The sequence below is a fragment of the Notolepis coatsorum genome (genome assembly GCF_963971535.1).
Source record: "Notolepis coatsorum genome assembly, chromosome: 5".
Taxonomy (NCBI): Eukaryota; Metazoa; Chordata; class Actinopteri; order Aulopiformes; family Paralepididae; genus Notolepis; species Notolepis coatsorum.
This window is the reverse complement of record NC_140169.1, coordinates 184,820,463-184,964,641: the sequence shown is the minus strand read 5'-3', so window position 1 is coordinate 184,964,641 and position 144,179 is coordinate 184,820,463. Positions and strand designations below refer to the sequence as shown.

Sequence of the window (144,179 nt, the reverse complement as noted above, 5' to 3'; positions counted from 1 at the left end):
CTTCGCCTACTCATTGTAGTGCTCTTGTGCGAGTCTCAACGCTTCATCTCTTATAGTTTTCTTTTAATCAACGTGACAATGCAGTCATGTAAAGAAATTTCAGAATATGCAAGTCATTGTGCTCATGGCTGATTGGTTCAGGCTTAACAGCTGTGAGGCTCAGGGCTCATGGCTGAGCTGACCTGCCAATGACATCATCCACTTAACCCATCATTGGCCATCACTGTGTTGCACTACTGAATTGATGGACAGCGCCCTCTGTCTTGTGGGTTGTGTCATTGTACTCAGTAGGGATATGCTCTTTCATTTTTCATTGGTCCATGTTGACCACCTTTCATTGGTCGATGTTGACCACTCCCCCGATCCTTAGACCACGCCCCCTTAGGCCACACCCCCTCAGTGTATCTCTTGAACCGTTTGTCGTAGAGACTTGCGGATTGTGCCATTGGTCGATGTTGACCACCTTTCATTGGTCGATGTTGACCACTCCCCCGATCCTTAGACCACGCCCCCTTAGGCCACACCCCCTCAGTGTATCTCTTGAACCGTTTGTCGTAGAGACTTGCGGATTGTGCCATTGTACTCGGTGTAATAGTGTAATAGTGTGTAATAGTGTAATAGTGTGTAATAGTGTAATAGTGTAATAGTGTGTAATAGTGTAATAGTGTGTAATAGTGTAATAGTGTAATAGTGTGTAATAGTGTGTAATAGTGTAATAGTGTAATAGTGTGTAATAGTGTAATATTGTGTAATAGTGTAATAGTGTGTAATAGTGTGTAATAGTGTAATAGTGTGTAATAGTGTAATAGTGTGTAATAGTGTGTAATAGTGTAATAGTGTAATAGTGTCTAATAGTGTAATAGTGTGTAATAGTGTAATAGTGTGTAATAGTGTAATAGTGTGTAATAGTGTAATAGTGTGTAATAGTGTAATAGAGAGACCCTCTCCCCCGTTGGCCGGCGGTGCACAGGCGTCACCCACACTTTCACAATTTCCCCCGCGCGGAATTGTCTAGTTAGTGTGGGTGACCTGGCGAAGCCAGGTTGCCACCCACACTATACATATCCATACTCTTTTTATTATTTATTATTTATTTATTCCACCGATTTTGCAAACACTTTGCAACACGTAAGCGTTCGCGCCCCATACACGTGAAAGGTATCAAAACGAGCGGCTTGCCTATGGCAACACCGGTCTCCGAACTCGTAAAGTTTCACCGCACCGTCTGGCTACGAATCGACTTTAAACGGTAAAATATCGGTCCCATTGGGAATGCATTGCATTTTAGAGTGTAGCAGCTGAAATAATCTTTTTCCCCCTACCTTGGGTGAATTGCGAGTGTGATCTCAATTTTGGACGTAGAAATAAAACAAACACATCAAAACGATGACACGGCTGTCAACCCGCTCACAAAAGAAAAATAAATGGAATTGGACATTTCTATCTCAACTGACGACCATTTGTTTGAAGGTTCTCCTCCCCATTGACCGCCATGCAATCGCACTCTAGAAATCACATTTTTCACACTATTTTTTAGCCTTCTGTTCCGATCGCCGAAGGAGTGCCACAATATCGCACGAATGTCACAATATCGCGCACAACCCTTCGCCTACTCGTTGTAGTGCTCATGTGCGCGTCACAACGCTTCATCTCTTATAGTTTTCTTTTAATCAATGTGACAATGCAGTCATGCATCTGCCTCCATAGAAATGCATTAGATAGAAAATATGCAAGTCATAGTGATTGCTTCACCTGTGTGGCTCATGGCTCACTCATGATTGGTTCAGCTGTGTGGCTCGTGGCTGAGCTGCCAATGACATCATCCACTTAACCCATCATTGGCCATCACTGTGTTGCAGTACTGAATTGCTGACAGCGCCCTCTGTCTTGTGGGTTGTGTCATTGTACTCAGTAGGGATATCCTCTTTCATTTTTCATTGGTCCATGTTGACCCCCTTTCATTGGTCGATGTTGACCACTCCCCCGATCCTTAGACCACGCCCCCTTAGGCCACACCCCCTCAGTGTATCTCTTGAACCGTTTGTCGTAGAGACTTGCGGATTGTGCCATTAGTCGATGTTGACCACCTTTCATTGGTCGATGTTGACCACTCCCCCTGTTGACCACCTTTCATTGGTCGATGTTGACCACTCCCCCGATCCTTAGGCCGCGCCCCCTTAGGCCACACCCCCTCAGTGTATCTCTTGAACCGTTTGTCGTAGAGACTTGGGGATTGTGCCATTGGTCGATGTTGACCACCTTTCATTGGTCGATGTTGACCACTCCCCCGATCCTTAGACCACGCCCCCTTAGGCCACACCCCCTCAGTGTATCTCTTGAACTGTTTGTCGTAGAGACTTGCGGATTGTGCCATTGTACTCGGTGTAATAGTGTAATAGTGTGTAATAGTGTAATAGTGTGTAATAGTGTAATAGTGTAATAGTGTGTAATAGTGTAATAGTGTGTAATAGTGTAATAGTGTAATAGTGTGTAATAGTGTAATAGTGTGTAATAGTGTAATAGTGTGTAATAGTGTAATAGTGTAATAGTGTGTAATAGTGTAATAGTGTAATAGTGTGTAATAGTGTAATAGTGTGTAATAGTGTAATAGTGTAATAGTGTGTAATAGTATGTAATAGTGTAATAGTGTAATAGTGTGTAATAGTGTAATAGTGTGTAATAGTGTAATAGTGTAATAGTGTGTAATAGTGTAATAGTGTAATAGTGTAATAGTGTGTAATAGTGTAATAGTGTAATAGTGTGTAATAGTGTGTAATAGTGTGTAATAGTGTAATAGTGTGTAATAGTGTAATAGTGTAATAATGTGTAATAGTGTGTAATAGTGTAATAGTGTGTAATAGTGTAATAGTGTGTAATAGTGTAATAGTGTAATAGTGTGTAATAGTGTAATAGTGTAATAGTGTGTAATAGTGTAATAGTGTGTAATAGTGTAATAGTGTGTAATAGTGTAATAGTGTGTAATAGTGTAATAGTGTGTAATAGTGTAATAGTGTAATAGTGTGTAATAGTGTGTAATAGTGTGTAATAGTGTAATAGTGTGTAATAGTGTAATAGTGTGTAATAGTGTGTAATAGTGTAATAGTGTAATAGTGTGTAATAGTGTAATAGTGTAATAGTGTGTAATAGTGTAATAGTGTGTAATAGTGTAATAGTGTAATAGTGTGTAATAGTGTAATAGTGTGTAATAGTGTAATAGTGTGTAATAGTGTAATAGTGTAATAGTGTGTAATAGTGTAATAGTGTGTAATAGTGTAATAGTGTAATAGTGTGTAATAGTGTAATAGTGTAATAGTGTGTAATAGTGTAATAGTGTAATAGTGTGTAATAGTGTAATAGTGTGTAATAGTGTAATAGTGTGTAATAGTGTAATAGTGTAATAGTGTGTAATAGTGTGTAATAGTGTAATAGTGTGTAATAGTGTAATAGTGTGTAATAGTGTAATAGTGTGTAATAGTGTGTAATAGTGTAATAGTGTGTAATAGTGTGTAATAGTGTAATAGTGTGTAATAGTGTAATAGTGTGTAATAGTGTAATAGTGTAATAGTGTAATAGTGTGTAATAGTGTAATAGTGTGTAATAGTGTAATAGTGTAATAGTGTGTAATAGTGTAATAGTGTGTAATAGTGTAATAGTGTGTAATAGTGTGTAATAGTGTAATAGTGTGTAATAGTGTAATAGTGTGTAATAGTGTAATAGTGTAATAGTGTGTAATAGTGTAATAGTGTAATAGTGTGTAATAGTGTAATAGTGTAATAGTGTGTAATAGTGTAATAGTGTGTAATAGTGTAATAGTGTGTAATAGTGTGTAATAGTGTAATAGTGTAATAGTGTGTAATAGTGTAATAGTGTGTAATAGTGTAATAGTGTAATAGTGTGTAATAGTGTAATAGTGTAATAGTGTGTAATAGTGTGTAATAGTGTAATAGTGTGTAATAGTGTAATAGTGTAATAATGTGTAATAGTGTGTAATAGTGTAATAGTGTGTAATAGTGTAATAGTGTGTAATAGTGTAATAGTGTAATAGTGTGTAATAGTGTAATAGTGTAATAGTGTGTAATAGTGTAATAGTGTGTAATAGTGTAATAGTGTGTAATAGTGTAATAGTGTGTAATAGTGTAATAGTGTAATAGTGTGTAATAGTGTGTAATAGTGTAATAGTGTAATAGTGTGTAATAGTGTAATAGTGTAATAGTGTGTAATAGTGTAATAGTGTGTAATAGTGTAATAGTGTAATAGTGTGTAATAGTGTAATAGTGTAATAGTGTGTAATAGTGTAATAGTGTGTAATAGTGTAATAGTGTGTAATAGTGTAATAGTGTAATAGTGTGTAATAGTGTAATAGTGTAATAGTGTGTAATAGTGTAATAGTGTAATAGTGTGTAATAGTGTGTAATAGTGTAATAGTGTGTAATAGTGTAATAGTGTGTAATAGTGTAATAGTGTGTAATAGTGTAATAGTGTGTAATAGTGTAATAGTGTAATAGTGTGTAATAGTGTGTAATAGTGTAATAGTGTAATAGTGTGTAATAGTGTAATAGTGTGTAATAGTGTGTAATAGTGTAATAGTGTGTAATAGTGTGTAATAGTGTAATAGTGTGTAATAGTGTAATAGTGTGTAATAGTGTAATAGTGTAATAGTGTAATAGTGTGTAATAGTGTAATAGTGTGTAATAGTATAATAGTGTGTAATAGTGTGTAATAGTGTAATAGTGTGTAATAGTGTAATAGTGTGTAATAGTGTAATAGTGTAATAGTGTGTAATATTGTAATAGTGTGTAATAGTGTAATAGTGTAATAGTGTGTAATAGTGTAATAGTGTGTAATAGTGTGTAATAGTGTAATAGTGTAATAGTGTAATAGTGTGTAATAGTGTAATAGTGTGTAATAGTGTGTAATAGTGTAATAGTGTGTAATAGTGTAATAGTGTGTAATAGTGTAATAGTGTAATAGTGTAATAGCGTGTAGTAGTGTAATAGTGTAATAGTGTAATAGTGTGTAATAGTGTAATAGTGTAATAGTGTGTAATAGTGTAATAGTGTGTAATAGTGTAATAGTGTGTAATAGTGTAATATTGTGTAATAGTGTAATAGTGTAATAGTGTGTAATAGTGTAATAGTGTGTAATAGTGTGTAATAGTGTAATAGTGTGTAATAGTGTGTAATAGTGTAATAGTGTAATAGTGTGTAATAGTGTAATAGTGTCTAATAGTGTAATAGTGTGTAATAGTGTAATAGTGTAATAGTGTGTAATAGTGTAATAGTGTAATAGTGTGTAATAGTGTGTAATAGTGTAATAGTGTGTAATAGTGTAATAGTGTAATAGTGTGTAATAGTGTAATAGTGTGTAATAGTGTAATAGTGTGTAATAGTGCAATAGTGTGTAATAGTGTAATAGTGTGTAATAGTGTAATAGTGTAATAGTGTGTAATAGTGTGTAATAGTGTAATAGTGTGTAATAGTGTAATAGTGTAATAGTGTGTAATAGTGTAATAGTGTGTAATAGTGTGTAATAGTGTAATAGTGTAATAGTGTGTAATAGTGTAATAGTGTAATAGTGTGTAATAGTGTAATAGTGTAATAGTGTGTAATAGTGTAATAGTGTAATAGTGTGTAATAGTGTAATAGTGTAATAGTGTGTAATAGTGTAATAGTGTGTAATAGTGTAATAGTGTGTAATAGTGTAATATTGTGTAATAGTGTAATAGTGTAATAGTGTGTAATAGTGTAATAGTGTAATAGTGTGTAATAGTGTAATAGTGTGTAATAGTGTGTAATAGTGTAATAGTGTGTAATGTAATAGTGTAATAGTGTGTAATAGTGTGTAATAGTGTAATAGTGTGTAATAGTGTAATAGTGTGTAATAGTGTAATAGTGTGTAATAGTGTAATAGTGTAATAGTGTGTAATAGTGTAATAGTGTGTAATAGTGTAATAGTGTAATAGTGTGTAATAGTGTAATAGTGTAATAGTGTGTAATAGTGTAATAGTGTGTAATAGTGTAATAGTGTAATAGTGTGTAATAGTATGTAATAGTGTAATAGTGTAATAGTGTGTAATAGTGTAATAGTGTGTAATAGTGTAATAGTGTAATAGTGTGTAATAGTGTAATAGTGTAATAGTGTAATAGTGTGTAATAGTGTAATAGTGTAATAGTGTGTAATAGTGTGTAATAGTGTGTAATAGTGTGTAATAGTGTAATAGTGTAATAATGTGTAATAGTGTGTAATAGTGTAATAGTGTGTAATAGTGTAATAGTGTGTAATAGTGTAATAGTGTAATAGTGTGTAATAGTGTAATAGTGTAATAGTGTGTAATAGTGTAATAGTGTGTAATAGTGTAATAGTGTGTAATAGTGTAATAGTGTGTAATAGTGTAATAGTGTAATAGTGTGTAATAGTGTGTAATAGTGTGTAATAGTGTAATAGTGTGTAATAGTGTAATAGTGTGTAATAGTGTGTAATAGTGTAATAGTGTGTAATAGTGTAATAGTGTAATAGTGTGTAATAGTGTAATAGTGTGTAATAGTGTAATAGTGTAATAGTGTGTAATAGTGTAATAGTGTGTAATAGTGTAATAGTGTGTAATAGTGTAATAGTGTAATAGTGTGTAATAGTGTAATAGTGTGTAATAGTGTAATAGTGTAATAGTGTGTAATAGTGTAATAGTGTAATAGTGTGTAATAGTGTAATAGTGTAATAGTGTGTAATAGTGTAATAGTGTGTAATAGTGTAATAGTGTGTAATAGTGTAATAGTGTAATAGTGTGTAATAGTGTGTAATAGTGTAATAGTGTGTAATAGTGTAATAGTGTGTAATAGTGTAATAGTGTGTAATAGTGTGTAATAGTGTAATAGTGTGTAATAGTGTGTAATAGTGTAATAGTGTGTAATAGTGTAATAGTGTGTAATAGTGTAATAGTGTAATAGTGTAATAGTGTGTAATAGTGTAATAGTGTGTAATAGTGTAATAGTGTAATAGTGTGTAATAGTGTAATAGTGTGTAATAGTGTGTAATAGTGTGTAATAGTGTAATAGTGTGTAATAGTGTAATAGTGTGTAATAGTGTAATAGTGTAATAGTGTGTAATAGTGTAATAGTGTAATAGTGTGTAATAGTGTAATAGTGTAATAGTGTGTAATAGTGTAATAGTGTGTAATAGTGTAATAGTGTGTAATAGTGTGTAATAGTGTAATAGTGTAATAGTGTGTAATAGTGTAATAGTGTGTAATAGTGTAATAGTGTAATAGTGTGTAATAGTGTAATAGTGTAATAGTGTGTAATAGTGTGTAATAGTGTAATAGTGTGTAATAGTGTAATAGTGTAATAATGTGTAATAGTGTGTAATAGTGTAATAGTGTGTAATAGTGTAATAGTGTGTAATAGTGTAATAGTGTAATAGTGTGTAATAGTGTAATAGTGTAATAGTGTGTAATAGTGTAATAGTGTGTAATAGTGTAATAGTGTGTAATAGTGTAATAGTGTGTAATAGTGTAATAGTGTAATAGTGTGTAATAGTGTGTAATAGTGTAATAGTGTAATAGTGTGTAATAGTGTAATAGTGTAATAGTGTGTAATAGTGTAATAGTGTGTAATAGTGTAATAGTGTAATAGTGTGTAATAGTGTAATAGTGTAATAGTGTGTAATAGTGTAATAGTGTGTAATAGTGTAATAGTGTGTAATAGTGTAATAGTGTAATAGTGTGTAATAGTGTAATAGTGTAATAGTGTGTAATAGTGTAATAGTGTAATAGTGTGTAATAGTGTGTAATAGTGTAATAGTGTGTAATAGTGTAATAGTGTGTAATAGTGTAATAGTGTGTAATAGTGTAATAGTGTGTAATAGTGTAATAGTGTAATAGTGTGTAATAGTGTGTAATAGTGTAATAGTGTAATAGTGTGTAATAGTGTAATAGTGTGTAATAGTGTGTAATAGTGTAATAGTGTGTAATAGTGTGTAATAGTGTAATAGTGTGTAATAGTGTAATAGTGTGTAATAGTGTAATAGTGTAATAGTGTAATAGTGTGTAATAGTGTAATAGTGTGTAATAGTATAATAGTGTGTAATAGTGTGTAATAGTGTAATAGTGTGTAATAGTGTAATAGTGTGTAATAGTGTAATAGTGTAATAGTGTGTAATATTGTAATAGTGTGTAATAGTGTAATAGTGTAATAGTGTGTAATAGTGTAATAGTGTGTAATAGTGTGTAATAGTGTAATAGTGTAATAGTGTAATAGTGTGTAATAGTGTAATAGTGTGTAATAGTGTGTAATAGTGTAATAGTGTGTAATAGTGTAATAGTGTAATAGTGTAATAGTGTAATAGCGTGTAGTAGTGTAATAGTGTAATAGTGTAATAGTGTGTAATAGTGTAATAGTGTAATAGTGTGTAATAGTGTAATAGTGTGTAATAGTGTAATAGTGTGTAATAGTGTAATATTGTGTAATAGTGTAATAGTGTAATAGTGTGTAATAGTGTAATAGTGTGTAATAGTGTAATAGTGTGTAATAGTGTAATAGTGTGTAATAGTGTGTAATAGTGTAATAGTGTAATAGTGTGTAATAGTGTAATAGTGTCTAATAGTGTAATAGTGTGTAATAGTGTAATAGTGTAATAGTGTGTAATAGTGTAATAGTGTAATAGTGTGTAATAGTGTGTAATAGTGTAATAGTGTGTAATAGTGTAATAGTGTAATAGTGTGTAATAGTGTAATAGTGTGTAATAGTGTAATAGTGTGTAATAGTGCAATAGTGTGTAATAGTGTAATAGTGTGTAATAGTGTAATAGTGTAATAGTGTGTAATAGTGTGTAATAGTGTAATAGTGTGTAATAGTGTAATAGTGTAATAGTGTGTAATAGTGTAATAGTGTGTAATAGTGTGTAATAGTGTAATAGTGTAATAGTGTGTAATAGTGTAATAGTGTAATAGTGTGTAATAGTGTAATAGTGTAATAGTGTGTAATAGTGTAATAGTGTAATAGTGTGTAATAGTGTAATAGTGTGTAATAGTGTAATAGTGTAATAGTGTGTAATAGTGTAATAGTGTGTAATAGTGTAATAGTGTGTAATAGTGTAATAGTGTGTAATAGTGTAATAGTGTGTAATAGTGTAATAGTGTAATAGTGTGTAATAGTGTAATAGTGTAATAGTGTGTAATAGTGTAATAGTGTAATAGTGTGTAATAGTGTAATAGTGTGTAATAGTGTAATAGTGTGTAATAGTGTAATAGTGTGTAATAGTGTAATAGTGTAATAGTGTGTAATAGTGTAATAGTGTGTAATAGTGTAATAGTGTGTAATAGTGTAATAGTGTGTAATAGTGTAATAGTGTGTAATAGTGTAATAGTGTAATAGTGTGTAATAGTGTAATAGTGTAATAGTGTGTAATAGTGTAATAGTGTGTAATAGTGTGTAATAGTGTAATAGTGTGTAATAGTGTAATAGTGTAATAGTGTGTAATAGTGTGTAATAGTGTAATAGTGTAATAGTGTGTAATAGTGTAATAGTGTAATAGTGTGTAATAGTGTAATAGTGTAATAGTGTGTAATAGTGTAATAGTGTAATAGTGTGTAATAGTGTAATAGTGTGTAATAGTGTAATAGTTTAATAGTGTGTAATAGTGTAATAGTGTAATAGTGTGTAATAGTGTAATAGTGTGTAATAGTGTAATAGTGTAATAGTGTGTAATAGTGTGTAATAGTGTAATAGTTTGTAATAGTGTGTAATAGTGTGTAATAGTGTAATAGTGTGTAATAGTGTAATAGTGTAATAGTGTGTAATAGTGTGTAATAGTGTAATAGTGTGTAATCGTGTAATAGTGTGTAATAGTGTAATAGTGTGTAATAGTGTAATAGTGTGTAATAGTGTAATAGTGTGTAATAGTGTGTAATAGTGTGTAATAGTGTAATATTGTGTAATAGTGTAATAGTGTAATAGTGTTGCGGGTTGTGTCATTGCACTCAGTAGGGATATCCTCTTTGATTGGTCTATGTTGACCACTCCCCCGATCCTTAGGCCGCGCCCCCTTTTTGTATCCTTTGAACCGTTTGTCATAGAGACTTGCGAGAGACCCTCTCCCCCGTTGGCCGGCGGTGCACAGGCGTCACCCACACTTTCACAATTTCCCCCGCGCGGAATTGTCTAGTATATACTTATTATCTATATTCTCAGATTTTCCAAACAACACTCGTGCCAGAGCGTTCGCGCCCCATACACGTGAAAGGTATCAAAACGACCGGCTTGCTCCAACTCGATGTTCTATTCGAACTCGTAAAGTTTCACCGCACCGTCTGGCTACGAATCGACTTTAAACGGTAAAATTTCGGAAATACAGTGCAATTTAGAGTTTCAAACACTTTGCAACACGTAAGCGTTCGCGCACCATACACGTGAAAGGTATCAAAACGAGCGGCTTGCCTATGGCAACTGCGGTCTCGAACCCGTAAAAGTTTCACCGCACCGTCTGGCTACGAATCGACTTTAAACGGTAAAATTTCGGTCCCATTGGGAATGCATTGCATTTTAGAGTGTAGCAGCTGAAATAATCTTTTTCCCCCTACCTTGGGTGAATTGCGAGTGTGATCTCAATTTTGGACGTAGAAATAAAACAAACACATCAAAACGATGACACGGCTGTCATCCCGCTCACAAAAGAAAAATAAATGGAATTGGACATTTCTATCTCAACTGACGACCATTTGTTTGAAGGTTCTCCTCCCCATTGACCGCCATGCAATCGCCCTCTAGAAATCACATTTTTCACACTATTTTTTAGCCTTCTGTTCCGATCGCCGAAGGAGTGCCACAATATCGCACGAATGCCACAATATCGCGCACAACCCTTCGCCTACTCGTTGTAGTGCTCATGTGCGCGTCACAACGCTTCATCTCTTATAGTTTTCTTTTAATCAACGTGACAATGCAGTCATGCATCTGCCTCCATAGAAATACATTGGATAGAAAATATGCAAGTCATAGTGATTGCTTCACCTGTGTGGCTCATGGCTCACTCATGATTGGTTCAGCTGTGTGGCTCGTGGCTGAGCTGCCAATGACATCATCCACTTAACCCATCATTGGCCATCACTGTGTTGCAGTACTGAATTGCTGACAGCGCCCTCTGTCTTGTGGGTTGTGTCATTGTACTCAGTAGGGATATCCTCTTTCATTTTTCATTGGTCCATGTTGACCACCTTTCATTGGTCGATGTTGACCACTCCCCCGATCCTTAGACCACGCCCCCTTAGGCCACACCCCCTCAGTGTATCTCTTGAACCGTTTGTCGTAGAGACTTGCGGATTGTGCCATTGGTCGATGTTGACCACCTTTCATTGGTCGATGTTGACCACTCCCCCTGTTGACCACCTTTCATTGGTCGATGTTGACCACTCCCCCGATCCTTAGACCACGCCCCCTTAGGCCACACCCCCTCAGTGTAACTCTTGAACCGTTTGTCGTAGAGACTTGGGGATTGTGCCATTGGTCGATGTTGACCACCTTTCATTGGTCGATGTTGACCACTCCCCCGATCCTTAGACCACGCCCCCTTAGGCCACACCCCCTCAGTGTATCTCTTGAACCGTTTGTCGTAGAGACTTGCAGATTGTGCCATTGTACTCGGTGTAATAGTGTAATAGTGTGTAATAGTGTAATAGTGTGTAATAGTGTAATAGTGTAATAGTGTGTAATAGTGTAATAGTGTGTAATAGTGTAATAGTGTGTAATAGTGTGTAATAGTGTGTAATAGTGTAATAGTGTGTAATAGTGTAATAGTGTAATAGTGTAATAGTGTGTAATAGTGTAATAGTGTGTAATAGTGTAATAGTGTAATAGTGTGTAATAGTGTGTAATAGTGTAATAGTGTAATAGTGTAATAGTGTCTAATAGTGTGTAATAGTGTAATAGTGTAATAGTGTAATAGTGTGTAATAGTGTAATAGTGTAATAGTGTGTAATAGTGTAATAGTGTGTAATAGTGTAATAGTGTGTAATAGTGTAATAGTGTAATAGTGTGTAATAGTGTAATAGTGTGTAATAGTGTAATAGTGTGTAATAGTGTAATAGTGTGTAATAGTGTAATAGTGTAATAGTGTGTAATAGTGTAATAGTGTGTAATAGTGTAATAGTGTCTAATAGTGTAATAGTGTGTAATAGTGTAATAGTGTAATAGTGTAATAGTGTAATAGTGTGTAATAGTGTAATAGTGTATAATAGTGTAATAGTGTAATAGTGTGTAATAGTGTGTAATAGTGTAATAGTGTAATAGTGTGTAATAGTGTAATATTGTGTAATAGTGTAATAGTGTAATAGTGTGTAATAGTGTAATAGTGTGTAATAGTGTAATAGTGTAATAGTGTGTAATAGTGTGTAATAGTGTAATAGTGTGTAATAGTGTGTAATAGTGTAATAGTGTAATAGTGTCTAATAGTGTAATAGTGTGTAATAGTGTAATAGTGTAATAGTGTGTAATAGTGTAATAGTGTGTAATAGTGTAATAGTGTAATAGTGTGTAATAGTGTAATAGTGTAATAGTGTGTAATAGTGTAATATTGTGTAATAGTGTAATAGTGTAATAGTGTGTAATAGTGTAATAGTGTGTAATAGTGTAATAGTGTGTAATAGTGTGTAATAGTGTAATATTGTGTAATAGTGTAATAGTGTGTAATAGTGTGTAATAGTGTAATAGTGTAATAGTGTGTAATAGTGTGTAATAGTGTAATAGTGTAATAGTGTCTAATAGTGTAATATTGTGTAATAGTGTAATAGTGTGTAATAGTGTGTAATAGTGTAATAGTGTAATAGTGTGTAATAGTGTGTAATAGTGTAATAGTGTAATAGTGTCTAATAGTGTAATAGTGTGTAATAGTGTAATAGTGTAATAGTGTAATAGTGTGTAATAGTGTAATAGTGTATAATAGTGTAATAGTGTAATAGTGTGTAATAGTGTAATAGTGTAATAGTGTGTAATAGTGTAATAGTGTAATAGTGTGTAATAGTGTAATATTGTGTAATAGTGTAATAGTGTAATAGTGTGTAATAGTGTAATAGTGTGTAATAGTGTAATAGTGTGTAATAGTGTAATAGTGTAATAGTGTAATAGTGTGTAATAGTGTAATAGTGTAATAGTGTGTAATAGTGTAATAGTGTGTAATAGTGTAATAGTGTGTAATAGTGTAATAGTGTAATAGTGTGTAATAGTGTAATAGTGTAATAGTGTGTAATAGTGTAATAGTGTAATAGTGTGTAATAGTGTAATAGTGTAATAGTGTGTAATAGTGTAATATTGTGTAATAGTGTAATAGTGTAATAGTGTGTAATAGTGTAATAGTGTGTAATAGTGTAATAGTGTGTAATAGTGTAATAGTGTAATAGTGTAATAGTGTGTAATAGTGTAATAGTGTGTAATAGTGTAATAGTGTAATAGTGTGTAATCGTGTAATATTGTGTAATAGTGTAATAGTGTAATAGTGTGTAATAGTGTAATAGTGTGTAATAGTGTAATAGTGTGTAATAGTGTAATAGTGTAATAGTGTGTAATAGTGTAATAGTGTGTAATAGTGTGTAATAGTGTAATAGTGTAATAGTGTGTAATAGTGTAATAGTGTAATAGTGTGTAATAGTGTAATAGTGTAATAGTGTGTAATAGTGTAATATTGTGTAATAGTGTAATAGTGTAATAGTGTGTAATAGTGTGTAATAGTGTAATAGTGTGTAATAGTGTAATAGTGTGTAATAGTGTAATAGTGTAATAGTGTAATAGTGTAATAGTGTGTAATAGTGTAATAGTGTGTAATAGTGTAATAGTGTAATAGTGTAATAGTGTGTAATAGTGTAATAGTGTAATAGTGTGTAATAGTGTAATAGTGTGTAATAGTGTAATAGTGTAATAGTGTGTAATAGTGTAATAGTGTAATAGTGTGTAATAGTGTAATATTGTGTAATAGTGTAATAGTGTAATAGTGTGTAATAGTGTAATAGTGTGTAATAGTGTAATAGTGTGTAATAGTGTAATATTGTGTAATAGTGTAATAGTGTGTAATAGTGTAATAGTGTATAATAGTGTAATAGTGTGTAATAGTGTAATAGTGTGTAATAGTGTAATAGTGTAATAGTGTAATAGTGTGTAATAGTGTAATAGTGTGTAATAGTGTAATAGTGTATAATAGTGTAACAGTGTAATAGTGTGTAATAGTGTAATAGTGTGTAATAAGTCATAGTGATTGCTTCACCTGTGTGGCTCATGGCTCACTCATGATTGGTTCAGCTGTGTGGCTCGTGGCTGAGCTGCCAATGACATCATCCACTTAACCCATCATTGGCCATCACTGTGTTGCAGTACTGAATTGCTGACAGCGCCCTCTGTCTTGTGGGTTGTGTCATTGTACTCAGTAGGGATATCCTCTTTCATTTTTCATTGGTCCATGTTGACCACCTTTCATTGGTCGATGTTGACCACTCCCCCGATCCTTAGACCACGCCCCCTTAGGCCACACCCCCTCAGTGTATCTCTTGAACCGTTTGTCGTAGAGACTTGCGGATTGTGCCATTGGTCGATGTTGACCACCTTTCATTGGTCGATGTTGACCACTCCCCCTGTTGACCACCTTTCATTGGTCGATGTTGACCACTCCCCCGATCCTTAGACCACGCCCCCTTAGGCCACACCCCCTCAGTGTATCTCTTGAACCGTTTGTCGTAGAGACTTGCGGATTGTGCCATTGGTCGATGTTGACCACCTTTCATTGGTCGATGTTGACCACTCCCCCGATCCTTAGACCACGCCCCCTTAGGCCACACCCCCTCAGTGTATCTCTTGAACCGTTTGTCGTAGAGACTTGCGGATTGTGCCATTCTACTCGGTGTAATAGTGTAATAGTGTGTAATAGTGTAATAGTGTGTAATAGTGTAATAGTGTGTAATAGTGTGTAATAGTGTAATAGTGTAATAGTGTGTAATAGTGTAATAGTGTAATAGTGTGTAATAGTGTAATAGTGTGTAATAGTGTAATAGTGTAATAGTGTGTAATAGTGTAATATTGTGTAATAGTGTAATAGTGTAATAGTGTGTAATAGTGTAATAGTGTGTAATAGTGTAATAGTGTGTAATAGTGTGTAATAGTGTGTAATAGTGTTATAGTGTGTAATAGTGTAATAGTGTCTAATAGTGTAATAGTGTGTAATAGTGTAATAGTGTAATAGTGTAATAGTGTAATAGTGTGTAATAGTGTAATAGTGTATAATAGTGTAATAGTGTAATAGTGTGTAATAGTGTAATAGTGTGTAATAGTGTAATAGTGTAATAGTGTGTAATAGTGTAATATTGTGTAATAGTGTAATAGTGTAATAGTGTGTAATAGTGTAATAGTGTGTAATAGTGTAATAGTGTAATAGTGTGTAATAGTGTGTAATTGTGTAATAGTGTAATAGTGTGTAATAGTGTGTAATAGTGTAATAGTGTAATAGTGTAATAGTGTGTAATAGTGTGTAATAGTGTAATAGTGTAATAGTGTGTAATAGTGTAATAGTGTGTAATAGTGTAATAGTGTAATAGTGTGTAATAGTGTAATAGTGTAATAGTGTGTAATAGTGTAATATTGTGTAATAGTGTAATAGTGTAATAGTGTGTAATAGTGTAATAGTGTGTAATAGTGTAATAGTGTGTAATAGTGTGTAATAGTGTAATATTGTGTAATAGTGTACTAGTGTGTAATAGTGTGTAATAGTGTAATAGTGTAATAGTGTGTAATAGTGTAATAGTGTAATAGTGTAATAGTGTAATAGTGTCTAATAGTGTAATAGTGTGTAATAGTGTAATAGTGTAATAGTGTGTAATAGTGTAATAGTGTATAATAGTGTAATAGTGTAATAGTGTGTAATAGTGTAATAGTGTGTAATAGTGTAATATTGTGTAATAGTGTAATAGTGTAATAGTGTGTAATAGTGTAATAGTGTGTAATAGTGTAATAGTGTGTAATAGTGTAATAGTGTAATAGTGTGTAATAGTGTAATAGTGTGTAATAGTGTGTAATAGTGTAATAGTGTAATAGTGTCTAATAGTGTAATAGTGTGTAATAGTGTAATAGTGTAATAGTGTGTAATAGTGTAATAGTGTGTAATAGTGTAATAGTGTAATAGTGTGTAATAGTGTAATAGTGTAATAGTGTGTAATAGTGTAATATTGTGTAATAGTGTAATAGTGTAATAGTGTGTAATAGTGTAATAGTGTGTAATAGTGTAATAGTGTGTAATAGTGTAATAGTGTAATAGTGTAATAGTGTGTAATAGTGTAATAGTGTGTAATAGTGTAATAGTGTAATAGTGTGTAATAGTGTAATAGTGTGTAATAGTGTAATAGTGTGTAATAGTGTAATAGTGTAATAGTGTGTAATAGTGTAATATTGTGTAATAGTGTAATAGTGTAATAGTGTGTAATAGTGTAATAGTGTGTAATAGTGTAATAGTGTGTAATAGTGTAATAGTGTGTAATAGTGTAATAGTGTAATAGTGTGTAATAGTTTAATAGTGTGTAATAGTGTGTAATAGTGTAATAGTGTAATAGTGTGTAATAGTGTAATAGTGTAATAGTGTGTAATAGTGTAATAGTGTAATAGTGTGTAATAGTGTAATATTGTGTAATAGTGTAATAGTGTAATAGTGTGTAATAGTGTAATAGTGTAATAGTGTGTAATAGTGTAATAGTGTGTAATAGTGTAATAGTGTAATAGTGTAATAGTGTAATAGTGTGTAATAGTGTAATAGTGTAATAGTGTGTAATAGTGTAATATTGTGTAATAGTGTAATAGTGTAATAGTGTGTAATAGTGTAATAGTGTAATAGTGTGTAATAGTGTAATAGTGTGTAATAGTGTAATAGTGTGTAATAGTGTAATAGTGTAATAGTGTGTAATAGTGTAATAGTGTAATAGTGTGTAATAGTGTAATATTGTGTAATAGTGTAATAGTGTAATAGTGTGTAATAGTGTAATAGTGTGTAATAGTGTAATAGTGTGTAATAGTGTAATATTGTGTAATAGTGTAATAGTGTGTAATAGTGTAATAGTGTCTAATAGTGTAATAGTGTGTAATAGTGTAATAGTGTGTAATAGTGTAATAGTGTAATAGTGTGTAATAGTGTGTAATAGTGTAATAGTGTGTAATAGTGTAATAGTGTATAATAGTGTAACAGTGTAATAGTGTGTAATAGTGTAATAGTGTGTAATAGTGTAATAGTGTAATAGTGTGTAATAGTGTCTAATAGTGTAATAGTGTAATAGTGTGTAATAGTGTAATAGTGTGTAATAGTGTAATAGTGTAATAGTGTGTAATAGTGTAATAGTGTAATAGTGTGTAATAGTGTAATAGTGTAATAGTGTAATAGTGTATAATAGTGTAATAGTGTAATAGTGTGTAATAGTGTGTAATAGTGTGTAATAGTGTAATAGTGTGTAATAGTGTGTAATAGTGTAATAGTGTGTAATAGTGTAATAGTGTGTAATAGTGTAATAGTGTGTAATAGTGTAATAGTGTAATAGTGTGTAATAGTGTGTAATAGTGTAATAGTGTAATAGTGTGTAATAGTGTTGCGGGTTGTGTCATTGCACTCAGTAGGGATATCCTCTTTGATTGGTCTATGTTGACCACTCCCCTGATCCTTAGGCCGCGCCCCCTTTTTGTAACCTTTGAACCGTTTGTCATAGAGACTCGCGAGAGACCCTCTCCCCCGTTGGCCGGCGGTGCACAGGCGTCACCCACACTTTCACAATTTCCCCCGCGCGGAATTGTCTAGTTAGTGTGGGTGACCTGGCGATTTTGCCAACACACTCGTGCCAGAGCGTTCGCGCCCCATACACGTGAAAGGTATCAAAACGACCGGCTTGCTCCAACTCGAGTTGCTATTCGAACTCGTAAAGTTTCACCGCACCGTCTGGCTACGAATCGACTTTAAACGGTAAAATTTCGGTCCCATTGGGAATGCATTGCATTTTAGAGTGTAGCAGCTGAAATAATCTTTTTCCCCCTACCTTGGGTGAATTGCGAGTGTGATCTCAATTTTGGACGTAGAAATAAAACAAACACATCAAAACGATGACACGGCTGTCATCCCGCTCACAAAAGAAAAATAAATGGAATTGGACATTTCTATCTCAACTGACGACCATTTGTTTGAAGGTTCTCCTCCCCATTGACCGCCATGCAATCGCACTCTAGAAATCACATTTTTCACACTATTTTTTAGCCTTCTGTTCCGATCGCCGAAGGAGTGCCACAATATCGCACGAATGTCACAATATCGCGCACAACCCTTCGCCTACTCGTTGTAGTGCTCATGTGCGCGTCACAACGCTTCATCTCTTATAGTTTTCTTTTAATCAATGTGACAATGCAGTCATGCATCTGCCTCCATAGAAATGCATTGAATAGAAAATATGCAAGTCATAGTGATTGCTTCACCTGTGTGGCTCATGGCTCACTCATGATTGGTTCAGCTGTGTGGCTCGTGGCTGAGCTGCCAATGACATCATCCACTTAACCCATCATTGGCCATCACTGTGTTGCAGTACTGAATTGCTGACAGCGCCCTCTGTCTTGTGGGTTGTGTCATTGTACTCAGTAGGGATATCCTCTTTCATTTTTCATTGGTCCATGTTGACCCCCTTTCATTGGTCGATGTTGACCACTCCCCCGATCCTTAGACCACGCCCCCTTAGGCCACACCCCCTCAGTGTATCTCTTGAACCGTTTGTCGTAGAGACTTGCGGATTGTGCCATTAGTCGATGTTGACCACCTTTCATTGGTCGATGTTGACCACTCCCCCTGTTGACCACCTTTCATTGGTCGATGTTGACCACTCCCCCGATCCTTAGACCACGCCCCCTTAGGCCACACCCCCTCAGTGTATCTCTTGAACCGTTTGTCGTAGAGACTTGGGGATTGTGCCATTGGTCGATGTTGACCACCTTTCATTGGTCGATGTTGACCACTCCCCCGATCCTTAGACCACGCCCCCTTAGGCCACACCCCCTCAGTGTATCTCTTGAACCGTTTGTCGTAGAGACTTGCGGATTGTGCCATTGGTCGATGTTGATCGGAAAAATCCGAAAACTCGAAAAAATCCCAAAACTCGGAAAAATCTAAAATCCGAAAAAGTTCAAAAACTCGGAAAAATCCCAAAACCCGAAAACTCGGAAAAATCCGAAAACTCGGAAAAATCTAAAAAGTTCCAAAACTCCGAAAAATCCCAAAACTCGGAAAAATCCGAAAACTCGGAAACATCAAAAATCCGAAAAAGTTCAAAAACTCGGAAAAGTCCGAAAATCCGAAAACTCGGAAAAATCCAAAAACTCTGAAAATTCCGAAAACTCGGAAACATCAAAAATCCGAAAAAGTTCAAAAACTCTGAAAAGTCCGAAAACCCAAAAACTTGGAAAAATCCGAAAACTCGGAAACATCAAAAATCCGAAAAAGTTCAAAAACTCGGAAAAGTCCGAAAACCCAAAAACTCGGAAAAATCCGAAAACTCGGAAACATCAAAAATCCGAAAAAGTTCAAAAACTCGGAAAAGTCCGAAAACCCGAAAACCCGAAAAAATCCAAAAACTCTGAAAATTCCAAAAACTCGGAAACAGCAAAAATGCGAAAAAGTTCAAAAACTCGGAAAAGTCCGAAAACCCAAAAACTCGGAAAAATCCGAAAACTTGAAAAAGTCAGAAAACTCGAAAAGTACGTTTTTGTTTTAGTTCGTTCGTTTTTTTGCGTTTTTGTTTTAGTTCGTTTGTTTTTTTCTCATATAGAGAGTGAGAGAGACAGAGGAGAGAGATAAGTGTGATACAGGCTCATATAGAGAGTGAGAGAGACAGAGGAGGAGAGAGAAGTGTGATACAGGCTCATATAGAGAGTGAGAGAGACAGAGGAGGAGAGAGAAGTGTGATACAGGCTCATATAGAGAGTGAGAGAGTGAACTTTGAAGGCGTTTTTTCCAAAAATTAGTTTTAAGAGTTTTTCCTCATACTCTGAGCCAGAAATCTCCACTTCAGTAGCACTCACATACACCAACCCTTCCAGTTCTATTCATATCTATGTTCTGAAGGTATTTACAGAAGGGTTTGTTGATATCGCATTCATACCCTGATTTATATCACATTTTATTCCTAAAAACTTTTTGTATCCTTTGAACCGTTTGTCATAGAGACTCGCGAGAGACCCTCTCCCCCGTTGGCCGGCGGTGCACAGGCGTCACCCACACTTTCACAATTTCCCCCGCGCGGAATTGTCTAGTATTTATTATTATTCTTTATTCCACCGATTTTGCCAACACACTCGTGCCAGAGCGTTCGCGCCCCATACACGTGAAAGGTATCAAAACGACCGGCTTGCTCCAACTCGAGTTGCTATTCGAACTCGTAAAGTTTCACCGCACCGTCTGGCTACGAATCGACTTTAAACGGTAAAATTTCGGTCCCATTGGGAATGCATTGCATTTTAGAGTGTAGCAGCTGAAATAATCTTTTTCCCCCTACCTTGGGTGAATTGCGAGTGTGATCTCAATTTTGGACGTAGAAATAAAACAAACACATCAAAACGATGACACGGCTGTCATCCCGCTCACAAAAGAAAAATAAATGGAATTGGACATTTCTATCTCAACTGACGACCATTTGTTTGAAGGTTCTCCTCCCCATTGACCGCCATGCAATCGCCCTCTAGAAATCAATTTTTTTTAGCCTTCTGTTCCGATCGCCGAAGGAGTGCCACAATATCGCACGAATGCCACAATCTCGCGCACAACCCTTCGCCTACTCATTGTAGTGCTCTTGTGCGAGTCTCAACGCTTCATCTCTTATAGTTTTCTTTTAATCAACGTGACAATGCAGTCATGTAAAGAAATTTCAGAATATGCAAGTCATTGTGCTCATGGCTGATTGGTTCAGGCTTAACAGCTGTGAGGCTCAGGGCTCATGGCTGAGCTGACCTGCCAATGACATCATCCACTTAACCCATCATTGGCCATCACTGTGTTGCACTACTGAATTGATGGACAGCGCCCTCTGTCTTGTGGGTTGTGTCATTGTACTCAGTAGGGATATGCTCTTTCATTTTTCATTGGTCCATGTTGACCACCTTTCATTGGTCGATGTTGACCACTCCCCCGATCCTTAGACCACGCCCCCTTAGGCCACACCCCCTCAGTGTATCTCTTGAACCGTTTGTCGTAGAGACTTGCGGATTGTGCCATTGGTCGATGTTGACCACCTTTCATTGGTCGATGTTGACCACTCCCCCGATCCTTAGACCACGCCCCCTTAGGCCACACCCCCTCAGTGTATCTCTTGAACCGTTTGTCGTAGAGACTTGCGGATTGTGCCATTGTACTCGGTGTAATAGTGTAATAGTGTGTAATAGTGTAATAGTGTGTAATAGTGTAATAGTGTAATAGTGTGTAATAGTGTAATAGTGTGTAATAGTGTAATAGTGTGTAATAGTGTGTAATAGTGTAATAGTGTAATAGTGTGTAATAGTGTAATATTGTGTAATAGTGTAATAGTGTGTAATAGTGTGTAATAGTGTAATAGTGTGTAATAGTGTAATAGTGTGTAATAGTGTGTAATAGTGTAATAGTGTAATAGTGTCTAATAGTGTAATAGTGTGTAATAGTGTAATAGTGTGTAATAGTGTAATAGTGTGTAATAGTGTAATAGTGTGTAATAGTGTAATAGTGTGTAATAGTGTAATAGTGTGTAATAGTGTGTAATAGTGTAATAGTGTAATAGTGTGTAATAGTGTAATAGTGTAATAGTGTGTAATAGTGTAATAGTGTAATAGTGTGTAATAGTGTAATAGTGTAATAGTGTGTAATAGTGTAATAGTGTGTAATAGTGTAATAGTGTGTAATAGTGTAATAGTGTAATAGTGTGTAATAGTTTAATAGTGTGTAATAGTGTAATAGTGTAATAGTGTGTAATAGTGTAATAGTGTGTAATAGTGTAATAGTGTAATAGTGTGTAATAGTGTAATAGTGTGTAATAGTGTAATAGTGTGTAATAGTGTGTAATAGTGTAATAGTGTAATAGTGTGTAATAGTGTAATAGTGTGTAATAGTGTAATAGTGTGTAATAGTGTAATAGTGTAATAGTGTGTAATAGTGTAATAGTGTAATAGTGTAATAGTGTGTAATAGTGTAATAGTGTAATAGTGTGTAATAGTGTAATAGTGTGTAATAGTGTAATAGTGTAATAGTGTGTAATAGTGTAATAGTGTGTAATAGTGTAATAGTGTGTACTAGTGTAATAGTGTGTAATAGTGTAATAGTGTAATAGTGTGTAATAGTGTAATAGTGTAATAGTGTGTAATAGTGTAATAGTGTAATAGTGTGTAATAGTGTAATAGTGTGTAATAGTGTAATAGTGTGTAATAGTGTGTAATAGTGTAATAGTGTAATAGTGTGTACTAGTGTAATAGTGTGTAATAGTGTAATAGTGTAATAGTGTGTAATAGTGTAATAGTGTAATAGTGTGTAATAGTGTAATAGTGTAATAGTGTGTAATAGTGTAATAGTGTGTAATAGTGTAATAGTGTGTAATAGTGTGTAATAGTGTAATAGTGTAATAGTATGTAATAGTGTAATAGTGTGTAATAGTGTAATAGTGTGTAATAGTGTAATAGTGTGTAATAGTGTAATAGTGTAATAGTGTGTAATAGTGTAATAGTGTGTAATAGTGTAATAGTGTAATAGTGTGTAATAGTGTAATAGTGTAATAGTGTGTAATAGTGTAATAGTGTAATAGTGTAATAGTGTGTAATAGTGTAATAGTGTGTAATAGTGTAATAGTGTGTAATAGTGTGTAATAGTGTAATAGTGTAATAGTGTGTAATAGTGTAATAGTGTGTAATAGTGTAATAGTGTGTAATAGTGTGTAATAGTGTAATAGTGTGTAATAGTGTAATAGTGTGTAATAGTGTGTAATAGTGTAATAGTGTGTAATAGTGTAATAGTGTGTAATAGTGTAATAGTGTAATAGTGTGTAATAGTGTAATAGTGTGTAATAGTGTAATAGTGTAATAGTGTGTAATAGTGTGTAATAGTGTAATAGTGTGTAATAGTGTAATAGTGTGTAATAGTGTAATAGTGTAATAGTGTGTAATAGTGTAATAGTGTGTAATAGTGTAATAGTGTAATAGTGTGTAATAGTGTAATAGTGTAATAGTGTGTAATAGTGTGTAATAGTGTAATAGTGTGTAATAGTGTAATAGTGTGTAATAGTGTAATAGTGTGTAATAGTGTGTAATAGTGTAATAGTGTGTAATAGTGTAATAGTGTGTAATAGTGTTGCGGGTTGTGTCATTGCACTCAGTAGGGATATCCTCTTTGATTGGTCTATGTTGACCACTCCCCTGATCCTTAGGCCGCGCCCCCTTTTTGTAACCTTTGAACCGTTTGTCATAGAGACTCGCGAGAGACCCTCTCCCCCGTTGGCCGGCGGTGCACAGGCGTCACCCACACTTTCACAATTTCCCCCGCGCGGAATTGTCTAGTTAGTGTGGGTGACCTGGCGATTTTGCCAACACACTCGTGCCAGAGCGTTCGCGCCCCATACACGTGAAAGGTATCAAAACGACCGGCTTGCTCCAACTCGAGTTGCTATTCGAACTCGTAAAGTTTCACCGCACCGTCTGGCTACGAATCGACTTTAAACGGTAAAATTTCGGTCCCATTGGGAATGCATTGCATTTTAGAGTGTAGCAGCTGAAATAATCTTTTTCCCCCTACCTTGGGTGAATTGCGAGTGTGATCTCAATTTTGGACGTAGAAATAAAACAAACACATCAAAACGATGACACGGCTGTCATCCCGCTCACAAAAGAAAAATAAATGGAATTGGACATTTCTATCTCAACTGACGACCATTTGTTTGAAGGTTCTCCTCCCCATTGACCGCCATGCAATCGCACTCTAGAAATCACATTTTTCACACTATTTTTTAGCCTTCTGTTCCGATCGCCGAAGGAGTGCCACAATATCGCACGAATGTCACAATATCGCGCACAACCCTTCGCCTACTCGTTGTAGTGCTCATGTGCGCGTCACAACGCTTCATCTCTTATAGTTTTCTTTTAATCAATGTGACAATGCAGTCATGCATCTGCCTCCATAGAAATGCATTGAATAGAAAATATGCAAGTCATAGTGATTGCTTCACCTGTGTGGCTCATGGCTCACTCATGATTGGTTCAGCTGTGTGGCTCGTGGCTGAGCTGCCAATGACATCATCCACTTAACCCATCATTGGCCATCACTGTGTTGCAGTACTGAATTGCTGACAGCGCCCTCTGTCTTGTGGGTTGTGTCATTGTACTCAGTAGGGATATCCTCTTTCATTTTTCATTGGTCCATGTTGACCCCCTTTCATTGGTCGATGTTGACCACTCCCCCGATCCTTAGACCACGCCCCCTTAGGCCACACCCCCTCAGTGTATCTCTTGAACCGTTTGTCGTAGAGACTTGCGGATTGTGCCATTAGTCGATGTTGACCACCTTTCATTGGTCGATGTTGACCACTCCCCCTGTTGACCACCTTTCATTGGTCGATGTTGACCACTCCCCCGATCCTTAGACCACGCCCCCTTAGGCCACACCCCCTCAGTGTATCTCTTGAACCGTTTGTCGTAGAGACTTGGGGATTGTGCCATTGGTCGATGTTGACCACCTTTCATTGGTCGATGTTGACCACTCCCCCGATCCTTAGACCACGCCCCCTTAGGCCACACCCCCTCAGTGTATCTCTTGAACCGTTTGTCGTAGAGACTTGCGGATTGTGCCATTGGTCGATGTTGATCGGAAAAATCCGAAAACTCGAAAAAATCCCAAAACTCGGAAAAATCTAAAATCCGAAAAAGTTCAAAAACTCGGAAAAATCCCAAAACCCGAAAACTCGGAAAAATCCGAAAACTCGGAAAAATCTAAAAAGTTCCAAAACTCCGAAAAATCCCAAAACTCGGAAAAATCCGAAAACTCGGAAACATCAAAAATCCGAAAAAGTTCAAAAACTCGGAAAAGTCCGAAAATCCGAAAACTCGGAAAAATCCAAAAACTCTGAAAATTCCGAAAACTCGGAAACATCAAAAATCCGAAAAAGTTCAAAAACTCTGAAAAGTCCGAAAACCCAAAAACTTGGAAAAATCCGAAAACTCGGAAACATCAAAAATCCGAAAAAGTTCAAAAACTCGGAAAAGTCCGAAAACCCAAAAACTCGGAAAAATCCGAAAACTCGGAAACATCAAAAATCCGAAAAAGTTCAAAAACTCGGAAAAGTCCGAAAACCCGAAAACCCGAAAAAATCCAAAAACTCTGAAAATTCCAAAAACTCGGAAACAGCAAAAATGCGAAAAAGTTCAAAAACTCGGAAAAGTCCGAAAACCCAAAAACTCGGAAAAATCCGAAAACTTGAAAAAGTCAGAAAACTCGAAAAGTACGTTTTTGTTTTAGTTCGTTCGTTTTTTTGCGTTTTTGTTTTAGTTCGTTTGTTTTTTTCTCATATAGAGAGTGAGAGAGACAGAGGAGAGAGATAAGTGTGATACAGGCTCATATAGAGAGTGAGAGAGACAGAGGAGGAGAGAGAAGTGTGATACAGGCTCATATAGAGAGTGAGAGAGACAGAGGAGGAGAGAGAAGTGTGATACAGGCTCATATAGAGAGTGAGAGAGTGAACTTTGAAGGCGTTTTTTCCAAAAATTAGTTTTAAGAGTTTTTCCTCATACTCTGAGCCAGAAATCTCCACTTCAGTAGCACTCACATACACCAACCCTTCCAGTTCTATTCATATCTATGTTCTGAAGGTATTTACAGAAGGGTTTGTTGATATCGCATTCATACCCTGATTTATATCACATTTTATTCCTAAAAACTTTTTGTATCCTTTGAACCGTTTGTCATAGAGACTCGCGAGAGACCCTCTCCCCCGTTGGCCGGCGGTGCACAGGCGTCACCCACACTTTCACAATTTCCCCCGCGCGGAATTGTCTAGTATTTATTATTATTCTTTATTCCACCGATTTTGCCAACACACTCGTGCCAGAGCGTTCGCGCCCCATACACGTGAAAGGTATCAAAACGACCGGCTTGCTCCAACTCGAGTTGCTATTCGAACTCGTAAAGTTTCACCGCACCGTCTGGCTACGAATCGACTTTAAACGGTAAAATTTCGGTCCCATTGGGAATGCATTGCATTTTAGAGTGTAGCAGCTGAAATAATCTTTTTCCCCCTACCTTGGGTGAATTGCGAGTGTGATCTCAATTTTGGACGTAGAAATAAAACAAACACATCAAAACGATGACACGGCTGTCATCCCGCTCACAAAAGAAAAATAAATGGAATTGGACATTTCTATCTCAACTGACGACCATTTGTTTGAAGGTTCTCCTCCCCATTGACCGCCATGCAATCGCCCTCTAGAAATCAATTTTTTTTTAGCCTTCTGTTCCGATCGCCGAAGGAGTGCCACAATATCGCACGAATGCCACAATCTCGCGCACAACCCTTCGCCTACTCATTGTAGTGCTCTTGTGCGAGTCTCAACGCTTCATCTCTTATAGTTTTCTTTTAATCAACGTGACAATGCAGTCATGTAAAGAAATTTCAGAATATGCAAGTCATTGTGCTCATGGCTGATTGGTTCAGGCTTAACAGCTGTGAGGCTCAGGGCTCATGGCTGAGCTGACCTGCCAATGACATCATCCACTTAACCCATCATTGGCCATCACTGTGTTGCACTACTGAATTGATGGACAGCGCCCTCTGTCTTGTGGGTTGTGTCATTGTACTCAGTAGGGATATGCTCTTTCATTTTTCATTGGTCCATGTTGACCACCTTTCATTGGTCGATGTTGACCACTCCCCCGATCCTTAGACCACGCCCCCTTAGGCCACACCCCCTCAGTGTATCTCTTGAACCGTTTGTCGTAGAGACTTGCGGATTGTGCCATTGGTCGATGTTGACCACCTTTCATTGGTCGATGTTGACCACTCCCCCGATCCTTAGACCACGCCCCCTTAGGCCACACCCCCTCAGTGTATCTCTTGAACCGTTTGTCGTAGAGACTTGCGGATTGTGCCATTGTACTCGGTGTAATAGTGTAATAGTGTGTAATAGTGTAATAGTGTGTAATAGTGTAATAGTGTAATAGTGTGTAATAGTGTAATAGTGTGTAATAGTGTAATAGTGTGTAATAGTGTGTAATAGTGTAATAGTGTAATAGTGTGTAATAGTGTAATATTGTGTAATAGTGTAATAGTGTGTAATAGTGTGTAATAGTGTAATAGTGTGTAATAGTGTAATAGTGTGTAATAGTGTGTAATAGTGTAATAGTGTAATAGTGTCTAATAGTGTAATAGTGTGTAATAGTGTAATAGTGTGTAATAGTGTAATAGTGTGTAATAGTGTAATAGTGTGTAATAGTGTAATAGTGTGTAATAGTGTAATAGTGTGTAATAGTGTGTAATAGTGTAATAGTGTAATAGTGTGTAATAGTGTAATAGTGTAATAGTGTGTAATAGTGTAATAGTGTAATAGTGTGTAATAGTGTAATAGTGTAATAGTGTGTAATAGTGTAATAGTGTGTAATAGTGTAATAGTGTGTAATAGTGTAATAGTGTAATAGTGTGTAATAGTTTAATAGTGTGTAATAGTGTAATAGTGTAATAGTGTGTAATAGTGTAATAGTGTGTAATAGTGTAATAGTGTAATAGTGTGTAATAGTGTAATAGTGTGTAATAGTGTAATAGTGTGTAATAGTGTGTAATAGTGTAATAGTGTAATAGTGTGTAATAGTGTAATAGTGTGTAATAGTGTAATAGTGTGTAATAGTGTAATAGTGTAATAGTGTGTAATAGTGTAATAGTGTAATAGTGTAATAGTGTGTAATAGTGTAATAGTGTAATAGTGTGTAATAGTGTAATAGTGTGTAATAGTGTAATAGTGTAATAGTGTGTAATAGTGTAATAGTGTGTAATAGTGTAATAGTGTGTACTAGTGTAATAGTGTGTAATAGTGTAATAGTGTAATAGTGTGTAATAGTGTAATAGTGTAATAGTGTGTAATAGTGTAATAGTGTAATAGTGTGTAATAGTGTAATAGTGTGTAATAGTGTAATAGTGTGTAATAGTGTGTAATAGTGTAATAGTGTAATAGTGTGTACTAGTGTAATAGTGTGTAATAGTGTAATAGTGTAATAGTGTGTAATAGTGTAATAGTGTAATAGTGTGTAATAGTGTAATAGTGTAATAGTGTGTAATAGTGTAATAGTGTGTAATAGTGTAATAGTGTGTAATAGTGTGTAATAGTGTAATAGTGTAATAGTATGTAATAGTGTAATAGTGTGTAATAGTGTAATAGTGTGTAATAGTGTAATAGTGTGTAATAGTGTAATAGTGTAATAGTGTGTAATAGTGTAATAGTGTGTAATAGTGTAATAGTGTAATAGTGTGTAATAGTGTAATAGTGTAATAGTGTGTAATAGTGTAATAGTGTAATAGTGTAATAGTGTGTAATAGTGTAATAGTGTGTAATAGTGTAATAGTGTGTAATAGTGTGTAATAGTGTAATAGTGTAATAGTGTGTAATAGTGTAATAGTGTGTAATAGTGTAATAGTGTGTAATAGTGTGTAATAGTGTAATAGTGTGTAATAGTGTAATAGTGTGTAATAGTGTGTAATAGTGTAATAGTGTGTAATAGTGTAATAGTGTGTAATAGTGTAATAGTGTAATAGTGTGTAATAGTGTAATAGTGTGTAATAGTGTAATAGTGTAATAGTGTGTAATAGTGTGTAATAGTGTAATAGTGTGTAATAGTGTAATAGTGTGTAATAGTGTAATAGTGTAATAGTGTGTAATAGTGTAATAGTGTGTAATAGTGTAATAGTGTAATAGTGTGTAATAGTGTAATAGTGTAATAGTGTGTAATAGTGTGTAATAGTGTAATAGTGTGTAATAGTGTAATAGTGTGTAATAGTGTAATAGTGTGTAATAGTGTGTAATAGTGTAATAGTGTGTAATAGTGTGTAATAGTGTAATAGTGTGTAATAGTGTAATAGTGTGTAATAGTGTAATAGTGTGTAATAGTGTGTAATAGTGTAATAGTGTGTAATAGTGTAATAGTGTGTAATAGTGTAATAGTGTAATAGTGTGTAATAGTGTAATAGTGTGTAATAGTGTAATAGTGTGTAATAGTGTAATAGTGTAATAGTGTGTAATAGTGTAATAGTGTAATAGTGTGTAATAGTGTAATAGTGTAATAGTGTGTAATAGTGTGTAATAGTGTAATAGTGTGTAATAGTGTAATAGTGTGTAATAGTGTAATAGTGTAATAGTGTAATAGTGTGTAATAGTGTAATTGTGTGTAATAGTGTAATAGTGTGTAATAGTGTAATAGTGTAATAGTGTGTAATAGTGTAATAGTGTGTAATAGTGTAATAGTGTGTAATAGTGTAATAGTGTAATAGTGTGTAATAGTGTAATAGTGTGTAATAGTGTGTAATAGTGTAATATTGTAATAGTGTGTAATAGTGTAATAGTGTGTAATAGTGTAATAGTGTGTAATAGTGTAATAGTGTGTAATAGTGCAATAGTGTGTAATAGTGTAATAGTGTGTAATAGTGTAATAGTGTGTAATAGTGTAATAGTGTTATAGTGTGTAATAGTGTAATAGTGTAATAGTGTAATAGTGTGTAATAGTGTAATAGTGTGTAATAGTGTAATAGTGTGTAATAGTGTAATAGTGTGTAATAGTGTGTAATAGTGTAATAGTGTGTAATAGTGTAATAGTGTTGCGGGTTGTGTCGTTGCACTCAGTAGGGATATCCTCTTTGATTGGTCTATGTTGACCACTCCCCCGATCCTTAGGCCGCGCCCCCTTTTTGTATCCTTTGAACCGTTTGTCATAGAGACTCGCGAGAGACCCTCTCCCCCGTTGGCCGGCGGTGCACAGGCGTCACCCACACTTTCACAATTTCCCCCGCGCGGAATTGTCTAGTTAGTGTGGGTGACCTGGCGAAGCCAGGTTGCCACCCACACTATACATATCCATACTCTTTTTATTTATTTATTTATTTATTCCACCGATTTTGCAAACACTTTGCAACACGTAAGCGTTCGCGCCCCATACACGTGAAAGGTATCAAAACGAGCGGCTTGCCTATGGCAACACCGGTCTCCGAACTCGTAAAGTTTCACCGCACCGTCTGGCTACGAATCGACTTTAAACGGTAAAATATCGGTCCCATTGGGAATGCATTGCATTTTAGAGTGTAGCAGCTGAAATAATCTTTTTCCCCCTACCTTGGGTGAATTGCGAGTGTGATCTCAATTTTGGACGTAGAAATAAAACAAACACATCAAAACGATGACACGGCTGTCAACCCGCTCACAAAAGAAAAATAAATGGAATTGGACATTTCTATCTCAACTGACGACCATTTGTTTGAAGGTTCTCCTCCCCATTGACCGCCATGCAATCGCACTCTAGAAATCACATTTTTCACACTATTTTTTAGCCTTCTGTTCCGATCGCCGAAGGAGTGCCACAATATCGCACGAATGTCACAATATCGCGCACAACCCTTCGCCTACTCGTTGTAGTGCTCATGTGCGCGTCACAACGCTTCATCTCTTATAGTTTTCTTTTAATCAATGTGACAATGCAGTCATGCATCTGCCTCCATAGAAATGCATTCGATAGAAAATATGCAAGTCATAGTGATTGCTTCACCTGTGTGGCTCATGGCTCACTCATGATTGGTTCAGCTGTGTGGCTCGTGGCTGAGCTGCCAATGACATCATCCACTTAACCCATCATTGGCCATCACTGTGTTGCAGTACTGAATTGCTGACAGCGCCCTCTGTCTTGTGGGTTGTGTCATTGTACTCAGTAGGGATATCCTCTTTCATTTTTCATTGGTCCATGTTGACCACCTTTCATTGGTCGATGTTGACCACTCCCCCGATCCTTAGACCACGCCCCCTTAGGCCACACCCCCTCAGTGTATCTCTTGAACCGTTTGTCGTAGAGACTTGCGGATTGTGCCATTGGTCGATGTTGACCACCTTTCATTGGTCGATGTTGACCACTCCCCCTGTTGACCACCTTTCATTGGTCGATGTTGACCACTCCCCCGATCCTTAGACCACGCCCCCTTAGGCCACACCCCCTCAGTGTAACTCTTGAACCGTTTGTCGTAGAGACTTGGGGATTGTGCCATTGGTCGATGTTGACCACCTTTCATTGGTCGATGTTGACCACTCCCCCGATCCTTAGACCACGCCCCCTTAGGCCACACCCCCTCAGTGTATCTCTTGAACCGTTTGTCGTAGAGACTTGCGGATTGTGCCATTGTACTCGGTGTAATAGTGTAATAGTGTGTAATAGTGTAATAGTGTAATAGTGTGTAATAGTGTGTAATAGTGTAATAGTGTAATAGTGTGTAATAGTGTGTAATAGTGTAATAGTGTAATAGTGTGTAATAGTGTAATATTGTGTAATAGTGTAATAGTGTAATAGTGTGTAATAGTGTAATAGTGTGTAATAGTGTAATAGTGTGTAATAGTGTAATAGTGTGTAATAGTGTGTAATAGTGTAATAGTGTGTAATAGTGTAATAGTGTCTAATAGTGTAATAGTGTGTAATAGTGTAATAGTGTAATAGTGTGTAATAGTGTAATAGTGTGTAATAGTGTAATAGTGTGTAATAGTGTGTAATAGTGTAATAGTGTAATAGTGTGTAATAGTGTAATAGTGTGTAATAGTGTAATAGTGTAATAGTGTAATAGTGTGTAATAGTGTAATAGTGTAATAGTGTGTAATAGTGTAATAGTGTAATAGTGTGTAATAGTGTAATAGTGTAATAGTGTGTAATAGTGTAATAGTGTAATAGTGTGTAATAGTGTAATAGTGTGTAATAGTGTGTAATAGTGTAATAGTGTGTAATAGTGTAATAGTGTAATAGTGTAATAGTGTGTAATAGTGTAATAGTGTGTAATAGTGTAATAGTGTGTAATAGTGTGTAATAGTGTAATAGTGTAATAGTGTCTAATAGTGTAATAGTGTCTAATAGTGTAATAGTGTGTAATAGTGTAATAGTGTAATAGTGTGTAATAGTGTAATAGTGTAATAGTGTGTAATAGTGTAATAGTGTGTAATAGTGTAATAGTGTAATAGTGTAATAGTGTGTAATAGTGTAATAGTGTAATAGTGTGTAATAGTGTAATAGTGTGTAATAGTGTAATAGTGTGTAATAGTGTAATAGTGTGTAATAGTGTAATAGTGTAATAGTGTGTAATAGTGTAATAGTGTGTAATAGTGTAATAGTGTGTAATAGTGTAATAGTGTAATAGTGTGTAATAGTGTAATAGTGTGTAATAGTGTGTAATAGTGTAATAGTGTAATAGTGTGTAATAGTGTAATAGTGTGTAATAGTGTGTAATAGTGTAATAGTGTAATAGTGTGTAATAGTGTAATAGTGTCTAATAGTGTAATAGTGTGTAATAGTGTAATAGTGTAATAGTGTGTAATAGTGTAATAGTGTGTAATAGTGTAATAGTGTGTAATAGTGTAATAGTGTGTAATAGTGTAATAGTGTAATAGTGTGTAATAGTGTAATAGTGTGTAATAGTGTAATAGTGTGTAATAGTGTAATAGTGTGTAATAGTGTAATAGTGTAATAGTGTGTAATAGTGTAATAGTGTAATAGTGTGTAATAGTGTAATAGTGTGTAATAGTGTAATAGTGTAATAGTGTGTAATAGTGTAATAGTGTGTAATAGTGTAATAGTGTGTAATAGTGTAATAGTGTAATAGTGTGTAATAGTGTAATAGTGTGTAATAGTGTAATAGTGTAATAGTGTGTAATAGTGTAATAGTGTGTAATAGTGTAATAGTGTAATAGTGTGTAATAGTGTAATAGTGTGTAATAGTGTAATAGTGTGTAATAGTGTAATAGTGTAATAGTGTAATAGTGTGTAATAGTGTAATAGTGTAATAGTGTGTAATAGTGTAATAGTGTAATAGTGTGTAATAGTGTAATAGTGTGTAATAGTGTAATAGTGTAATAGTGTGTAATAGTGTGTAATAGTGTAATAGTGTAATAGTGTGTAATAGTGTAATAGTGTGTAATAGTGTGTAATAGTGTAATAGTGTAATAGTGTGTAATAGTGTAATAGTGTCTAATAGTGTAATAGTGTGTAATAGTGTAATAGTGTAATAGTGTGTAATAGTGTAATAGTGTGTAATAGTGTAATAGTGTGTAATAGTGTAATAGTGTGTAATAGTGTAATAGTGTAATAGTGTGTAATAGTGTAATAGTGTGTAATAGTGTAATAGTGTGTAATAGTGTAATAGTGTAATAGTGTAATAGTGTGTAATAGTGTAATAGTGTGTAATAGTGTGTAATAGTGTAATAGTGTGTAATAGTGTAATAGTGTGTAATAGTGTAATAGTGTGTAATAGTGTAATAGTGTAATAGTGTGTAATAGTGTAATAGTGTGTAATAGTGTAATAGTGTAATAGTGTGTAATAGTGTAATAGTGTGTAATAGTGTAATAGTGTAATAGTGTGTAATAGTGTAATAGTGTGTAATAGTGTAATAGTGTGTAATAGTGTGTAATAGTGTAATAGTGTGTAATAGTGTAATAGTGTGTAATAGTGTAATAGTGTGTAATAGTGTAATAGTGTAATAGTGTGTAATAGTGTAATAGTGTGTAATAGTGTGTAATAGTGTAATAGTGTAATAGTGTGTAATAGTGTAATAGTGTGTAATAGTGTGTAATAGTGTAATAGTGTAATAGTGTGTAATAGTGTAATAGTGTGTAATAGTGTAATAGTGTGTAATAGTGCAATAGTGTAATAGTGTGTAATAGTGTAATAGTGTAATAGTGTGTAATAGTGTAATAGTGTAATAGTGTGTAATAGTGTAATAGTGTAATAGTGTGTAATAGTGTAATAGTGTGTAATAGTGTGTAATAGTGTAATAGTGTGTAATAGTGTAATAGTGTAATAGTGTAATAGTGTGTAATAGTGTGTAATAGTGTAATAGTGTAATAGTGTGTAATAGTGTAATAGTGTCTAATAGTGTAATAGTGTGTAATAGTGTAATAGTGTAATAGTGTGTAATAGTGTAATAGTGTAATAGTGTGTAATAGTGTAATAGTGTGTAATAGTGTAATAGTGTAATAGTGTAATAGTGTGTAATAGTGTAATAGTGTAATAGTGTGTAATAGTGTAATAGTGTGTAATAGTGTAATAGTGTAATAGTGTGTAATAGTGTAATAGTGTGTAATAGTGTAATAGTGTAATAGTGTGTAATAGTGTAATAGTGTAATAGTGTGTAATAGTGTAATAGTGTGTAATAGTGTAATAGTGTGTAATAGTGTAATAGTGTGTAATAGTGTGTAATAGTGTAATAGTGTAATAGTGTGTAATAGTGTAATAGTGTGTAATAGTGTGTAATAGTGTAATAGTGTAATAGTGTGTAATAGTGTAATAGTGTCTAATAGTGTAATAGTGTGTAATAGTGTAATAGTGTGTAATAGTGTAATAGTGTGTAATAGTGTAATAGTGTGTAATAGTGTAATAGTGTGTAATAGTGTAATAGTGTAATAGTGTGTAATAGTGTAATAGTGTGTAATAGTGTAATAGTGTGTAATAGTGTAATAGTGTGTAATAGTGTAATAGTGTAATAGTGTGTAATAGTGTAATAGTGTAATAGTGTGTAATAGTGTAATAGTGTAATAGTGTGTAATAGTGTAATAGTGTGTAATAGTGTAATAGTGTAATAGTGTGTAATAGTGTAATAGTGTGTAATAGTGTAATAGTGTGTAATAGTGTAATAGTGTGTAATAGTGTAATAGTGTGTAATAGTGTAATAGTGTAATAGTGTGTAATAGTGTAATAGTGTGTAATAGTGTAATAGTGTAATAGTGTGTAATAGTGTAATAGTGTGTAATAGTGTAATAGTGTGTAATAGTGTGTAATAGTGTAATAGTGTAATAGTGTGTAATAGTGTAATAGTGTGTAATAGTGTAATAGTGTGTAATAGTGTAATAGTGTAATAGTGTGTAATAGTGTAATAGTGTGTAATAGTGTAATAGTGTAATAGTGTGTAATAGTGTAATAGTGTGTAATAGTGTGTAATAGTGTAATAGTGTAATAGTGTGTAATAGTGTAATAGTGTCTAATAGTGTAATAGTGTGTAATAGTGTAATAGTGTAATAGTGTGTAATAGTGTAATAGTGTGTAATAGTGTAATAGTGTGTAATAGTGTAATAGTGTGTAATAGTGTAATAGTGTGTAATAGTGTAATAGTGTGTAATAGTGTAATAGTGTGTAATAGTGTAATAGTGTAATAGTGTAATAGTGTGTAATAGTGTAATAGTGTGTAATAGTGTGTAATAGTGTGTAATAGTGTAATAGTGTGTAATAGTGTAATAGTGTGTAATAGTGTAATAGTGTAATAGTGTGTAATAGTGTAATAGTGTGTAATAGTGTAATAGTGTAATAGTGTGTAATAGTGTAATAGTGTGTAATAGTGTAATAGTGTGTAATAGTGTAATAGTGTGTAATAGTGTAATAGTGTGTAATAGTGTGTAATAGTGTAATAGTGTGTAATAGTGTAATAGTGTAATAGTGTGTAATAGTGTAATAGTGTGTAATAGTGTAATAGTGTGTAATAGTGTAATAGTGTGTAATAGTGTGTAATAGTGTAATAGTGTAATAGTGTGTAATAGTGTAATAGTGTGTAATAGTGTGTAATAGTGTAATAGTGTAATAGTGTGTAATAGTGTAATAGTGTGTAATAGTGTAATAGTGTGTAATAGTGCAATAGTGTGTAATAGTGTAATAGTGTGTAATAGTGTAATAGTGTAATAGTGTGTAATAGTGTGTAATAGTGTGTAATAGTGTGTAATAGTGTAATAGTGTAATAGTGTGTAATAGTGTAATAGTGTGTAATAGTGTGTAATAGTGTAATAGTGTAATAGTGTGTAATAGTGTAATAGTGTAATAGTGTGTAATAGTGTAATAGTGTAATAGTGTGTAATAGTGTAATAGTGTAATAGTGTGTAATAGTGTAATAGTGTGTAATAGTGTAATAGTGTAATAGTGTGTAATAGTGTAATAGTGTGTAATAGTGTAATAGTGTGTAATAGTGTAATAGTGTAATAGTGTGTAATAGTGTAATAGTGTGTAATAGTGTAATAGTGTAATAGTGTGTAATAGTGTAATAGTGTGTAATAGTGTAATAGTGTAATAGTGTGTAATAGTGTAATAGTGTGTAATAGTGTAATAGTGTGTAATAGTGTAATAGTGTGTAATAGTGTAATAGTGTAATAGTGTAATAGTGTGTAATAGTGTAATAGTGTAATAGTGTGTAATAGTGTAATAGTGTAATAGTGTGTAATAGTGTAATAGTGTGTAATAGTGTAATAGTGTAATAGTGTGTAATAGTGTAATAGTGTGTAATAGTGTAATAGTGTGTAATAGTGTAATAGTGTAATAGTGTGTAATAGTGTAATAGTGTGTAATAGTGTAATAGTGTAATAGTGTGTAATAGTGTAATAGTGTGTAATAGTGTAATAGTGTAATAGTGTGTAATAGTGTAATAGTGTGTAATAGTGTAATAGTGTAATAGTGTGTAATAGTGTAATAGTGTAATAGTGTGTAATAGTGTAATAGTGTGTAATAGTGTAATAGTGTAATAGTGTGTAATAGTGTAATAGTGTGTAATAGTGTAATAGTGTAATAGTGTGTAATAGTGTGTAATAGTGTAATAGTGTAATAGTGTGTAATAGTGTGTAATAGTGTAATAGTGTAATAGTGTGTAATAGTGTAATAGTGTAATAGTGTGTAATAGTGTAATAGTGTGTAATAGTGTAATAGTTTAATAGTGTGTAATAGTGTAATAGTGTAATAGTGTGTAATAGTGTAATAGTGTGTAATAGTGTGTAATAGTGTAATAGTGTAATAGTGTGTAATAGTGTGTAATAGTGTGTAATAGTGTAATAGTGTGTAATAGTGTAATAGTGTAATAGTGTGTAATAGTGTAATAGTGTGTAATAGTGTGTAATAGTGTAATAGTGTGTAATAGTGTAATAGTGTAATAGTGTGTAATAGTGTAATATTGTGTAATAGTGTAATAGTGTAATAGTGTAATAGTGTGTAATAGTGTAATAGTGTGTAATAGTGTAATAGTGTGTAATAGTGTAATAGTGTAATAGTGTGTAATAGTGTAATAGTGTTGCGGGTTGTGTCATTGCACTCATTAGGGATATCCTCTTTGATTGGTCTATGTTGACCACTCCCCCGATCCTTAGGCCGCGCCCCCTTTTTGTATCCTTTGAACCGTTTGTCATAGAGACTCGCGAGAGACCCTCTCCCCCGTTGGCCGGCGGTGCACAGGCGTCACCCACACTTTCACAATTTCCCCCGCGCGGAATTGTCTAGTTAGTGTGGGTGACCTGGCGAAGCCAGGTTGCCACCCACACTATACATATCCATACTCTTTTTATTATTCTTTATTCCACCGATTTTTGCCAACACACTCGTGCCAGAGCGTTCGCGCCCCATACACGTGAAAGGTATCAAAACGACCGGCTTGCTCCAACTCGATGTGCTATTCGAACTCGTAAAGTTTCACCGCACCGTCTGGCTACGAATCGACTTTAAACGGTAAAATTTCGGTCCCATTGGGAATGCATTGCATTTTAGAGTGTAGCAGCTGAAATAATCTTTTTCCCCCTACCTTGGGTGAATTGCGAGTGTGATCTCAATTTTGGACGTAGAAATAAAACAAACACATCAAAACGATGACACTGCTGTCATCCCGCTCACAAAAGAAAAATAAATGGAATTGGACATTTCTATCTCAACTGACGACCATTTGTTTGAAGGTTCTCCTCCCCATTGACCGCCATGCAATCGCACTCTAGAAATCACATTTTTCACACTATTTTTTAGCCTTCTGTTCCGATCGCCGAAGGAGTGCCACAATATCGCACGAATGTCACAATATCGCGCACAACCCTTCGCCTACTCGTTGTAGTGCTCATGTGCGCGTCACAACGCTTCATCTCTTATAGTTTTCTTTTAATCAATGTGACAATGCAGTCATGCATCTGCCTCCATAGAAATGCATTGAATAGAAAATATGCAAGTCATAGTGATTGCTTCACCTGTGTGGCTCATGGCTCACTCATGATTGGTTCAGCTGTGTGGCTCGTGGCTGAGCTGCCAATGACATCATCCACTTAACCCATCATTGGCCATCACTGTGTTGCAGTACTGAATTGCTGACAGCGCCCTCTGTCTTGTGGGTTGTGTCATTGTACTCAGTAGGGATATCCTCTTTCATTTTTCATTGGTCCATGTTGACCCCCTTTCATTGGTCGATGTTGACCACTCCCCCGATCCTTAGACCACGCCCCCTTAGGCCACACCCCCTCAGTGTATCTCTTGAACCGTTTGTCGTAGAGACTTGCGGATTGTGCCATTGTACTCGGTGTAATAGTGTAATAGTGTGTAATAGTGTAATAGTGTGTAATAGTGTAATAGTGTAATAGTGTGTAATAGTGTAATAGTGTGTAATAGTGTGTAATAGTGTAATAGTGTGTAATAGTGTGTAATAGTGTAATAGTGTAATAGTGTGTAATAGTGTAATATTGTGTAATAGTGTAATAGTGTAATAGTGTGTAATAGTGTAATAGTGTGTAATAGTGTAATAGTGTAATAGTGTGTAATAGTGTAATATTGTGTAATAGTGTGTAATAGTGTAATAGTGTAATAGTGTGTAATAGTGTAATAGTGTCTAATAGTGTAATAGTGTGTAATAGTGTAATAGTGTAATAGTGTAATAGTGTGTAATAGTGTAATAGTGTGTAATAGTGTGTAATAGTGTAATAGTGTAATAGTGTGTAATAGTGTAATAGTGTGTAATAGTGTAATATTGTAATAGTGTGTAATAGTGTAATAGTGTGTAATAGTGTAATAGTGTAATAGTGTGTAATAGTGTAATATTGTGTAATAGTGTGTAATAGTGTAATAGTGTAATAGTGTGTAATAGTGTAATAGTGTCTAATAGTGTAATAGTGTGTAATAGTGTAATAGTGTAATAGTGTAATAGTGTGTAATAGTGTAATAGTGTGTAATAGTGTAATAGTGTGTAATAGTGTAATAGTGTAATAGTGTGTAATAGTGTAATAGTGTGTAATAGTGTAATATTGTAATAGTGTGTAATAGTGTAATAGTGTGTAATAGTGTGTAATAGTGTAATAGTGTAATAGTGTGTAATAGTGTAATAGTGTAATAGTGTGTAATAGTGTAATAGTGTAATAGTGTGTAATAGTGTAATAGTGTGTAATAGTGTAATAGTGTGTAATAGTGTAATAGTGTAATAGTGTGTAATAGTGTACTAGTGTGTAATAGTGTAATAGTGTAATAGTGTGTAATAGTGTAATAGTGTAATAGTGTGTAATAGTGTAATAGTGTGTAATAGTGTAATAGTGTAGTGTGTAATAGTGTAATAGTGTAATAGTGTGTAATAGTGTAATAGTGTAATAGTGTAATAGTGTGTAATAGTGTAATAGTGTGTAATAGTGTAATAGTGTAATAGTGTGTAATAGTGTAATAGTGTGTAATAGTGTAATAGTGCAATAGTGTGTAATAGTGTAATAGTGTGTAATAGTGTAATAGTGTGTAATAATGTGTAATAGTGTAATAGTGTAATAGTGTGTAATAGTGTAATAGTGTCTAATAGTGTAATAGTGTGTAATAGTGTAATAGTGTGTAATAGTGTAATAGTGTGTAATAGTGTAATAGTGTGTAATAATGTGTAATAGTGTAATAGTGTAATAGTGTGTAATAGTGTAATAGTGTCTAATAGTGTAATAGTGTGTAATAGTGTAATAGTGTGTAATAGTGTAATAGTGTGTAATAGTGTAATAGTGTAATAGTGTGTAATATTGTGTAATAGTGTAATAGTGTTGCGGGTTGTGTCATTGCACTCAGTAGGGATATCCTCTTTGATTGGTCTATGTTGACCACTCCCCCGATCCTTAGGCCACGCCCCCTTTTTGTATCCTTTGAACCGTTTGTCATAGAGACTCGCGAGAGACACTCTCCCCCGTTGGCCGGCGGTGCACAGGCGTCACCCACACTTTCACAATTTCCCCCGCGCGGAATTGTCTAGTATATACTTATTATCTATATTCTCAGATTTTCCAAACAACACTCGTGCCAGAGCGTTCGCGCCCCATACACGTGAAAGGTATCAAAACGACCGGCTTGCTCCAACTCGATGTTCTATTCGAACTCGTAAAGTTTCACCGCACCGTCTGGCTACGAATCGGCTTTAAACGGTAAAATTTCGGAAATACAGTGCAATTTAGAGTTTCAAACACTTTGCAACACGTAAGCGTTCGCGCACCATACACGTGAAAGGTATCAAAACGAGCGGCTTGCCTATGGCAACTGCGGTCTCGAACCCGTAAAAGTTTCACCGCACCGTCTGGCTACGAATCGACTTTAAACGGTAAAATTTCGGTCCCATTGGGAATGCATTGCATTTTAGAGTGTAGCAGCTGAAATAATCTTTTTCCCCCTACCTTGGGTGAATTGCGAGTGTGATCTCAATTTTGGACGTAGAAATAAAACAAACACATCAAAACGATGACACGGCTGTCATCCCGCTCACAAAAGAAAAATAAATGGAATTGGACATTTCTATCTCAACTGACGACCATTTGTTTGAAGGTTCTCCTCCCCATTGACCGCCATGCAATCGCACTCTAGAAATCACATTTTTCACACTATTTTTTAGCCTTCTGTTCCGATCGCCGAAGGAGTGCCACAATATCGCACGAATGCCACAATATCGCGCACAACCCTTCGCCTACTCGTTGTAGTGCTCATGTGCGCGTCACAACGCTTCATCTCTTATAGTTTTCTTTTAATCAACGTGACAATGCAGTCATGCATCTGCCTCCATAGAAATACATTGGATAGAAAATATGCAAGTCATAGTGATTGCTTCACCTGTATGGCTCATGGCTCACTCATGATTGGTTCAGCTGTGTGGCTCGTGGCTGAGCTGCCAATGACATCATCCACTTAACCCATCATTGGCCATCACTGTGTTGCAGTACTGAATTGCTGACAGCGCCCTCTGTCTTGTGGGTTGTGTCATTGTACTCAGTAGGGATATCCTCTTTCATTTTTCATTGGTCCATGTTGACCACCTTTCATTGGTCGATGTTGACCACTCCCCCGATCCTTAGACCACGCCCCCTTAGGCCACACCCCCTCAGTGTATCTCTTGAACCGTTTGTCGTAGAGACTTGCGGATTGTGCCATTGGTCGATGTTGACCACCTTTCATTGGTCGATGTTGACCACTCCCCCTGTTGACCACCTTTCATTGGTCGATGTTGACCACTCCCCCGATCCTTAGACCACGCCCCCTTAGGCCACACCCCCTCAGTGTAACTCTTGAACCGTTTGTCGTAGAGACTTGGGGATTGTGCCATTGGTCGATGTTGACCACCTTTCATTGGTCGATGTTGACCACTCCCCCGATCCTTAGACCACGCCCCCTTAGGCCACACCCCCTCAGTGTATCTCTTGAACCGTTTGTCGTAGAGACTTGCAGATTGTGCCATTGTACTCGGTGTAATAGTGTAATAGTGTGTAATAGTGTAATAGTGTGTAATAGTGTAATAGTGTAATAGTGTGTAATAGTGTAATAGTGTGTAATAGTGTAATAGTGTGTAATAGTGTGTAATAGTGTGTAATAGTGTAATAGTGTAATAGTGTGTAATAGTGTAATAGTGTAATAGTGTAATAGTGTGTAATAGTGTAATAGTGTGTAATAGTGTAATAGTGTAATAGTGTGTAATAGTGTAATAGTGTGTAATAGTGTAATAGTGTAATAGTGTGTAATAGTGTAATAGTGTCTAATAGTGTGTAATAGTGTAATAGTGTGTAATAGTGTAATAGTGTAATAGTGTGTAATAGTGTAATAGTGTGTAATAGTGTAATAGTGTGTAATAGTGTAATAGTGTAATAGTGTGTAATAGTGTAATAGTGTGTAATAGTGTAATAGTGTGTAATAGTGTAATAGTGTGTAATAGTGTAATAGTGTGTAATAGTGTAATAGTGTGTAATAGTGTAATAGTGTCTAATAGTGTAATAGTGTGTAATAGTGTAATAGTGTAATAGTGTAATAGTGTGTAATAGTGTAATAGTGTATAATAGTGTAATAGTGTAATAGTGTGTAATAGTGTGTAATAGTGTAATAGTGTAATAGTGTGTAATAGTGTAATATTGTGTAATAGTGTAATAGTGTGTAATAGTGTAATAGTGTGTAATAGTGTAATAGTGTAATAGTGTGTAATAGTGTGTAATAGTGTAATAGTGTGTAATAGTGTGTAATAGTGTAATAGTGTAATAGTGTCTAATAGTGTAATAGTGTGTAATAGTGTAATAGTGTAATAGTGTGTAATAGTGTAATAGTGTGTAATAGTGTAATAGTGTAATAGTGTGTAATAGTGTAATAGTGTAATAGTGTGTAATAGTGTAATATTGTGTAATAGTGTAATAGTGTAATAGTGTGTAATAGTGTAATAGTGTGTAATAGTGTAATAGTGTGTAATAGTGTGTAATAGTGTAATATTGTGTAATAGTGTAATAGTGTGTAATAGTGTGTAATAGTGTAATAGTGTAATAGTGTGTAATAGTGTGTAATAGTGTAATAGTGTAATAGTGTCTAATAGTGTAATAGTGTGTAATAGTGTAATAGTGTAATAGTGTAATAGTGTGTAATAGTGTAATAGTGTATAATAGTGTAATAGTGTAATAGTGTGTAATAGTGTAATAGTGTAATAGTGTGTAATAGTGTAATAGTGTAATAGTGTGTAATAGTGTAATATTGTGTAATAGTGTAATAGTGTAATAGTGTGTAATAGTGTAATAGTGTGTAATAGTGTAATAGTGTGTAATAGTGTAATAGTGTAATAGTGTAATAGTGTGTAATAGTGTAATAGTGTAATAGTGTGTAATAGTGTAATAGTGTGTAATAGTGTAATAGTGTGTAATAGTGTAATAGTGTAATAGTGTGTAATAGTGTAATAGTGTAATAGTGTGTAATAGTGTAATAGTGTAATAGTGTGTAATAGTGTAATAGTGTAATAGTGTGTAATAGTGTAATATTGTGTAATAGTGTAATAGTGTAATAGTGTGTAATAGTGTAATAGTGTGTAATAGTGTAATAGTGTGTAATAGTGTAATAGTGTAATAGTGTAATAGTGTGTAATAGTGTAATAGTGTGTAATAGTGTAATAGTGTAATAGTGTGTAATAGTGTAATAGTGTGTAATAGTGTAATAGTGTGTAATAGTGTAATAGTGTAATAGTGTGTAATAGTGTAATATTGTGTAATAGTGTAATAGTGTAATAGTGTGTAATAGTGTAATAGTGTGTAATAGTGTAATAGTGTGTAATAGTGTAATAGTGTAATAGTGTGTAATAGTGTAATAGTGTGTAATAGTGTGTAATAGTGTAATAGTGTAATAGTGTGTAATAGTGTAATAGTGTAATAGTGTGTAATAGTGTAATAGTGTAATAGTGTGTAATAGTGTAATATTGTGTAATAGTGTAATAGTGTAATAGTGTGTAATAGTGTGTAATAGTGTAATAGTGTGTAATAGTGTAATAGTGTGTAATAGTGTAATAGTGTAATAGTGTAATAGTGTGTAATAGTGTAATAGTGTGTAATAGTGTAATAGTGTAATAGTGTAATAGTGTGTAATAGTGTAATAGTGTAATAGTGTGTAATAGTGTAATAGTGTGTAATAGTGTAATAGTGTAATAGTGTAATAGTGTGTAATAGTGTAATAGTGTAATAGTGTGTAATAGTGTAATATTGTGTAATAGTGTAATAGTGTAATAGTGTGTAATAGTGTAATAGTGTGTAATAGTGTAATAGTGTGTAATAGTGTAATATTGTGTAATAGTGTAATAGTGTGTAATAGTGTAATAGTGTCTAATAGTGTAATAGTGTGTAATAGTGTAATAGTGTGTAATAGTGTAATATTGTAATAGTGTAATAGTGTGTAATAGTGTAATAGTGTGTAATAGTGTAATAGTGTATAATAGTGTAACAGTGTAATAGTGTGTAATAGTGTAATAGTGTGTAATAGTGTAATAGTGTAATAGTGTGTAATAGTGTCTAATAGTGTAATAGTGTGTAATAGTGTAATAGTGTGTAATAGTGTAATAGTGTAATAGTGTGTAATAGTGTAATAGTGTAATAGTGTGTAATAGTGTAATAGTGTAATAGTGTATAATAGTGTAATAGTGTGTAATAGTGTGTAATAGTGTGTAATAGTGTGTAATAGTGTAATAGTGTGTAATAGTGTAATAGTGTGTAATAGTGTAATAGTGTGTAATAGTGTAATAGTGTAATAGTGTGTAATAGTGTGTAATAGTGTAATAGTGTAATAGTGTGTAATAGTGTTGCGGGTTGTGTCATTGCACTCAGTAGGGATATCCTCTTTGATTGGTCTATGTTGACCACTCCCCTGATCCTTAGGCCGCGCCCCCTTTTTGTATCCTTTGAACCGTTTGTCATAGAGACTCGCGAGAGACCCTCTCCCCCGTTGGCCGGCGGTGCACAGGCGTCACCCACACTTTCACAATTTCCCCCGCGCGGAATTGTCTAGTATATACTTATTATCTATATTCTCAGATTTTCCAAACAACACTCGTGCCAGAGCGTTCGCGCCCCATACACGTGAAAGGTATCAAAACGACCGGCTTGCTCCAACTCGATGTTCTATTTGAACTCGTAAAGTTTCACCACACCGTCTGGCTACGAATCGACTTTAAACGGTAAAATGTCGGTCCCATTGGGAATGCATTGCATTTTAGAGTGTAGCAGCTGAAATAATCTTTTTCCCCCTACCTTGGGTGAATTGCGAGTGTGATCTCAATTTTGGACGTAGAAATAAAACAAACACATCAAAACGATGACACGGCTGTCAACCCGCTCACAAAAGAAAAATAAATGGAATTGGACATTTCTATCTCAACTGACGACCATTTGTTTGAAGGTTCTCCTCCCCATTGACCGCCATGCAATCGCACTCTAGAAATCACATTTTTCACACTATTTTTTAGCCTTCTGTTCCGATCGCCGAAGGAGTGCCACAATATCGCACGAATGTCACAATATCGCGCACAACCCTTCGCCTACTCGTTGTAGTGCTCATGTGCGCGTCACAACGCTTCATCTCTTATAGTTTTCTTTTAATCAATGTGACAATGCAGTCATGCATCTGCCTCCATAGAAATGCATTGGATAGAAAATATGCAAGTCATAGTGATTGCTTCACCTGTGTGGCTCATGGCTCACTCATGATTGGTTCAGCTGTGTGGCTCGTGGCTGAGCTGCCAATGACATCATCCACTTAACCCATCATTGGCCATCACTGTGTTGCAGTACTGAATTGCTGACAGCGCCCTCTGTCTTGTGGGTTGTGTCATTGTACTCAGTAGGGATATCCTCTTTCATTTTTCATTGGTCCATGTTGACCACCTTTCATTGGTCGATGTTGACCACTCCCCCGATCCTTAGACCACGCCCCCTTAGGCCACACCCCCTCAGTGTATCTGTTGAACCGTTTGTCGTAGAGACTTGCGGATTGTGCCATTGGTCGATGTTGACCACCTTTCATTGGTCGATGTTGACCACTCCCCCTGTTGACCACCTTTCATTGGTCGATGTTGACCACTCCCCCGATCCTTAGACCACGCCCCCTTAGGCCACACCCCCTCAGTGTATCTCTTGAACCGTTTGTCGTAGAGACTTGCGGATTGTGCCATTGGTCGATGTTGACCACCTTTCATTGGTCGATGTTGACCACTCCCCCGATCCTTAGACCACGCCCCCTTAGGCCACACCCCCTCAGTGTATCTCTTGAACCGTTTGTCGTAGAGACTTGCGGATTGTGCCATTCTACTCGGTGTAATAGTGTAATAGTGTGTAATAGTGTAATAGTGTGTAATAGTGTAATAGTGTGTAATAGTGTGTAATAGTGTAATAGTGTAATAGTGTGTAATAGTGTAATAGTGTAATAGTGTGTAATAGTGTAATAGTGTGTAATAGTGTAATAGTGTAATAGTGTGTAATAGTGTAATATTGTGTAATAGTGTAATAGTGTAATAGTGTGTAATAGTGTAATAGTGTGTAATAGTGTAATAGTGTAATAGTGTGTAATAGTGTGTAATAGTGTGTAATAGTGTTATAGTGTGTAATAGTGTAATAGTGTCTAATAGTGTAATAGTGTGTAATAGTGTAATAGTGTAATAGTGTAATAGTGTAATAGTGTGTAATAGTGTAATAGTGTATAATAGTGTAATAGTGTAATAGTGTGTAATAGTGTAATAGTGTGTAATAGTGTAATAGTGTAATAGTGTGTAATAGTGTAATATTGTGTAATAGTGTAATAGTGTAATAGTGTGTAATAGTGTAATAGTGTGTAATAGTGTAATAGTGTAATAGTGTGTAATAGTGTGTAATTGTGTAATAGTGTAATAGTGTGTAATAGTGTGTAATAGTGTAATAGTGTAATAGTGTAATAGTGTGTAATAGTGTGTAATAGTGTAATAGTGTAATAGTGTGTAATAGTGTAATAGTGTGTAATAGTGTAATAGTGTAATAGTGTGTAATAGTGTAATAGTGTAATAGTGTGTAATAGTGTAATATTGTGTAATAGTGTAATAGTGTAATAGTGTGTAATAGTGTAATAGTGTGTAATAGTGTAATAGTGTGTAATAGTGTGTAATAGTGTAATATTGTGTAATAGTGTAATAGTGTGTAATAGTGTGTAATAGTGTAATAGTGTAATAGTGTGTAATAGTGTGTAATAGTGTAATAGTGTAATAGTGTAATAGTGTAATAGTGTCTAATAGTGTAATAGTGTGTAATAGTGTAATAGTGTAATAGTGTGTAATAGTGTAATAGTGTATAATAGTGTAATAGTGTAATAGTGTGTAATAGTGTAATAGTGTGTAATAGTGTAATATTGTGTAATAGTGTAATAGTGTAATAGTGTGTAATAGTGTAATAGTGTGTAATAGTGTAATAGTGTGTAATAGTGTAATAGTGTGTAATAGTGTAATAGTGTAATAGTGTGTAATAGTGTAATAGTGTGTAATAGTGTGTAATAGTGTAATAGTGTAATAGTGTCTAATAGTGTAATAGTGTGTAATAGTGTAATAGTGTAATAGTGTGTAATAGTGTAATAGTGTAATAGTGTGTAATAGTGTAATAGTGTAATAGTGTGTAATAGTGTAATAGTGTAATAGTGTGTAATAGTGTAATATTGTGTAATAGTGTAATAGTGTAATAGTGTGTAATAGTGTAATAGTGTGTAATAGTGTAATAGTGTGTAATAGTGTAATAGTGTAATAGTGTAATAGTGTGTAATAGTGTAATAGTGTGTAATAGTGTAATAGTGTAATAGTGTGTAATAGTGTAATAGTGTGTAATAGTGTAATAGTGTGTAATAGTGTAATAGTGTAATAGTGTGTAATAGTGTAATATTGTGTAATAGTGTAATAGTGTAATAGTGTGTAATAGTGTAATAGTGTGTAATAGTGTAATAGTGTGTAATAGTGTAATAGTGTGTAATAGTGTAATAGTGTAATAGTGTGTAATAGTGTAATAGTGTGTAATAGTGTGTAATAGTGTAATAGTGTAATAGTGTGTAATAGTGTAATAGTGTAATAGTGTGTAATAGTGTAATAGTGTAATAGTGTGTAATAGTGTAATATTGTGTAATAGTGTAATAGTGTAATAGTGTGTAATAGTGTAATAGTGTAATAGTGTGTAATAGTGTAATAGTGTGTAATAGTGTAATAGTGTAATAGTGTAATAGTGTAATAGTGTGTAATAGTGTAATAGTGTAATAGTGTGTAATAGTGTAATATTGTGTAATAGTGTAATAGTGTAATAGTGTGTAATAGTGTAATAGTGTAATAGTGTGTAATAGTGTAATAGTGTGTAATAGTGTAATAGTGTGTAATAGTGTAATAGTGTAATAGTGTGTAATAGTGTAATAGTGTAATAGTGTGTAATAGTGTAATATTGTGTAATAGTGTGTAATAGTGTAATAGTGTGTAATAGTGTAATATTGTGTAATAGTGTAATAGTGTGTAATAGTGTAATAGTGTCTAATAGTGTAATAGTGTGTAATAGTGTAATAGTGTGTAATAGTGTAATAGTGTAATAGTGTGTAATAGTGTGTAATAGTGTAATAGTGTGTAATAGTGTAATAGTGTATAATAGTGTAACAGTGTAATAGTGTGTAATAGTGTAATAGTGTGTAATAGTGTAATAGTGTAATAGTGTGTAATAGTGTCTAATAGTGTAATAGTGTAATAGTGTGTAATAGTGTAATAGTGTGTAATAGTGTAATAGTGTAATAGTGTGTAATAGTGTAATAGTGTAATAGTGTGTAATAGTGTAATAGTGTAATAGTGTAATAGTGTATAATAGTGTAATAGTGTAATAGTGTGTAATAGTGTGTAATAGTGTGTAATAGTGTAATAGTGTGTAATAGTGTGTAATAGTGTAATAGTGTGTAATAGTGTAATAGTGTGTAATAGTGTAATAGTGTGTAATAGTGTGTAATAGTGTGTAATAGTGTAATAGTGTAATAGTGTGTAATAGTGTTGCGGGTTGTGTCATTGCACTCAGTAGGGATATCCTCTTTGATTGGTCTATGTTGACCACTCCCCTGATCCTTAGGCCGCGCCCCCTTTTTGTAACCTTTGAACCGTTTGTCATAGAGACTCGCGAGAGACCCTCTCCCCCGTTGGCCGGCGGTGCACAGGCGTCACCCACACTTTCACAATTTCCCCCGCGCGGAATTGTCTAGTTAGTGTGGGTGACCTGGCGAAGCCAGGTTGCCACCCACACTATACATATCCATACTCTTTTTATTATTATTCTTTATTCCACCGATTTTGCAAACACTTTGCAACACGTAAGCGTTCGCGCCCCATACACGTGAAAGGTATCAAAACGAGCGGCTTGCCTATGGCAACACCGGTCTCCGAACTCGTAAAGTTTCACCGCACCGTCTGGCTACGAATCGACTTTAAACGGTAAAATATCGGTCCCATTGGGAATGCATTGCATTTTAGAGTGTAGCAGCTGAAATAATCTTTTTCCCCCTACCTTGGGTGAATTGCGAGTGTGATCTCAATTTTGGACGTAGAAATAAAACAAACACATCAAAACGATGACACGGCTGTCAACCCGCTCACAAAAGAAAAATAAATGGAATTGGACATTTCTATCTCAACTGACGACCATTTGTTTGAAGGTTCTCCTCCCCATTGACCGCCATGCAATCGCCCTCTAGAAATCAATTTTTTTTTAGCCTTCTGTTCCGATCGCCGAAGGAGTGCCACAATATCGCACGAATGCCACAATCTCGCGCACAACCCTTCGCCTACTCGTTGTAGTGCTCTTGTGCGAGTCTCAACGCTTCATCTCTTATAGTTTTCTTTTAATCAACGTGACAATGCAGTCATGTAAAGAAATTTCAGAATATGCAAGTCATTGTGCTCATGGCTGATTGGTCCAGGCTTAACAGCTGTGAGGCTCAGGGCTCATGGCTGAGCTGACCTGCCAATGACATCATCCACTTAACCCATCATTGGCCATCACTGTGTTGCACTACTGAATTGATGGACAGCGCCCTCTGTCTTGTGGGTTGTGTCATTGTACTCAGTAGGGATATGCTCTTTCATTTTTCATTGGTCCATGTTGACCACCTTTCATTGGTCGATGTTGACCACTCCCCCGATCCTTAGACCACGCCCCCTTAGGCCACACCCCCTCAGTGTATCTCTTGAACCGTTTGTCGTAGAGACTTGCGGATTGTGCCATTGGTCGATGTTGACCACCTTTCATTGGTCGATGTTGACCACTCCCCCGATCCTTAGACCACGCCCCCTTAGGCCACACCCCCTCAGTGTATCTCTTGAACCGTTTGTCGTAGAGACTTGCGGATTGTGCCATTGGTCGATGTTGACCACCTTTCATTGGTCGATGTTGACCACTCCCCCGATCCTTAGACCACGCCCCCTTAGGCCACACCCCCTCAGTGTATCTCTTGAACCGTTTGTCGTAGAGACTTGCGGATTGTGCCATTGTACTCGGTGTAATAGTGTAATAGTGTGTAATAGTGTAATAGTGTGTAATAGTGTAATAGTGTAATAGTGTGTAATAGTGTAATAGTGTAATAGTGTGTAATAGTGTAATAGTGTAATAGTGTGTAATAGTGTGTAATAGTGTAATAGTGTAATAGTGTGTAATAGTGTAATATTGTGTAATAGTGTAATAGTGTGTAATAGTGTGTAATAGTGTAATAGTGTAATAGTGTGTAATAGTGTGTAATAGTGTAATAGTGTGTAATAGTGTAATAGTGTAATAGTGTGTAATAGTGTAATAGTGTAATAGTGTGTAATAGTGTAATAGTGTGTAATAGTGTAATAGTGTAATAGTGTGTAATAGTGTAATAGTGTAATAGTGTGTAATAGTGTGTAATAGTGTAATAGTGTAATAGTGTGTAATAGTGTAATAGTGTCTAATAGTGTAATAGTGTCTAATAGTGTAATAGTGTGTAATAGTGTAATAGTGTAATAGTGTGTAATAGTGTAATAGTGTGTAATAGTGTAATAGTGTAATAGTGTGTAATAGTGTAATAGTGTAATAGTGTGTAATAGTGTAATAGTGTGTAATAGTGTAATAGTGTGTAATAGTGTAATAGTGTAATAGTGTGTAATAATGTAATAGTGTGTAATAGTGTAATAGTGTAATAGTGTGTAATAGTGTAATAGTGTGTAATAGTGTAATAGTGTGTAATAGTGTGTAATAGTGTAATAGTGTGTAATAGTGTAATAGTGTGTAATAGTGTAATAGTGTGTAATAGTGTAATAGTGTGTAATAGTGTGTAATAGTGTAATAGTGTGTAATAGTGTAATAGTGTAATAGTGTGTAATAGTGTAATAGTGTAATAGTGTGTAATAGTGTGTAATAGTGTAATAGTGTAATAGTGTGTAATAGTGTAATAGTGTAATAGTGTGTAATAGTGTAATAGTGTGTAATAGTGTAATAGTGTAATAGTGTGTAATAGTGTAATAGTGTGTAATAGTGTGTAATAGTGTAATAGTGTGTAATAGTGTGTAATAGTGTAATAGTGTAATAGTGTGTAATAGTGTAATAGTGTGTAATAGTGTAATAGTGTAATAGTGTAATAGTGTGTAATAGTGTAATAGTGTAATAGTGTGTAATAATGTAATAGTGTGTAATAGTGTAATAGTGTAATAGTGTGTAATAGTGTGTAATAGTGTAATAGTGTGTAATAGTGTAATAGTGTGTAATAGTGTAATAGTGTGTAATAGTGTAATAGTGTAATAGTGTGTAATAGTGTAATAGTGTAATAGTGTGTAATAGTGTAATAGTGTGTAATAGTGTAATAGTGTAATAATGTGTAATAGTGTAATAGTGTAATAGTGTGTAATAGTGTAATAGTGTGTAATAGTGTAATAGTGTGTAATAGTGTAATAGTGTAATAGTGTGTAATAGTGTAATAGTGTAATAGTGTGTAATAGTGTGTAATAGTGTGTAATAGTGTAATAGTGTGTAATAGTGTAATAGTGTGTAATAGTGTAATAGTGTGTAATAGTGTGTAATAGTGTAATAGTGTGTAATAGTGTAATAGTGTAATAGTGTAATAGTGTGTAATAGTGTAATAGTGTAATAGTGTGTAATAGTGTGTAATAGTGTAATAGTGTAATAGTGTGTAATAGTGTAATAGTGTAATAGTGTGTAATAGTGTAATAGTGTGTAATAGTGTAATAGTGTGTAATAGTGTAATAGTGTGTAATAGTGTGTAATAGTGTAATAGTGTGTAATAGCGTGTAATAGTGTAATAGTGTAATAGTGTGTAATAGTGTAATAGTGTGTAATAGTGTAATAGTGTAATAGTGTAATAGTGTGTAATAGTGTAATAGTGTAATAGTGTGTAATAATGTAATAGTGTGTAATAGTGTAATAGTGTAATAGTGTGTAATAGTGTAATAGTGTGTAATAGTGTAATAGTGTGTAATAGTGTAATAGTGTGTAATAGTGTAATAGTGTGTAATAGTGTAATAGTGTAATAGTGTGTAATAGTGTGTAATAGTGTAATAGTGTAATAATGTGTAATAGTGTAATAGTGTAATAGTGTGTAATAGTGTAATAGTGTGTAATAGTGTAATAGTGTGTAATAGTGTAATAGTGTGTAATAGTGTAATAGTGTAATAGTGTGTAATAGTGTAATAGTGTAATAGTGTGCAATAGTGTAATAGTGTAATAGTGTGTAATAGTGTAATAGTGTAATAGTGTGTAATAGTGTAATAGTGTAATAGTGTGTAATAGTGTAATAGTGTGTAATAGTGTAATAGTGTGTAATAGTGTAATAGTGCAATAGTGTGTAATAGTGTAATAGTGTGTAATAGTGTTATAGTGTGTAATAGTGTAATAGTGTAATAGTGTGTAATAGTGTAATAGTGTGTAATAGTGTAATAGTGTGTAATAGTGTAATAGTGTGTAATAGTGTAATAGTGTGTAATAGTGTGTAATAGTGTAATAGTGTGTAATAGTGTAATAGTGTGTAATAGTGTAATAGTGTAATAGTGTGTAATAGTGTAATAGTGTGTAATAGTGTGTAATAGTGTGATAGTGTAATAGTGTGTAATAGTGTAATAGTGTAATAGTGTGTAATAGTGTAATAGTGTGTAATAGTGTGTAATAGTGTAATAGTGTGTAATAGTGTAATAGTGTGTAATAGTGTAATAGTGTGTAATAGTGTGTAATAGTGTGTAATAGTGTAATAGTGTGTAATAGTGTGTAATAGTGTAATAGTGTGTAATAGTGTGTAATAGTGTAATAGTGTAATAATGTGTAATAGTGTGTAATAGTGTGTAATAGTGTAATAGTGTGTAATAGTGTAATAGTGTAATAGTGTGTAATAGTGTGTAATAGTGTAATAGTGTGTAATAGTGTAATCGTGTGTAATAGTGTAATAGTGTGTAATAGTGTAATAGTGTGTAATAGTGTAATAGTGTGTAATAGTGTAATAGTGTAATAGTGTGTAATAGTGTGTAATAGTGTAATAGTGTGTAATAGTGTGTAATAGTGTAATAGTGTGTAATAGTGTAATAGTGTGTAATAGTGTGTAATAGTGTGTAATAGTGTAATAGTGTGTAATAGTGTGTAATAGTGTAATAGTGTGTAATAGTGTGTAATAGTGTAATAGTGTAATAATGTGTAATAGTGTGTAATAGTGTAATAGTGTGTAATAGTGTAATAGTGTAATAGTGTGTAATAGTGTGTAATAGTGTAATAGTGTGTAATAGTGTGTAATAGTGTGTAATAGTGTAATCGTGTGTAATAGTGTGTAAGAGTGTGTAATAGTGTGTAATAGTGTAATAGTGTGTAATAGTGTAATAGTGTGTAATAGTGTGTAATAGTGTAATATTGTGTAATAGTGTAATAGTGTTGCGGGTTGTGTCATTGCACTCAGTAGGGATATCCTCTTTGATTGGTCTATGTTGACCACTCCCCCGATCCTTAAGCCGCGCCCCCTTTTTGTATCCTTTGAACCGTTTGTCATAGAGACTCGCGAGAGACCCTCTCCCCCGTTGGCCGGCGGTGCACAGGCGTCACCCACACTTTCACAATTTCCCCCGCGCGGAATTGTCTAGTTAGTGTGGGTGACCTGGCGAAGCCAGGTTGCCACCCACACTATACATATCCATACTCTTTTTATTATTCTTTATTCCACCGATTTTGCAAACACTTTGCAACACGTAAGCGTTCGCGCCCCATACACGTGAAAGGTATCAAAACGAGCGGCTTGCCTATGGCAACACCGGTCTCGAACCCGTAAAAGTTTCACCGCACCGTCTGGCTACGAATCGACTTTAAACGGTAAAATTTCGGTCCCATTGGGAATGCATTGCATTTTAGAGTGTAGCAGCTGAAATAATCTTTTTCCCCCTACCTTGGGTGAATTGCGAGTGTGATCTCAATTTTGGACGTAGAAATAAAACAAACACATCAAAACGATGACACGGCTGTCATCCCGCTCACAAAAGAAAAATAAATGGAATTGGACATTTCTATCTCAACTGACGACCATTTGTTTGAAGGTTCTCCTCCCCATTGACCGCCATGCAATCGCACTCTAGAAATCACATTTTTCACACTATTTTTTAGCCTTCTGTTCCGATCGCCGAAGGAGTGCCACAATATCGCACGAATGTCACAATATCGCGCACAACCCTTCGCCTACTCGTTGTAGTGCTCATGTGCGCGTCACAACGCTTCATCTCTTATAGTTTTCTTTTAATCAATGTGACAATGCAGTCATGCATCTGCCTCCATAGAAATGCATTGGATAGAAAATATGCAAGTCATAGTGATTGCTTCACCTGTGTGGCTCATGGCTCACTCATGATTGGTTCAGCTGTGTGGCTCGTGGCTGAGCTGCCAATGACATCATCCACTTAACCCATCATTGGCCATCACTGTGTTGCAGTACTGAATTGCTGACAGCGCCCTCTGTCTTGTGGGTTGTGTCATTGTACTCAGTAGGGATATCCTCTTTCATTTTTCATTGGTCCATGTTGACCACCTTTCATTGGTCGATGTTGACCACTCCCCCGATCCTTAGACCACGCCCCCTTAGGCCACACCCCCTCAGTGTATCTCTTGAACCGTTTGTCGTAGAGACTTGCGGATTGTGCCATTGGTCGATGTTGACCACCTTTCATTGGTCGATGTTGACCACTCCCCCTGTTGACCACCTTTCATTGGTCGATGTTGACCACTCCCCCGATCCTTAGACCACGCCCCCTTAGGCCACACCCCCTCAGTGTATCTCTTGAACCGTTTGTCGTAGAGACTTGGGGATTGTGCCATTGGTCGATGTTGACCACCTTTCATTGGTCGATGTTGACCACTCCCCCGATCCTTAGACCACGCCCCCTTAGGCCACACCCCCTCAGTGTATCTCTTGAACCGTTTGTCGTAGAGACTTGCGGATTGTGCCATTGGTCGATGTTGATCGGAAAAATCCGAAAACTCGAAAAAATCCCAAAACTCGGAAAAATCTAAAATCCGAAAAAGTTCAAAAACTCGGAAAAATCCCAAAACCCGAAAACTCGGAAAAATCCGAAAACTCTGAAAAATCTAAAAAGTTCCAAAACTCCGAAAAATCCCAAAACTCGGAAAAATCCGAAAACTCGGAAACATCAAAAATCCGAAAAAGTTCTAAAACTCGGAAAAGTCCGAAAATCCGAAAACTCGGAAAAATCCAAAAACTCGGAAAATTCCGAAAACTCGGAAACATCAAAAATCCGAAAAAGTTCAAAAACTCTGAAAAGTCCGAAAACCCAAAAACTCGGAAAAATCCAAAAACTCGGAAACATCAAAAATCCGAAAAAGTTCAAAAACTCTGAAAAGTCCGAAAACCCAAAAACTCGGAAAAATCCGAAAACTCGGAAACATCAAAAATCCGAAAAAGTTCAAAAACTCGGAAAAGTCCGAAAACCCGAACACCCGAAAAAATCCAAAAACTCTGTAATAGTGTAATAGTGTGTAATAGTGTAATAGTGTAATAGTGTGTAATAGTGTAATAGTGTGTAATAGTGTAATAGTGTGTAATAGTGTAATAGTGTGTAATAGTGTAATAGTGTAATAGTGTAATAGTGTGTAATAGTGTAATAGTGTAATAGTGTGTAATAGTGTAATAGTGTAATAGTGTGTAATAGTGTAATAGTGTGTAATAGTGTAATAGTGTGTAATAGTGTAATAGTGTGTAATAGTGTGTAATAGTGTAATAGTGTGTACTAGTGTGTAATAGTGTGTAATAGTGTAATAGTGAAATAGTGTGTAATAGTGTAATAGTGTGTAATAGATCATTTAGTTTGATCTGTGTGTAATAGTGTGTAATAGTGTAATAGTGTGTACTAGTGTGTAATAGTGTGTAATAGTGTAATAGTGTAATAGTGTGTAATAGTGTAATAGTGTGTAATAGATCATTTAGTTTGATCTGCCACTTCTTGGACACATGGTGCCATGAGAAAGGGTGAGTATTAAATAATACAACACGAAAGGGAGTTTGTGTTATAGTTAATAAAATCACATCTGTAGTCATCTTCAAATGGTCTATGTTGACCACTCCCCCGATCCTTAGGCCGCGCCCCCTTTTTGTATCCTTTGAACCGTTTGTCATAGAGACTCGCGAGAGACCCTCTCCCCCGTTGGCCGGCGGTGCACAGGCGTCACCCACACTTTCACAATTTCCCCCGCGCGGAATTGTCTAGTATATACTTATTATCTATATTCTCAGATTTTTCAAACAACACTCGTGCCAGAGCGTTCGCGCCCCATACACGTGAAAGGTATCAAAACGACCGGCTTGCTCCAACTCGATGTACTATTCGAACTCGTAAAGTTTCACCGCACCGTCTGGCTACGAATCGACTTTAAACGGTAAAATTTCGGAAATACAGTGCAATTTAGAGTTTCAAACACTTTCACCATACACGTGAAAGGTATCAAAACGAGCGGCTTGCCTATGGCAACTGCGGTCTCGAACCCGTAAAAGTTTCACCGCACCGTCTGGCTACGAATCGACTTTAAACGGTAAAATTTCGGTCCCATTGGGAATGCATTGCATTTTAGAGTGTAGCAGCTGAAATAATCTTTTTCCCCCTACCTTGGGTGAATTGCGAGTGTGATCTCAATTTTGGACGTAGAAATAAAACAAACACGTCAAAACGATGACACGGCTGTCATCCCGCTCACAAAAGAAAAATAAATGGAATTGGACATTTCTATCTCAACTGACGACCATTTGTTTGAAGGTTCTCCTCCCCATTGACCGCCATGCAATCGCCCTCTAGAAATCAATTTTTTTTTAGCCTTCTGTTCCGATCGCCGAAGGAGTGCCACAATATCGCACGAATGCCACAATCTCGCGCACAACCCTTCGCCTACTCGTTGTAGTGCTCTTGTGCGAGTCTCAACGCTTCATCTCTTATAGTTTTCTTTTAATCAACGTGACAATGCAGTCATGTAAAGAAATTTCAGAATATGCAAGTCATTGTGCTCATGGCTGATTGGTTCAGGCTTAACAGCTGTGAGGCTCAGGGCTCATGGCTGAGCTGACCTGCCAATGACATCATCCACTTAACCCATCATTGGCCATCACTGTGTTGCACTACTGAATTGATGGACAGCGCCCTCTGTCTTGTGGGTTGTGTCATTGTACTCAGTAGGGATATGCTCTTTCATTTTTCATTGGTCCATGTTGACCACCTTTCATTGGTCGATGTTGACCACTCCCCCGATCCTTAGACCACGCCCCCTTAGGCCACACCCCCTCAGTGTATCTCTTGAACCGTTTGTCGTAGAGACTTGCGGATTGTGCCATTGTACTCGGTGTAATAGTGTAATAGTGTGTAATAGTGTAATAGTGTGTAATAGTGTAATAGTGTAATAGTGTGTAATAGTGTAATAGTGTGTAATAGTGTAATAGTGTAATAGTGTGTAATAGTGTGTAATAGTGTAATAGTGTGTAATAGTGTAATATTGTGTAATAGTGTAATAGTGTGTAATAGTGTAATAGTGTGTAATAGTGTAATAGTGTAATAGTGTGTAATAGTGTAATAGTGTGTAATAGTGTGTAATAGTGTAATAGTGTAATAGTGTGTAATAGTGTAATAGTGTCTAATAGTGTAATAGTGTGTAATAGTGTAATAGTGCAATAGTGTGTAATAGTGTAATAGTGTGTAATAGTGTAATAGTGTGTAATAGTGTAATAGTGTAATAGTGTGTAATAGTGTGTAATAGTGTAATAGTGTGTAATAGTGTAATAGTGTGTAATAGTGTAATAGTGTGTAATAGTGTGTAATAGTGTAATAGTGTAATAGTGTAATAGTGTGTAATAGTGTAATAGTGTGTAATAGTGTAATAGTGTAATAGTGTGTAATAGTGTAATAGTGTAATAGTGTGTAATAGTGTAATAGTGTACTAGTGTGTAATAGTGTAATAGTGTGTAATAGTGTAATAGTGTGTAATAGTGTAATAGTGTGTAATAGTGTAATAGTGTGTAATAGTGTAATAGTGTGTAATAGTGTAATAGTGTGTAATAGTGTGTAATAGTGTAATAGTGTGTAATAGTGTAACAGTGTGTAATAGTGTAATAGTGTAATAGTGTGTAATAGTGTAATAGTGTAATAGTGTGTAATAGTGTAATAGTGTGTAATAGTGTAATAGTGTGTAATAGTGTAATAGTGTAATAGTGTGTAATAGTGTGTAATAGTGTGTAATAGTGTAATAGTGTAATAGTGTAATAGTGTGTAATAGTGTAATAGTGTAATAGCGTGTAATAGTGTAATAGTGTGCAATAGTGTAATAGTGTAATAGTGTGTAATAGTGTAATAGTGTAATAGTGTGTAATAGTGTAATAGTGTGTAATAGTGTAATAGTGTAATAGTGTAATAGTGTGTAATAGTGTAATAGTGTAATAGTGCAATAGTGTGTAATAGTGTAATAGTGTGTAATAGTGTAATAGTGTGTAATAGTGTAATAGAGTAATAGTGTGTAATAGTGTAATAGTGTGTAATAGTGTAATAGTGTGTAATAGTGTAATAGTGTGTAATAGTGTGTAATAGTGTAATAGTGTGTAATAGTGTGTAATAGTGTAATAGTGTGTAATAGTGTAATAGTGTAATAGTGTGTAATAGTGTAATAGTGTAATAGTGTGTAATAGTGTAATAGTGTAATAGTGTGTAATAGTGTAATAGTGTAATAGTGTAATAGTGTGTAATAGTGTAATAGTGTGTAATAGTGTAATAGTGTGTAATAGTGTGTAATAGTGTAATAGTGTGTAATAGTGTAATAGTGTGTAATAGTGTAATAGTGTGTAATAGTGTAATAGTGTGTAATAGTGTAATAGTGTAATAGTGTGTAATAGTGTAATAGTGTAATAGTGTGTAATTGTGTAATAGTGTAATAGTGTAATAGTGTGTAATAGTGTAATAGTGTAATAGTGTGTAATAGTGTAATAGTGTGTAATAGTGTAATAGTGTAATAGTGTGTAATAGTGTAATAGTGTGTAATAGTGTAATAGTGTAATAGTGTGTAATAGTGTGTAATGGTGTAATAGTGTAATAGTGTGTAATAGTGTAATAGTGTGTAATAGTGTAATAGTGTAATAGTGTAATAGTGTGTAATAGTGTGTAATAGTGTGTAAGTGTGTAATAGTGTGTAATAGTGTGTAATAGTGTGTAATAGTGTGTAATAGTGTGTAATAGTGTAATAGTGTGCAATAGTGTAATAGTGTAGTAGTGTGTAATAGTGTAATAGTGTAATAGTGTGTAATAGTGTAATAGTGTAATAGTGTGCAATAGTGTAATAGTGTAATAGTGTGCAATAGTGTAATAGTGTAATAGTGTGTAATAGTGTAATAGTGTAATAGTGTGTAATAGTGTAATAGTGTAATAGTGTGTAATAGTGTAATAGTGTGTAATAGTGTAATAGTGTAATAGTGCAATAGTGTGTAATAGTGTAATAGTGTGTAATAGTGTAATAGTGTTATAGTGTGTAATAGTGTAATAGTGTAATAGTGTGTAATAGTGTAATAGTGTGTAATAGTGTAATAGTGTAATAGTGTGTAATAGTGTAATAGTGTGTAATAGTGTGTAATAGTGTAATAGTGTGTAATAGTGTAATAGTGTGTAATAGTGTAATAGTGTAATAGTGTAATAGTGTGTAATAGTGTAATAGTGTGTAATAGTGTGTAATAGTGTAATAGTGTGTAATAGTGTAATAGTGTAATAGTGTAATAGTGTGTAATAGTGTAATAGTGTGTAATAGTGTGTAATAGTGTAATAGTGTGTAATAGTGTAATAGTGTGTAATAGTGTAATAGTGTGTAATAGTGTGTAATAGTGTAATAGTGTGTAATAGTGTAATAGTGTGTAATAGTGTGTAATAGTGTAATAGTGTGTAATAGTGTAATAGTGTAATAATGTGTAATAGTGTGTAATAGTGTAATAGTGTGTAATAGTGTAATAGTGTAATAGTGTGTAATAGTGTGTAATAGTGTAATAGTGTGTAATAGTGTAATAGTGTGTAATAGTGTGTAATAGTGTGTAATAGTGTGTAATAGTGTGTAATAGTGTAATAGTGTGTAATAGTGTGTAATAGTGTGTAATAGTGTGTAATAGTGTGTAATAGTGTAATAGTGTGTAATAGTGTAATAGTGTGTAATAGTGTGTAATAGTGTAATATTGTGTAATAGTGTAATAGTGTAATAGTGTTGCGGGTTGTGTCATTGCACTCAGTAGGGATATCCTCTTTGATTGGTCTATGTTGACCACTCCCCCGATCCTTAGGCCGCGCCCCCTTTTTGTATCCTTTGAACCGTTTGTCATAGAGACTCGCGAGAGACCCTCTCCCCCGTTGGCCGGCGGTGCACAGGCATCACCCACACTTTCACAATTTCCCCCGCGCGGAATTGTCTAGTATGAATTACAATGCTCATTTAAATGAACATTAGCTAGAGAGCTTTATTTTATTTTCTTGCCCTGGGGGCCGCCATGGCAGCAACAGGAGACAACAAATGCTCTCAACAAGTGCGCTAGGTAATTACCACCTTTCTGCTCAGGTCCCCCTGCCAGAGAAATTGGATTGAAGCGAATTTATTTTTAGTGGCCATCATCCGAACACTAGGCGGTCAGGCAGATGGGTGAGTGAGTGAGTGAGTCAGTCAATCAGTCAGTTAGCGCCAAACGTTTTGTGATGATGATGATGATGATCTGTGTCTCGTCTGCGACAGTATAGCTATAGCCCCCCGGGGCTCCACATAAGCAGGGAGAAAACAGCCAGGCGGCACGTTAGGGATTCGGTAAAGCTTGCCAGGTTGTTGCCTGTCAGCACAGTCAGGGGGTTGTTGCTGCATCTGTTTGAACTTAGCCGTTAGAGCCTTCCTTCCATGTTGCTAAATTTAGACACCCTGGCACACCGGGGAGTGATGGAGGGGGTGTGGGGGGGGCATTGTTAACACAAAATATCATGCATTCTCCTGGTTAGCTATTGATTTTAGGGGGATTTTTATTTTCTTCACCAGTGTCCTTGTTAAATCTGAAAAAGAAAATTGCAAATCTCGCTGTATGATTAATTAATTGCGATGCCCAGGGACTGAAGAAGAGATAAAACCTTTACTGTAGCACTATAGAGAAAAGGCAGCATACATTTAGTTAAACCATCTCCCACCCTCTCCTGTCGCCAACAAGAGACGGGCTCCTGTTATTGTAAATGTCAGTGGGATTGTTGTAGGGGATTAGCAGGAGCCTCAGGGTGAAGAGGTGAGGGAGGGAGGGAGGGAGGGAGGGAGGGAGGGAGGGAGGGAGGGAGGGAGGGAGGGAGGGAGGGAGAGAGAGAGAGAGAGAGAGAGAGAGAGGGAGGTGAGGGAGTGAGTGAGTGAGCGAAGGAGGAGAGAAGGGTCTCATCTGCTACACAGATGGAACCTGGCAGGCAGAGGATACAGCTCTTCAGTCCTCCCACGTCCCCCAGCCCACCTCCCATCCCCTCCCCCTCACCCACGCAACCTAGATAGGTGTTCACGTGAGTGAGTGGAAGGAAGGAAGGAAGGAAGGTAGGTGGAGGAGATAGATAGAAAAGAGAAGCCTGGAAAACTGGTGGAGGAAATAATTGAACATCCTTATCAGAATACAAAGCCTTTTCATTATTTTTTTTTTATCTTCAAATAATTTTTCAATTTGCCAGTGCTCACTTTAATATGACATTTTCTACAGTAAAAAAAAACATATATTTTCATGTTCCAATGCCTCAAGTATTTTGCCCTGCTGAACTCTCCTCTCTCACCCCTATAACCTCTGATCTATCTTACCCCTATAACCTCTGACCCCTTTCTCAGGCCTGTCCCTCATCATGTGGAATGGGTTCTACACTGCAGAGAAGGCTATCATTCAGTGGACGCTGCTCAGTGAAGCCTGTTACTTTGCTGTCCAGTTTCTAGGTGAGTGATTCCTCCCATCAGATTACAGTCTCTAGACTCTACTACCAGCTCGAGGCGCGGCTGGCCATCTATCTCCCTTTGAGGGGGAACATCAAAGATTTTCCTCATCGTCTGTCATTAGAGATCTGTAAAATGAATGAGAATAATCCGGGGAGACAATTCTTATCTTTTCTTTGTATTGACTGAAGCTACCCAACTCTTATCTAATCCATCCTAGGCCCGACTGCTCTATCTGTAGATGATCGCTGTGGGAATACTGCCCTCTAATGGTCAAAGTGTAGAAATACAGCTTTGCCTTGCATTGAGAATCACACACCAGTGATGTGCATGGTGGAACCATGCATCTCGAGGCTAACGACTGAAGGAGGACCTGGCGCGTCCCACCGTGTCATTTGATGCATCATGATATTTGCTTTGCTCCCTTTCAATGCATTGTGATTTTACTTAACTTAAATGTACAGGGTACACAGGAATTTGACTTGGCAATCACTGCTGGAACATACAACACAACATATAACAATTTACTGAATTAGTACCGAAGAACATACAACATTCTTGTTCTGTATTACTACCTACTATGCTAATCTGTCTATACTTCTATGCACTCAAGACTGTGGCACCCAAGTTCAACACTGTTTGATGTTACTTAGCTTCCAGAGTTCTACCCTTCCTGTTGACTTGTTGTACAGAACTTGTAAGTCACTTTGGATAAAAGCATCAGCTAAATGACTAAATGTAAATGTAAACATAGTTGTTACACTCATGGTGAATCACCCTGTTGAATCATAGTCCCAGCTTTGCGGGTAAAACAGGTGTGTCTCCCTCTGTTGTTTCAGTGATGTCTCTCACCCTGGTGGAGATGGGCTACATGCCCAACGCCGCCGCCGTCCTGCTCCTGAGCCGGGCGGTCTTCCTGGTGGTCACCCTGGCCTACTACTACCACCTCGGTCGCAGGCCGAGGAAGGCCTGAGACGTGTCCCGTGTGGCAGACGTGGGGTCAGAAGGTTCGGGAATCCTGTTATCGGGGCTCGGTGCATCAACGTTCTATTGGATGATGCACCCAGACCCGTGTCACGACACCTGGCCTGTTCTAACCCCCCGGCCCCCCAGCATTCAGCAGATGGGGAGACGAAGAAGGAGAAATGGTCTCGCAAGTGAAAGTTACTGACTCTTCATTGGACTGTGAGATTGAGTCCCTTTCCACACATGCACATACGCACAGACACACACACACACACACACACACACACACACACACACACGCACACACACATGCACACGCACACGCACATGCACACGCACACGCACACACACACACACGCACACACACTACTCTCATGTCATGGGCAGTTCTGAATGCTGTCATTGAAACGGATGGGATAGCAGTTTGTGGTAGTTGTCCTTGTAGCTCCTATTCAAGTGATTTGATATGTACAGAGTCATTTGAAACACTAGGCTGTGTTTTTCTTCTTTTTTTTTAATGTAGTTTGAGTTCGTTTTCCTCTTCCAAATTCAGTATTTAACGTGGTCTCTTAGTGTGCTTCTTGCGTCCAGGACCAAACCAGGACCAACGGTTTGTGCTTTAGATTTTGTTCTACTTTTACTGTGTTTATTCACATGTTTATTCACTGAAGTGAAACCTGAATTATCTGCTCCCACATGTATCTCACTCTTTAGAAAAACCATCGTCCCGCTCTGTATATCCAAAATGTAGACAAGAGTGAAGATTAAGGGACTGGTCAGTCAGCTAAGGCTAAAAAAACACGGGATTGATTGACCCTGTCTGCTTTTAGATTTCGGAAATCATTCTACATCGGCACACCAAGGGAACTCGTACAAGATCGTTTTTTTTCTTTCCATCCAACCCTTGAAATCTGATTCACACTAAAAATAGAAAAGAAAATTACACCGCAACAAGGAACGCCGAAGTCAAGACATTTTTCAGGGATTACACACTTTTATATTCTTTTGAGTATCAGTCGAGTGGTTCAACCAAAGTGAAAGAGTCCAAATTATATTGTACAGTATATTTAAACTGAAGAGACAGTTATGTATATATATCTCAAATAGACAGGCGCGTGTGCATTGATTCTTATGGTAGAGACAGTGTTTCTCCCTCTATGAACCCATGTGTGCACACTCAGGCAGGTCTTTGCCAGTGAGTAGTTAGCACTCTGACCTTAACTGTAAGCTAATGTCACACGGCGAGCATGTGAGTGTAAGCGGGTTCCTCATTAGTGATGTAGCGCAGCTTTGTTTTGTTTCACACGTGACATATCCTAAGTCTTGCCTTAAAACGACTTAATAAAACAGTCATTAGCACAGCATCCTATTTCTTGTATAAATGTAAATAAAAGTATTTACTACCATTCGGTGTTTATTTGAACGGAACAAAGAACGTCTTGTTCTGGTATTAGCTCAGTCGTTTTCAAAAGGTTAACGTTTCTCCGGGAATTTAATTTCTTTTTTTTATCAGTAGGCTGTGTCTGGAGTCCCTTATTTATTTAGTCTTATTTAAGTGATATTGGTATTTTGATGTCACAATACTTGGCAACTGCATGCAATATGGGATAAAGTCCAGTGTACAGAAATATAGCATCTTTGTAGCGAACTGCCAACAACACTGTACACACAGTATATTAGTATGCAAAGGTGATGAACATCTAAATGTAATGGCAGTTAATGGATATATTAGCCAAACAAAAATGAAGTATTAGCCATAGCTTGGAGTAAACATTTTTAAAGTTATTATTTGTGTACACTGTATGTGGTTAAAATCAGAATTTACCCAACGACCTACGGTGTCCGTGCACTGTTTGGATCAGTATGTCTCCCGTTATAGTATGTTCTCTACCTCCCTGTGCCTGGACACACCCTCTGTTAGTAGACTTTACAGCCCCATGTTTTAAACTCTCGCCAACAAATGCTGTGGTCAACTTTGATCTCTGCAGCACAAATCTTTGGTACTTAAGGCCAGTTAAAAATACCTACTACAGTTCAGAGATAGACGTTATGCCTTCTATCTCGTGGCATCATTAAGAGTTGGAAAGGGGACAGGTTTCCTACAAAGGTGGTCCACATTGTTGCAAAACGACCGTATTCAGTCCTGTTCTTAAAGGGAGGAGTCCCGAGCTGCTTGTGGGTTTGTGGCTGTGCTCGTCCAGAGAGGCAGATGTTCTCGTTAGCTGGGTTGAGTGTTCAGTGTAGATAGGGGAGGGCGAAATGTGGGTGAGGTCTCCCATGCTCCTGTAAAATAGTAATTATCCTTTTTGCAGCGTTTAATTAGCCAGCCAGCTCTCCTGGCTGCCCGTGTGTGCCCCAGCCTACCGCTCTGCCCTCGCTAGCATGGTAATTATGGAGCTGAAGAAAAATATTCCATTTCCGCAGAAAGAGGAGGTCTCAAATCATCAGCCCCATGAAACGTTGAAATGACGGTGGAGCGGTTTATTTTGGGAAAGATGGGCAGTTCCACTACAGAGGGAACATGCAGAAGAAAGGAGGCATAGAAATGATGACTCCAGTATCCTCCCTCCACTCTGCCACTCTTCGATGTCAGCCGTACAGCTCTGGTTCCGCGTCGACACTAAACACGGAGTAGACTGGGCCACTGAGTCATTGCGCAATGGAAAACGATTATAAGATATTACTGCAATAGGCCATGTCTCCACAGACATGTAGAGGAATGGTGGGCCGTGCTATTCTTTCCCTCCGATATTGCACCACTGCGGATTACAAACGACATGGTCACTTTCATTTTAAGCTGTAGCATAAAGGAGTGTTTTCATGTGTATTATGTGTGCTATATTGTACCTCAAAAGAGAATTATTGTTATGGACTTCCACTGTTTAGGTTGAAATAAAGAATACTGTTTTATTTTGAAGACTCCAAAAGTGGCGTATTGTGCGTTGTCCTTTCTACCGTCTCTCTGCTACGCGTGTTCCTCCTGCCAGAGTAATACACCAAGAACTTGAATGCACACCTGAAATCAAGTCTGCTGTAATAGCCCCTTGTACACATATAAAGTCTGTCAAGGGCCGTAGAACTTAATACACAGGCAGACATACTTGCATATACACACACACCTGAAATCAAGTCCGCTGTAATAACCATGTACACATATGTTTATATGAAGTCTGTCGAGAGTGCAGTAGAGCGTAATACACGTATACACACTGACCACATGCAACATGCACTATCCACATTTTCTATTTTTCACCAGGGGCAGTAACTGTGCCAACCCCTTCATTATTTGACCTACAACGATGTTTTAAAGCACAGCAGTGAATGTTGTCGTAAGCCACTATAGATCATACACAAGCCACCTATATGAACTCTCAAAATCCCACTATAGGTGAATAAAGTATTCAATGCTTTCACTCTAAACATCAACATTGACATGTCTGGGATGATGACATGCCAAACAGCCATTTTACTGTATAGCCGAGGACTTAGAAACCAAAAAAGAGGTAACACCCAGTAATGATCACTGTGTCAAGTCACACAATGGTAATAAGTAAGGATGAGAAAAGCTCTGCACACTATAAATACTGTTCTATCCAGCTACTCTTTCATTCTGAATACAAGGTAAGCTCATTATTGTATCAATGATGCTCATGCCCGCAGGGTGGGACCAGGTTCACACAAATAAAGACTTAAGAGTTCTTCAATCAAGGGTACCGAAAACCTGGCGCAGACAAACACCCACATGAACACAAACAGTTGGGAGCCCGGACGTTTTGCAGGACACTATAGGGCTGTCTGCTTATAGTCAATTAGTCGATTCAGGCCATTTTTATGCTTTTTTTCCATGCTGAATTAGTTATTTTGTGAACAATTATAAACATGTCTGGTAAGCACTGGATTTAAAGAGTTCCCTCTTCATTATCGTATGTGGGGAAAGTCGAATTTAGAAGAATTTCTTTAGTTGAGGATATCCCTAACCTCACACTAAGAAAATAGGTTGGGGGGGCTACAGGAAGTCAGCCAACAACCCACATAGCACTCCAAAACATATCTCTTCAAACTGGTCTTTATTTTGACATGTCCCAACAGATCAAAAAAGCCTCCCTGCAACCCTGTTTGCATTCTCATCATACTTTGTGTAATATTATATTGGCTTGCTGGTTTGTTTGTTTTTCAGTCGTGATGAAGAAACAGTAACAAGGTTCTTGCAATACATGCATTGGTCTTTTTAATTAATGGTCTGGCTGAAACTGGGCTCTAACTTCCCACCACAGTCAGGACGGCCGAAACCTGCCCAATTGTCTGTCAGACTAAAAATACACTTCTTCAACTAATATCTGAAATGGCTGTCCCCGACTTAAGGATTTGGATGGTCGACTATGATTGGCCAAAATTTGCCGTTAGTCGACTATTGGTCGACAAAAACAATTTATAATATTTTTAATATTAATATTTTTTTTTTTTTTATTGCATTTTTTATTATTCCATTTGGGCTGTGGGGGGTGCTTAATGTCTGAAGGAGTCGACTGAAGGCTTCTTGTAAGTAAGTAAGTAAAGTTTATTTATATAGCACCTTTCACAGACCAGGGTCACAAAGTGCTTCACATAGTAAAAACATCAATAAAATGCAAAAGATAGCAGCATGGTAAAAAAAAAATTAAAACGTGAAAGATCAGGAAAAGCCAAAACAGATAAAAAGACATAAAAGATTTATGTAACTGAGGGGTACAATTCCCTGACTGTATTACTAGATATGATACTTACTACCACTACCTTTGTACTTTATATTCGGCCACCCAGTACTCGGCATAAATATATTATGATAAACACTCTCACGTAGATGAAACGGATCCAACACAAATGTACGAAGTCGAAGTATGTATTTATTCCTACACAGCAATGGTGTGTAGAGCAAGCACTTAATCACTTAATTACATTTATGAATTGAAATAGTATGCACTTTTATGGCAAAGAGTATTCGTCGGTATATCAATAGAGAATGTCCAATCTCTGATGGCGCAGGTGGTAAATATACGACCTGGAATAGTTAAGGAATAACAGCAATGATACTTTAATGATTATAAGACTGGATACACTAGGGGGGTTAATCCGGTCGCTTGTAAGACAACAGGAGTAGGAGGGGGGGGGGGGGTAGAGTCTGGCTGCCTCGTCCGGCTAAGGGTATCCTGGGTGAACCCACAGTAGTGCAGTTCAATGCGCCAGCGATCCTTGGACCACAGATGAAAGCAGCTGGACTCTCTGTGGGCCGGCTCTCTCCGGTCCACGGAGGAGAGACGTGAAGCGACCTCGTCTTGCAGAGCGCCTCCTCACCTTGCGTCCTCTCCAGGGGGGGGGGTTCCAACACACGGCAGTGTCGGGGGTCTTTATCCATGGAATAATCACTGTACACAAAGCATAATCCGTGCCTGGGAAGGCGGGCTGTCGTCGGTAGAATAATCCGGTATGCAGGTCCACTCGCTCGTCGGCTCTGGGGCTCCTCGGGTGCAGCCTCACATGGGGTCGGCCACCCTGGATAAGCAGCCAGTTCTCTGCCCGAAACGATGGGGTACTGACTACGATAGTATTCTCACCGCACGAAGCACTACATATGAATAGACTATTATTAGCTTAATAGACTACGTCCAACTCGACGATATAGTGCCAAATATGACTATTCAAATATTAATATACACGATGTCTCAATACCGATGGTAGGCCGAACTTGGCCTTACTCCCACACGTGGCGTCGCGGGGAGGCTTTACGTCTGTCACTCTATTGGAGGGTAAGAAACTGGACTAAAAAGGAAGTCCTACTTTAGTAGCGCAGTATATATACGCACTATGAACAAATAGTACCGTTAGTGGTGCGGTAGCCAGATTCCTACGCGGAACTAGGACTTGTTCGTACATGTTGAGCGGTACGTTTGAACTGGGTCTGGGGGGTATGGCAGCCTGGCACCAAGGTCTCGACCAATAGTAGAATGGAGACTATTATGGGATGTTCAGTAGGCTAGAATGGATATTCAATGCATATTGTACAAGGAATATACAAGGGATATCAAGGAATATTAGAAAATATACAAATACAATTAAATATATATATATAAATAAATATATATATTCGGTTTAATCTGGCCCTTCACAACAATTTACATAGAGCATAATTCGCCAAACGCCTGTTTAAACAGCACAGTCTTTAGCTGCTTTTTAAAAGTGTTTACAGAGACCACAGATCTAAGGTCCAAGGGCAGAGCATTCCACAACCTGGGGGCCACGGTTTTGAATGCTCTGTCCCCTTTTTTCTTCAATCTAGACAGGGGGACAGCCAGCAAGCCCCGATCAAACGACCTGAGCGATCTGTTCGTGGTGTATGGACGCAGTAGGTCGCAGATGTAGGCAGGTGTCTGACCAAGGAGTGCTCTATAGGTGATGACCAGAACCTTAAAGTGAATTCTGAATTTGATGGGGAGCCAGTGAAGGGAAACTAAGATGGGAGTGATGTGGCAATATTTTCTGGACCTAGTCAGCAGCCTAGCGGCTGCGTTTTGGACCATTTGTAGCCGGCCCAAAGTGGATGCATCGAGGCAAGTGAAAAGGGAGTTACAATAGTCCAGGCGGGATGAAACAAAAGCATGAATAATCATTTCCAGCTCTACCTGGGACACAACAGATCGGAGTTTGGCAATATTTCGTAGATGGAAAAAACAGGTACGTGTCAGAGATCTAATGTGGTGATCAAAGCGCATCTGCTGGTCAAAGATCACACCACGGTTTCTGAGCTTGGGCCTCAGATTTGTTGAGAGGGTCCCCATGCATGTGGCAACTTCTGAGGTGACTTTTTCTGAGCCTATAATAAGAACCTCAGTTTTTTCTGCGTTTAACTGAAGGAAGTTGTTTGCCATCCAATCCTTGACAGCAGTCAGGCAGTCAAAGATGGCAGATAATTTGTCAGTTTGTTCAGGCTTGAAAGAGACATATCGACTGTATCGACTGTATCAAAAGCTGCAGTTAAGTCCAATAGCACCAGCACAGAACATTTTCCCTCGTCAGATGATCTCATGGTGTCATTTGAGACTCTGAGGAGGGCTGTTTCGGTAGAATGCTTCTGACGGAAACCAGATTGGAATTTGTCAAAAATGGAGTGTGCATTTAAGGCAGCAGTGAGTTGAATGGCAACAACCTTTTCAGTGATTTTTGAGATGAACGGCAATTTTGATATGGGCCTATAATTTTTGGGGAGGGACGGATCAAGGTTTAGCTTCTTTAAGAGAGGCTGAACAACTGCTTGTTTAAAATATACTGGGACACAACCAGTTTGAAGTGAGCAGTTTATAATGGCAATCAGACACGGAGCAATGGAGGTGAGTACGCCTTCATTTTTTAGCATGCATGTCGGTATGATGTCTAATCATAGATCCCACTAGATTTATCAGGTTCGTCAGGGAGATGGGAAGGAAATCATTAAGAATTGATGGGCGGGAGGGTGTGGTTGGAGGGAAAGTGAGGGAGGGTCCACTGCAAAAGCATGCAATTGGTCCACTGATGGATACATCTTGATATTTGTCTAGGGGTCCCAAAGTCGGGGTCGCGACCCACAGGAGGGCCGCCGCGGGGGGGTCGCCAAATTTAAAAAAAATCTTTTTTGCAGTCAGGCCACTGAACTTAGAAGCAGGCCAGGACAGTGTTTCTAGTTGCAGCAGCGCAATAGTTAGATAACCTAGGTGGGGAACAACCAGGAGATCACTGCAACTCACACAAGTTGGAGAACTATATCTCTCTCTCTCTCTCTCTCTCTTGCTCTCACACACACACACAAAAGGAGCCGCATGTGATTGGTGGAGGCGGGACCCTTACAAAAAACTGTTGTTGCTAATCATTGACACATGCCTGTAATAATCCCCCCCAGAAAAATCTACTTTGCATTTGATATATTGCAAATATATGCCATCACACACACTGGCATTTAAAGGGTTAGAATTATAAAATTAATGTGGTGTTATGATCAGGGCTGAAGTTGAATAAAAGATTGTATTATTTTCAATCTGACATTACAAAAAAACTGAAAATCCATCAAAATCAGTGTTGTTGCTAATCATACATATGCTAGCCTGTTTTTTAACAATAATTTGTGATGCCATCACAAATAACTGGCATTTAAAGGGTACAAATAAAAAAAAATGCCTGCACCAGAATGCAGGAAATTAAGTCTTTGTAACAAGAAATGTCCTGGTGGGGGACCCCCAGACCCCCTGCTTAAAAAGTGGCCTGACTGGGGCTATATTTTGCACTATATTTCCTGGCCTGAATGATTTCCCCAGTCCGGCCCTGGTTAAAAGCCTCCAATGCTTATTAGTGTGTGTGCATTTGAACGTGTGCATGTTTCAACCATACATTTCCATTTATAAAAAAATATATATATATTTAAAAAAAAAATTATATATTTTTTTACCTCCTATAATAGTGGGGGTCGCGGCTCTCTGACCCCGTTATTTTTGGGTTGCGGCCTGAAAAGTTTGGGAACCCCTCTAGTCTAGTGTGTTCATTACATGGGTGAAATCCTCTTTCAGTGCCTCTGTGCCTGTTTTTGTAGGCAATTAGCCTCTGGTATGGGTGCAATTAGCCTCTGGTATGGGTGCAATTAGCCTCTGGTATGGGTGCCATTAGCGTTAGCCACGCTTCTAGGCCTCTTTTCTTTTGGAAAGAATGATACAAAATATATATATTATAAATATATATATATATTTTTTTTGTATTAGACTAAGAGGTTGGCTAGTCGACTACGGCTCCTTTCGACCGATTAGTCGACTAATCGACTAATAGGGGTCAGCCAGTAGGCACTCAAGTCTCTAGCACTCAAGTTCGATACTGTTTGACGAACAATGCTACTTACCCTTAGCTGCCAGAGTTGTACAACTGGGAACGAGGTTACCTTCCTGCTGACTTGTTGTACAGCACATGTAGTCGCTTTGGATAAAAGCGTCAGCTAAATGACTAAATGTAAATGCAAATGTAATGGTCTCACAATTGAATGTGCCTCATCATTACTTAGAATGTAACTACAAATGTACACATGGCTACTATGAACACCAGGTTACTTATGAAGCATCTTGCAGTGTTAAAAAGGTAATGAATTTGCACAGAATGATATGGTCATATGGACATCATTTGGAATGGACAGGAAATAGTTAATGGAGTAACTCTGGCCTGCCGCATGGTGGGGTGTGAACACTTTCCCAGGCAACGACACCAATAGGGTCCAGCTGCAGCGCCGGAAATCCTCTCACTGGGCAAGCCTGTGGCAGCCACGAACCTAGTGTACGAACCTACTTTCTATAGAAGCAGCTCGGAGATGCGCTGTTTTAAGTGAGCGTGTGTTATTGCCTTGGATTGATTGATTGATTGATTGATTGATTGAAAATGTTATTAATGTCCGCCTTGTTTCGAACTGGTTATGCTTAGGCCCTCTTTCGAAGTCGGTTATGCTTAGAGTTTGGAATCAGGGCTGGTGGTCTTCTATCGCCCTGCTCTAGATAAACTCTAAGCATAACCGACTTCGAAAGAGGGCCTAAGCATAACCAGTTCGAAACAAGGCGGACATTAATAAAATTTTCAATCAATCAATCAATCATTCCAATAACACACGCTCACTTCATTCTTAGATGGCATGCACCTCCGAGTACTTCGAGAAACTTCCGTACTTTACGCCAGTGGCTGAAGCCCCCCTAAATGTAATATTAGTCCCCCTAAGATTAAAAAAATATATAGATATATATTTTTTTGTAATAAATTTTTTTATGTTTTATTCTTGTTTTATTCTTATTATTATTATTATTATTATTATTATTATTATTATTATTATTATTATTATTATTATTATTATTATTATTATTATTATTATTATTATTATTATTATTACATGGATTCCCGGTAGTAGCCTGTTGACCTCATTGGTCAACTATAAATAAAAAAATAAAAAATGTCAAAGACGTTGGTAATGTCATGTCAAGTCCCAGTCCGACATTCAACACAAGGCGTGGAAGTAGATGTATAGCTATCTACCTACTGTAACTAGTTTAGTAATAGATGTAGCTAGCTACCTACTGTAACTAGTTTAGTAATAGATGTAGCTAGCTACCTACTGTAACTAGTTTAGTAATAGATGTAGCTAGCTACCTACTGTAACTAGTAGTGCATTTGCCAGTGCTGATGGGCAACAAGACAAGTATGTTGAAACGTTAGCATACAATTACTGACTATTCTGACAGAGAACGTTGTCAAATTGGTCATTAATTCCATGGTGTTGGTGTAATCAGAGGTGCGTTGCTCATGGGACGGCGTGCAACCAAGCTTTTGTGAGCAGAAGCGCGTGCCCGCACATGCACGGATGTGCGCGCGCACATGCACGCAAGAACGCGCTGCACTCGACTCGTCGCGTGTATCTGGCTCATGGCAATCACATTCACAGGTTTGGTGTGAACGGTGCTCTGCCTGAGTCAGACCATCGTTCACACCAAACCTGAGGAATGCGCTGCACTCGACTGATGCGCCAACTCGCTAAGTAGTGTACCCACATGGCTACTTTGCATAACAATAGCTCAGGTCGTCAAGTGTGTTCAAATACGTTCTCAGATACATTCACACAACTTGTGAATGAAATGTGTTACATTCCATTCGTAGAGGCAATTAGGCATTGTCTTTAGTCTGTGCAAACGCGAGGGAAAATTAATGCACATGCGCGGGAGTGCGTGCATGCATGGGAGCGCGCGTGCACGTGGCGTCATTAAAACACCGTGCAGCCAGTTAGCCAATCAGCAACGCATGCCTGGGTGTAATAATAGTGTCAAAGAACATTAGCTAATGTTAGCTAGCTGATGCTATTCGCTAGTTAGCTATATCAAGCAGTTCAGCTAATGTTAGCTAGCTAGCCCAGCTAATCTGCTTGCTACAAAGGCGTATTGCTGCCACGCAAAATGAAAAAATATGTTGTGGCCTCAAAATAGTATTTTGTTACCTCAAAATGTATTTAGTTGCCTCAAATTAATCAATTTTGGGCCTCAAAATAATATTTTGTGGCTTCAAAATAGAAAAATATTTTGTGGCCTCAAAATAGTTACCTCAAGTATTTTGTTCCCTCAAATTAATCAAGTTGAGGCCTCAAAATAATATTTTGTATTTTGTTCCCTCATGATTTGAACAAACCTTCACTCACTGGAAATGTCTTTTTTCCATAGATGGATTATATCATGGCATGCCGCATGCACCTCCGAGTACTTCGAGAAACTTATTTTCCGCCAATCAGCGCGCTCTCTGTGGCTGCCACAGGCTTGCCCCTTGAGAGGATTCCCGGCGCTGCAGCTGGACCCTACTCACGACACACACGCGCGCGCGCACACACAAACCTTGTTTCTGTCCGGCACAGACTGCAGCTCCGCTCACACGATCAACGGGACAGACGCAGACGGACACCCACCTCAAGATAACAACTGTTCTCCCAGCAGCACATTACCCCAACAACCGTAAGTACTTTTCATGTTGTGCACGTAAATACGTAGTAATGAACCATTAGTACGCGTGTAACTAAGGTGTAATGCAACTATAGCCACCTTCTCGTTAGAAAACTTCTCTTTTGGTAACTTCACGTCGAGGGTCATAACTGGAGTAACGTTGAATGAATGAATGAATGAATGAATGAATGAATGAAAACTTTATTTAACAGATTGCAGAATGGGTACAATACAGTACGGCTCAATACATACAATTGTTAAGGGGATGCAGACCTGAGAAAGACGTTTGTCTTGTTTCCATCAGGGTCCCCCATTTTCAATTCATATAGACATTTATGACATAGACAACATACATGACATTTATGGCATAGGGACATATAGGTATTTAGTACTGATACATTTGTGACATAACGGTATTCAAATATACAGTACTGTTACCCCTAGATCCTGACAGAGTATATACATATGATGGGGAGGGGACTGTACATTAGGAGGGGGTGGGTGGGTGGGAGGGAAATATACATACGGCGGGGAGGGAATATATACATGCGGTGGTGAGGAGACTGTCTATTAGGAGGTGGTGGGGGTTTTGGGCATTTACGGTGGCCAGTTTCGAATTGCAGCCTCCCGTAGGTGCTCTTTAAGAGCGGTTTTGAATGTGGGCAGGGATTCACATTCCTTTACAGCTTTGGGTAGGGCGTTCCACATTGTTGTGGCATAATTGCGAAACGTGTTTAGTCCCTTGTTTGAGCCGAATCTGGGTTTAACATGATTTGTTGAGCTTCCTCTGGTGTAGTGGTTGTGGTATTCACTGACCTTTGGGAAGTACTTTGACATGTACATGGGCACCCCGGTCGTATAGTGTATCTTGTAGACCAACTCCATCAACGGCCAGCTGTCAATAACCGCCGAGTAACCGACAGATGAGACGAGACTCTGCTGTCAAGACGAGAGACCAGAGCAAATGTGAGGCAAAATAATATGTTTTATATAGCTCAGGTTGCTAGCATGTTTGACCTCTTTCTGTGAGTTTGAGCTGAGTTATCTCCTATTCTGTGTTAACCAATTAACATTGTAGCATATGGGTACTGGGTAGGCTAAATATGATTGATTGATTGATTGATTGATTGAAAACGTTATTAACAGATTGCAGAATGGGTACAGTACAGTACAGCTCAATACACAAAGGGGATGCAGACCAGAGAAAGACTTTCGTCTTGTTTACATCAGGGTCCCCCATTTTCAATTAATCATTATATGACACACACAACGACATACAGATAGACAGTACCATGACCATCTCTGAAGTTACTTTGGGTCATCATCACAAACAACATCACATTCTGTCACAGTCCAGCCAGCTAGTTTTAAAAGTTAAGTAAAGTCAAGTGTTCCTTTATGAATCCCCGCTTGGGGAAATTCAGGAATTCAGAATTTGTTCCAAGAAGGTTCAGAATTTGTTACCCCTATCCCCATTTCCCACTTCCCAATGGTGTTGATGGTAGACTCCCCTCTCAGCACAATATGTGCTGTTCTTCATGCTGGCTACCTGCAGCTCTGGCTAGTTAGCCACAAAACGAATGCACAGTCAATGGGGCCATGCTCCTGTACAAGCCCTGAAATAAAGGCTGAAATTTGCTCCACATTAGGGCTTGTCTTTGTGTTAGCTTTGTGGCTAACTAGCCAGAGCTGCGGGTATCCAGTATGGAGAACAGCATAGATTGTGCTGAGAGTGGTCTGCCATCAACACAGCATCATTGGTAAGTGAGAAATAGGGATAGAGGTTAGAGGTAAAGAATTTGGAACTGAACCTTTAACTATGTTATGTCTCTAATGGATAAGCCCACAGACATTGTTCTGCAGTAAAGATGGACCCCTATCATGGTATTAAGGGCTTTAAATTCTCAAGGGGGGCTGCTGTATGCGTTTTCATACTGGAGTAATGGACTCACAGATGTTAAAATGGGTCAGATATGAAGCGGGTGCTGTCGCGGTCCTGGCCTAGGGAGAGTTTGGCACAGATCCTAATGTAGGACTGTGATTGATGCCACCCACCACCGAATGTGGCCCTCATATTTCTGTCTAAATAACCCCCATTCTCCCTTCTGCATCCCACCTCAGAATTTGTGTACTAAACAAACACACTGATTTTGTACACTGGATTAGCCCATTTGAGCCGCTACTGTGCAAACTGGATAGCTAACACAGCCCATGCCAAACCGAGAGGAGGGGCACAGGGCAGTGAGGGGAAAGGGACGTGTGAGGTAACGGAATTTGGAAACCTAAGCTCAGAGTCGATTCATTTGCAGTTTTCTCAGGGCAGTTTCATTCTGCACTCGTGTTAATTCTTCCCTCAAGTGCTTTAATACTTTAACATGAGTAGAATCTTTGGAAGGAGGACTTTCATCTAGACTACTATTCCATCACTTCCACTCCTTTTGCCCGGCAAAGATCATAGATCACTTCCTCTTTTGCTTTCAGATGGCTGTATCGGGGTTCTATCTCTTTCTGCCACGTCGTGATGCACAATTCCCTGCAATTGTTGAGAAGTGAATTTCCATGTCAGTTTCCAGTCATATTCATCCAGGCGATTCATCGATTTAATCGATTACTTCAAATTCATGATTTAGGAAATTTTTTAAAAATGAAAATCGATTTTCACAACAAAACAAACAAAAAAAATTTAGAGTTAGATTTGCACTTTATTAATCCCAATAGGGAAATTCATTCTTGTTTGATGATCAAGAGGCACCTTTATTTGTTTTAAGTGAAGTTTGGTGAAAAAGCAAGTTATTGCACTATTAATCCCAATAGGGACATTGTGAAGATTGGTTAAAGTTAGGTTCCCAATAGGGAAATTCATCTTGGTTTGATAATTTTTTTTGTCAAATAAAAACAACACTTATTTGAATGATTTCCTTGGCGTTTCTAGTTTTTAAGAGAAAGAAATCAATTCAAATCGTAAATCGGATGTGGTGTGAAAAAATCGGAGATTTTATTTTTAGGCCATATCGCCCAGCCCTACCTAGATGAGATTTCTCTTTCAGTTGAGTACTAAAGGCCCTCCCATAGTCGAGCGGACCATACACGGAGCAGACTCCCGTGGGCTCAAAGCTGACCCAAGGGGGACTCAAAGCAGACCCAAAGCAGAGTCCAAGTGCGAAGCTCCTATTTTCTGACGCGCGGACATCCGCGCCGCTGACTTGGTGTCACACAAAACGCTTGTCACATAAAACTGCCCGTTTTATTATCGAAATATTGGAAACGGAGATAACATACTCTTTATTTTGGCATCGGATGACGACGACATGACAGAAGTTGAACAGCGTGGGGAAAATTGTGTAAACTGGCGCGAGACATGTAGGAAATTGGTCCGCGGAGATCCGCTCTTCTATGAAAGCTCAAAGAGTCCAGTGGACCTCCGCAGAGTCCAGTCCGTGTACAGTCCGCTCGATTATGGGAGCACCTTAAGTCACACAGGACACCGAAGCGTGTCAGTTCTCCAGCGAGCAGGAGCATGGCTGTTCACACCACAAGCCATTTCTCTGTGCTGGTCAACAAGAGATTCTGCTCCTCTGCTCCAACCATGAGCTTGTGGCTCGCAGAGAAAGTAGACCAGAAATATAATTTGAACTGAAAAACAAAAACATGACCTGGCTCAAAGGCTTGACCTGGCTCAAAAACGTGTTCTGGCTAAAAGTCGATGATCTTGTTTTCATAATCGTTGCAAGCCAAAAATCATTATTGAAAATAAAATGTGATTAATTGCCCAGCCTTACCGCAAAGTGGCCTCAGCTCTGTTCTTGTCTGTTTACGTGTGAGCGCCACACTAGTCTAGAACAGTTTGTTCTTGGTCTGGGTTAACACGGTTTCCAACCTCAAATAGTATAGCTTAGAACCACTTCTCTTGAAAACACTTTGGCTTATGGTCTGACTCTATTAGGCTAATTCAGTTGTTATTTGAAGCAATGCATCATCCAGGCAGGGTCAGGGTATTGTTTAGGAATTGTTTTCAGATGAACAGGGGTCAGTTGTCAAACACGGGACTAGTGTTGTCACGATACTGGAATTTTGAACTTCGATACGATACCTTGAAAAGTATCGATATTCGATACCATTTTCGATACCACGGTGAAAAAGGTTCAATCTTAAAATGTAAAAAAAAAAATAGCTTTTGTTGCTGGTTGACTCTCCTCAGCTTCTCTCTGGTACTATAAGAGAAGATAACTATAACACTTTTAAAACCCTTTGTTTATCTTTAGATCACACATTTAAAAATAACTGTTCATCTCACTTCAATAATTTTTATTGCAGAACATGGTATTTTCTCAAGCAGACAGATGTAAACACTGTAATCTGTGTTGCATGTACCTGACAAACTGAACTGTTTGTATTACAGTCATATTCCAACTTAACTGAATGCACATGTGTGTGTGTGGACCACTGTACTATTACAGGTATTGAAATGAAACAATGCAACTTCCTTATACAAAAAAAAATAAAATTAAAATTATGAATAATTAAATATCGATATTTCGGGAAATGAGTATTGAAACCGTTTTAAATATTCAGAATCGATATGTATCGATTTTTCGATATTTTTGACAACACTACACAGGACTCATCACTAAGCCAGTGACAATCCTCACATCTAGACACAACCACTACCAAATTCCAATCTCCTTTAAGGATTATCTACATTGTGGGGTATCTGCTACTACATGGTTTAGCTGTTTTATTGCCTACACTTTTGTAAACATGACATTGTTTTGTGGTCTAGCTTATCTGGTGCCTATAACCACCTAGGCTAATCATGTAGGTTAGTTACACTGTTACTAACTGTCAAGAAGGAACCTGTACTTGAGTCGGGGGCACATAATTTCCCTCGCCATGCCAACACATAAGATTATACTGTAGCCTCCATGTGTATCCGTGTGTGTGTGCAGTCTTTGTGTGAGCTGGGTAAGCTGATATCAGCCTGTATACTCATCCTTATATCAAAGATGTTGATTTGCCTGCAGCAGTTGGTAGAAGAAAGAGAACGGTGCAGCTCCTATGTTGACCATGTGACATGTGGTATAGTAGTGGTATAGTAGCCTGTGGCCGTGGAGGAGAGAGTTTCCAATGACACTACTTCTCGTATTCAGCCTGTCCTTGCTGGGTTCACACATCTCATCCTACAAGCTGACTGATAAATATGACTACAGGAATGAATGCATCTTTATTAACAGTGGGTGGGATAGTAACCCCATTAACTATTTGACTGCCACACTGTTTTTCCATCTGTACTCCCTGGTTCCAGCATTTTTTGACCATTTTCACTATGTTTGCAGACCCATCATATATTCTATATTATAGCTATGGAAACAATAGTATGCCTAATTTGAAAGGAAGTATACTCCAACAGGGAACAACCCGTTTAGTTCTACACATACCTTCGTTCCTGCGCTATCCCATGCAAAAAATCTTCCTGTTTCAAAATAATCCAATTCCGTTTCCTGGAACGCGAGCTATGACGTGTTTTGTGCGCATATGCGCATTTCGTAGAATGATTCACAAACCATGGGGGGAGGGTCCCTGGCGGAATCGTTTTCCGACGCTGGGATCATTACAAAGGCATGTTTTATGATGGGGTTCGGTAAAATAGACGTTACCTTTGTCAGCAGGTCCACCAAAACCCTGTCCACTCTTTCTCCGAAGTGTCTTGGGTCAGAACAGGAACAATAAATAACGTTAGTTGGCCCTGGCAGCGCCGTTAGCGTTACATCCAAACAGCCTGTTTGAAAATACTAGAATCCAACATAGTCTGGTGAAAACGCACCTTATCATCCATAAGTGTGATCGTTTTGTCCTCTTCATAATAATCTCCAATAGTTGCCGGTACCAGTTGCCTTTGGAGTACTCTCCCGGCGGCGACTACCGCGGAGCCTTGAACAGAATACGTTACCTCCTCGGCTGGTTTGACTATAGTATTTTTATGATTTACCAGATGTGCTGAGTCCAATGTAGTCTGGTGAAAACGCACCTTATCATCCATAAGTGTGATAGTTTTGTCCTCTTCATAATAATATCCAATAGTTTGCGATCGCCATTGCCGGTACCTCTCTACTAGGGATGTCCCGATCGCCTTTTTTTGCTCCCGATCCGATTCCGATCATGTGATTTTAAATATCTACCGATTCCGATCGTTCCCGATCCGATCTTTCACATTAGTAATCAATTTTGACGCATTTTTGTCAGAAACTGGCGGAGCAAGACAAGCCCCTCTGTTGGCTATAGTCCCTGGAGGGGCGCGAGCGCGGCGGCTCTTGTTATTACATTCACCCTGAGAAATGTGCTTCATAAGAAATATTAAAAGTTTCAATATATGTTTGCACATTAGTATACATTCAGTGTTCGACTTACGGTCTGAAACGCCGACGATAATCCTTAGTCACAGCAAATAATTGACGTTATCCAGGTGAAAAGTTAGTCTGAAAAGTCCGCCTCCAGGCTCCAGCCTGCTGCTTCATGAGTTTTTCCTCCACACGGAATGTCGTCCTTGCAAACATTGCAATTGCTGTTGGACTGGCTTGACTTTCTATTTTAAAATGCTTAGTTCCAACTTCCAAACCTCTAGCTGCTCAAGTGAGTGGATAACAGTGTTTCGGGAGCGACGTGTTGTACTGTTGTTGTGATGTGAGCGTGTAGCCGGTCTAAATTAAAGGGAATGTGTTTGTTGCAACGGTGTAAATGAAAGGGAATGTGTTTGTTGTGGACAATTATTCTGCTCTGTGTGACAATAAATACATTAATGATATATTATATGTAATTTAAAACCAAAACTAAGGCCTCTGTATGAGTTTAAGACGTGAACATGGTCATGTTTGTTGAATAAAAAAAAATCTTTTTTTGCTGCCGATTTTTATTAAATTTTTTTCCCGATCCCGATCCTCTGAAAAGCACGTGATCGGCGCCGATCCCGATCACGTGATCGGATCGGGACATCCCTACTCTAGTCTCTACCACTCCTGCTGCCTCTGGAGTTCTCTCAACTCCGGCGGCGACTAATCCTGCCAGCAGTGAGTGAGCAACCCGGTTATGATGAATTGAAAATGGGGGACCCTGATGTAAACAAGACGAAAGTCTTTCTCTGGTCTGCATCCCCTTAACAATTGTATGTATTGAGCTGTACTGTACCCATTCTGCAATCTGTTAATAAACTTTTCAATCAATCAATCAATCAATCAAACCCCCCCCCCCCACAGTAAACTAGCCCAGTTCAAAAGGTAGGCGATACTGCCACCTATCGGGATTCGATCATCATTTCAATTCCAATTCACTCAGAGCTACCAGGATCACACAAGAAGAGGCTGACTGTTTAGTATAATAATAATTAAACAAGTATTTTTTTGTATAGTATAGTTTTTGGCGGCCAACAATTGGGAGGCAAAAACGAGTGAGTTTTTTTAACAGTACTTACTCTACATAATGAGTAGTGATGCACCGATGTGAAAATTGTGGCCGATACCGATAACCGATATTAATATTGCTGTTCTGGCCGATACCGATATTTACCGATGTCGATATCTCTGTATAGAAAACACTTTTTTATGATAATCAAATAAAGAGCTATTTTCCAAAACGCATAATTTTTTTACTTTTGTAACTTATTTTCAGAAATGACTGATATTTTGAAACTATTTAAGACCAAAACATGTAAAAAAAAAAAAAAAATTAAAAAAAAAAAAAAAAATTTAATATCGGATATCGGCCCCATCTTGATATCGGACCGATACCGATGTGTAAAAAAACGGCCATATCGGCCGATATTATATCGGCGGCCGATATATCGTGCATCACTAATAATGAGTAACATGGTAACATACATTGCTGGATAGATAGATAGATAGATAGATAGATAGATAGATAGATAGATAGATAGATAGATAGATAGATAGATAGATAGATAGATAGATAGATAGATAGATGTATCCAATAGATCAGTCAACATAAATAAATGGACACAATAAAAGAGTCAAACGAGTAAAACAATGTGGTAGACAAACAAACAATAAATACATTTAAAAATCAAGGAATGCATCAACTTCAAAACATTACTCCTCACCTTCAAAGCCCTCCATAGCCTTCCCCAACCTTACCCCCCCCCCCCCCCCACCCCACCCCTCCAACCTGTTTTGATGTTTGTTACTGTGGCTTTATGTTTCTGTGTATCTCATGCTGTTTTCCCTGTTTCCACCGTGGTCTTATGTTCCTTTTGTTTCTTTATTTTTCTTAGTTTCTCTGCCTACTGTCAGCGACTTTGGTTTCCTGAGAAGCGCTATACAAATAAAATTTATTATTATTATTATTATTATTATTAAAAAGGTAGCAGCAGTAAAATAGATCAATATATTAAGGTAAATGAGCACTATTAGACAGAGTCAATTTTCAGAAAATCATAACCCTGAAGGCATTTCGTGTTTATTTTTGGTACACAACATTTCTAGGGGTATTAAGGGGTGCTGAATCCAAATCTGCTGTATACCAAGCTCAAAAATGTCAAATAAGGCCTCAAAATTGAGAAATCCAACATGGCCGCCAGCGCCAGGCTGAAATCTATTTAAGTGCATATCTTTTTGACTAAACAAGGTAGAAACATGAATGAAATATTTTGTATTTTTTTTTGTATTTTATTTTTTTTAAATTTTTTAAACAAACACATAAACAAACATGACAACACACAATAGGATATACAAATACACATATGCTCCAGCTCGTGCCCCCCTCTCCCGGACCCCCCATTGGATAATCCAACCATTATAATTTGTTCCTAACCAGACACTACCATTATATGCTGGCTTTTATTCTCTCCACCACTTCTAACCACATTGCCATTTTGGATTCATTGAGACCCAAAATTCTAGCTGTTGATATTTCTTGATAAATCACATCGAGATATGTAAGAATCCAGACCTTACGGCACATTTTTTCCGGTTGAAACCATCGTGATGCTATCAGCTTTTTAGCCACTGTGATACCGGATAAAAACCAATCTCTTTAGCTGTGGAGGTACTGCATGCTCAAAGACATCATTCAGCAGTAATACAGAGGGGTTTACAGGTATATCCAGAGTTAAGAGATTTGACAATTGCTGGGTCACTTCTTTCCAAAATATCTTAACTGGTGGGCAGTCCCAGTACATGTGCATAAATGTCCCTTCGTCCCCATTTGTACATAAGGAGCATTTGGAGTCTTGTTTAAGACCCATTTTGTTCAGTCTTATAGGAGTTAAGTATGTCCTGTGAATATAGTTAAGATTGATTTGTTGATGGTCCGGGTTCCTTGATGCAAGGCGTACATTTGCCCAGGCTTCTTGCCAGTCAAAGTCTATCTCCAGGTCTGGTATATCCCTCCTCCAGACTGAGTCTAGATGTAGGGTTTCATACGAGGCCGTTAGTAATTGATGATAAAAATCTGAAACAAAACCTCTCGATGTCTCTCTTTCATAGAATAATTTGTGGTATCTGTGGTGTACAATTGGTATCCTTAATGGAACACCGTGAGCCTTCAAACATGCCAATAACTGTGCGTAAAAATAATATGAGGACTTGGTGAGATTACATTTTTTGCATATCTCATCAAAACTACAAAAACCCTGTTTGTTGAAAACGTCTCCTAATGTGTGTATGCCTTGCTTTTCCCATCTAGGGAATCTTATAGGTTGTTTTCCAATCAAGAGTGCATTGTTATTGAATAAGGGAGTATGATTATGCCATTTATGTGGGATAGAGTATTTTTTTTGTGTTTCACGCCATATCCGGATTGCATGAGTGATTATGGGGCCAAATTTCCGTTCGCATTGCTTAATTGATAATTTGGTGTACACTATGTCCTTCAGCCTATGTGGAGCTACTATATTTTCTTCTAAATTTCTCCAGGATACTGATGCTTGGGGATCAAACCATGTTGTCAGTGGTCTTAAAGTGTATGCCTTAAAATAGTGGTGGAAATCTGGAAATGCCATACCACCGTCTGCTTTGTTTCTCTGTGCGGTGGATCTTTTTATACGTGGTGGTTTGTTACTCCAAATAAATTTGTATGTGGAGGAGTGTAATTCTTTCCAGTAACCCTTTGGAGGGGGTAACGGTAGCATTGAGCTGAAGAAGTTGATTCTAGGTAGGACGTCCATCTTAATTATTGATATCCGTGCTTGTACTGAGTTTTTAAGTTTTGACCACCTGACAAGGTCGTATTTGATTTTGTTTTGGATTTTTATGTAATTGTGCTTCACCGTTTGGCTTATGGTAGGGAATATTTCAACTCCCAAACATCTAAAGTGTTTTACCATCGGTATCTCTTCTGGGAGGGTTATATTTCTTTTTGCAGGGGCGTTAAGTGGGAGGAAGGCCGACTTCGGCCAATTTATCCTAAATCCCGATAAATGAAATATGTTTTTATATGTTTGCATACATGAGGAATTTAAAATCATATCCTGATTTTAGATCAGTTGTGAAAATGTTGCTTGAAACTCATATTTATAGCAGAAACGGTGGTCGTTATTGATGCATAACTCATCAACCAAATAAGAAAGAAAAGCAGGATGATCCCAGGCCATGGATTTATTCATCAAACTCTTTTCTCTTGAATTTCTTTAATCAACATGCCATTTATGCAAATTAGATAGTCCTTAATATGCGTACAGTAGCTTAGGTACAGTAATTTATTGTCAGTCATCAATCGTATTCAGGCAGGTGTTGCAGGTGTCTTGCAGTTGCATGATTCATCCAATGCCACTTTTCCTGAATAGAATAGATTATAATATAATATAATAAAATAAAAATATTATTTTACCATATCAATATAAGTGAATGTTCAAGTTTCTTTATTAGTTGTCATACAGAATACAGAATACTTTGCATGAAATGTTTCTTTCTGTGTTGCTCCTGAGAGTGTGCTAGATAATAACAAGATAGTATAAAATAAGTATAATAAGTATAAAATAGAAAGTCAAGTACGTAAACAAGTGTAAACAACAAAATTGTTCAGTGTATCTATATATACAGTACAGTACAGCTGGTACAAGAATGGTGAAGTATAGCTTAGCTTGTGGTGCCACCTTGTAGTGGTGAGGTGCAATAAGGAATGAGAATGATGTGCAATTTCCTTACCAATAATATAAATATAAAGTGTAAAGTGTGTCTAAAGTGGTAAAGTGGGTGCTACAGTGTGTTGTTTATTTAAGTGAGTGTATGTGCGCTGTGGGTGTGTTGATGGTTTGCTTATTGTTCATTGTTCATTCATTGAGCATCCTGATGGTCTGGGGATAGAAGCTCCTTCTGAGTCTCTCTGTGCTTGCCATGAGACTCCGGTATCGCTTGCCTGACCGCAGCAGATCAAAGAGGCAGTTGTTTGAGTGGCTGGAGTCTTTGATTATTCTCTTAGCCTTGCCCATGCACCGCTTGTTGTAAATGTCTTGGAGAGTGGGAAGCCCACCTTCAATTGTGCGTTCGGCTGAACGGGCCACTCTCTGTAGTCTGCAGTACCCAAGTTCCCAAACCAGGAGGTGATATTGCCAGTCAGGATGCTTTCTATTGTGCATGAGTGGGAGTTCTTGAGGATCTTCTGACTCACGTTGAACTTCCTTAAGCACCTAAGGAAGTAGAGGCGTTGTCGTGCCTTCTTGATAACCCTGTCAATGTGTGTGGTCCATGTCAAGTCCTCGGATATGTGGACTCCGAGGTACTTAAAACTGTTCACTCTCTCAACCGGTGCCCCGTCGATGCTGAGGGGGCTGTAGTCCCTGACCCCGACCTCCTAAAGTCCACAATCATCTCCTTTGTTTTGCTGACGTTCAGTGAGAGGCTGTTCTCTTGACACCATCCCGCTAGAACCTTAACCTCTTCCAGGTAGGCCCTCTCGTCGTTTGCAGAGATCAGGCCCACCACTACTGTGTCGTCAGTCAGCAAATTTTATGATTGTGTTGTTGTTCCGCTGTGCCACACAGTCATGTGTGTACAGGGAGTGGAGGAGGGGACTCAGTCAGGACACAGCCCTGGGGGGCCCCTATGTTGAGAGTGATGGATGAGGAGGTGCAGTTGCCTGCTCTCACCACCTGGGGTCTGCCCGTCAGGAAGTCCAAGACCCACTGGCAGAGGTCATAGTTCAAGCCCAGGTCCCTGAGCTTGGCTATGAGTTTGGAGGGGACTATGGTATTGAATGCTGAGCTGTAGTCGATGAATAGCATTCTCACATAGTTCCCCTGCCTTTTGTCCAGGTGTGATGCTGCTGTGTGCAGCACATGGGCTATGGCGTCCTCCGTGGACCTGTTGGGGCGGTATGCAAATTGCAGGGGGTCCAGGTTGATGGGGAGGGAGGAACAGAGCTAGCATCCAAGGTTGGTGGCAGAGTCTCTTGTGGACGGCCTTTGCAGAATAACTCAGGCACACCATAGATCTTGCAGATGAATCTCTCTGTTGATGTCACAAGATCTTCTGTGAAAGGGCCCTTCCCAAGGCCAGCAAGATCAGTGTGATGGTGCTTGAACACCTGCCAGGCTGTTTTCTTTCCGTGACCACTGAACTGGGACACACTGTCACATCCGGTGAGGGCATGGAAGGCAAGGATTGTGTCCAGTTTATCATCAGATAGTAGCTTTCTAATGTCATGTACTGGAAAATATTTTGGATCCTTCGATGTCCCAGCTTTCATGTAGAGATGCGTACATCGGATTCTGTCATAGTGAGCCAAGAGTAGAAGCAGCACATCTGTGTCACGCGCTGACACAACGATTGTTTCCACTGGAGCCTGGATGAGAAAATCAGACGTGTATCAGCTTCCTCATGGTCAGCACTCAGAGAGGAGACTTCAAGATCTGGATCTGTTGACTTGACAGTTGTCCCTTCAGCAAACCTCTCTGATACTACAACTACAGGTTCATCATCCGGGCTGTGCTCTATCAGGTGGTTTGAGAGTAGTTGAGCGATATCTGATTTGTTGTCTTCAAGGGCCATGAAGCTCGACCAATCGGCAGGAAGTGGAACAGACTTGTTTTTGATTTCACGACGTACTGGCCTGTGGCGCTGTTTGCGTTTCACCCTTGTGCCTGTTTTGATGGATTGGTCATGGTATCTGTCAAAGACGACATCTACTCTCTGGTATTTTGCTCCCATCTTCAACACGGTGTCAGTGAACTTGTTGGCATAGTCACTAGGCTTGGGCGGTATGACGGTATTAAGGTATACCGGGGTATTTAGAAATACCGACGGTATTGATTTTCAATACCGTCCGTCACCGTCAAAATCACAGATGCGCTTCAGTTTCTATAACAGTGAAACAGAGTTTTGAGTGTAGTGCACACACGGAGTGTAGTGCACAGTGCACACACGCGCCAGCAGTAGGGGTGGGACGATACATCGATCCAGATCGATACATCGATGTAATTATCAACGATCGAATCGGATCGATGCGATGTAATAAGATCGATTCATATCGATACTCTTATTTTGAAAATCCTGTGGCGAGTCTCATAACTGATTGTGTTAAATGGGCATATGATATCATCTCATATCGATCGCAGGCACCTGAATCTAATCGTATCGTATTGTATCGTGAGAGACTTTGTGATATCGGCAAATATCGTATCGTTGTCCAAAGAATCGATATCGTATCGTATCATGATGAAACTGGTGATTCCCACCCCTAGCCAGCAGAGGGCGAGACCGCTCTAGTGGAGCGAGTGGGTCACAGCGGTGTTCACGTTTTACGGTAATGTTGCGACAGTGCTGTGAAAATACCATAAAGCGCTGTGACGAGAGTTGGTGTGTTGTTGTGGAGCAACTGGTGGAGCAAGCAAATAATCCGTCTCTTATTATATGTGAACTAAATAGTACAAGGTTTACACAACAGCCCCCACCCGCCTTTTTATTGTATTTGTACCGTCCTGTACTATCCGCTGTCAGCTGTTTATCTCAGTCTGTGACGAGCTACTGAGCTTGAATAACTAGCGTTAGCTCACGTTAACTAGCGTTAGCTCTGCGGCTAATCTTAGATTACCCTGAACTAAAATCAATGACTAGGTTATAAAGCATTCGAGTAGTTATCACTGCACATAGAAGTAGCCAAACAACGGGAGCATTTCGGGAGCATATCACCAAAACCCAGGCAATTTCTAGCCCTTAAGGAATCAAATAGTCTGCCATGGCTAGATGCTAACGCTAAAACGGTGCGGGCTTCTACCGGTGCGGGACTACCATTCTGAGAGCTGACGATGATTTGTTTACTTGGTAACAACGCCCCCCCCCCCCCCCCCCCCCCCCCCGCTGATGAAAATGAAAGTCATACCGTCAAATACCGTGCACCGGGGTATTATATCATAAAGGTTTGCCGGTGTGAAAAAAAGGATACCGCCCAAGCCTAATAGTCACCAAATGTTGTAGTGTCAGGTGGCTTTCCGAGTGCCATTACCAGAGCTTGGCCATCAATGACCAGGCAGCTGGGTCCCTGAAGGGTAAGATCTGCAGGGGTTTTAACTTGTTTCGTCAGTATATTTGCGAACACAGACTTGTTGGTGGAATGTAGACTCCCGTTAGTTGTGGCCAGAGATGGCGAGATGGGCATGAGCTCATGCTGGAGGATATTGTCAAGGTCTACCTTACGACCTGCTCTGTAAGCTGTGATGAGCATTTGTAGAATCTGCCTGTCCACTTTGATGGTGTTTTGCTTGTTCTTGGAAAGTTGCACAACTTCATACAAAGAGGCAAATGTCTTTGGCTTTGTTCTTTCGAATGGGTGATTTCAGGTTCAGGTGCTGGTCACTATCTGGAGGTTCACACAAACGTTTGTCCACAAACATGTTCAGTTGTGCCTGTCCAAGGTGTTCTGCGCCAAGTATGGATTCTTGAATCTCCGGTGTGACTACGTCCTTGTTGATGTATGTAAGAAAACTTACAAAAGCACATTTAATTCAGGTTTGTACCTTGTGTAGTCACACTTAACTCATTAAGCCCCACCATTTATTTTTTGAAAATTCGCCTAAAACAGCATGCTTACATTAAAATGCTTATATATCCAGATTTATAAGAGCTACTTGCATAAACTTAGTACCTGAAGAAAGCTAAGACTTGGGGGATTCTAATGTTGGTGTCGAACACTGTACAGTTATTACCAAATTGCTGTAGTATTCCTGCAAACACTGAAGAAATGTCATTTTTTGTATCCTCACCTATACAAAGATTACAGTTAGACAGTCAAAACCACCCTTGTTACTCATGGTTGCACCCCAGCTATATTCCTACTTTCTTCCTCCATAGGTGCAGATGTTCTGTGCAAACTTTCATGTCAGTAGAATAAAAACTGTGGGTTTAGCACCTGTTTTTGTGGAGAGAGGGCCTGGTGCTGGCGGCCATGTTGGATTTCTCAATTTTGAGGCCTTATTTGACATTTTTGAACTTGGTATACAGCAGATTTGGATTCAGCACCCCTTAATACCCCTAGAAATGTTGTGTACCAAAAATAAACACGAAATGCCTTCAGCACTTTATACAAGCACATTTTCAGAAATTCTGCTTAGTCTATATTGCACTATGTACCAGTACCACACATTAAAAAAAGTAGCTGTCAAACCAATTAAAATGTATATTGTGTCACTCATTTCCTGTTGTCATAAAGCTCAAATTGACGAAAGATGTCAGTTGTGGCAACACTCTTAATATTTTCTTTGCTAGTAGTCACGTACATGTGTTACTAATTACAAGGCTAACTTGTCTAAAACGAATTACCATCCACAGAAAATAATGGTTTTGAACTTTTGATATAACGTGTTGCTTTGCTTTTATTGAAAGTCAGTAGCCTAGGCTAATATTATTTATTGGTGTGCTACTTTCCCCCCCAATTGTATGAATCACACTCATAATGTAAGGCTATGTGTTGCCTGTGTGTTCAAATTCAAATGTTTATCATGATGACAAATCTTTTTGAATAGCCTAACATGACTTAGTTTGTCTGGTTGTTTTGGATGAGAGACTAGGAGTGAATACCCCGTGGACAGGCAGTTTGTCATACGATACACAGGGAGTTTTCCTCATAGGATATTTTCAGAGCCTTGCTATAACCACAATGGTTGGGTATATTTTCAGTGCTCTCATTGCAGGGAAAAGGGCTCCTGGTGGTAAATGGTTTGTCTGGTTCTTTTTCTGAATCATAACGCCAGTTAATCTCAGGCCCAGAGACACATTGGCCTAATGTTTCTCACAGGAAATTATTTCACACTGTCTTCGTTTATTGGATTGCGCCATGTGGGTGAGTCTTTCATTATTCTACGTGCCACTGCCCAATTTCATTTTATAATAGAAAATAGTTTGTTTGTAGCGGCTGGGTGGCGCAGCGGACATTGCGCCAATGCAAGAGACACCGGGTTCGACTCCGGCTGTCGCCGTTGCCTCCGGCTTGGGCCAGCCGTCATACTAACTCAATTGGCAGTGTTAGAGGGTGGAAGTCGATGGGTGGTAATCTGGACATTGTGGACAGCGACTCCTACAGATCGGTTGGGGACGCCTGCACAGCAGAGACAGGAAATGGCGGGGGTAGTGTTGTGTGAGCCTCCCACACGTTACACCTCGCCAATGAGAGTTCGCGCTGGCAGGTGAAAACATGTGACAGGCTGCCTCCTCGTGTACCGGAGGGCAGTGGCGTCGTTAGCCCTGGGCTTCCGGGGCTTTAGCCCTGGGCTTCCGGGGCTTTAGCCCCGGATGTTTTTCTCCTAGCCCCGGACCTTAAAAAATAAAAATATTTTTTTTTTACATTTTTTATTTCTTTTTTTATTTCTTTTTACTTTTTTTTTAAGATGTCAGCATCCCCATTGTCTGTGCTGAATGTTTGTTAGTGTTTGGTATTTTTTGTTGGTTTTTAGTACTTTTAATCCATTTTTAGTAAGTAGTTTTCATTTGATCCTATAATTCTTTCATTCACCGATTTGTGGACTTTTTTTTAGTGTCCTGAAAGGCGCCTTATAAATCAAATGCATTATTATTATTATTATTATTATTATTATTATTATTATTATTATTATTATTATTATTATTATTATTATTATTATTATTATTATTATTATTATTATTATTATTATTAGTGTGGGTGACCTGGCGAAGCCAGGTTGCAACCCACACTATACATATCCATACTCTTTTTATTATTCTTCTTTATTCCACCGATTTTGCAAACACTTTGCAACACGTAAGCGTTCGCGCCCCATACACGTGAAAGATATCAAAACGAGCGGCTTGCCTATGGCAACACCGGTCTCCGAACTCGTAAAGTTTCACCGCACCGTCTGGCTACGAATCGACTTTAAACGGTAAAATTTCAGAAATGCATGCAATTTAGAGTGCGAGATCCACCGATTTTGCCAACAACACTCGTGCCAGAGCGTTCGCGCCCCATACACGTGAAAGGTATCAAAACGACCGGCTTGCTCCAACTCGATGTGCTATTCGAACTCGTAAAGTTTCACCGCACCGTCTGGCTACGAATCGACTTTAAACTGTAAAATTTCGGAAATACAGTGCAATTTAGAGTTTCAAACACTTTGCAACACGTAAGCGTTCGCGCACCATACACGTGAAAGGTATCAAAACGAGCGGCTTGCCTATGGCAACTGCGGTCTTCGAACCCGTAAAAGTTTGTCGTAGAGACTTGCGGATTGTGCCATTGGTCGATGTTGACCACCTTTCATTGGTCGATGTTGACCACTCCCCCGATCCTTAGACCACGCCCCCTTAGGCCACACCCCCTTTAAAAAAATCGGAAAACTCGGAAAAATCCCAAAACTCGGAAAAATCTAAAATCCGAAAAAGTTCAAAAACTCGGAAAAATCCCAAAACCCGAAAACTCGAAAAAATCCCAAAACTCGGAAACATCAAAAATCCGAAAAAGTTCAAAAACTCGGAAAAGTCCGAAAACTCGGAAAAATCCAAAAACTCGGAAACATCAAAAATCCGAAAAAGTTCAAAAATTCGGAAAAGTCCGAAAACCCGGCAAAATGCAAAAACTCTGAAAACTCGGAAACATCAAAAATCCGAAAAAGTTCAAAAACTCGGAAAAGTCCGAAAACCCGAAAACTCGGAAAAATCCAAAAACTCTGACAAATCCGAAAACTCGGAAACATCAAAAATCCGAAAAAGTTCAAAAATTCGGAAAAGTCCGAAAACCCGGCAAAATGCAAAAACTCTGAAAATTCCGAAAACTCGGAAACATCAAAAATCCGAAAAAGTTCAAAAACTCGGAAAAGTCCGAAAACCCAAAAACTCTGAAAAATCCGAATACTCGGAAACATCAAAAATCCGAAAAAGTTCAAAAACTCGGAAAAGTCCGAAAACCGGAAAAATAGTGTGTAATAGTGTAATAGTGTAATAGTGTGTAATAGTGTGTAATAGTGTGTAATAGTGTAATAGTGTGTAATAGTGTAATAGTGTAATAGTGTGTAATAGTGTAATAGTGTGTAATCATGTAATAGTGTAATAGTGTGTAATAGTGTAATAGTGTAATAGTGTGTAAAAGTGTGTAATAGTGTAATAGTGTAATAGTGTAATCGTGTGTAATAGTGTGTAATAGTGTAATAGTGTAATAGTGTGTAATAGTGTAATAGTGTGTAATAGTGTAATAGTGTGTAATAGTGTAATAGTGTGTAATAGTGTGTAATAGTGTGTAATAGTGTGTAATAGTGTAATAGTGTGTAATAGTGTAATAGTGTGTAATAGTGTAATCGTGTAATAGTGTGTAATAGTGTAATAGTGTAATAGTGTGTAATAGTGTAATAGTGTAATAGTGTGTAATAGTGTAATAGTGTGTAATAGTGTAATAGTGTGTAATAGTGTAATAGTGTAATAGTGTGTAATAGTGTAATAGTGTAATAGTGTGTAATAGTGTAATAGTGTGTAATAGTGTAATAGTGTAATAGTGTAATCGTGTAATAGTGTGTAATAGTGTAATAGTGTAATAGTGTGTAATAGTGTAATAGTGTGTAATAGTGTAATAGTGTGTAATAGTGTAATAGTGTGTAATAGTGTGTAATAGTGTAATAGTGTAATAGTGTGTAATAGTGTAATAGTGTGTAATAGTGTGTAATAGTGTAATAGTGTGTAATAGTGTAATAGTGTGTAATAGTGTAATAGTGTGTAATAGTGTAATAGTGTAATAGTGTGTAATAGTGTAATAGTGTAATAGTGTGTAATAGTGTAATAGTGTAATAGTGCAATAGTGTGTAATAGTGTAATAGTGTTATAGTGTGTAATAGTGTAATAGTGTGTAATAGTGTAATAGTGTGTAATAGTGTGTAATAGTGTAATAGTGTGTAATAGTGTAATAGTGTGTAATAGTGTGTAATAGTGTGTAATAGTGTAATATTGTGTAATAGTGTAATAGTGTTGCGGGTTGTGTCATTGCACTCAGTAGGGATATCCTCTTTGATTGGTCTTTGTTGACCACTCCCCCGATCCTTAGGCCGCGCCCCCTTTTTGTATCATTTGAACCGTTTGTCATAGAGACTCGCGAGAGACCCTCTCCCCCGTTGGCCGGCGGTGCACAGGCGTCACCCACACTTTCACAATTTCCCCCGCGCGGAATTGTCTAGTTAGTGTGGGTGACCTGGCGAAGCCAGGTTGCCACCCACACTATACATATCCATACTCTTTTTATTATTATTCTTTATTCTTTATTCTTTATTCCACCGATTTTGCCAACAAACTCCTCCAAGAGCGTTCGCGCCCCATACACGTGAAAGGTATCAAAACGACCGGCTTGCTCCAACTCGATATGCTATTCGAACTCGTAAAGTTTCACCACACCGTCTGGCTACGAATCGACTTTAAACGGTAAAATTTCGGTCCCATTGGGAATGCATTGCATTTTAGAGTGTAGCAGCTGAAATAATCTTTTTCCCCCTACCTTGGGTGAATTGCGAGTGTGATCTCAATTTTGGACGTAGAAATAAAACAAACACATCAAAACGATGACACGGCTGTCAACCCGCTCACAAAAGAAAAATAAATGGAATTGGACATTTCTATCTCAACTGACGACCATTTGTTTGAAGGTTCTCCTCCCCATTGACCGCCATGCAATCGCACTCTAGAAATCACATTTTTCACAAAATTTTTTAGCCTTCTGTTCCGATCGCCGAAGGAGTGCCACAATATCGCACGAATGTCACAATATCGCGCACAACCCTTCGCCTACTCGTTGTAGTGCTCATGTGCGCGTCACAACGCTTCATCTCTTATAGTTTTCTTTTAATCAATGTGACAATGCAGTCATGCATCTGCCTCCATAGAAATGCATTGAATAGAAAATATGCAAGTCATAGTGATTGCTTCACCTGTGTGGCTCATGGCTCACTCATGATTGGTTCAGCTGTGTGGCTCGTGGCTGAGCTGCCAATGACATCATCCACTTAACCCATCATTGGCCATCACTGTGTTGCAGTACTGAATTGCTGACAGCGCCCTCTGTCTTGTGGGTTGTGTCATTGTACTCAGTAGGGATATCCTCTTTCATTTTTCATTGGTCCATGTTGACCCCCTTTCATTGGTCGATGTTGACCACTCCCCCGATCCTTAGACCACGCCCCCTTAGGCCACACCCCCTCAGTGTATCTCTTGAACCGTTTGTCGTAGAGACTTGCGGATTGTGCCATTGGTCGATGTTGACCACCTTTCATTGGTCGATGTTGACCACTCCCCCTGTTGACCACCTTTCATTGGTCGATGTTGACCACTCCCCCGATCCTTAGACCACGCCCCCTTAGGCCACACAGTGTATCTCTTGAACCGTTTGTCGTAGAGACTTGCGGATTGTGCCATTGTACTCGGTGTAATAGTGTAATAGTGTGTAATAGTGTAATAGTGTAATAGTGTGTAATAGTGTGTAATAGTGTGTAATAGTGTAATAGTGTGTAATAGTGTAATAGTGTAATAGTGTGTAATAGTGTAATAGTGTGTAATAGTGTAATAGTGTGTAATAGTGTAATAGTGTAATAGTGTGTAATAGTGTAATAGTGTAATAGTGTGTAATAGTGTAATAGTGTGTAATAGTGTGTAATAGTGTAATAGTGTAATAGTGTAATAGTGTGTAATAGTGTGTAATAGTGTGTAATAGTGTGTAATAGTGTGTAATAGTGTAATAGTGTAATAGTGTAATAGTGTAATAGTGTGTAATAGTGTGTAATAGTGTAATAGTGTGTAATAGTGTAATAGTGTGTAATAGTGTAATAGTGTGTAATAGTGTAATAGTGTAATAGTGTGTAATAGTGTAATAGTGTAATAGTGTAATAGTGTAATAGTGTGTAATAGTGTAATAGTGTGTAATAGTGTAATAGTGCAATAGTGTGTAATAGTGTAATAGTGTGTAATAGTGTTATAGTGTGTAATAGTGTAATAGTGTAATAGTGTGTAATAGTGTAATAGTGTAATAGTGTGTAATAGTGTGTAATAGTGAAATAGTGTGTAATAGTGTGTAATAGTGTGTAATAGTGTAATAGTGTGTAATAGTGTAATAGTGTGTAATAGTGTAATAGTGTGTAATAGTGTAATAGTGTAATAGTGTAATAGTGTGTAATAGTGTAATAGTGTGTAATAGTGTGTAATAGTGTAATAGTGTGTAATAGTGTAATAGTGTGTAATAGTGTAATAGTGTAATAGTGTGTAATAGTGTAATAGTGTGTAATAGTGTAATAGTGTGTAATAGTGTAATAGTGCAATAGTGTGTAATAGTGTAATAGTGTGTAATAGTGTTATAGTGTGTAATAGTGTAATAGTGTAATAGTGTGTAATAGTGTAATAGTGTGTAATAGTGTGTAATAGTGAAATAGTGTGTAATAGTGTGTAATAGTGTAATAGTGTGTAATAGTGTAATAGTGTGTAATAGTGTAATAGTGTGTAATAGTGTAATAGTGTGTAATAGTGTAATAGTGTGTAATAGTGTGTAATAGTGTAATAGTGTAATAGTGTGTAATAGTGTAATAGTGTAATAGTGTGTAATAGTGTAATAGTGTAATAGTGTGTAATAGTGTAATAGTGTAATAGTGTGTAATAGTGTAATAGTGTAATAGTGTGTAATAGTGTAATAGTGTAATAGTGTGTAATAGTGTAATAGTGTGTAATAGTGTAATAGTGTAATAGTGTGTAATAGTGTAATAGTGTGTAATAGTGTGTAATAGTGTAATAGTGTGTAATAGTGTGTAATAGTGTAATAGTGTGTAATAGTGTAATAGTGCAATAGTGTGTAATAGTGTAATAGTGTAATAGTGTTATAGTGTGTAATAGTGTAATAGTGTAATAGTGTAATAGTGTGTAATAGTGTAATAGTGTGTAATAGTGTAATAGTGTAATAGTGTGTAATAGTGTAATAGTGTGTAATAGTGTAATAGTGTGTAATAGTGTAATAGTGTAATAGTGTGTAATAGTGTAATAGTGTGTAATAGTGTGTAATAGTGTAATAGTGTAAGAGTGTAATAGTGTAATAGTGTGTAATAGTGTAATAGTGTGTAATAGTGTAATAGTGTGTAATAGTGTAATAGTGTGTAATAGTGTAATAGTGTAATAGTGTGTAATAGTGTAATAGTGTAATAGTGTGTAATAGTGTAATAGTGTAATAGTGTGTAATAGTGTAATAGTGTGTAATAGTGTAATAGTGTGTAATAGTGTAATAGTGTGTAATAGTGTAATAGTGTGTAATAGTGTAATAGTGTGTAATAGTGTAATAGTGTAATAGTGCAATAGTGTGTAATAGTGTAATAGTGTAATAGTGTTATAGTGTGTAATAGTGTAATAGTGTAATAGTGTAATAGTGTGTAATAGTGTAATAGTGTGTAATAGTGTAATAGTGTGTAATAGTGTAAAAGTGTGTAATAGTGTAATAGTGTAATAGTGTGTAATAGTGTAATAGTGTGTAATAGTGTAATAGTGTGTAATAGTGTAATAGTGTAATAGTGTAATAGTGTAATAGTGTGTAATAGTGTAATAGTGTAATAGTGTGTAATAGTGTTATAGTGTGTAATAGTGTGTAATAGTGTAATAGTGTGTAATAGTGTAATATTGTGTAATAGTGTGTAATAGTGTAATAGTGTAATAGTGTGTAATAGTGTTATAGTGTGTAATAGTGTAATAGTGTGTAATAGTGTAATAGTGTGTAATAGTGTAATAGTGTAATAGTGCAATAGTGTGTAATAGTGTAATAGTGTAATAGTGTTATAGTGTGTAATAGTGTAATAGTGTAATAGTGTAATAGTGTGTAATAGTGTAATAGTGTGTAATAGTGTAATAGTGTGTAATAGTGTAAAAGTGTGTAATAGTGTAATAGTGTAATAGTGTGTAATAGTGTAATAGTGTGTAATAGTGTAATAGTGTGTAATAGTGTAATAGTGTAATAGTGTGTAATAGTGTAATAGTGTAATAGTGTAATAGTGTGTAATAGTATAATAGTGTAATAGTGTGTAATAGTGTTATAGTGTGTAATAGTGTGTAATAGTGTAATAGTGTGTAATAGTGTAATATTGTGTAATAGTGTGTAATAGTGTAATAGTGTAATAGTGTGTAATAGTGTTATAGTGTGTAATAGTGTAATAGTGTAATAGTGTAATAGTGTGTAATAGTGTGTAATAGTGTAATAGTGTGTAATAGTGTGTAATAGTGTGTAATAGTGTGTAATAGTGTAATATTGTGTAATAGTGTTGCGGGTTGTGTCATTGCACTCAGTAGGGATATCCTCTTTGATTGGTCTATGTTGACCACTCCCCCGATCCTTAGGCCGCGCCCCCTTTTTGTATCCTTTGAACCGTTTGTCATAGAGACTCGCGAGAGACCCTCTCCCCCGTTGGCCGGCGGTGCACAGGCGTCACCCACACTTTCACAATTTCCCCCGCGCGGAATTGTCTAGTTAGTGTGGGTGACCTGGCGAAGCCAGGTTGCCACCCACACTATACATATCCATACTCTTTTTATTAGTGTGGGTGACCTGGCGAAGCCAGGTTGCCACCCACACTATACATATCCATACTCTTTTTATTATTAGTGTGGGTGACCTGGCGAAGCCAGGTTGCCACCCACACTATACATATCCATACTCTTTTTATTTATTTATTCTTTATTCTTTATTCCACCGATTTTGCAAACACTTTGCAACACGTAAGCGTTCGCGCCCCATACACGTGAAAGGTATCAAAACGAGCGGCTTGCCTATGGCAACACCGGTCTCGAACCCGTAAAAGTTTCACCGCACCGTCTGGCTACGAATCGACTTTAAACGGTACAATTTCGGTCCCATTGGGAATGCATTGCATTTTAGAGTGTAGCAGCTGAAATAATCTTTTTCCCCCTACCTTGGGTGAATTGCGAGTGTGATCTCAATTTTGGACGTAGAAATAAAACAAACACATCAAAACGATGACACGGCTGTCAACCCGCTCACAAAAGAAAAATAAATGGAATTGGACATTTCTATCTCAACTGACGACCATTTGTTTGAAGGTTCTCCTCCCCATTGACCGCCATGCAATCGCACTCTAGAAATCACATTTTTCACACTATTTTTTAGCCTTCTGTTCCGATCGCCGAAGGAGTGCCACAATATTGCACGAATGTCACAATATCGCGCACAACCCTTCGCCTACTCGTTGTAGTGCTCATGTGCGCGTCACAACGCTTCATCTCTTATAGTTTTCTTTTAATCAATGTGACAATGCAGTCATGCATCTGCCTCCATACAAATGCATTGGATAGAAAATATGCAAGTCATAGTGATTGCTTCACCTGTGTGGCTCATGGCTCACTCATGATTGGTTCAGCTGTGTGGCTCGTGGCTGAGCTGCCAATGACATCATCCACTTAACCCATCATTGGCCATCACTGTGTTGCAGTACTGAATTGCTGACAGCGCCCTCTGTCTTGTGGGTTGTGTCATTGTACTCAGTAGGGATATCCTCTTTCATTTTTCATTGGTCCATGTTGACCACCTTTCATTGGTCGATGTTGACCACTCCCCCGATCCTTAGACCACGCCCCCTTAGGCCACACCCCCTCAGTGTATCTCTTGAACCGTTTGTCGTAGAGACTTGCGGATTGTGCCATTGTACTCGGTGTAATAGTGTAATAGTGTGTAATAGTGTAATAGTGTGTAATAGTGTAATAGTGTAATAGTGTGTAATAGTGTAATAGTGTGTAATAGTGTAATAGTGTGTAATAGTGTGTAATAGTGTAATAGTGTAATAGTGTGTAATAGTGTAATATTGTGTAATAGTGTAATAGTGTAATAGTGTGTAATAGTGTAATAGTGTGTAATAGTGTAATAGTGTAATAGTGTGTAATAGTGTAATATTGTGTAATAGTGTGTAATAGTGTAATAGTGTAATAGTGTGTAATAGTGTAATAGTGTCTAATAGTGTAATAGTGTGTAATAGTGTAATAGTGTAATAGTGTGTAATAGTGTAATAGTGTGTAATAGTGTAATAGTGTGTAATAGTGTAATAGTGTAATAGTGTGTAATAGTGTAATAGTGTGTAATAGTGTAATATTGTAATAGTGTGTAATAGTGTAATAGTGTGTAATAGTGTAATAGTGTAATAGTGTGTAATAGTGTAATAGTGTAATAGTGTGTAATAGTGTAATAGTGTAATAGTGTGTAATAGTGTAATAGTGTGTAATAGTGTAATAGTGTGTAATAGTGTAATAGTGTAATAGTGTGTAATAGTGTACTAGTGTGTAATAGTGTAATAGTGTAATAGTGTGTAATAGTGTAATAGTGTAATAGTGTGTAATAGTGTAATAGTGTGTAATAGTGTAATAGTGTAATAGTGTAGTGTGTAATAGTGTAATAGTGTGTAATAGTGTAATAGTGTAATAGTGTGTAATAGTGTAATAGTGTAATAGTGTGTAATAGTGTAATAGTGTAATAGTGTGTAATAGTGTAATAGTGTGTAATAGTGTAATAGTGTGTAATAGTGTAATAGTGTAATAGTGTGTAATAGTGTAATAGTGTGTAATAGTGTAATAGTGTGTAATAGTGTAATAGTGTAATAGTGTGTAATAGTGTAATAGTGTGTAATAGTGTAATAGTGTGTAATAGTGTAATAGTGTCTAATAGTGTAATAGTGTGTAATAGTGTAATAGTGTAATAGTGTGTAATAGTGTAATAGTGTGTAATAGTGTAATAGTGTGTAATAGTGTAATAGTGTGTAATAGTGTAATAGTGTGTAATAGTGTAATAGTGTAATAGTGTGTAATAGTGTAATAGTGTGTAATAGTGTAATAGTGTGTAATAGTGTAATAGTGTAATAGTGTGTAATAGTGTAATAGTGTAATAGTGTGTAATAGTGTAATAGTGTGTAATAGTGTAATAGTGTGTAATAGTGTAATAGTGTGTAATAGTGTAATAGTGTGTAATAGTGTAATAGTGTAATAGTGTGTAATAGTGTAATAGTGTGTAATAGTGTGTAATAGTGTAATAGTGTGTAATAGTGTGTAATAGTGTAATAGTGTGTAATAGTGTGTAATAGTGTAATAGTGTGTAATAGTGTAATAGTGTAATAGTGTGCAATAGTGTAATAGTGTAATAGTGTGTAATAGTGTAATAGTGTGTAATAGTGTGTAATAGTGTAATAGTGTGTAATAGTGTAATAGTGTAATAGTGTGCAATAGTGTAATAGTGTAATAGTGTGTAATAGTGTAATAGTGTGTAATAGTGTAATAGTGTGTAATAGTGTAATAGTGTAATAGTGTGTAATAGTGTAATAGTGTGTAATAGTGTAATAGTGTAATAGTGCAATAGTGTGTAATAGTGTAATAGTGTGTAATAGTGTAATAGTGTTATAGTGTGTAATAGTGTAATAGTGTAATAGTGTGTAATAGTGTAATAGTGTGTAATAGTGTAATAGTGTAATAGTGTGTAATAGTGTAATAGTGTGTAATAGTGTAATAGTGTAATAGTGTGTAATAGTGTGTAATAGTGTAATAGTGTGTAATAGTGTGTAATAGTGTAATAGTGTAATAGTGTGTAATAGTGTAATAGTGTGTAATAGTGTAATAGTGTAATAGTGTGTAATAGTGTAATAGTGTGTAATAGTGTAATAGTGTGTAATAATGTGTAATAGTGTAATAGTGTAATAGTGTGTAATAGTGTAATAGTGTCTAATAGTGTAATAGTGTGTAATAGTGTAATAGTATGTAATAGTGTGTAATAGTGTAATAGTGTGTAATAGTGTAATAGTGTGTAATAGTGTAATAGTGTGTATAATTGTAATAGTGTGTAAAAGTGTAATAGTGTGTAATAGTGTAATAGTGTAATAGTGTGTAATAGTGTAATAGTGTAATAGTGTGTAATAGTGTAATAGTGTGTAATAGTGTGTAATAGTGTAATAGTGTACTAGTGTGTAATAGTGTAATAGTGTGTAATAGTGTATAATAGTGTAATAGTGTGTAATAGTGTGTAATAGTGTAATAGTGTGTAATAGTGTAATAGTGTGTAATAATGTAATAGTGTAATAGTGTGTAATAGTGTAATATTGTGTAATAGTGTGTAATAGTGTAATAGTGTGTAATAGTGTAATAGTGTCTAATAGTGTAATAGTGTGTAATAGTGTAATAGTGTAATAGTGTAATAGTGTGTAATAGTGTAATAGTGTGTAATAGTGTAATAGTGTGTAATAGTGTAATAGTGTAATAGTGTGTAATAGTGTAATAGTGTGTAATAGTGTAATAGTGTAATAGTGTGTAATAGTGTAATAGTGTAATAGTGTGTAATAGTGTAATAGTGTAATAGTGTAATAGTGTGTAATAGTGTAATAGTGTGTAATAGTGTAATAGTGTGTAATAGTGTAATAGTGTAATAGTGTGTAATAGTGTAATAGTGTAATAGTGTGTAATAGTGTAATAGTGTGTAATAGTGTAATAGTGTAATAGTGTGTAATAGTGTAATAGTGTGTAATAGTGTAATAGTGTAATAGTGTGTAATAGTGTAATAGTGTAATAGTGTGTAATAGTGTGTAATAGTGTAATAGTGTAATAGTGTGTAATAGTGTAATAGTGTGTAATAGTGTAATAGTGTAATAGTGTGTAATAGTGTAATAGTGTAATAGTGTGTAATAGTGTAATAGTGTAATAGTGTGTAATAGTGTAATAGTGTAATAGTGTGTAATAGTGTGTAATAGTGTAATAGTGTGTAATAGTGCAATAGTGTGTAATAGTGTAATAGTGTGTAATAGTGTGTAATAGTGTAATAGTGTAATAGTGTGTAATAGTGTAATAGTGTGCAATAGTGTAATAGTGTAATAGTGTAATAGTGTAATAGTGTGTAATAGTGTAATAGTGTAATAGTGTGTAATAGTGTAATAGTGTGTAATAGTGTAATAGTGTAATAGTGCAATAGTGTGTAATAGTGTAATAGTGTGTAATAGTGTTATAGTGTGTAATAGTGTAATAGTGTAATAGTGTGTAATAGTGTAATAGTGTGTAATAGTGTAATAGTGTGTAATAGTGTAATAGTGTGTAATAGTGTAATAGTGTGTAATAGTGTAATAGTGTGTAATAGTGTAATAGTGTGTAATAGTGTAATAGTGTGTAATAGTGTAATAGTGTGTAATAGTGTAATAGTGTGTAATAGTGTAATAGTGTGTAATAGTGTAATAGTGTAATAGTGTAATAGTGTGTAATAGTGTAATAGTGTAATAGTGTAATAGTGTGTAATAGTGTAATAGTGTGTAATAGTGTAATAGTGTAATAGTGTAATAGTGTGTAATAGTGTAATAGTGTGTAATAGTGTAATAGTGTAATAGTGTGTAATAGTGTAATAGTGTAATAGTGTGTAATAGTGTAATATTGTGTAATAGTGTAATAGTGTAATAGTGTGTAATAGTGTGTAATAGTGTAATAGTGTAATAGTGTGTAATAGTGTGTAATAGTGTAATAGTGTGTAATAGTGTAATAGTGTGTAATAGTGTAATAGTGTGTAATAGTGTAATAGTGTGTAATAGTGTAATAGTGTAATAGTGTAACAGTGTGTAATAGTGTAATAGTGTGTAATAGTGTGTAATAGTGTAATAGTGTAATAGTGTAATAGTGTGTAATAGTGTAATAGTGTAATAGTGTGTAATAGTGTGTAATAGTGTGTAATAGTGTAATATTGTGTAATAGTGTTGCGGGTTGTGTCATTGCACTCAGTAGGGATATCCTCTTTGATTGGTCTATGTTGACCACTCCCCCGATCCTTAGGCCGCGCCCCCTTTTTGTATCCTTTGAACCGTTTGTCATAGAGACTCGCGAGAGACCCTCTCCCCCGTTGGCCGGCGGTGCACAGGCGTCACCCACACTTTCACAATTTCCCCCGTGCGGAATTGTCTAGTTATTTATTATTCTTTATTCCACCGATTTTGCAAACACTTTGCAACACGTAAGCGTTCGCGCCCCATACACGTGAAAGGTATCAAAACGAGCGGCTTGCCTATGGCAACACCGGTCTCCGAACTCGTAAAGTTTCACCGCACCGTCTGGCTACAAATCGACTTTAAACGGTAAAATATCGGTCCCATTGGGAATGCATTGCATTTTAGAGTGTAGCAGCTGAAATAATCTTTTTCCCCCTACCTTGGGTGAATTGCTAGTGTGATCTCAATTTTGGACGTAGAAATAAAACAAACACATCAAAACGATGACACGGCTGTCAACCCGCTCACAAAAGAAAAATAAATGGAATTGGACATTTCTATCTCAACTGACGACCATTTGTTTGAAGGTTCTCCTCCCCATTGACCGCCATGCAATCGCACTCTAGAAATCACATTTTTCACACTATTTTTTAGCCTTCTGTTCCGATCGCCGAAGGAGTGCCACAATATCGCACGAATGTCACAATATCGCGCACAACCCTTCGCCTACTCGTTGTAGTGCTCATGTGCGCGTCACAACGCTTCATCTCTTATAGTTTTCTTTTAATCAATGTGACAATGCAGTTATGCATCTGCCTCCATAGAAATGCATTAGATAGAAAATATGCAAGTCATAGTGATTGCTTCACCTGTGTGGCTCATGGCTCACTCATGATTGGTTCAGCTGTGTGGCTCGTGGCTGAGCTGCCAATGACATCATCCACTTAACCCATCATTGGCCATCACTGTGTTGCACTACTGAATTGCTGACAGCGCCCTCTGTCTTGTGGGTTGTGTCATTGTACTCAGTAGGGATATCCTCTTTCATTTTTCATTGGTCCATGTTGACCCCCTTTCATTGGTCGATGTTGACCACTCCCCCGATCCTTAGACCACGCCCCCTTAGGCCACACCCCCTCAGTGTATCTCTTGAACCGTTTGTCGTAGAGACTTGCGGATTGTGCCATTAGTCGATGTTGACCACCTTTCATTGGTCGATGTTGACCACTCCCCCTGTTGACCACCTTTCATTGGTCGATGTTGACCACTCCCCCGATCCTTAGACCACGCCCCCTTAGGCCACACCCCCTCAGTGTATCTCTTGAACCGTTTGTCGTAGAGACTTGGGGATTGTGCCATTGGTCGATGTTGACCACCTTTCATTGGTCGATGTTGACCACTCCCCCGATCCTTAGACCACGCCCCCTTAGGCCACACCCCCTCAGTGTATCTCTTGAACCGTTTGTCGTAGAGACTTGCGGATTGTGCCATTGGTCGATGTTGATCGGAAAAATCCGAAAACTCGAAAAAATCCCAAAACTCGGAAAAATCTAAAATCCGAAAAAGTTCAAAAACTCGGAAAAATCCCAAAACCCGAAAACTCGGAAAAATCCGAAAACTCGGAAAAATCTAAAAAGTTCCAAAACTCAGAAAAATCCCAAAACTCGGAAAAATCCGAAAACTCGGAAACATCAAAAATCCGAAAAAGTTCAAAAACTCGGAAAAGTCCGAAAATCCGAAAACTCGGAAAAATCCAAAAACTCGGAAAATTCCGAAAACTCGGAAACATCAAAAATCCGAAAAAGTTCAAAAACTCTGAAAAGTCCGAAAACCCAAAAACTTGGAAAAATCCGAAAACTCGGAAACATCAAAAATCCGAAAAAGTTCAAAAACTCGGAAAAGTCCGAAAACCCAAAAACTCGGAAAAATCCGAAAACTCGGAAACATCAAAAATCCGAAAAAGTTCAAAAACTCGGAAAAGTCCGAAAACCCGAAAAAATCCAAAAACTCTGAAAATTCCAAAAACTCGGAAACAGCAAAAATCCGAAAAAGTTCAAAAACTCGGAAAAGTCCGAAAACCCAAAAACTCGGAAAAATCCGAAAACTTGAAAAAGTCAGAAAACTCGAAAAGTACGTTTTTGTTTTAGTTCGTTCGTTTTTTTGCGTTTTTGTTTTAGTTCGTTTGTTTTTTTCTCATATAGAGAGTGAGAGAGACAGAGGAGAGAGATAAGTGTGATACAGGCTCATATAGAGAGTGAGAGAGACAGAGGAGGAGAGAGAAGTGTGATACAGGCTCATATAGAGAGTGAGAGAGACTTATTATCTATATTCTCAGATTTTCCAAACAACACTCGTGCCAGAGCGTTCGCGCCCCATACACGTGAAAGGTATCAAAACGACCGGCTTGCTCCAACTCGATGTGCTATTCGAACTCGTAAAGTTTCACGGCACCGTCTGGCTACGAATCGACTTTAAACGGTAAAATTTCGGAAATACAGTGCAATTTAGAGTTTCAAACACTTTGCAACACGTAAGCGTTCGCGCACCATACACGTGAAAGGTATCAAAACGAGCGGCTTGCCTATGGCAACTGCGGTCTTCGAACCCGTAAAAGTTTCACCGCACCGTCTGGCTACGAATCGACTTTAAACGGTAAAATTTCGGTCCCATTGGGAATGCATTGCATTTTAGAGTGTAGCAGCTGAAATAATCTTTTTCCCCCTACCTTGGGTGAATTGCGAGTGTAATCTCAATTTTGGACGTAGAAATAAAACAAACACATCAAAACGATGACACGGCTGTCATCCCGCTCACAAAAGAAAAATAAATGGAATTGGACATTTCTATCTCAACTGACGACCATTTGTTTGAAGGTTCTCCTCCCCATTGACCGCCATGCAATCGCCCTCTAGAAATCCATTTTTTTTAGCCTTCTGTTCCGATCGCCGAAGGAGTGCCACAATATCGCACGAATGCCACAATCTCGCGCACAACCCTTCGCCTACTCGTTGTAGTGCTCTTGTGCGAGTCACAACGCTTCATCTCTTATAGTTTTCTTTTAATCAACGTGACAATGCAGTCATGTAAAGACATTTCAGAATATGCAAGTCATTGTGCTCATGGCTGATTGGTTCAGGCTTAACAGCTGTGAGGCTCAGGGCTCATGGCTGAGCTGACCTGCCAATGACATCATCCACTTAACCCATCATTGGCCATCACTGTGTTGCACTACTGAATTGCTGGACAGCGCCCTCTGTCTTGTGGGTTGTGTCATTGTACTCAGTAGGAATAGTGTGTAATAGTGTAATAGTGTAATAGTGTGTAATAGTGTAATAGTGTGTAATAGTGTAATAGTGTAATAGTGTAATAGTGTGTAATAGTGTAATAGTGTAATAGTGTGTAATAGTGTAATAGTGTGTAATAGTGTAATAGTGTAATAGTGTGTAATAGTGTAATAGTGTAATAGTGTGTAATAGTGTAATAGTGTAATAGTGTGTAATAGTGTAATAGTGTAATAATGTGTAATAGTGTGTAATAGTGTAATAGTGTGTAATAGTGTAATAGTGTGTAATAGTGTAATAGTGTAATAGTGTGTAATAGTGTGTAATAGTGTAATAGTGTGTAATAGTGTAATAGTGTGTAATAGTGTAATAGTGTGTAATAGTGTGTAATAGTGTGTAATAGTGTAATAGTGTGTAATAGTGTGTAATAGTGTAATAGTGTGTAATAGTGTAATAGTGTGTAATAGTGTAATAGTGTGTAATAGTGTGTAATAGTGTGTAATAGTGTAATATTGTGTAATAGTGTAATAGTGTTGCGGGTTGTGTCGTTGCACTCAGTAGGGATATCCTCTTTGATTGGTCTATGTTGACCACTCCCCCGATCCTTAGGCCGCGCCCCCTTTTTGTATCCTTTGAACCGTTTGTCATAGAGACTTGCGGATTGTGCCATTGTACTCGGTGTAATAGTGTAATAGTGTGTAATAGTGTAATAGTGTGTAATAGTGTAATAGTGTAATAGTGTGTAATAGTGTGTAATAGTGTAATAGTGTAATAGTGTGTAGTAGTGTAATAGTGTGTAATAGTGTAATAGTGTGTAATAATGTAATAGTGTAATAGTGTAATAGTGTGTAATAGTGTAATAGTGTGTAATAGTGTAATAGTGTGTAATAGTGTAATAGTGTAATAGTGTGTAATAGTGTAATAGTGTGTAATAGTGTGTAATAGTGTAATAGTGTAATAGTGTGTAATAGTGTAATAGTGTCTAATAGTGTAATAGTGTGTAATAGTGTAATAGTGTAATAGTGTGTAATAGTGTAATAGTGTGTAATAGTGTAATAGTGTAATAGTGTGTAATAGTGTAATAGTGTAATAGTGTGTAATAGTGTAATAGTGTGTAATAGTGTAATAGTGTAATAGTGTGTAATAGTGTAATAGTGTTATAGTGTGTAATAGTGTAATAGTGTAATAGTGTGTAATAGTGTAATAGTGTGTAATAGTGTAATAGTGTAATAGTGTGTAATAGTGTAATAGTGTGTAATAGTGTAATAGTGTGTAATAGTGTGTAATAGTGTAATAGTGTGTAATAGTGTAATAGTGTGTAATAGTGTAATAGTGTAATAGTGTGTAATAGTGTGTAATAGTGTGTAATAGTGTAATAGTGTGTAATAGTGTAATAGTGTAATAGTGTGTAATAGTGTAATAGTGTGTAATAGTGTGTAATAGTGTAATAGTGTGTAATAGTGTAATAGTGTGTAATAGTGTAATAGTGTGTAATAGTGTAATAGTGTGTAATAGTGTGTAATAGTGTGTAATAGTGTAATAGTGTGTAATAGTGTGTAATAGTGTAATAGTGTAATAATGTGTAATAGTGTGTAATAGTGTAATAGTGTAATAGTGTGTAATAGTGTAATAGTGTAATAGTGTGTAATAGTGTAATAGTGTAATAGTGTGTAATAGTGTAATAGTGTAATAGTGTAATAGTGTGTAATAGTGTAATAGTGTAATAGTGTGTAATAGTGTAATAGTGTGTAATAGTGTAATAGTGTAATAGTGTGTAATAGTGTGTAATAGTGTAATAGTGTAATAGTGTGTAATAGTGTAATAGTGTAATAGTGTGTAATAGTGTAATAGTGTGTAATAGTGTAATAGTGTAATAGTGTGTAATAGTGTAATAGTGTGTAATAGTGTAATAGTGTGTAATAGTGTGTAATAGTGTAATAGTGTGTAATAGTGTAATAGTGTGTAATAGTGTAATAGTGTAATAGTGTGTAATAGTGTGTAATAGTGTGTAATAGTGTAATAGTGTAATAGTGTGTAATAGTGTAATAGTGTAATAGTGTGTAATAGTGTAATAGTGTGTAATAGTGTAATAGTGTAATAGTGTGTAATAGTGTAATAGTGTGTAATAGTGTAATAGTGTAATAGTGTAATAGTGTGTAATAGTGTAATAGTGTGTAATAGTGTGTAATAGTGTGTAATAGTGTAATAGTGTAATAGTGTGTAATAGTGTAATAGTGTGTAATAGTGTAATAGTGTGTAATAGTGTAATAGTGTGTAATAGTGTAATAGTGTAATAGTGTGTAATAGTGTAATAGTGTGTAATAGTGTAATAGTGTGTAATAGTGTAATAGTGTAATAGTGTGTAATAGTGTAATAGTGTAATAGTGTAATAGTGTGTAATAGTGTAATATTGTGTAATATTGTGTAATAGTGTGTAATAGTGTGTAATAGTGTGTAATAGTGTAATAGTGTGTAATAGTGTGTAATAGTGTGTAATAGTGTAATAGTGTGTAATAGTGTGTAATAGTGTAATAGTGTGTAATAGTGTAATAGTGTGTAATAGTGTGTAATAGTGTGTAATAGTGTAATATTGTGTAATAGTGTAATAGTGTTGCGGGTTGTGTCATTGCACTCAGTAGGGATATCCTCTTTGATTGGTCTATGTTGACCACTCCCCCGATCCTTAGGCCGCGCCCCCTTTTTGTATCCTTTGAACCGTTTGTCATAGAGAGAATCGCGAGAGACCCTCTCCCCCGTTGGCCGGCGGTGCACAGGCGTCACCCACACTTTCACAATTTCCCCCGCGCGGAATTGTCTAGTTATTATTATTATTATTATTATTATTATTATTATTATTATTATTATTATTATTATTATTATTATTATTATTATTTATATAATTATTATTTGCACTTTTCATTTTACTGTACTTGTGCTGTATAATGACAATACATTTTAATCTAATATAATATATTAGTAATAGTAGTAGTAGTATTATCAAAGTTATTTGCAATCCTGTCTTGATCTTTTATCTTTATCTTTTGCAAAGTTTCAAAGGACTTGTTTTGTTTTTTTATTTAACAATGAATATTGGATAACTTTTATTTTATTGTTCCCAAAATGGATATGAAGGACTTTGGCATAAAAGCCCTTTGTGATTTACTACCCCCTCTATAGGTTTTAAACTGAACAACAGACTCAACCAGGTTCTGGTGGCCCGTTATGCTGAGAATGAGAACATTGACTTTGACAACTTCATCTGCTGCCTGGTTAAGCTTGAAGCCATGTTTAGTGAGTACTGTTTCTCTCTGTGATGGATACATAACTGACCTTTTCTAATAGATTCTTCCTGCTCTTCCTGCTAGAATAATAATAAGAGGATGGGCCCCAATCTTCTCCCTCAAGTTATTCAGGGAGACAACACTACTTCTTAGTGTCTTAGTTCGTATTTGTCTCCCAGTAGTAACAGGTAAACCATTTTAGAACGTTTCTATGACGATACATGCCCATCCTCTTCTTATAATCCTAGCTTTCCCGAGTTGTCAAGATACACATTGTATTGTTTTGTTTTCCACAGGATCTTTCCAGCATCTAGACAAGGAAGGAACAGGAGTGGCTGAGATGAATATCACTGAGGTGAGCCCCGTTGTATTAAAAACCCATTTGGTAACACCCTGCATAAGGCATACAGCAATAGTGGACTGCTGTATAATGAGCTGTAATAGTGTGGAAGAGGGATTTCTTGTTTTGAGCTGTGATATGCAAAGAAGGCTTACCTTCGGTCTACAAGCCACAATTCTTCTATCTAGGACATAATGTAATCACTTGATAAGCCTGGTGATATGCCGGCTCTCACTGTCTATCTATCTAAACGTTGGGTTGTGACGGCCATTGTTTTCATTGTACTGTACTTGTGCTGTATAATGACAATACATTTTTAATCTAATCTAATCATTTAGGGGCCATGTGGTGGGTACGTAGCATAGGCATCGTCAATACCTGGAGCTCACTTGACGGGGCACGGGTCTGTTGAAGATGTTGTTTGGGGACCGTTAGGGGCCATGTACATTCGTAGCGTGTAGTTCCATAGTATAATAACAGGCATGTTGGGCTTTTTTTTGGGGCAATGGGATTGGGTTTATTCATTGAGTGATTATCCTTATCATTAGGGCACAAGTATCAGTACCTGAAGTTTAGCTGTCGAGGAAAGATTCCAGATTGTGTTCTTAAAGCGAAGGGTTACCATCAGTTTCAACCAATGTGTCGAGGGCCGTTCCGGCCAAGTCTAGCGGCGTGGCTGCATTCAATACATTTCTGACAAGTAGAGGAGCATATGCAGCCACGAGGTACAGCCACGAGGTACAGCCACGAGGTACAGCCACGAGGTACAGCCACGAGGTACAGCCACGAGGTACAGCCACGAGGTACAGGCGCGAGGTACAGGTGCGAGGTACAGGCGCGAGGTACAGCCACGAGGTACAGCCACGAGGTACAGCCACGAGGTACAGGCCACGAGGTACAGCCACGAGGTACAGCCACGAGGTACAGCCACGAGGTACAGCCACGAGGTACAGGCGCGAGGTACAGCCACGAGGTACAGCCACAAGGTACAGGCGCGAGGTACAGCCACAAGGTACAGGCGCGAGGTACAGCCACGAGGTACAGCCACGAGGTACAGCCGTGAGGTACAGCCACGAGGTACAGCCACGAGGTACAGCCACGAGGTACAGCCGCGAGGTACAGCCGCGAGGTACAGCCACGAGGTACAGCCACGAGGTACAGCCACGAGGTACAGCCACGAGGTACAGCCACGAGGTACAGCCACGAGGTACAGCCACGAGGTACAGCCACGAGGTACAGCCACGAGGTACAGGCGCGAGGTACAGCCACGAGGTACAGCCACGAGGTACAGCCACGAGGTACAGCCACGAGGTACAGCCACAAGGTACAGCCACGAGGTACAGCCACAAGGTACAGCCACGAGGTACAGGCGCGAGGTACAGCCACGAGGTACAGCCACGAGGTACAGGCGCGAGGTACAGCCACGAGGTACAGCCACGAGGTACAGCCACGAGGTACAGGCGCGAGGTACAGGTGCGAGGTACCGCGTACGCTCCTCTACATCGGAAACTAATTGAATGCAGCCGCGCTGCTAAGACTTGGCCGGATTCAAGAGGTGTATTCGTCACATACGAGACATATAGTGAAATGAAGGTGGCCATGCCCGCCTTGATTGTGCAAAATATACTAAAGATAATAGAATAAAATAGACATGATAAAAAGTACTAAGATAAAATACAATACAATACAATGCTAAGCTTACGAATTAAAGGGTAATGAGTCCTATATACACTACTATACAATATACAGTTATACTATATATAACTAAACTATCCTAGCTATACTAACTATACTATACAAAAACATAGTTGTTTTTTCTTTCTTTAAAGTGACCTGTAGTGTGTTTGTGTGTGAGAGAGAGTGTGTGGTGTGTGTGTGTGTGTGTGTGTGTGTGTGTGTGTGTGTGTGTGTGTGTGTGTGTGTGTGTAGGTGTGTGTGTGTGTGTGTGTGTGTGTGTGTTCATGTGTGCTTGTGTGTGGAGAGATCAGTGTTCAGTGTTCTAATGGCCTGGGGGAAGAAGCTGAGTCTGAGTCTCTCTGTTCTTGCTGCATGTATGTATGTATGTATGTATGTATGTATGTATGTGTAAGACTTGGCCAGAGGCGGTTCGGAAACGAGCGTTCAATCTCCTCACTCGTTCTCCTCCTTCTTTCCTCGCCAGTGGCTGTTCATGACCATGTGCGGTTGAAGAGGACCCTGTCAGCTGACGGGAGGGATGTATAGAGAAGCTACTCTTCCCTTGCAGAGTGCCACAGCCCCCGGAGACCTGGAAACCCTCAGCCTTATAGTACCCTGTTGGTATAATGAGCCACGTGTTTACATGCATCTTGATTTCCCAGTCATAAACGCACGAGTCAACTCCCGACGGAATATTCTGAATCTTTCGATGGAAAGAATTCTCACACAGACGAAGACCCAACAGCCGATGGGGATGAGGTGCATCGTTATTTTTGTTTACTACAGTACCTGACTTAGGGGTGTAAAGGTACACGTATCCGTACCGAACCGTTATACTGGACCTTAGGTTCAGTACGGCTGTGTACCGAACGAATACAACAGTACGTTAACCACTAACGACCGCCCACCGGGGGCTGTTTTTTCCCCACAATCTAATATAATACTTTTTTTTAACAAGTCAATTATTAATTTCAATATAGTACATTCGTTGACAGCCCTACAAGTACAATTAGTTACTGCAGTGCACACTATATCACCCCTGAGTGGAACATGGAAAGCCAAACTTTCCCCCACTGTACCGAAAACCCGTACCGAACCGTGACATCAAAACCGAGATACGTACCGAACCGTGGTTTTAGTGTACCGTTACACCCCTAGTACCTGTGTATCCCAGGTACAGTATGTTCAAGGTTTCTATTTCTGTCCATTGAACAGGTTGCTATGACAACGGATATCGTGTGCATGTAAACACGCCTCATTCTAATGCGCTTCCCACCTCAGTGTACCCATAGTAGCGAGAGAACTGTGTATTATGTAGAATGAGGTCTGACCAAGCTATATACCTCTCGCCCAAACCTTGGGTAAGCTATGCAAAAACTACGTGCATAAAGCAGGGATACTATGTGACACCGCATCGACCTGTCATCTCTATGTAAACCGCATGTGTAAAAACAAAGCATGAGCTATCACATCTATGGCTGTAATGTGTATCGCGTTGACTTGTTTTGTATTGTAGCCCCCACTTTTGCATTTAGCTGTGTCCTTAGGACTTCTGGATGTGAAATGTTTCGCTAACCAAGGATTCAACCATTCTTGTCATAATGAAACTTCACAAAAGCCAATATTTGCTAACGGAGAGAGGTGGTTTACTAATCATAGAAACACTATTTGTAATTTGTCTGAAATGTCTCGTCACTGCAGTAATTTGACACATAGTATAAGTCTTATTAACATTTTTTTTATTCATTCGTTTCTAACAGTGATATTCTCCCATTTTGTGAAAATATGATTTAACACATCCTGCACATTACAGCAGTGTTCATTTAGACGGCTGCCATTTCAATTGTAGACCTGTAGGTGGCAGTGTCTACATGACCTGTTATTAGTCTTTGATCATGTAGATGTTAAGCCTATTTATTTTAACCTTGTTACCTTAATTGAAGTTGAACACAAATACCTGACCTCAGTAATATTTTACAGTGTAGGTAGACTGTATTATTGTACCAGGCTGTGGTTCAGTTTAGGGTGGCTGTCGGTGATGTTTTAACACAAAATTGCTAGACTATCAAACAGCAGTTTGTTTCAAAGGTAGATAGAGCATTATACTTGATCACAACACAAGCTGTTGTATAGAAAGACACCTACAGTAGAAAATACATGTCTGTGGTATTTGCATATTGTGTTTTTGAATGTATGTTGTGCCTTCAATAAACAAATGTAACCCCAGTAGGGACTGTGTAACCTCAATGTGTTACGTCACGCTGCTTTCATTTAGCTGTTAACAGGAAAACTTGAACATGACCCACTAACTCCAGTAGAACAATTCTTGAGGATAACCGTCACTGTAAAGGTTATAAATTGTTGTTGTAAGCACCAGAGGGCTTTGTTAAATAGACGTCAGCTTGACAGTGAAGAGGGACAGACCACAATAATCCTTCAAGCAACATTTCACTTTAGTAGAACTTTTAATGTTGTGGCGTACACACATTAATTACCATACTTTAATAGCTGTTCGTGATTGGTCAGACTTCCGTATTGGTTCACATCGGAACCTGCATTCACCACTTAAGCTTTTGTTTTGAAAAAACCCAAAGTATGTAGAGGGAGACTGGCTCAGGAGGTAGAGCAGTCGCCTGGTAATCCAGAGGATCCCGGTTAGATTCCTGTGCAGCATGTCAAAGTGTCCCTGAGCAAGACACCTAACTGCTCTCGATGAGCAAGTTGCCACCTTGTATGGTTGCCTCTGCAGTGTGTGTGTGAATGGGTGAGGAACAAATTGTAAAGCGCTTTGGATAAAAGTGCTATAAAATGCACTATTTAAGTCAAGTTCTTCTGTACACAAGCACAACAAAGTCAATCACTTTCCGTGCCCAAGGTCATACTAAGGATTTTAGCCTGTTTGCAACTGAGAGATGAGGTAAAAAGCTTCAACATCATGCTAAGACGGTGTAGTGGTTAAAAGCACCCCCCCCCCTCTCTCTCTGGGATCACATTTTTCCTATGATGGAATCCTGCCAGAACATTCTCTCCTACTCCATCTCAGCCTTTATACCTCTCAATATAGAAAGGGAAGTAGACTCTTCTTTGGAAACAAAAAGGCCTTAAGCCTTTCACTACCACTCTACCAAAAGGTTAACCCTTTCACTGCGACAATACAGAATGTTAACACTTTCACACGACAAAAGGTTAACCCCTTCACTACCACACTACTGTTAACCGCCTGTAGTCGTAGTGAAAGAGTTAACCTTCTGTAGTGTGGTAGTGAAAGGGTTAATGCATGTGGCGCCTGTGGATTCCCAGGGAAGCTATATACCCGTTCTAACTTGACAACATAAACATTCTAAATAGGCCTCTTTGTGTTTGCTGTTGCAATGTGTTAATACAGTTGCTGACGGGAAATAAACAGGAGCCAAAGCTGTTCCCCTAGCAACAGAATCATTCTGAAAAGATCTATTATTGGATGTTGACTGCTCCTGACCTATAGAGGAGTGCATATGAGAAATTGGACGCGCTCTACCAAAAAGTACAACAAACTATTTAAAAATACGCCTCCTATAATAATAATAATTTTGATTTGGCGGATATTCTTTCAGTCGATTCTTAAGAAAAGGACACAGATGACACAGAGTAGAAATAACATGCCGGTCAAATGTACTGTACTGTAACTTTATCACACACAAAAAAAAGATCCTTAACAAAACTTTTGAATGGAGGAATCAAAGGCCAGAGTTATGGATCCCAAAACAACAGTGAGAGAAGCTGAACAGATATAAAATAGAACATTAATGAGTAGGGCTGCCCCCTCATAATCAAATAATTTGGTTGGTTGGTTGGTTGGGTCTCAGTCGTCCAAGATTTTGTTAGTCAATTACGTAGTTGATTTTATGCTTTTTACCATGCTGAATGAGTTATTTCCTAAAAAATAAAGAAAATAAACGAATCGATTAGTCGTCAAATTCTATGACTAATAATCGATTAAGAACTTCTGTAGTGAAGGACAGCCATATTAATGAGCCGACCGAGGGATAACACACAATACTGTCATCACACAAATCTACTAGCAATGGCCAACAGTTTGGAGTAGTCCCCCTCCATTTTACGCAGATGTGTAGGTACGGGGACTTTAATTCTTGTTCCCGTGGGATTGCCACTGTCCTCTATCAGGACGACATTGTTTGAATCGAAGCGGGGAGTCATGCGGTCTCCGGGCATCTTGTGTCCGATGATGAGCGCCTTTTTCTTCTGCCCTCTGATGGCGAGCAGGACCTTGTCGCCGACCTTCCCCACTCCGTTCTTGGTGTAGACGTGGATGACCCTCGGCGCCCGGTGGTGAGGGGTGTTCCCCAGGGAGCTGTTGTCCACCACGCGCACCCTGGTCATTTTCTGAATGGCAGCTACGGCAGCCGACACACTGGCGAGACAAAAGTACAACGAATGAACGCGGGGAGTCCCGCGAGGATCCCGTTTTACACAGCTGGTGTAGACTGAGTATACTAGAGTATATTGCCCTGCAGAAGCTAACCGCAGTAATATTTCCAAATATTGAGTTATAAGTGAAATTTTACTTCTCAAGTAAAGTTTTATCTTGTGACAAAGTTTCAATCTTGCTCTGTTGAAAAAGGGGTATAAAGAATTGCAGTAACTATAAAATCACTGGATAGTCAAACTTTAAAGCCATTTTCACTGTTTGTGTAGTTACTGCGGTTAGCTTCTGCAGGGCAGTATAGGCCTCCTAAAATGTTAATGTTATAACATGAGTGATTGTGCTAGCTGGCTCACAATATATGATATTGTAGCAAAACCTTGCAATTAGACAAATATCTAATTGTGGCCTTAGGAAACTAAATTGTATACTCATCACTGAATAGCACAGATTTTTCAGAGAGGGTATGAGTAATAGGCAAGTAAACTATAAAAGGAGGAAGGCCATTATGTCACTGTGTACACATTGGTGCCAAGTGTAAAAACGTTCAGTTTGGCCGACATTGAGTTGAATGGCATCTCCTCTTTATGACCCGTCATTTAAACTAGTTATTACAGCAGATTTATTTATTTATTTTATTTCACACCATTTCAGCAAAACAGTAAAAAATCTAACCATGACAGAAAGTGTATATAAAAGGTGCCGAGTAGAGGCAAGAGACCCAGGTGGGCCTATATGGGGCCTCAACTCATTAAATCATTGGATTAAAAAAAACACAAAAACAAAAGTAAAGTGAAATAAGTTCATAAAAAATGTTCATATTAACTCAATCCACGCCAGACCCGATGGTAGTCGGGTTAACTCGCCAACGCTTGGGCGCCAAACCCGAGTATAGTCGGGTTTTCATCGTTATTTCTTTTATTCGATATTTCCATTCATTACAGGCACACGGACATCTGGGTTAACATGGGGAATCATCCCGAGAATGCCAAAGTGCAATACCGGCCGCATCCACCCAGGTGGCAGTATCGAGCACCCTTTGTAACCTTGTATCTTGGCCTGTGGGACGGCCAAATGTCTCAGGTTTCATGTTTCCTTCTCGGGCGAGGCGAACGGTTCTCTCGGTTCCATTGAAGCGTGTCAAATATCCCGATCCATATGTTGTGGTGGATTATGCCGTGGAGCAAATGGACATTGGATGTACCAGAGATGGCGATCAAACAATTGGAATATTATTTTTGGAATACTCCTGATCACAGGTAAGCACAATCTGACGTCAATTTTAGCTTATTGCAGATGCTTTTATACCGATCGGGCTGATAAGCGTTTTTTTAGTGTTCAATACGAATGCTGTTACTGACAATCAAATAATCAGAAATGACCCCCCCCCCCCCCCCCCCCCCCCCCCCCCCGCCTTTCATGCATTCATGATGGAACATAATACCTATGATATAGATTTGATTTTGGGAATAATAGCATGTAAAGGCAAGACACGGCAACGTCTATAGTGGAATTTACGTATACGGCTATAACTCAGCATTTCGGGAATTACCCTAGACCGCTCTAAAATCATACTTATATTCACCACGGTATAACACAGGAACGTATGGATGGGAAAAAAAATTCTTTTTCACATATTGAACGATAGATAGGTGATGTCAAATGGGCCATAGTATTGTATCCATAGCTATAATATAGAATAGTTATAGCCCTGCAAACACCGCCACATATTCCTATACTTTAGAGCGTCTGCCTTTTAACAACACATCACGCATATCGCTCCGGCACTGATTGAGTTAAGATAATAATCAAAGTAATAATAATAACAAAAACAACAATATTAATAATTAGTCTAAAACAAATTAACATGAAACTGTAAATTATGAGATTGAAGCTATTCATTTAACAATGTAGATTTAAACTTGGATTTGAGTGATAAAATAGATTAGATTTTTTATTATAGAGGGTTTTGAATTCCAAATTGTAGGACCTCTAAATCTTATACTGAACTGACCTAATGTTGTGCAGAAGAAATTACGATGAATATTATTTGATTGCCTTGTTGGATATGAATGAATACTGGAGTTTGATATGAAAAAAATATGGAAAATAGGAAATAAATCTAAATTAAAAGTGCAGTTAAACATAAAAATACATATCTGGTATACATTAATATCATCATCATCATTTATTTATTCGTACATGGAATTACCACAGTCCAACAGTACATATTAATATAACTCACCAAATCCCATAAGCCTTATGAATTTCTTTTGCAATATAAAAAGTTTATGAAGAGAAGTAGGAAAAGTACTGGCCCCAATAATATTACAATACGATAAATATGGGTATATCAAACTATAATAAAGTGTCAAAAGACAGGAGTGATTCACAAGAGAAGAAATCCTTCTAATGCCATATGATTTCATAACTTTTTTTGCAAACTAGCTCAATATGATTTTTCCATGTAAGGCCAACTAGTCCTAGATGTCAGAATCATCAGCAATTTGTTGCATTGTTAACTATAACATTTGATATATTGGTTGATGTATATTTCCTCAAATAACTTGTATATTTTGTATCTCCATGCATCTCCCATAGGCTTCAATACTAGAACTGGCACCAAAGTCTGGCACAGAGCAGAGCATAGAACACTGGTGTTCTGACGTGATGACTTTTCCTTCTTTTATAGTTTCCTTGGTAATAGATAACTGGGTCGGTCAATATTAGCACTGATCTGATACTTCTCAGTTTTCAGTCAGTCATGCCAAATGGCATTGGCCTACTGCAAAACTATAAGGAACAAGTGCACCACAGTTATGTTTATTAACTTGTTCAAATAATGCAATGGACTTTGTACAACAAGCCTCACTCACCTGAAAAACTCATATAATATAATTATAGTAAAACTAAATGGGTTATAGCCTATATTGAAATATCAGTATTGAGACAGGCTCATTTGCAGACTTGTGTACAAGCATCATCAGTGGCAAGCACCTCTACTGAACAGATCAACAGTAAGGATCAATGCAATAAATAATCTTTAGGGGGAAGCCCAGAGTCAAAACGGCCCACTCTTTGGCCTAGGAGCTTCTCCATCCTTTTTGTTATGTTCCGTTTTAAACTGTGTTCTCTAATGTGTTGCTTGCCTCTTGGTTTGAGCCTGTGTTGATTGGGGGAGTAACAATATACACTATATAATATAGCATTAAGTTATATCAAATGATTAACCATCGGTTAGGAGGGAAGGAAGGGGTTAATTACATTGTTTCTCTGATGCCTTGTCTGTATGTCTGTGCTCTAACATGATTTTTTTTGCAACACATTATTGTGTTCTGACACAAAACAAATGTCTGTACCAACAAACAGACAATAAAGAATCGTCTTATGTTATAGTATTATCAATTTTCAATGCAAATGTGACACCAGGTGCCTACCTAAAAGCCCTCTGTTGGGTTAGTCTGGATACCTCGGCAAGGACCCCCCTGAAAGGACTTGAAAGATGAAGAGCCATACTTAAAGCAGACACCAGCTTAGCTAAAAAGACAAAAGAAAGTTAAAAGTTAGACTTACAGTAGATTTGCTACCCAGCAAGCTAATGTATCACACAGAAATTGATTGATTTATTGTATTGTATTAACAGATTGCAGAATGGGTACAATACAGTACGGCTCAATACACACAATTGTTAAGGGGATGCAGACCAGAGAAAGACGTTCGTCTTGTTTACATCAGGGTCCGCCGACAACAAACTATCATTACACATGGGCAAAACAGAGTCCATTCTCTTCGGTTCAAATAACAAACTCAGCAAGACCGACGGCTTCTCGGTTACAGTGGGTGACAATATTGTCACAAGGAAAGATGAAATTACCTACCGGCTACCTGGGTTCCATCCTAGAGGCAAATCTTTCCTGTGACAAAATGGCATCCAATGTAATAAAAAAAGTCAACCAACGAACTAGATTCTTGTACCGGATCTCCTCTCTGGTAAACAAGAATACCCTGAGGACTCTGGCAGGAGCACTCATTCAAGGGTACTATGACTATGCGTGCACCTCATGGTACCAAAGCACCTCAAAGGCGCTTAAAACAAAATTACAAACATCACAAAACAAACTGGTCAGACTACTACTTGACCTGAACCCCAGAACCCACCTCACCCCTGCCCACTTTGCCAACCTAGGATGGCTTAGAGTAGACGACAGAGTACAGCAACTTGCAATGGGCCTGGTCTACAAGATACACTATACGACCGGGGTGCCCATGTACATGTCAAAATACTTCCCAAAGGTCAGTGAATACCACAACCACTACACCAGAGGAAGCTCAACAAATCATGTTAAACCCAGATTCGGCTCAAACAAGGGACTAAACACGTTTCGCAATTATGCCACAACAATGTGGAACGCCCTACCCAAAGCTGTAAAGGAATGTGAATCCCTGCCCACATTCAAAACCGCCCTTAAAGAGCACCTACGGGAGGCTGCAATTCGAAACTGGCCACCGTAAATGCCCAAAACCCCCACCACCTCCTAATAGACAGTCTCCTCCCCACCGCATGTATATATTCCCTCCCCGCCGTATGTATATTCCCCTCCCACCCACCCACCCCCTCCTAATGTACAGTCCCCTCCCCATCATATGTATATACTCTGTCAGGATCTAGGGGTAACAGTACTGTATATTTGAATACCGCCTATGTCACAAATGTATCAGTACTAAATACCTATATGTCCCTATGCCATAAATGTCATGTATGTTATGTATGTCATAAATGTCTATATGAATTGAAAATGGGGGACCCTGATGGAAACAAGACAAACGTCTTTCTCAGGTCTGCATCCCCTTAACAATTGTATGTATTGAGCCGTACTGTATTGTACCCATTCTGCAATCTGTCCTAGTCGCTTTTTCTACTTTTTTGAAATATTTTGAGTGTGTGTGTGAGCACAGCGGTGTCTGTGTTTATTATTATTTCATGAAATTGGGTAAATATCTTAATTTTACATATATGTTCATTGTGTGAAAAGCTTAGAATATGAAACACTCTAGAAATAGTCAAGACAGATTTAGTGACTTCTTCACTCCTAGTCGCTTTTTCTACTCCCATCCACTTCAATGTTAAAACGGCATTTTTAAGCATTTTTAAATCTGCTCTCATTCGTTAAATTCTCGATATAAATATAAAATGCAGTGTTGTACAACACAGTCAGTGAGCAAGCTTTCGACCAATCCAAAAAAATCAAAGACCCATGATGCCGATTTCGAACACAAGGTGGCGTAATAACACTGCAGACCACCGGCCACTAACCATGCAAGAGGCCGGGGAAAGTGGCTGCTGAGCCACAGTCTACTGCTCCGGTGTGTGTGTGTGTGTGTGTGTGTGTGTGTGTGTGTGTGTGTGTGTGTGCAGATGAAAGAGCAGCATGGGGACAGACAGGGGCCACTTTCAAACACGTTCCCCTGAAGTGGGCCAAAACAATATTGGGGGGGGGGGGGGGGGGGGGGGTCGTGTGTGTGAGCTGGTGGCGTAATAACACTGCAGACTACCGGCCACTAACCATGCAAGAGGCCGGGGAAAGTGGCTGCTGAGCCACAGTCTACTGCTCCGGTGTGTGTGTGTGTGTGTGTGTGTGTGTGTGTGTGTGTGTGTGTGTGTGTGTGTGTGTGTGTGTGTGTGTGTGTGTGTGCAGATGAAAGAGCAGCATGGGGACAGAGAGGGGTCACTTTCAGACACGTTCCCCTGAAGTGGGCCAAAACAATATTGGGGGGGGGGGGGGGGGGGTCGTGTGTGTGAGCTGGTGGCGTAATAACACTGCAGACTACCGGCCACTAACCATGCAAGAGGCCGGGGAAAGTGGCTGCTGAGCCACAGTCTACTGCTCCGGTGTGTGTGTGTGTGTGTGTGTGTGTGTGTGTGTGTGTGTGTGTGTGTGTGCAGATGAAAGAGCAGCATGGGGACAGAGAGGGGTCACTTTCAGACACGTTCCCCTGAAGTGGGCCAAAACAATATTGGGGGGGGGGGGGGGGGGGGGGTCGTGTGTGTGAGCTGGTGGCGTAATAACACTGCAGACTACCGGCCACTAACCATGCAAGAGGCCGGGGAAAGTGGCTGCTGAGCCACAGTCTACTGCTCCGGTGTGTGTGTGTGTGTGTGTGTGTGTGTGTGTGTGTGTGTGTGTGTGTGTGTGTGTGTGTGCAGATGAAAGAGCAGCATGGGGACAGAGAGGGGTCACTTTCAGACACGTTCCCCTGAAGTGGGCCAAAACAATATTGGGGGGGGGGGGGGGGGGGGTCGTGTGTGTGAGCTGGTGGCGTAATAACACTGCAGACTACCGGCCACTAACCATGCAAGAGGCCGGGGAAAGTGGCTGCTGAGCCACAGTATACTGCTCCGGTGTGTGTGTGTGTGTGTGTGTGTGTGTGTGTGTGTGTGTGTGTGTGTGCAGATGAAAGAGCAGCATGGGGACAGAGAGGGGTCACTTTCAGACACGTTCCCCTGAAGTGGGCCAAAACAATATTGGGGGGGGGGGGGGGGTCGTGTGTGTGAGCTCCAGGTCATGCACAGAAGCTTCAATCATGTACGGCAAAGTGGGCCAAAACAATATTCGCGGGAGGCAGTGGTTGTTTACGCAGGTGCGACTGTTGAAAGCAATTGTTCGGGGAGGGTGCCCGTTGTTTACCGCAGGTGCACCTGATCGGCCTGATGAAGGGAATAATCACGTAAAAAGGTCTACTCTGTCAGAATAACGGGGTCACTACTCATTCATCCAAGCCCAGACAAGTCATAGATTACCTTAGATTACCTTTAGCCATTTACCTGTAGCATTTAGCATTGATTTAGCGCATTCACATTCACATTCACACATTCATTCATTCATTCATTCATTCATATTTCACACATTCGTTCATTCACGTAATTCATTCACATAGTCAGTAGTGTACTCCCTGACCAGTTATTGATTATGAACGCGACCCAAGCCCTCGCTTTGTTCGATTCGCTCGGACTCGGAGAGGAAGGTCCCGCTTCTAGCAGTGACTGTGATTCGGAGGTGGATGATGCCGACTGGGTCCCTGGTTTGGACGAGGTCGAGGAGGAGGAGGAGGAGGACGAGGAGGCCGAGGACAGCGGTGATGCCGCCGTGGTTGGTGCCGGTGATCCGGGCTGGATTGCCCGCAGCGGCTTGGTGTGGTCGCCTGTCAGTGACCTGACACTCCGCTACCTGCCGACAGCCGTAGTTCGGCCCGGGATTACGAGGTATAAATTTGGTCATTTAGCTGTACGAAAGTGTTGAGTGCTATACAGTGTATATGATAATAGGTAAATAGGACAAGTAAGTAATTCTATTTTTATTTTATTTTCATTTTAGGTACGCCATCGCTCGTATCCATGAGATGTTGGACTCGTTCACCTTTTTCATCACTGATGAAATATGTCTGATGGTCGTGGAAGCGACCAACCTCCACGGTTAGTTATTTCATTTTAGTAATTTGTAATTACTTTTATTGTAAATAATCATGTCACCTGTATATGTGATAATAAATAAATAAATCTCTTGCATATATTTTGTAGGGCGCCGTGCGTATGGCCAGTGGAGGGACACTGATCTGGTGGAGGTCAAGGCCTTCATTGGACTACTGTTGCTGGCCGGTGTGTTCCGCTCCCGGGGCGAAGCCACACGGAGTCTGTGGAGCGAGCGCATCGGCCGGCCCATATTCCGGGCCACCATGTCCGAGAAGAGGTTCGGCCAACTCACTCGTGCCATCCGTTACGACGACCGGACGACCAGGGAATCGGTGCGTCGTCAAGGACCTACGGGTGATCCCGATAAGGTATTTATTATTTCATGCCTCGTGTTGCTAATCTGTGCATTTATTTATTTATTTTATTTATTTATTTATGTATGATATATGATGTGAGACAATTGTATTGGCCTCATCTAATTTTTATCTTGTTTGACTATATAGATGGCACCTATTCGCGAGGTCTGGGATAAGTGGGTCGAACGGCTCCCCCTGGCTTACAACCCGGGGCAGGACGTCTGTGTGGACGAGCAGCTGGTTGCCTTCAAGGGACGCTGCCCATTCAGGCAGTTCATGCCCAACAAGCCGGCCAAGTATGGGCTGAAGGTAATAATAATAATTGGTTTGACTAGAAGTATTTTATTTGTCATGCATGCACACACGCGAGATGGCCACGCACGCACGCACGCACACACACACACACACACACACACACACACACACACTGAGTCGCTAATGAAATGTCTTTCTGCACCTTCCCCAGTTCTGGGTGCTATGTGATGTTGACACCACATATGCCTGGTGCATGCAGCCATACCTGGGGAAACCGCGCCCTGATGCTCCACCAGAAAAGAAGCAGGGGAAACGTGTGGTCAATGACCTCACGGTTGGCCTGGGTCCAGGCCACACCATCACCACAGACAACTTTTTTACCACTCATGAGCTGGCCATGGAGCTCCTAAAGCGCAAGATGGCATTGGTGGGCACCGTAAAAAGTAACAGGACCGAGATGCCACCCAAGCTGCGCACGATCAAGAACAGGCCAGTGCTGGACTCCCGCTTCTGTTTTACGGCCAACACCACGGCCGTGAGCTATGTGGCGAAGAAGGGGAGGAATGTGCTCATGCTGAGCACAAAGCACCGGGAGGAGGAGGTAATAATATATTGAATTTGTAACGCACCCTACATTCCTGATAATCTCAGAGTGCCACAGAATAATACAATATAAATAGATGTATATAAAAAAAGAACACAGCAGAACAACATGATGCATAAAAACTAATAAGTCCTTTCTAAACAGGTGTCGCAGGAGGAGCACAAGAAGCCCCAGGTCATACTAGATTATAACCACTGCAAGGGGGCGGTGGACAACCTGGACAAGGTATGTATTGTTTTATAGTGCATGTCTTGTGTAATTATTCTCTTTATTTATCGATATATGATGTGAAAATTAGGGAGGAGATCTTTTTTTTTTTTTTTTTAGACTTGCGTTTTTATTGCGTTTTTATCTTATTTGGTTTCTATTTTTTATTTCAGCTTGTTCTTATTATTCTCTTTATTTATCGATATATGATGTGAAAATTAGGGAGGAGATCTTTTTTTTTTTTTTTAGACTTGCGTTTTTATTGCGTTTTTATCTTATTTGGTTTCTATTTTTTCTACCGCTCTACCATGGGAGGGGCTCTGTGTTGAGAAATATAGCGGCAAATAAGTCTACTGTACCCCCGCTAGACATATTAGTTATAACCGGTCCTCTCTAACGTTAGACTCTCGGCTATTTCTGACTGCTATTTCTGACCGAAATAGTCTACCTTTCTTTTTTATAATGGCAGCTTCTTATTCACAGGTATTTTGTTATTATTATTCTCTTTATTTATCGATATATGATGTGAAAATTAGGGAGGAGATCTTTTATTTTTATTTTTTTTTTAGACTTGCGTTTTTATTGAGTTTGTATCTTATTTGGTTTCTATTTTTTATTTCAGCTTGTGGGGACCTACAGCTGCCGTAGGGGGACGCGTCGCTGGCCGATGAAGTTCTTTGCGAACATGCTCGACGTGTCCCTCTACAACGCCTTGGTGCTGTGGCTGGCAATAGAGCCAGGCTGGAACGTCGGGGTCAAGTACCGGAGGCGGCTCTTCATAGACGAAATGGCAACCAAGCTCGTCATGCCGCTGGTGGCAATCCGAGAGAGGTTGCCCCGCGCGCTAAGCGCTGCTGGCATTGTACAGGATGCCAGGCACACCGCCGCCCGGCAACAAGCAGCACCAGCAGCGGCCGCAGCAGCCGCGATACCACCACCACCACCCAAGCGGCAGTGTTACCTCTGCCGTGGGAAGAAATCCAGAATGGAGAGGCACTGTCACCTGTGCACAAAATCTGTGTGCAAAGAACACAGTGATTCAGTGTGTAACACATGTAAAATAAAATGAATTATAAAGAAATCTATTTGTCTTTTTTCTTCAGTATGTTCATAAACGTGCGTTTCGCCATGTCCAGACCAATATGCGTAAATTCTTTTTTCTAATGAGCACATAATGTGAGTATAATGTGCAGCTGGTTGAAACGCTGGGATATTATGTATAAAATGTAGAAATGAATATTTGTATGCAGGTCGAATATACTTTGCTCACAGAGCTAGAGTTGTGTCACCAGCCAGCTAGATCACTGTGATTGGTCACGCCCCTCTGCTCCCGGCTGCTCACTGGTGAGACGAGAGAGGGCTCGCTCTACCATGGGAGGGGCTCTGTGTTGAGAAATATAGCGGCAAATAAGTCTACTGTACCCCCGCTAGACATATTAGTTATAACCGGTCCTCTCTAACGTTAGACTCTCGGCTATTTCTGACTGCTATTTCTGACCGAAATAGTCTACCTTTCTTTTTTATAATGGCAGCTTCTTATTCACAGGTATTTTGTCCCGTTTTGATATGCTGTAAAGTATTGGAAAAAAATAATAGATATATGGTGAATATGGCGGTTTATAAATAAAAACTGACGTGGTATCAAACAAACACTAATTTAAGTGGTTAAAATTCGAAAATATGTGTAATTTTTTACAGATATCTTGAGAATAGGCTATGAATGTTAAACATGGGTAAAAAAATGTTTTAAAAATAGTAAACAGTTAAAGTTATTTGGCTTTGAACATGATGTATCTTTTCCTCTCTTAAGCCCAGTGAGCTCCCTCTTTATTAGGACAGCACAAGGGTTAAATAAAGTTTTCATTCATTCATTCATACAAACCAATTACATAATCCTATCCAACATGTGTAAAGGCACACACAACATATTCCAGTTAACGGTATATTTTTTTAATGATTCGTTATGGCGTAATCAATACTTCCATGCGTATAAATTGCGTTCAGCCTCTCTCTCTGGAGTTAACAGAAGGCTTGTTCAAGATGGATTTCGGTTTGCCTCGACTAGTAGACGAGAGTAGCCGAGTGAAGCCGGGGGAGGAGTTAAGAGGGCGGACACTGCCGATTTCACGAGAGCCTCTCGCCTAGTCTCGCGCGGCAGATACGCTTTCACGTCACCACACACACATTACACACCTGTCCAGCTCATTATAATGCGATGGCCGTGTGCAAAATTAGATCAGATTCAAATGTACAGCACACCATATACTGCTACAGTGGAATATACTATTCATATACCATAATGTATACCATCTTGTTGCGCCGCGCGCTCCTGGCCGCACGCACACACAACACACTGCTGTATGTGTGTGTGTGTGTGTGTCTGACAGCTTGAAGTTTATCATGATGATATGATGATAAGTTGATAACGCATAACATAATAAAGTTTTCAATCAATCAAACGTCTCATAACTCCCTGGCTGTCACATGGCTGGTGACTGACAACTTTTCTGAGCCAATAGGCGCTTTGCGCGACCGTAGCAAGTCGCTTCCCAGCCGGGAGCAGCCGGCTGAGAGGTACTGTGGAGCCTCGCTCTGAATGCTGCGCGCGGCTCGCTCCCGCGGGAGTTCCGCGCCTCGCCTCGTCACATTTTCAGAGCAAATCGGACAACATTCTAACCGTCATGCAACGCGCTTGGCGAGGCCGTAGTAAAAACTGCGCAGATCTGCGTCCGCCTATCCCATCTTGAACAAGCCTAGAGTTTCGACTCCTGGCTAGAGGAGCTTGTCTCGGCTCATGCGGGGGGCCAATCAGAGAGGGGCTTCGCTCAACCAATCAGAGAGGGGTCTGCAGAAATGGGAGGGGTCTGCAAAAATGGAGTTCAACCAATCAGAGAGGGGTCTGCAGAAATGCGGCTACGAATTGTAGAGACGCGTCGGAGAGATAGTTGTTCAACCGGCTGCCAAACAAGCAGCGCTATTCCTCTGGTCCAGCTTGGTCGTCTGTCTGCCGTTAGGTTAGCTGGTCAACTGTTAGCCAGCCAGCCAGCAGAGCAGCAGAGTTCTCTCTCCCTTGCCGTCAGTTGAACTGACTTGATCCAGTTTAGCGTGTGTACCGTTTGTCGCTCCCCGGTAGCGGAGCAGACCAGAAGAATCGGCTAACCGAGGTTAGCTCGCCTCCAGCCTCTCCACCTGTTAGTTCACCGAGCAGCAGCAGCAGCTAACCTTCTCGTCGTCGCGGTTAACTGCTAGCGATCGCTAATAGTAGCTGACCCCCCCCCCCCTCCTCTCCCTGCGTATCCTAGCAAGGTAAGTTACCGTGAGCGTATTGCTAATGTTACCTAACGTGATTATAGGCATCGTGCATATATATATATATTATGTGCTCACTGCTGGCCATTTGTGGTCGTCTTCCTCGCCTCTTCATCTTTCTCAACTGCGGCAGCTGGCTAGTAGCTAAGAACAAGCACATAATAATAATAATAAACCACAGTGTTATAACCACCGAGGCGATTTAAACCAAGATAGCCGCTAGGACTAGTTGTTGTGAAATGTCAGGATCGCCTAACGACACAATAATATGACTTGATATCTTACTGGGCATGTTTGTGTAGATCCGCGCTGCTCGTCCTCTGTGCTCGTTGTTTAGGGCAGGGCGGGTGTGGATGATGTTGATACTGCTGCTGTCCCAAACCCAGACACTCACAGAGAGACATCGCATGATCGTGATGTAGCTAGCTGGGTTTAACGTTAGCCCAGCCAGCTATTGTATTGAGAGCATTAATATTGGATTTATGGATACTAATCTGCATATGATCAGGTCATCCTGTAAGGTAGCCGTTCAACGATATAGCTGTGCGGTGCCTTGAGGGTTCCCCATGTCAGGCATGATTATGGTCTGTGTTTGGGTTGCTGATCCGGCTGTGTATGTACTATAATAAACATAAAATGCGGGCCACTTATTTGTCTTAACACTTAACCCGAAGTTGTTGAAATAATAGTCCCAACTTCTCCCAATTTGAACGGAGGGTATTGTCTGTTTACTGGGCGCTGCTGCCATGATTCATCGAATGCGATTTGTTGTAAGTGTCCTGGATTTTATGTTACGAAATATAAATGCTTCTGAGTTAGTCAAATTAAATTACATGATCTATTCTAAAAGTTCATTTCAGTTCATGCTGTGTATTTGCCCGGCTGTGATATGAAGCGAGCAAGGCGTAGCGATACTTTAATATACAACACCCGGGAACCCGCAAGGGTCCTTTGAGTTGTCATGACCCTAGAAAATAATAGATGGGTCTGAAATAAGGGTGCTTTTCTTCACTCCCTTCACGGGGAAGAAAAGGGACGTTTTTGGGACAAGCTTTTGATCCGACAGTAACAACATCATCATTGGATGTTTACCACCAGACTTGTTGACTACTACAAAGCCCAGGGAGGAATGATGAACATGAGTCAGCCCTTGCCACTTTTTCATACCGTATTCATGAGGTCCAGAGGGGTTGGGTGACGCGGCTTTGGTGAAATATTAATGGATGCCTTTCAAAGAGAATTTCCAGATTGAAATGTTTGTGCACTGGGGTTGACACTTTATTTAGTTGGGAGGGAAGTTTGGATGTGCAGAGTCCAAAGTAGGGGCTGGGAGGTATCACTGTCATTTGTTTTGGAAAGACCAAATACAGTCAAATATGATTATACCGTAGATATTTTGACCGTATCGCCCATCCCTAGTACAGAGCTTTAACAAATTGACTATTCTCTGTCAGTGAGCAACTTCAGGCTATTTGTAAGAATATTTATTAGAATTTTATTGGTTAATAAATAGCTAGTTACAGTCAGAGAGAGAGGGGGGATGATCTGTATATTTAATGCATGACATTGCATACAAGTTTGGGCTTTCACCCTCCAAGGCTCCAGAATGACTCACCAAGTTTAGGCCTAGCCAGTGGTGTTAACTCATTAAAACTTAATTTCCCATTAGTTTCAACCACTGACCTATGAAAATCGGACTTTAGGAAATCACTTTCCTCTCCCTTCTTTTTTTTTAATCAACTTTTTCTCCCATTTTCTATTTTTCTCCCATCCCAATTTCGTATTGTCCAATTCTACCCTCCCCTGTGTCGAACGCTGTTGGACATGCCTCCCACTGGCCGGCTGCAATGTGGATGAAGCCTTTCATCACGTGTCCCCTCAGGTACACGAGGAGGCAGCCGTCGCATCTTTTCACCTGCACAGCGCGATCTCTCAGCAGCGAGGGTCTGCGTGGGAGGGACACGCCGCCCTCGTCGCTTCCTGATTCTGCTGCGCAGGCGCACCAACCGACCTGTAGGAGTCGCTGTCCACAACGTCCGATCCCCACCCACCAGCTTCCCACCCCTAACACTGCCAATTGTGTTAGTATGAACGACCAGCCAAGCTGGTAGCAATGTCGAGAGCTGGGCTCGAACCCAGCATCTCCTGCATTAGTGGCGAGCGCCTTGCCCACTGCGCCACTTAGCCGCCCCACTTTCCTCTCCCTTCTAAACCAACTACCAAAATTTATCTTGGGTCATGCGCTCTGCATCTGTGCACACTCATCGTCAGTAGAAAGCTAACGTGAAGCTGAAATGGCAAAAATAAATGGTAAAAAACGAAGTACGAGTACGAAGAAGAGTACTTTGCAGGACATTCAAAATATGTGTCGCATTTTATACTATACTTTTGTACAGTAAACCTGAAGTTCTCTCTATCTCTCCCACCTCTTATCTGTGTGTGTGTCTCTCTCTCTCTCTCTCTCTCTCTCTCTCTCTCTCCCCCCTCTCTGTCACTCTTGTGTTCTCCACCTGGAGATCTGTGTGTGTCTCCCCCCCCCCCATGTGTGTCTTTCTCTCTCCCTCTCTCTCTCACAATCTCGCTCTCTCACCCTCTCTCTCCCCACACTAAGCGCGTCTCTATCTCTACCCCCTCTCTCTCGCTATCTGTGTGTGTGTTGCCTCCCCTCTCTCCCCCTACAGTTGTTTTGGACTTTAGGCTACTACATACATAGACTTTGTGCTGATGGGCTATTGTGTAGCCTAGGCTACTGCAGTGACTGATTGAATTCTGATTGAAAATTGTATTAACAGATTGCAGAATAGTAACAATACAGTACAGCTCAATACACACAATTGTTAACACTTTGGATGCCACCAACGCTATAAGTCGTTAGTTCATGCCGCCAGTTGAGTGCCCGCCAACGACATATATAGTTTATTTGCCGTATTTTTTTTTATTGGCGATTTGAATTCATATTTCATCAATCAAGCCTCGGGTTAGTGCTGCAGAGTCTCTCTGAGCTCAATTGGGAAGATACCGCCCCCTATCGTCTCTCCCTGTGTAACTGCACCCCATCAGTTCAGACTGATGCAGGGAGAGTGGTTAGTTTCCTCATTTTATTTTCCCCTTAACTCCTTAAGGCATCTGAAGGATCGATTGTGCTCACGGCCCGGAAAACACGTGGATTATGTATTTACAGGACTCAACACTGTAATCAATAAGCGTGATCGATATTTGGAATGGCGATCAGGAATTGGAATAATCTTTTTGGATAACATCTGATCTCGGGTAAGGAATCTATTTGACCAGTCTTAAGTGGTCTGCACACGGCGGGCGACAGACGTCGCCTGGCGATGTGATCGCCTGTCGCTCAATGACAATCGCTTAGCCCCCCACACCAGAGGCGACCGTTCTCAGGTATAATAAGCTATGTGTCGCTCTGTTTAGCTGGGGGTGTTTCCCCCCGGGAGATATAGGAGGGCGGACCGGACCGCCGGGACCGGACGTTAGTTAGGTTGTTGTGAAGCGGGTTAGCAGGTAGCTGTGTTGTGCAGTACGAGAGAGTATTAACCTGTAAAACCCACATTGAGCTGGAATTAAACCACCATATACGAATACAACCTCTCCTCATTCTTCCTGAGATACTGCATGCCTGATCGCTACGATACGTTCATTACCAACGATTGGACAAGTATTGTTATGCAGCTGCTGAGAGAGTTTTTTTCACGGAAGACGCAAACTGTTTTGTTCTCAACCATAATTTTCTTTGGACAATAAACCTTACAAACTACATCAGCTGCAGCCTGGACATTAAACTCTGTCAACATCCACAACTTCTTTTGTTACCCGAGTATAAAAACACTAGTAGGTGCATCGTGGCGCATTGTTCATTTATTAGTTAATGACAAGCGGCCACTACAGCTTCTCAAACTAACCTTATTTATTAAAATTGTTCCCGTTAATAATAATGAACATAAGTAGCATGGTAATAATACGTAGGTTATTGATCAATGAATGTATTGAATGATACATTAATGGTGTACAAATGATACACCAGTAGAAATTCTGTACTACTTCTACATGACTTCTAAGAAGTCATGTTATTTCCTCATTGTCCTGCCTGCCGTCGCCTCAAAAATAGGATTGAGGCGATTTTTAGCGAGGCGACAGAAATAGCTGCGTGACCGTCGCTTCAGAATCTCCTGCCGTGTGGGTTCTCTCATTCATAACAATGAAGGCGATACAATTCTGTCTGTCGGCTCGCTAAAAAAATCCGTCGCCTGGCTAAAATCGCTCGCTGTGTGGGGACCCCTTTAGGATAATCAGACCTGTTTTCACGGAGATATAAGCTTTTTCCCTGTGTGTGTGGCTGTGATCGCTGATGAGGAAATGAGAGAATATATTTTTCAGCCCGCCTCTATAGCGTGCATAAGTACACATATACTATCGATAATCTAGCGTTTATTTGAAAACGATTAATAAATAGGCAGAAAAATGACAGTTTTTGTGTATTTTAGAATATTCCAGTAAATGCCTTTTATCACAGAATCTTTATATTTTCCTTGAAAACAAGGGCTTTTCAAAATGCTATAAAACGAAAATGAACCGATAAAAAAAAAATCTGTTTCGACAATGTTGACTGCAAACAAGTCATTGATAATTGACAGGCAGATTAGACACATAGCCATAATTTAAGAGAGAGAATATGCGTTCACAACGCTATCATTGAAGTCGGTGGTGGCATTTAACTGGGTTTTACCATGTTCACCAGTGGTAATCATTAATCAAAGTGTTAAGGGGATGCAGACCAGAGAAAGACTTTCGTCTTGTTTACATCAGGGTCCCCCACTACTGACACTTGACTTAGGGCTGGGCGATATAACGATAACGATAATTATCGCGATATATTTTAATAATCGATATCGAAAGAAGAAAAAAACGTTTTTATGTTTTTCTTCTTTTTTTGACCTGCAACAGGACAGTTTTAAAACCAGAGACAGTGGACAGACTTGTCTTTCTTGCCTGCAACTTAAAGTAATGGCTTTGCTTGTCCAAATGACAATACTGATCGGAAAAATCCGAAAACTCGAAAAAATCCCAAAACTCGGAAAAATCTAAAATCCGAAAAAGTTCAAAAACTCGGAAAAATCCCAAAACCCGAAAACTCGGAAAAATCCGAAAACTCGGAAAAATCTAAAAAGTTCCAAAACTCAGAAAAATCCCAAAACTCGGAAAAATCCGAAAACTCGGAAACATCAAAAATCCGAAAAAGTTCAAAAACTCGGAAAAGTCCGAAAATCCGAAAACTCGGAAAAATCCAAAAACTCGGAAAATTCCGAAAACTCGGAAACATCAAAAATCCGAAAAAGTTCAAAAACTCTGAAAAGTCCGAAAACCCAAAAACTTGGAAAAATCCGAAAACTCGGAAACATCAAAAATCCGAAAAAGTTCAAAAACTCGGAAAAGTCCGAAAACCCAAAAACTCGGAAAAATCCGAAAACTCGGAAACATCAAAAATCCGAAAAAGTTCAAAAACTCGGAAAAGTCCGAAAACCCGAAAAAATCCAAAAACTCTGAAAATTCCAAAAACTCGGAAACAGCAAAAATCCGAAAAAGTTCAAAAACTCGGAAAAGTCCGAAAACCCAAAAACTCGGAAAAATCCGAAAACTTGAAAAAGTCAGAAAACTCGAAAAGTACGTTTTTGTTTTAGTTCGTTCGTTTTTTTGCGTTTTTGTTTTAGTTCGTTTGTTTTTTTCTCATATAGAGAGTGAGAGAGACAGAGGAGAGAGATAAGTGTGATACAGGCTCATATAGAGAGTGAGAGAGACAGAGGAGGAGAGAGAAGTGTGATACAGGCTCATATAGAGAGTGAGAGAGACTTATTATCTATATTCTCAGATTTTCCAAACAACACTCGTGCCAGAGCGTTCGCGCCCCATACACGTGAAAGGTATCAAAACGACCGGCTTGCTCCAACTCGATGTGCTATTCGAACTCGTAAAGTTTCACGGCACCGTCTGGCTACGAATCGACTTTAAACGGTAAAATTTCGGAAATACAGTGCAATTTAGAGTTTCAAACACTTTGCAACACGTAAGCGTTCGCGCACCATACACGTGAAAGGTATCAAAACGAGCGGCTTGCCTATGGCAACTGCGGTCTTCGAACCCGTAAAAGTTTCACCGCACCGTCTGGCTACGAATCGACTTTAAACGGTAAAATTTCGGTCCCATTGGGAATGCATTGCATTTTAGAGTGTAGCAGCTGAAATAATCTTTTTCCCCCTACCTTGGGTGAATTGCGAGTGTAATCTCAATTTTGGACGTAGAAATAAAACAAACACATCAAAACGATGACACGGCTGTCATCCCGCTCACAAAAGAAAAATAAATGGAATTGGACATTTCTATCTCAACTGACGACCATTTGTTTGAAGGTTCTCCTCCCCATTGACCGCCATGCAATCGCCCTCTAGAAATCCATTTTTTTTAGCCTTCTGTTCCGATCGCCGAAGGAGTGCCACAATATCGCACGAATGCCACAATCTCGCGCACAACCCTTCGCCTACTCGTTGTAGTGCTCTTGTGCGAGTCACAACGCTTCATCTCTTATAGTTTTCTTTTAATCAACGTGACAATGCAGTCATGTAAAGACATTTCAGAATATGCAAGTCATTGTGCTCATGGCTGATTGGTTCAGGCTTAACAGCTGTGAGGCTCAGGGCTCATGGCTGAGCTGACCTGCCAATGACATCATCCACTTAACCCATCATTGGCCATCACTGTGTTGCACTACTGAATTGCTGGACAGCGCCCTCTGTCTTGTGGGTTGTGTCATTGTACTCAGTAGGAATAGTGTGTAATAGTGTAATAGTGTAATAGTGTGTAATAGTGTAATAGTGTGTAATAGTGTAATAGTGTAATAGTGTAATAGTGTGTAATAGTGTAATAGTGTAATAGTGTGTAATAGTGTAATAGTGTGTAATAGTGTAATAGTGTAATAGTGTGTAATAGTGTAATAGTGTAATAGTGTGTAATAGTGTAATAGTGTAATAGTGTGTAATAGTGTAATAGTGTAATAGTGTAATAATGTGTAATAGTGTGTAATAGTGTAATAGTGTGTAATAGTGTAATAGTGTGTAATAGTGTAATAGTGTAATAGTGTGTAATAGTGTGTAATAGTGTAATAGTGTGTAATAGTGTAATAGTGTGTAATAGTGTAATAGTGTGTAATAGTGTAATAGTGTGTAATAGTGTGTAATAGTGTGTAATAGTGTAATAGTGTGTAATAGTGTGTAATAGTGTAATAGTGTGTAATAGTGTAATAGTGTGTAATAGTGTAATAGTGTGTAATAGTGTGTAATAGTGTAATATTGTGTAATAGTGTAATAGTGTTGCGGGTTGTGTCGTTGCACTCAGTAGGGATATCCTCTTTGATTGGTCTATGTTGACCACTCCCCCGATCCTTAGGCCGCGCCCCCTTTTTGTATCCTTTGAACCGTTTGTCATAGAGACTTGCGGATTGTGCCATTGTACTCGGTGTAATAGTGTAATAGTGTGTAATAGTGTAATAGTGTGTAATAGTGTAATAGTGTAATAGTGTGTAATAGTGTGTAATAGTGTAATAGTGTAATAGTGTGTAGTAGTGTAATAGTGTGTAATAGTGTAATAGTGTGTAATAATGTAATAGTGTAATAGTGTAATAGTGTGTAATAGTGTAATAGTGTGTAATAGTGTAATAGTGTGTAATAGTGTAATAGTGTAATAGTGTGTAATAGTGTAATAGTGTGTAATAGTGTGTAATAGTGTAATAGTGTAATAGTGTGTAATAGTGTAATAGTGTCTAATAGTGTAATAGTGTGTAATAGTGTAATAGTGTAATAGTGTGTAATAGTGTAATAGTGTGTAATAGTGTAATAGTGTAATAGTGTGTAATAGTGTAATAGTGTAATAGTGTGTAATAGTGTAATAGTGTGTAATAGTGTAATAGTGTAATAGTGTGTAATAGTGTTATAGTGTGTAATAGTGTAATAGTGTAATAGTGTGTAATAGTGTAATAGTGTGTAATAGTGTAATAGTGTAATAGTGTGTAATAGTGTAATAGTGTGTAATAGTGTGTAATAGTGTGTAATAGTGTAATAGTGTGTAATAGTGTAATAGTGTGTAATAGTGTAATAGTGTAATAGTGTGTAATAGTGTGTAATAGTGTGTAATAGTGTAATAGTGTGTAATAGTGTAATAGTGTGTAATAGTGTAATAGTGTGTAATAGTGTGTAATAGTGTAATAGTGTGTAATAGTGTAATAGTGTGTAATAGTGTAATAGTGTGTAATAGTGTAATAGTGTGTAATAGTGTGTAATAGTGTGTAATAGTGTAATAGTGTGTAATAGTGTGTAATAGTGTAATAGTGTAATAATGTGTAATAGTGTGTAATAGTGTAATAGTGTAATAGTGTGTAATAGTGTAATAGTGTAATAGTGTGTAATAGTGTAATAGTGTAATAGTGTGTAATAGTGTAATAGTGTAATAGTGTGTAATAGTGTAATAGTGTAATAGTGTGTAATAGTGTAATAGTGTGTAATAGTGTAATAGTGTAATAGTGTGTAATAGTGTGTAATAGTGTAATAGTGTAATAGTGTGTAATAGTGTAATAGTGTAATAGTGTGTAATAGTGTAATAGTGTGTAATAGTGTAATAGTGTAATAGTGTGTAATAGTGTAATAGTGTATAATAGTGTAATAGTGTGTAATAGTGTGTAATAGTGTAATAGTGTGTAATAGTGTAATAGTGTGTAATAGTGTAATAGTGTGTAATAGTGTGTAATAGTGTGTAATAGTGTGTAATAGTGTAATAGTGTGTAATAGTGTAATAGTGTAATAGTGTGTAATAGTGTAATAGTGTGTAATAGTGTAATAGTGTAATAGTGTGTAATAGTGTAATAGTGTGTAATAGTGTAATAGTGTAATAGTGTAATAGTGTGTAATAGTGTAATAGTGTGTAATAGTGTGTAATAGTGTGTAATAGTGTAATAGTGTAATAGTGTGTAATAGTGTAATAGTGTGTAATAGTGTAATAGTGTGTAATAGTGTAATAGTGTGTAATAGTGTAATAGTGTAATAGTGTGTAATAGTGTAATAGTGTGTAATAGTGTAATAGTGTGTAATAGTGTAATAGTGTAATAGTGTGTAATAGTGTAATAGTGTAATAGTGTGTAATAGTGTAATATTGTGTAATATTGTGTAATAGTGTGTAATAGTGTGTAATAGTGTGTAATAGTGTAATAGTGTGTAATAGTGTGTAATAGTGTAATAGTGTGTAATAGTGTGTAATAGTGTAATAGTGTGTAATAGTGTAATAGTGTGTAATAGTGTGTAATAGTGTGTAATAGTGTAATATTGTGTAATAGTGTAATAGTGTTGCGGGTTGTGTCATTGCACTCAGTAGGGATATCCTCTTTGATTGGTCTATGTTGACCACTCCCCCGATCCTTAGGCCGCGCCCCCTTTTTGTATCCTTTGAACCGTTTGTCATAGAGAGAATCGCGAGAGACCCTCTCCCCCGTTGGCCGGCGGTGCACAGGCGTCACCCACACTTTCACAATTTCCCCCGCGCGGAATTGTCTAGTTAGTGTGGGTGACCTGGCGAAGCCAGGTTGCCACCCACACTATACATATCCATACTCTTTTTATTATTATTATTCTTTATTCCACCGATTTTGCAAACACTTTGCAACACGTAAGCGTTCGCGCCCCATACACGTGAAAGGTATCAAAACGAGCGGCTTGCCTATGGCAACACCGGTCTCCGAACTCGTAAAGTTTCACCGCACCGTCTGGCTACGAATCGACTTTAAACGGTAAAATATCGGTCCCATTGGGAATGCATTGCATTTTAGAGTGTAGCAGCTGAAATAATCTTTTTCCCCCTACCTTGGGTGAATTGCGAGTGTGATCTCAATTTTGGACGTAGAAATAAAACAAACACATCAAAACGATGACACGGCTGTCAACCCGCTCACAAAAGAAAAATAAATGGAATTGGACATTTCTATCTCAACTGACGACCATTTGTTTGAAGGTTCTCCTCCCCATTGACCGCCATGCAATCGCACTCTAGAAATCACATTTTTCACACTATTTTTTAGCCTTCTGTTCCGATCGCCGAAGGAGTGCCACAATATCGCACGAATGTCACAATATCGCGCACAACCCTTCGCCTACTCGTTGTAGTGCTCATGTGCGCGTCACAACGCTTCATCTCTTATAGTTTTCTTTTAATCAATGTGACAATGCAGTCATGCATCTGCCTCCATAGAAATGCATTGGATAGAAAATATGCAAGTCATAGTGATTGCTTCACCTGTGTGGCTCATGGCTCACTCATGATTGGTTCAGCTGTGTGGCTCGTGGCTGAGCTGCCAATGACATCATCCACTTAACCCATCATTGGCCATCACTGTGTTGCACTACTGAATTGCTGACAGCGCCCTCTGTCTTGTGGGTTGTGTCATTGTACTCAGTAGGGATATCCTCTTTCATTTTTCATTGGTCCATGTTGACCCCCTTTCATTGGTCGATGTTGACCACTCCCCCGATCCTTAGACCACGCCCCCTTAGGCCACACCCCCTCAGTGTATCTCTTGAACCGTTTGTCGTAGAGACTTGCGGTTTGTGCCATTGGTCGATGTTGACCACCTTTCATTGGTCGATGTTGACCACTCCCCCGATCCTTAGACCACGCCCCCTTAGGCCACACCCCCTCAGTGTATCTCTTGAACCGTTTGTCGTAGAGACTTGCGGATTGTGCCATTGTACTCGGTGTAATAGTGTAATAGTGTGTAATAGTGTAATAGTGTGTAATAGTGTAATAGTGTAATAGTGTGTAATAGTGTGTAATAGTGTAATAGTGTAATAGTGTGTAATAGTGTGTAATAGTGTAATAGTGTAATAGTGTGTAATAGTGTAATATTGTGTAATAGTGTAATAGTGTATTAGTGTGTAATAGTGTAATAGTGTGTAATAGTGTAATAGTGTAATAGTGTGTAATAGTGTAATAGTGTGTAATAGTGTGTAATAGTGTAATAGTGTAATAGTGTGTAATAGTGTAATAGTGTGTAATAGTGTGTAATAGTGTAATAGTGTAATAGTGTGTAATAGTGTAATAGTGTAATAGTGTGTAATAGTGTAATAGTGTGTAATAGTGTAATAGTGTAATAGTGTGTAATAGTGTAATAGTGTGTAATAGTGTAATAGTGTAATAGTGTGTAATAGTGTAATAGTGTAATAGTGTAATAGTGTGTAATAGTGTAATAGTGTGTAATAGTGTAATAGTGTAATAGTGTGTAATAGTGTGTAATAGTGTGTAATAGTGTAATAGTGTAATAGTGTGTAATAGTGTAATAGTGTGTAATAGTGTAATAGTGTAATAGTGTAATAGTGTGTAATAGTGTAGTGTAATAGTGTGTAATAGTGTAATAGTGTGTAATAGTGTAATAGTGTAATAGTGTGTAATAGTGTAATAGTGTGTAATAGTGTAATAGTGTGTAATAGTGTGTAATAGTGTAATAGTGTAATAGTGTGTAATAGTGTAATAGTGTGTAATAGTGTAATAGTGTAATAGTGTGTAATAGTGTAATAGTGTGTAATAGTGTAATAGTATAATAGTGTGTAATAGTGTAATAGTGTAATAGTGTGTAATAGTGTAATAGTGTGTAATAGTGTAATAGTGTAATAGTGTGTAATAGTGTGTAATAGTGTGTAATAGTGTAATAGTGTAATAGTGTGTAATAGTGTAATAGTGTGTAATAGTGTAATAGTGTAATAGTGTAATAGTGTGTAATAGTGTAATAGTGTAATAGTGTGTAATAGTGTAATAGTGTGTAATAGTGTAATAGTGTAATAGTGTGTAATAGTGTAATAGTGTGTAATAGTGTAATAGTGTGTAATAGTGTGTAATAGTGTAATAGTGTAATAGTGTGTAATAGTGTAATAGTGTGTAATAGTGTAATAGTGTGTAATAGTGTGTAATAGTGTAATAGTGTAATAGTGTGCAATAGTGTAATAGTGTGTAATAGTGTGTAATAGTGTAATAGTGTGTAATAGTGTGTAATAGTGTAATAGTGTAATAGTGTGTAATAGTGTAATAGTGTAATAGTGTGTAATAGTGTAATAGTGTAATAGTGTGTAATAGTGTGTAATAGTGTAATAGTGTAATAGTGTGTAATAGTGTAATAGTGTAATAGTGTGTAATAGTGTAATAGTGTGTAATAGTGTAATAGTGTAATAGTGTGTAATAGTGTAATAGTGTGTAATAGTGTAATAGTATAATAGTGTGTAATAGTGTAATAGTGTAATAGTGTGTAATAGTGTAATAGTGTGTAATAGTGTAATAGTGTAATAGTGTGTAATAGTGTGTAATAGTGTGTAATAGTGTAATAGTGTAATAGTGTGTAATAGTGTAATAGTGTGTAATAGTGTAATAGTGTAATAGTGTGTAATAGTGTAATAGTGTAATAGTGTGTAATAGTGTAATAGTGTGTAATAGTGTAATAGTGTAATAGTGTGTAATAGTGTAATAGTGTGTAATAGTGTAATAGTGTGTAATAGTGTGTAATAGTGTAATAGTGTAATAGTGTGTAATAGTGTAATAGTGTGTAATAGTGTAATAGTGTGTAATAGTGTGTAATAGTGTAATAGTGTAATAGTGTAATAGTGTGTAATAGTGTGTAATAGTGTAATAGTGTAATAGTGTGTAATAGTGTGTAATAGTGTGTAATAGTGTAATAGTGTAATAGTGTGTAATAGTGTAATAGTGTAATAGTGTGTAATAGTGTAATAGTGTGTAATAGTGTAATAGTGTAATAGTGCAATAGTGTGTAATAGTGTAATAGTGTAATAGTGTGTAATAGTGTAATAGTGTGTAATAGTGTAATAGTGTGTAATAGTGTAATAGTGTGTAATAGTGTAATAGTGTAATAGTGTGTAATAGTGTAATAGTGTGTAATAGTGTGTAATAGTGTAATAGTGTAATAGTGTGTAATAGTGTAATAGTGTAATAGTGTGTAATAGTGTAATAGTGTGTAATAGTGTAATAGTGTGTAATAGTGTGTAATAGTGTGTAATAGTGTGTAATAGTGTAATAGTGTGTAATAGTGTAATAGTGTGTAATAGTGTGTAATAGTGTAATAATGTGTAATAGTGTGTAATAGTGTAATAGTGTAATAGTGTGTAATAGTGTGTAATAGTGTAATAGTGTGTAATAGTGTAATAGTGTGTAATAGTGTAATAGTGTGTAATAGTGTGTAATAGTGTGTAATAGTGTAATAGTGTGTAATAGTGTGTAATAGTGTAATAGTGTGTAATAGTGTAATAGTGTGTAATAGTGTAATAGTGTGTAATAGTGTGTAATAGTGTGTAATAGTGTGTAATAGTGTAATAGTGTGTAATAGTGTAATAGTGTGTAATAGTGTAATAGTGTGTAATAGTGTAATAGTGTGTAATAGTGTGTAATAGTGTAATAGTGTGTAATAGTGTAATAGTGTAATAGTGTGTAATAGTGTAATAGTGTGTAATAGTGTGTAATAGTGTGTAATAGTGTGTAATAGTGTAATAGTGTAATAGTGTAATAGTGTGTAATAGTGTGTAATAGTGTAATAGTGTGTAATAGTGTAATAGTGTGTAATAGTGTAATAGTGTGTAAGTGTGTAATAGTGTAATAGTGTGTAATAGTGTGTAATAGTGTACTAGTGTGTAATAGTGTAATAGTGTGTAATAGTGTGTAATAGTGTAATAGTGTAATAGTGTGTAATAGTGTAATAGTGTGTAATAGTGTAATAGTGTGTAATAGTGTGTAATAGTGTAATAGTGTGTAATAGTGTAATAGTGTAATAGTGTGTAATAGTGTAATATTGTGTAATAGTGTAATAGTGTAATAGTGTGTAATAGTGTAATAGTGTAATAGTGTGTAATAGTGTAATAGTGTAATAGTGTGTAATAGTGTAATAGTGTTGCGGGTTGTGTCATTGCACTCATTAGGGATATCCTCTTTGATTGGTCTATGTTGACCACTCCCCCGATCCTTAGGCCGCGCCCCCTTTTTGTATCCTTTGAACCGTTTGTCATAGAGACTCGCGAGAGACCCTCTCCCCCGTTGGCCGGCGGTGCACAGGCGTCACCCACACTTTCACAATTTCCCCCGCGCGGAATTGTCTAGTTATTCTTTATTCTTTATTCCACCGATTTTGCAAACACTTTGCAACACGTAAGCGTTCGCGCCCCATACACGTGAAAGGTATCAAAACGAGCGGCTTGCCTATGGCAACACCGGTCTCCGAACTCGTAAAGTTTCACCGCACCGTCTGGCTACGAATCGACTTTAAACGGTAAAATTTCGGTCCCATTGGGAATGCATTGCATTTTAGAGTGTAGCAGCTGAAATAATCTTTTTCCCCCTACCTTGGGTGAATTGCGAGTGTGATCTCAATTTTGGACGTAGAAATAAAACAAACACATCAAAACGATGACACGGCTGTCAACCCGCTCACAAAAGAAAAATAAATGGAATTGGACATTTCTATCTCAACTGACGACCATTTGTTTGAAGGTTCTCCTCCCCATTGACCGCCATGCAATCGCACTCTAGAAATCACATTTTTCACACTATTTTTTAGCCTTCTGTTCCGATCGCCGAAGGAGTGCCACAATATCGCACGAATGTCACAATATCGCGCACAACCCTTCGCCTACTCGTTGTAGTGCTCATGTGCGCGTCACAACGCTTCATCTCTTATAGTTTTCTTTTAATCAATGTGACAATGCAGTCATGCATCTGCCTCCATAGAAATGCATTGAATAGAAAATATGCAAGTCATAGTGATTGCTTCACCTGTGTGGCTCATGGCTCACTCATGATTGGTTCAGCTGTGTGGCTCGTGGCTGAGCTGCCAATGACATCATCCACTTAACCCATCATTGGCCATCACTGTGTTGCAGTACTGAATTGCTGACAGCGCCCTCTGTCTTGTGGGTTGTGTCATTGTACTCGGTGTAATAGTGTAATAGTGTGTAATAGTGTAATAGTGTAATAGTGTGTAATAGTGTAATTGTGTAATAGTGTAATAGTGTAATAGTGTAATAGTGTGTAATAGTGTGTAATAGTG

The 144,179-nt window shown here is 37.9% G+C and overlaps 2 protein-coding genes across 3 annotated transcripts; one reads left to right on the top strand and one right to left on the bottom strand.

Annotated features, from left to right (window-relative positions):
* Positions 1 to 70,526: 70,526 nt before the first annotated feature.
* Positions 70,527 to 114,646, top strand: LOC311228480 (calpain-1 catalytic subunit-like; the record flags this gene model as incomplete). Its single annotated transcript, XM_084314384.1, has 5 exons — positions 70,527 to 70,532; positions 74,591 to 74,687; positions 110,298 to 110,411; positions 110,698 to 110,756; positions 112,903 to 114,646. 5 exons carry the CDS (start codon positions 70,527 to 70,529, stop codon positions 112,927 to 112,929), a joined length of 303 nt encoding a protein of 100 aa, XP_084170510.1. The 3' UTR covers positions 112,930 to 114,646.
* Positions 114,647 to 116,070: 1,424 nt separating this feature from the next.
* Positions 116,071 to 129,396, bottom strand: LOC311228881 (large ribosomal subunit protein uL14m-like). 2 transcript variants are annotated; one of them, XM_084314844.1, is made up of 3 exons: positions 129,326 to 129,396; positions 120,279 to 120,378; positions 116,071 to 116,829 (listed from the first exon to the last, which is right to left on the bottom strand). In XM_084314844.1, exons 1-3 carry the CDS (start codon positions 129,330 to 129,332, stop codon positions 116,463 to 116,465), a joined length of 474 nt encoding a protein of 157 aa, XP_084170970.1. In that variant the 5' UTR covers positions 129,333 to 129,396; the 3' UTR covers positions 116,071 to 116,462. The 2 variants fall into 2 exon arrangements, with proteins under 2 accessions (XP_084170970.1, XP_084170969.1); XM_084314843.1 differs by lacking the exon at positions 129,326 to 129,396 and adding an exon at positions 129,119 to 129,183.
* Positions 129,397 to 144,179: the final 14,783 nt, after the last annotated feature.

Excerpts from the sequence above, each read along its gene's own strand:
- LOC311228881 (XM_084314843.1), bottom strand. The coding sequence starts at position 129,155 with ATGAAGAGGCGAGGAAGACGACCACAAATGGCCAGCA. Across the intron at positions 120,379-129,118 it reads ACGACCACAAATGGCCAGCA|CTAAGCTGGTGTCTGCTTTA; the intron begins GTGAGCACATAA and ends TTGTCTTTTTAG. Across the intron at positions 116,830-120,278 it reads ACCCAACAGAGGGCTTTTAG|TGTGTCGGCTGCCGTAGCTG; the intron begins GTAGGCACCTGG and ends TTGTCTCGCCAG.